This window comes from Oncorhynchus kisutch, linkage group LG6 (assembly GCF_002021735.2).
Source record: "Oncorhynchus kisutch isolate 150728-3 linkage group LG6, Okis_V2, whole genome shotgun sequence".
In the NCBI taxonomy this organism is placed as follows: domain Eukaryota; kingdom Metazoa; phylum Chordata; class Actinopteri; order Salmoniformes; family Salmonidae; genus Oncorhynchus; species Oncorhynchus kisutch.
Genome location: NC_034179.2, coordinates 84,493,167 through 84,623,632, shown reverse-complemented (window position 1 = coordinate 84,623,632; position 130,466 = coordinate 84,493,167). Strand labels below are relative to the sequence as shown.

Genomic DNA, 130,466 nt, shown 5'->3' with positions numbered 1-130,466 from the left:
GTTGTTTTTACAATAAATAATCAATCATTTTCAACCGGACGGTAGCCTTTTCAATAGGAGAGAGAGAGAAAAGATCTCGCTCCAGTGGTATCGCGCTTGCACAAGTCTGGGGACACCCAGCTATCCACTGACGTGATCCTTCTCCCGAATTTTTCAGAATAAAAGCCTGAAACTATGTCTAAAGACTGTTCACACCTTGTGGAAGCCATAGGGAATGGAATATGGTTGATATCCCTTTAAATGGAGGGTAGGCATGCAATGGAACTTAGAGGTTTCAAAATAACAGCACTTCCTGGTTGGATTTTCCTCAGATTTTCGCCTGCAATATCAGTTCTGTTATACTCACAGACAATATTTTGACAGTTTTGGAAACTTTAGAGTGTTTTCTATCCTAATCTGTTTTCTATCCTAATCTGCTAATCTAATTATATGCATATTCTAACTTCTGTGCCTGAGAAATAGGCAGTTTCGTTTGGGCACGTTTTTCATCCAAACATCAAAATACTGCCCCCTAGTCTCAAGAAGTTTTAATTGATCAGCAACTGTCACAAAACCAATACATGGCTAAACAACACTCAATTACTTTTCAAATCAGAATTTGCATGTTCTCCCACATCTGCAATACATCACTGTTGTGTGGTTTTAAATGTGTTACTGCACTTTCACAATGATACATCGGCCCTTTTTAGGGTTAACCAAGATGCTATTTCAGGGAAATGTCTTTATCAGAGTGAAGGTGCATCCTGGGTAGAAGTCAAGCTTGGGTAGCTTTGAATTACTCCACCCAACACTCATTTTGATAGACACACCTGATAAAAACACATTTTTAACTCTCTCCCCTATAAATAATTACAATCAAGACATAGTAATGTATTTAGGTGGAGGTGCCCAGAACAGATATGAGAAACCACATGTTGTTGTTTTGTCACACTGCTTTGCTTTATCTTGGCCAGGTCGCTGTTGCAAAAGAGAAATTGATCTCAACTCGCCTACCTGGTTAAATAAATGTTAAATAAAAATAACTAAATAAATGGACATTTGTTACTTTAGTTAAGGACTCATTGTTCAATGCAATTCTTGAAAAGTGTGTTATATGTATTACAAACACAAACCATGAATATGGTGTGTCAATAACATTGTGTTTGATGAGTAGCAGTGAATGACTGAAAATATTAAATAATAAAATGAATACAACTGTTGACAACAGCTTCTAATATAAATGAAGTAGTGATTCAATTGTCTCATTATTTGAACCATCTCCCCATTTATTCAAACCAAATGCAAATCGTGTTCACATGGTTGAAACATTGTATGGTTACCAGCCACCAGGTGATTTATGTAAAAGGCCGTTTCTCCTCAGTTGAAACATGGTAGTGAGAATTAGATCATGAAAGTGTATAGGAACAGTCCCTGCAGTCCCTGGGCTACTTAACTACTTTAACTGTCTATCTGAATCATCAGAGATGCTAAACTGGGACCCTGAAACACCCAGGTGACAGACTGGAGTTCACCAAGCGTGGTGCCACACAGCTGTGAGGGTCACAAAGGGGAAGAGAGATGGATAGGGTGTGTGAGAGAAACAGACACCACTGAGAAAAGGAGAGCAGGGCCTGTGTGGAACAGAATAGATTATCAAACATAAACCCTTAGATTATGGAATGGATGCATTAATAGTTACTTCTCATACAGTTTGACGAACATGATGGAAAATATGCTGTTTCTGTGTGACTTAAAGCATACAATTATGACAAAAGTAACTACAAATATGTTTATTCCATACTCTAAGTATGTACGATTAAATAGTCAGTTTATATTGATAAATTCATTGAATTTGGTCAGAATCTGTGACTGATACATTTTACCTCTTAGAAATGACATTACAGTTTCAATATCTCAGGCCCAGAAAGTCAGATTCGTACAAGGTAAAGTTCTCCTGGTTCAGTTTTCTCAGAGGCTCTACATTATCAGAGAATGGTTCTTGCTGGTGCTACAGACCACAGCTGTAGCTGAAAACATCTACATTTTCATCCATTCTGTATATTTGCATGTCTTAAAGCATAACAACTGTTTGAAAAGTAACTATTAGTACATCCATTCCATTGTCTGTGTTGGTTTGAGAATTGTTTTAATCATTTGTAGCTCCCAATGTTGGTGGACGTGCAGGAGTCTGATGTTTCTATGGTGTTTCTAGTTCCCAATGTTGGTAGACGTGCAGGAGTCTGATGTTTCTATGGTGTTTCTAGCTCCCACTGTTGGTGGACGTGCAGGAGTCTGATGTTTCTATGTGTTTCTAGTTCCCAATGTTGGTGTACGTGCAGTAGTCTGATGTTTCTATGGTGTTTCTAGCTCCCAATGTTGGTGGACATGCAGGAGAGTGGTGGACGTGTAGGAGAGTCTGATGTTTCTATGGTGTTTCTAGTTCCCAATGTTGGTGGACGTGCAGTCTGATGTTTCTATGGTGTTTCTATGGTGTTTCTAGCTCCCACAGTGTTGGTGGACGTGCAGGAGTCTGATGTTCTAATCCAGGAGGAGATTTTTGGTCCCATCCTGCCCATCCTAACCATAGAGTCTCTGGAGGAGGGCAAAGACTACATCAATCGCCAAGGGAAACCCCACCAAAACAGGTTGAAATTTCCGGAAACCTTTTCAAACAGCTCTTACACTAAAAGTGCATTATCGTCAAGTTCACAATCTCACAGTATTACTCCAACCTCATAGTGTGGAAATATACACTACTCAAAAAAATAAAGGGAACACTAAAATAACACATCCTAGATCTGAATGAATGAAATATTCTTATTAAATACTTTTTTCTTTACATAGTTGAATGTGCTGACAACAAAATCACACAAAAATTATCAATGGAAATCAAATTTATCAACCCATGGAGGTCTGGATTTGGAGTCACACTCAAAATTAAAGTGGAAAACCACACTACAGGCTGATCCAACTTTGATGTAATGACCTTAAAACAAGTCAAAATGAGGCTCAGTAGTGTGTGTGGCCTCCACGTGCCTGTATGACCTCCCTACAATGCCTGGGCATGCTCCTGATGAGGTGGCGGATTGACTCCTGAGGGATCTCCTCCCAGACCTGGACTAAAGCATCCGCCAACTCCTGGACAGTCTGTGGTGCAACGTGGCGTTGGTGGATGGAGCGAGACATGATGTCACAGATGTGCTCAATTGGATTCAGGTCTGGGGAACGGGCTGGCCAGTCCATAGCATCAATGCCTTCCTCTTGCAGGAACTGCTGACACACTCCAGCCACATGAGGTCTAGCATTGTCTTGCATTAGGAGGAACCCAGGCCCAACCGCACTAGCATATGGTCTCACAAGGGGTCTGGGGATCTCATCTCGGTACCTAATGGCTGTCAGGCTACCTCTGGCGAGCACATGGAGGGCTGTGCGGCCCCCCTAAAGAAATGCCACCACACACCATGACTGACCCATCGCCAAACCGGTCATGCTGGAGGATGTTGCGGGCAGCAGAAAGTTCTCCACGGCGTCTCCAGACTCTGTCACGTCTGTCACATGTGCTTAGTGTGAACCTGCTTTCATCTGTGAAGAGCACAGGGCACCAGTAGCAAATTTGCCAATCTTGGTGTTCTCTGGCAAATGCCAAACGTTCTGCACGGTGTTGGGCTGTAAGCACAACCCCCACCTGTGGACGTCGGGCCCTCATACCACCCTCATGGAGTCTGTTTCTGACCGTTTGAGCAGACACATGCACATTTGTGGCCTGCTGGAGGTCATTTTGCAGGGCTCTGGCAGTGCTCCTCCTGCTCCTCCTTGCACAAAGGCAGAGGTAGCGGTCCTGCTGCTGGGTTGTTGCCCTCCTACGGCCTCCTCCACGTCTCCTGATGTACTGGCCTGTCTCCTGGTAGCGCCTCCATGCTCTGGACACTACGCTGACAGACACAGCAAACCTTCTTGCCACAGCTCGCATTGATGTGCCATCCTGGATGAGCTGCACTACCTGAGCCACTTGCGTGGGTTGTAGACTCCGTCTCATGCTACCACTAGAGTGAAAGCACCGCCAGCATTCAAAAGTGACCAAAACATCAGCCAGGAAGCATAGGAACTGAGAAGTGGTCTGTGGTCACCACCTGCAGAACCACTCCTTTATTGGGGTGTCTTGCTAATTGCCTATAATTTCCACCTGTTGTCTATTCCATTTTCACAACAGCATGTGAAATTTATTGTCAACCAGTGTTGCTTCCTAAGTGGACAGTTTGATTTCACAGAAGTGTGATTGACTTGGAGTTACATTGTGTTGTTTAAGTGTTCCCTTTATTTTTTTGAGCAGTGTATATTAAAACACAGAAAAAAATCATGCTTTTGACTGCACTGGGCCTTTAAATACTTTTTAAATACTTATGCTTATTAGCCTCTATTATTGACAGTTCTTCATTAACAAATAATTGCTTCTAAATAACAACCAGGTGAATTCATATCACTTGATATCTGTATTTAGCAGTAACATACAGAGTAATAACAGTTTTTTACAGTTTTCTTACCTGGTCATTGCAGTCTTATTTACCTGTAGTTTCCTATTGACGTTACCCTGTTATTTCAGCACTGTAAACTGAAGTGCTACCAGCCTTTAATCCAGGGAATCACCACACATCAACAAGGCATGTTGAGACGGGGGTGCAGCCCAATATCCTAGATTGGATTCCTCTCCTTGTCACCTTCCCTTAACCTGTACAAATCCGAGCACACGGGATATGTGGAAACAATATGGTGGAAACTTATTTCTGAAGGTTCATCTCTGTGCATTTCACATCTGTGGAGAGGAAGGAAGGAGAAAAGGAGCGGAAGCCACTTCAGTCTATTGGGACACATCCTGGCAGGGATTACATCTCCCTCTACTGATCCATACAGAGATAAAGATCCAGTACACAAACCACTAACCAGCGCACTGAAATAAACAACACACTGTGGAGACACGCAGAACAGTGCAGCATCTGGGTAGAGGATAGTTATGATGATGATGGTGGAGCTGACAACAGTGTTGATGTTGATTTAGTTATGTTGGTGATCACGGTGGTAACCAATGACATGCTGATTAGAGGGTGACTATCCGGCTAAACGGCTGTCATTTGTCTGTGCCCTACTGAGTGAGGATGTTCACTGGTTATTTCTCCATGGTTGGTGATGGAGACTGGGGAGAGGGTCAGATGGAGAAAGAGGTGGTCAGACAGGGAGATGCTGCTAGATGGACAGCCTGCTGGGCAATGTGCCCTCCTCTCCCCTGTCGTCAGCCCCTTGGCACGTCAGTTGGCAAAACGCTATGACTCAGTCCCGGCAACAGTGTCACAGCGTTGGTCCTCAGTCACGGCGGTCTGAGCCAATCAGAGCACTTACGATGCCAGATTACACAAGAGCCAGCCAATTAGGAAGCTGGGTGAACTCAGTCTCTTCCCTCTCACGTGAATTCCTTCGAACCCTCCAGATATACATATACACACACACTCAGATGTCACAACAGCACACACACATACACTCACACAGATATTCACGCTCACACGCTTTCATTTTTTCTTGCAGACATATGCACAGATTGTGAGAATAATGCAACTGTATCTTCCTCTGTATTCATGGGGACCTTCCCTAAATGCAGCCAGCTAATATTTTCTGTTGTTTTCTGTGAGCATCTGCATACAGACCAGTGACCACTGCCACACATGATTGGCCTTTCACATGGGAAACGTACCAGCCCACAGTCAGATGCACCACAGTCTTGTGGCGTCCTCTAGTGGACAACAATGGTGTTACAGTGATGAAATGAGGTGCATGACAGCAAAGGGGTGGGTTTGCTGCGGGTAGAAAATCCTAATAAATTGTATTTAATTGACACAAGCTGTCTCCAATCAATCAGTAAATTAATGTCTGGTTGTGCATGTGATTTGGTGGCAGTATCGCCTAAGCCAGTGGAGGCTGATCTACAAATAGTATTCCCAAATAATAGGCTTTGTGTGAATAAGATTCAAAGAGCTACACCTCCCCTGGCTTTGACAAATCCCCCCCATCAAACAAACACAACAAGACTTGTGTCCATTCCTAGGATTCTCTAGCAGCAGCAAACATATTTATTTATTTTAACTATTTAACTAGGCAAGTCAGTTAAGAACAAATTCTTATTTTCAATGATGGCCTAGGATCAATGGGTACTGCCTGTTCAGGGGCAGAACAACAGATTTGTACCTTGTCAGCTCGAGGATTCGAACTTGCAACCTTTCGGTTACTAGTCCAATGCTCTAACCACTAGGCTACCCTGCCACCCCATCTCAGTAGAAAGTGCCAGAAAAACAACAACCAAAAAGCATGGTCCTACTCATATGCTCTTTAATGTTCTCTATATGTATTTATGTCAAATCACATATGCAACCATATTTATATTCTTACTAAAGGTATATATTTTAACATGACTTAAAAATGATAAACTACAAATAACACACAAGAGGGAGAAGGACAAAGTAAGTAGTTTGAAATCATGTTTTATTATCAGAAGATAATTCAGCAATAACTGCTATGGTATGCTTTATTTAGTAGTGGTTAAATATCTATTTTTATCTCTGCTCAAAAATTCTATAGCGTTTTATCAAGAAATGAGAGCAAGTAAGCACACCTCCACATTGTCTGTCTTTGTGGGGAATAAAAACAAGAACACTTCCCTGTCATCAAACCTGCAACAGGTAACCGTAAGAAATTCAAACTATGCAATTTTCTTAAGAAACGTGTTGTGATTGTATAAGAAAAGGTTGAAATAAATGGTTTCATTTCCAGTTGAACTCCTAGGGATCCATCATATGGAAGTGTCCTGAAGTCATCATTTTGTCTGGAAAAATAAATAAAAAGGAAGTAAGTTTAAGTTGATGTGAAAACCTTGGAATGTTTGTTTTACATTCAAAATGCTGAACAGGATGTGAGAACACCGAGTGTAACTGTGGCTTAGCCAGCAATAAAATTAGAGTAAGTGTCATAATGAGATTTCAGTGACAGATACATAATGCAAAGAAACAAACATATACAGTGGGGCAAAAAAGTATTTAGTCAGCCACCAATTGTGCAAGTTCTCCCACTTAAAAAGATGAGAGAGGCCTGTAATTTTCATCATAGGTACACTTCAACTATGACAGACAAAATGAGAAAAGAAATCCAGAAATCACATTGTAGGATTTTTGAAGCTGAATTGAAACAGGTAGTGGGTGTCTATCAGTTCACAACCACCTGTACATAAACTGGTGCTCTTCCTTGTAGTTTTCTGAAGATCCGTGTCGATGACCTCACAGGTGAAGACCATACCCTGGTTCCAATCCTGCTGTGTTACTGTGATATAACTGGTTAGTGCCACATGTCCGTCTTCCCCCATCCTTCTCTCATAGGCTGCTGCAGACCTCTGTTCAGACCCAGAGAGCCACTTGATCTGAGGGTTGAAGCCCCACCCAGAACACATGAGTTTCTGGGTCCCTGAGCCTGACGGCTCCTCACTGGGGACTAGAAGGAGCTCCAAGGATGGTTCACCTGGAAACAACACAAACACTTTTAGACATGAAGTGGTAAATTAAGATTATGCAATAGAGATTTATTTATTTTTTTGTCCGAGAGTTGGTGAATAAGGCACTGGAGAATGCGGTAACTCAGCAGACGGTGAGGTTTGGACCAATTCCAGATTCCGACCAATGGGGTGAATGCTACATGCCTCCGGGCCTTGTGGACGATGCTGATTCATTCGATCCTGATGACCTACAATTTTCTTAATTCTGATGTGTGAAGGTTGTAGTGAAAATCCTAAAAAGTGAAGAGCTATAACTAGAAGTAGGGATAGAACTAACCCCTTAAGTTGAGGAATTAATTAATTAATTAAAAACATTTATCTTGTGTGTGTAATATTTAGTCAATGGGTGGATTGATAGAAGAATTTGTGTTTAAAGTAATGACTAAGATATTTCACCCTGAAACTGTATCACTTTGTGTGAAATCCATTAGACACATAAGACTATAAGTTGATCATGTGTGCGGCTTAGGCAGGATAGAATTAGGACATTGTGTTTATTTTTAGCTATGTAAGCAGGGTGTAGTTATGACAACAAAGGATAAGATGAGCTATGGACAGACAACTTGTGCAACTGTGAAACCAATAACAGAAGATTCTGTCCTCACCCTGGATAGTGGAAAAGTTCAGCCTGTCCGACTATGGAGTAGCCCATGATAAGTAAACTTGATAAATAAACGTGTGTGTGTGTGTGTGTGTGTGTGTGTGTGTGTGTGTGTGTGTGTGTGTGTGTGTGTGTGTGTGTGTGTGTGTGTGTAAAAAGACTAGCTCTGCACTAGAAGGGCAGAGCTCTCTGAATAAAGAACTGATCATTTGTATGCTGGGACTCTGTCTGTTTATTACAACTTAGAGTCTTACAACCTCTAGGATACAGATGGAGTTATAAAATAGTTCAGTTAGAACATTGAGATAGAAAATCTTGTGACAGGGTGTCACGCCCTGGCCATAGTGAGGTTTTTATTCTCTAATTTGGTTAGGCCAGGGTGTGACTAGGGTGGGCATTCTATGTTCATTCTCTAGTGTTGTATTTCTTTGTTTGGTCCGGTATGGTTCTCAATCAGGGACAGCTGTCTGTCGTTGTCTCTGATTGAGAACCATACTTAGGTAGCTTTTCCCCACAGGGGTTTTGTGGGTAGTTAATTTCTGTTTTGTACCTGACGGAGCTGTTTCGGTTGTTCTTTTGTTACTTGTTGTATTTAGTCTTCAGTTTAATAAATAACATGAACACGTACCACGCTGCGCTTTGGTCCTCACCTTCTTCCACCAACAGCCATTACACAGGGGATGTTCTAAGATTTTTGAAACAAAGGTGTAGACTGAAAATGACAGTTGTGAATTAGGGAGATAGTCTCTGGGGGTCAGTTATTATAGCAGACTATTGTAATGGGAGGAGACATTGGCTCTTGGTACACAGAATATATTTGCATCTCCATGGGGTTAACTCTCTCAGGTCTATGCAAAGTTAAATTCCTTTTGTCTATATAAAGTGGAGTGTCTGTCTTTCTTTCAGTAAGAGTTAAGAATCCAGCATCGAACCAACCCAGCTTGAATACAAACCATGTTCCCTGCATCTCTGCTGCTGCTGCTTGTAGCTGCATCATGTGAGTCTCCTTAGATTTGTTTTTGAAACTGAACATTTTATTTGCAGTTCTATATCAATATATTCAACTGTTAAATTACTTTTCTGACTACTCTGTAAATCCATAGATTGTTTTCATTCTAATTCTTCCATTGACAGGTGTGCACTGTGGTCTTGAGCTCACCCAACCAAGCTCATTGGATGTAAAGCCTGGAGAGTCTTTGAGCATCACCTGTAAGGTCTCTGGTTATTCTCTGACTGATAGCAGCAACGTCTATGGAATCGGCTGGATCCGTCAGCCTGTAGGAAAAGCACTTGAATGGATTTGGACCATCTATTATGATGGAAGCTCAAGATCTCAAAGTTCCCTAAAAGACAGGTTCAGTGTCACAAGAGACACTTCCAGCAACACAGTGTTTTTAAAAGGACAGAATCTGCAGACTGAAGACACAGCTGTGTACTATTGTGCTCGGTGGCCACAGTGATACAAACCACCAACAGACCAGTACAAAAACCCTATATGTATGTGATGAATCAAGTACAAGCACAAACAGTATGGCACTTATTAGTATAAGTAGAGTCCAAATAAATAACCAGTGGTGTAAAAGACTTAAGTAAAAATACTTAACTAGTCTCTTGGGGTATTTGTACTTTACTATTTATACTTTTTAAAACTTATCATTTTACATTCCTAAGTAAATGTCTGTACTTTTTATTCCATACATTTTCCCTGACACCCAAAAGTACACGTTACGTTTTGAATGCCTAGCATGACAGGAAAGTGGACCGAGTCATGTACTTAACAAGAGAACATCCCTGGTCATCCCTACCAAATGCTTGTATTGGTTGACTTTCACTTTAACTTGACTCATTTTCTATGAATGTATCTTTACTTTTACTCAAGTATGACAATTGGGTATTTGTTCCACCACTGTAAATAACTAGTATAAAAATGAATAAATTGATTGACTGTTACAAGCTGAACCAACCTGCATTATGAACTGTGAAATTAAATACAAAGTTGAGTGAAATGTTGATTCTCTCTTTGTTTACAGCATGTTATTATAACACAATAATGAATTGTTTCAATGTTTTTGCTAATGGCACAGCATTCCTTAATGAATTTGTGTGATTCTCCAGGCTTTTTAACCACTGGTCAAGACTCAGTCAATGTCTGACTGCGAACACCTGTGGAAACAAAGTAACATTAGAGAAAATCTCTGGACTCAAAACCTCTGTGATCATTCTGTATCAAATAAAAACAGTCTAATAGTGTTCACCTGTCAAGCCCATTGTCATCAGTAGAGCCACAATAGGAAATGTCATGATTAATTATTAGTAGTTATGATGTGTCTCTGTTCCTCAATCTAGTCAATGCTTCTCCTCCACTCTGCAGTGAGATAAGTAGTGATGGAATAGCTCAGAGTTATGCATTGACTCCTCCTTACAGGGCAGTTGGGTACAGGAACACATAACATACAATAATGTAATATAGAGAACTCAGAGATGGGGAACAGCTTCATATGCAGTGGCAGGAATTCAAGGATCCCAAGGGAAGCCAGGCTTCCCCCAAAAATTGACAGATACATATTTTAAATCTTTATCTTTCGGCTCTCTGTGTTTCCTAATTGTCCTTCAATTTGCAAGAGGCTAAATGTATCTCACCGGAGAAAGCATCCGAGCGATATTTGTCTCTGTATGTGTAGGCCATTTATATGATGCTGTCTGGTCCAAAAGAATATGACATTGTTGCCGCCCGTAGCATTGAATGCAAGGGAAGCTAGCGAGCATTTGGCCTCCCTTGATAGCGAGCATTTGGCCTCCCTTGATAAAAAAAAGGTTAAAATAATAGCCAATCATTGTTGAGCTGAACTGAGTGAGCTCAACTGTGAATGGTCCTGGCACACCAAAAAAAGTATATAGGGAAGCCAGTTTGGATTTGGCGTCACTCCTATGAAATCGCACCAAGAGCATACGTCATTGACAGAAACAACTTGAATTGTTGCTTCTCGTTATGTTGTTGTCCTCGAGTTGCTAGCTACCTAGCTAAAATTGACCCTTTCCTATATTAGCCATGGATGGAGATTTTTACGTGTGGCTTTACTTAATTCTCCCTACTGGCCAACGATTATAATGGAGATTCTGAACCAACCATTAATTTATACATTGTGCCCCTGTCCTGAGAGGTTTGAAGTTCAATATGTAGCTAGATGTACTGTAGGAGGCTAATGTTAACTCGCTAACATTGCCCATGAAAGGAAGTTAGGCTAGCGAGCAAGCATTTTAGCTAGGTAGCCTAAGACAACTAAAAATAAAAGTGTGTGTTGTATGACAGATTGATAGACCGTTTTTTTCTACTTGCACGAACACACACGCACGCATGCACACACACACACACACATAAATCAGAAAAATGTACAGCCACATCATATTTAGCTTATGTTACTTGAACTAAATTGTTTTTGGTATATTTTAGTTGTCACTGTATTAGATTAAGCATGGGTAATTTGATGATGTTGACATGTTGAAGTTGAAATGGTGCTGGAGAAGTGGAGGCAGCTCCTGTTTTCTTTGCGACTTACATTAACTCTGTGGTTCTAAAGTCAATAGTTGATTAGTGGTCTGAAAATGATGGAAACATTAACTTGCTTGACCATGCTTTTGGTCATGTAACTATTTGTTGCAAGCAATATGCTTTGTGGACTCCACAGGACAGCTGTTGCTCTCCGGTTTTGTGATGAAACAAAGGTGTCGTTGAATTTATTCTGCCAATGTGTCTTCTTATTGTCTCTGCCTTTAGGCCTATATATCATGGTTAGAAGGCATATGAACTAACAGGTTAAAGAGCAAACAGCGCAATTATCACAACACGTAGGTTGTAATATGGCATTGTTTTCCTTCTGGCTTCTCCAGTGATATTACTAACGCACCACTACCTGAATAATTTGTTCAAAGTCCAATGCAGCCATTTTTATCTCAACATGAAATCATTTCTGAGTAACAATTAAGTACCACGCTGTGATTGTTTTCAATTATACAACGGGTGGGTCTAATCCTGAATGCTGATTGGTTAAACCGCATTCCAGCCGGTGTCTATTCCACAAGTTATCACCGGCTAAATCTATGATGTTAAAAGGCCTATTTACTCTGTTCCATCTGACTGCGCAATCCACTGTCTCATCTGCACAGCCAAGCTATTTATAAACTTGATCTCCACTATAAAAAGCATCCAGTTTTTATCAATGTTTGCAAATATCACATTTACATAAGTAAACAGACCCTTCACTCAGTACTTTGTTGAAGCACCTTTGGCAACAATTCTTCTTGGGTATGATGCTACAAGCTTGGCACACCTGGATTTGGGGGGTTTCTTCCATTCTTCAGAGATCCTGAAGCTCTGCCAGGTTGGTCGGGGAGCGTTGCTGCACATCTATTTTCAGATCTATCCTGAGATGTTAGATCGGGTTCAAGTCCAGGCTCTGGCTGGGCCACTCAAGGACACTCTGTACTTTGCCGATGTTCATCATTCAGTCGATCCTGACTAGTCTCCCAGTCCCTGCCGCTGAAAAACATCCCCACAGCATGATGCTGCCACCACCATGCTTCACCAAAGGGATGGCGCCTGGTTTCCTCCAGACGTGACGCTTGGCATTCAGGCCAAAGAGTTCAATCTTGTTCAATCACATCTGACTCCACATGTGGAGTGCTGCAGAGATGGTTGTCCTTCTGGAAGGTTCTCCTATCTCTACAAAGGAACTCTAGAGCTCTGTCAGAGTGACCATCGGGTACTTGGTCACCTCCCTGACCAAGGCCCTTCTCCCCTGATTGCTCAGTTTGGCCGGGCGACCAGCTCAAGGAAGAGTCAAGGTGGTTCAAAACTTCTTCCATTTAAGAATGATGGAGGCCACTGTGTTCTTGGGGACCTTCAATGCTGCAGACATTTTTTGGTACCCTTCCCCAGATCTGTGCCTCGACACAATCCTGTCTCAGAGCTCCACGTAGAATTCCTTTGACTTCACCGCTTGGTTTTTGCTCTGACATGCACTGTCAACTGTGGGACCTTTATATAAACGGGTGTGTGCCTTTCTAAATCATGTCAAATCGATTGAATTTACCACAGGTGGACTCCAATCAAGTCTTAGAAATATCTCAATGACGATCAATTGAAACAGGATGCACCAGAGCTCAACTTTGAGTCTCATAGCAAAGAGTCTGAAGGTTTATGTAAGTTATTTATGATTTTTATTTTTAAATTAGCAAAAATTCGAAAAGCTTTTTTTGCTTCATCATTATGGGGTATGTAGGTGTGTAGATTGCTGAATATGTCAATTTATTTAATAGATGTAAGGCTGTAATGTAACAAAATGTGTGAAAAAGTCAAGTAGTCAGAATACTTTCCGAAGGCACAGTACATAAGTACTGTACATAAAATATATACATACCTTTTGTATATGTAAATAAGTAATTCCAGTTGTGACAGTGATGAATTGTGGAGTCATGGCACCATATTTTGGCCAAGGAAGATGAATGGCTGTGTCCTATGGCTTGTCATAATGTTGCATAAGTTCAGTAATTGTGGCATGTTACCCCATGTATTGTTACATAACCTAGTGGTAAGGCTAGTCAATATTTTGTATCACAATTTAGCATATGTTGTCCACCGTTATTTTAGGGGCATTTAGTATATTGACCAGTTCACCTCAGATTTTTTTTAACAAAGGACGGCAGGTAGCCTAGTGGTTAGAGCCGTTGGACTAGTAACCGAAAGGTTGCATGATCGAATCCCTGAGCTGACAATGTTACAGTTTTCTAGTGGTGATGAAGGAGAGTCGGACCAAACTGCAGCGTGTCGATTGCGATCCATGTTTAATACAACAAAGAAACACGAACTTACAAAAACAATAAACAAAACCGAAACAGCCTATCTGGTGCAAACTAACAAAGAGGACACATAGGACACTAAGGACAATCACCCACGACAAACTCAAAGAATATGGCTGCCTAAATATGGTTCCCAATCAGAGACAACGATAAGCACCTGCCTCTGATTGAGAATCACTCCAGACAGCCATAGACTTTGCTAGAAAACCCCACTAGCTACAATCCCAAATATATACAACCAAAACCCCAAGACAAAACGCACCACAATACAAAAACTCCATGCCACACCCTGGCCTGACCCAATACATAAAGAAAAAACACAAAATACTTAGACCAGGGCGTGACAGAACCCCCCCCCCCCTAAGGTACGGACTCCCGAACGCACCTCAAAACAATAGAGAGGGTCCGGGTGGGCGTCTGTCCATGGTGGCGGCTCCGGCGCGGGACGTGGACTCCACTCATTTAATGTCTTAGTCCCCTCTCCCTTCGTCCCTGGATAGTCCACCCTCGCCGCCGACCATGGCCTAGTAGTCCTCACCCAGAACCCCACTGGACTGAGGAGCAGATCGGGACTGAAGGACAGCTCGGGACTGAGGCAGCTCGGGACTGAGGGGAAGCTCGGGAGTGAGAGGAAGCTCAGGAGTGAGAGGAAGCTCAGGAGTGAGAGGAAGCTCAGGAGTGAGAGGAAGCTCAGGAGTGAGAGGAAGCTCAGGCAGGTAGATAGATCTACCAGATCCTGGCTGGCTGGTGGTTTCAGCAGATCCTGGCTGACTGGCAGATCCTGGCTGACTGGCAGATCCTGGCTGACTGGCAGATCTGGAAGAGTCTGGTTGACTGGCAGATCTGGAAGAGTCTGGTTGACTGGCAGATCTGGAAGAGTCTGGTTGACTGGCAGATCTGGAAGAGTCTGGCTGACTGGCAGATCTGGCGGCGCTGGGCAGACTGGCGGCGCTGGGCAGACTGGCGGCGCTGGGCAGACTGACGGCGCTGGGCAGACTGACGGCGCTGGGCAGACTGGCGGTGCTGGGCAGACTGGCGATGCTGGGCAGACTGGTGGTGCTGGGCAGACTCACGACGCTGGGCAGACTGGCGACGCTGGGCAGACTGGCGACGCTGGGCAGACTGGCGATGCTGGGCAGACTGGTGGCGCTGGGCAGACTCACGACGCTGGGCAGACTGGCGATGCTGGGCAGACTGGCGACGCTGGGCAGACTGGCGGTGCTGGGCAGACTGGCGGCGCTGGGCAGACTGACGGCGCTGGGCAGACTGGCGATGCTGGGCAGACTGGCGATGCTGGGCAGACTGGTGGCGCTGGGCAGACTGGCGATGCTGGGCAGACTGGCGGCGTTGGGCAGACTGGCGACGCTGGGCAGACTGGGGGCACTGGCGGCGCTGGGCAGACTGGCGGCACTAGCTGCTCCATATAGGCTGACAGCTCTGGCGGCTTCTTACAGACTGACAGCTCTGGCGGCTCCGTGCTGACTGACAGCTCGTTGCAGACTGGCAGCTCCTTACAGACTGACAGCTCCTTGCAGACTGACAGCTCCGTGCAGACTGACAGCTCCGTGCAGACTGACAGCTCCTTGCAGACTGACAGCCCTTTGCAGACTGACCGCTCCTTGCAGACTGGCAGCTCCTTGCAGACTGGCAGCTCCATGCAGACTGGCAGCTCCATGCAGACTGGCAGCTCTGGCTGCTCTATGCAGACTGACAGCTCTGGCTGCTTCATGCAGACTGACAGCTCTGGCTGCTCCATGTAGACTGGCTGCTTCATGCAGACTGGCAGCTTGGGCTGCTTCATGTAGACTGACTGCTTCAGGCAGACTGACAGCTCGGGCTGCTTCATGTAGACTGACAGCTCTGGCTGCTCCATGCAGACTGACAGCTCTGGCTGCGCTGAACAGGCGGGAGACTCCGGCAGCGCAGGAGAAGAGGGAGCCCCCGTAAGGATGGGCCGGAGAGACAGCCTAGTGCGGGGGGCTGCCACCGGAGGACTGGTGCGTGGAGGTGGTGACGGATAGACCGGGCCGTGCAGGCACACTGGAGCTCTTGAGCACCGAGCCTGCCCAACCTTACCTGGTTGAATGCTCTCGGTTGCCCTGCAAGTGCGGCGAGGTGGAATAGCCCGCACTGGGCTATGCAGGCGAACCGGAGACACCGAGCGCAAGGCTGGTGCCATGTAAGCCGGCCCGAGGAGACGCACTGGAGACCAGACGCGTAGAGCCGGCTTCATGGCATTTGGCTCGACGCTCAATCTAGCCCGGCCGATACGCGGAGCTGGAATATACCGAACCGGGCTGTGCACCCGCACTGGAGACACCGTGCGCTCCACAGCATAACACGGTGCCTGCCCGGTCTCTCCAGCCCCCCGGTAAGCACAGGGAGTTTGCGCAGGTCTCCTACCTGGCGTAGCCATACTCCCTGTGAGCCCCCCCCCAAGAAATTTAAGGGGCTGACTCTCGGGCTTCCATCCGCTCTGCCGTGCTAGCTCCTCATAATGCCGCCTCTCTGCTTTTGCTGCCTCCAGCTCGGCTTTGGGGCGACAATAATCTCCAGGCTGATCCCAGGGTCCATTTCCGTCCAGTTCGTCCTCCCATGACCATTTCTCCATGTAGTGCAGCCTCTCCCACTGCAGCTGCTGCTCCTGCTGCTGCTGCCTCTGGTGCCTCTGTTCCTGCTGCTCCTTTGGGCGGCTACACTCCCCTGATTTAGCCCAGGGTCCTCTCCCATCGAAGATTTCCTCCCATGACCAGAAATCCTTGTTGAGCATCTCCTTCTTCGGCCGCTCCTGCCTGTTGACACGCCGCTTGGTCCGTTGGTGGTGGGTGATTCTGTTACGGTTTTCTAGTGGTGATGAAGGAGAGTCGGACCAAACTGCAGCGTGTCGATTGCGATCCATGTTTAATACAACAAAGAAACACGAACTTACAAAAACAATAAACAAAACCGAAACAGCCTATCTGGTGCAAACTAACAAAGAGGACACATAGGACACTAAGGACAATCACCCACGACAAACTCAAAGAATATGGCTGCCTAAATATGGTTCCCAATCAGAGACAACGATAAGCACCTGCCTCTGATTGAGAATCACTCCAGACAGCCATAGACTTTGCTAGAAAACCCCACTAGCTACAATCCCAAATATATACAACCAAAACCCCAAGACAAAATACACCACAATACAAAAACTCCATGCCAGACCCTGGCCTGACCCAATACATGAAGAAAAAACACAAAATACTTAGACCAGGGCGTGACAGACAAGGTGAAAATCTGTCCTTCTCCCCCTGAACAAGGCAGTTAACTCATTGTTCCTAGCCTCTTGGAACTACCCATCCTGGATCTGGGAGAATTCTCATCAACTACACTAATTAGCAGAGCGCAACAGTCAAAAAATATTCATAGAAAATATTCATATTCATGAAATCACCAGTGAAATATAGTGAAACACAGCTTAGCCTTTTGTTAATCACCCTGTCATCTCAGATTTAGAAATTATGCTTTACAGCCAAAGCAAAACAAGCGTTTGTAAGTTTATCGATAGCCTAGCATAGCATTATGTCCAGCTAGCAGCAGGAAGCATGGTCACGAAAATCAGAAAAGCAATCAAATGAACCGTTTACCTTTGATGATCTTCGGATGTTTTCACTGACGAGACTCCCAGTTAGACAGCAAATGTTCCTTTTGTTCCATAAAGATTATTTTTATACCCAAAATACCTCTATTTGTTGGTCACGTTATGTTGAGAAATCCACCGGAAATAGCGGTCACGACAACGGCGAAAAATTATATCCAATTATATTCCAAATTATATCCATAATATCGACAGAAACATGGCAAACGTTTTTTATAATCACTCCTCAAGGCGTTTTTCAAATATCTATTCGATAATATATCAACCGGGACAATTGGATTTTCAGTAGGAGCGAGAGGAAAAATGACTACCTCTGTCTTTTACGCAAGAATCACTCTGAGAGCCCTCAGCTGGCCACTTACGCAATGTAGTCGTTTACGCTCATTCTTCAACATAAAGGCGTGAAACTACGTCAAAATGCTGTAGACACCTTAGGGAATAAGTAGAAAAAGGAATCTGGTTGATATCCCTTTCAATGGCCAATAGGGGTGCATAGGAACACAACGGTTTCAAAATAAGAGGCACTTCCTGATTGGATTTTCCTCAGGGTTTCGCCTGCAATATCAGTTCTGTTATACTCACAGACAATATTTTGACAGTTTTGGAAACTTTAGAGTGTTTACTATCCTAAGCTGTCAATTATATGCATATTCTAGCATCTGGTCCTGAGAAATAGGCGGTTTACTTTGGGAACGTTATTTTTCCAAAAATAAAAATAGTGCCCCCTAGATTCAAGAGGCTAGGCTGTCATTGAAAATACGATTTTTTTCTTAACTGACTTGCCTAGTTAAATAAAAAGGAGCTAAACTTTCTCATTGAGTATTTTATGGATAAATCATATATTTTTTGAGTGGAACAGAGGAGAATTACGTCTGCTCTTCAGCTTCCATTTTATGTACAGCATATCCCAAGAGGTTGGTTTTTGTACAGCTCTTGTGCTGGTTTGTATCACTGTGAGGGTAGGCACAATAATACACAGCTGAATCTTCAGTCTGAAGGTTCTGCCCTTTTAAAAACACAGTATTAGTGCTAGAGTCTACTGAGAGGCTGAACTTGTTCTTCAGTGAATCCTTGTATCGTGTTTCTCCAGAATATACATTTCCAATCCACTCCAGTGTTTTCCCTGCAGGCTTTCGGATCCAAGCTGTCCAAGTGTTAGTAACTGTATATGAGACCTTACAGGAGATGGTCAGTGGTTGACCTGGCAGGACAGTCATAGATGCTGGCTGAGAGAGTTCATAACTCTGTACACCTGGGAAATAAAATAATGAACAATATGAAATACACAAAATAGCAACATGTTACAATATATACATTCTAGTAGTTGTGTTGAAGCCAGTTTTATACTACAGGCAATTTTATTTGCTTTGTTCTTCCTCCAAACCCAGAGAGACTCACAGGATACAGCTGCCAGCAGCAGCAGAGATGCAGGGAACATGGTTTGTGTTGAAGCTGAACTGGTGGAGCTGCTCTTCTCTCCAGGACACAGAGGGAGGAACGAGAACAGACACAGACAGCCATATTCGGTTTAAGTAGGAAGAGAACCAGGTTTGCATTGACGTAAAGGGGGAGGGGATACATAAAACAGTAAGAGACACTACAGGACCATCTCCAATATTACTGGACACAATCTTTGCACTCTGAAAACTCAGAGACCCTCTTTAGGTTGTCTTTTTGAATAGGAGGGTGGGGTAAATATTAAATACTACATTTACAGCATTAGGTACTACTTGTGGTGGATGAAACATATTTAAGACACTACTTTCATTTTGACAAACTAAAGCATTTTCAATAAACATCCATATGATACTTTTTTCTAATTATCAGAGCCTTCATCAGTACGGGTCTTTTTATTTTAATCATAGGGAGAGAGAGTGTCCCCTGTTGGTGCATCAACAACACTAGCACCATGTATTTAACAGGTGTATCATTGTGTTATTATTTGACACATCCTTAGAATTGTACCTCATGTATCCCCTTGTCATGGTCTACTGGTCATACCATATGTGTGTCTGTGGGTTTGTGCACATCCTTCCTTTCTCTACCAGATGGTTTTTGTACAGCTATTCTCATTTGTTTAACCATAGTGAGTCTCTAGCACCGTTTATACACTGCAGAGTCCTCTGGCTTCAACTGGCTTATGTGCAGAAAGAAATTAGTGCTGTCTTTCGATGCAGTGAATTAGCGCTGTACTACCTGGGCATTGCTCTTACTCCAGTCAGAATGATAGTAAATGATCCATTCAAGTCCTTTTCCAGGTGCCTGGTGGATCCAGTGCATTCAAGTACTGCTGAGAGTAAATCCACTACAGGCACATGTGAGTTTGAGGGATCCTGCAGGGGTACCCTGGACTGACTGTTCAGCCTGTGTGAGTACGACCAGACAATGGACACCTGAGGAGGGAGAGGAATGACAGGTCAGATCAATCAAGGAGTCACATCAGTATCACAGCAGTATTTACTCTCCAGGACTCAGAGAGAAATACTACACGCTTATAAAAAAAAAGGAGCTATCTAGAACCTAAAAGGGTTCGTTAGCTGTCTCCATAGGAGAATCCTAGGAAAACCCCGTTTTGGTTCCATGTAGGACTATTTTCACAGAGGGTTCTAAATGGAACCGAAAAGGGTTCTAATATGGGGCCAGCTGAAGAATCCTTTTGGAACCTTTTTTCCTAAGAATGTAGGACAGACAGACAGAGCATTATATAACTGCGAGTGAGAGGAAGCGAGGGGTGAGATTATATTTGCATAATGAAGATAATCAGTATATAAAAGTACTGGGAATATCAGTGCAAATGGTGATAAAATATTTATAATGTGTCAGTTTCTAACACTACACTCTAGAATGGTTAAACATTGTTTTCTTATTATTGGTAATCCTAAACTATATGTATAAAGTTATTATTGTAAAAACAAATGTATTGCGGTGCTTGTAAACATATTGCTATTAACGTTCATCAGAAATAAGATTATCTGTGCTGAATGCGGAAGGGGTTTTTGTACGGCTGCTCCCATTAGTTTACCACTGTGACACAATAATACACTGCAGAGTCCTCACTCTTCAGGCTGTTCATCTGTAGGTACATCTTACTGCTGGCGTCATCTCTGGAGATGGTGAATCTACCCTGGAATGACTGGGAATAAGAGATTGGATTACTCTGTGTGCTAATATAAGCAATCCACTCCAGTCCTTTCCCAGGAGCCTGTCTGATCCAGCTCATCTCATAGCTACTGAATGTGAACCCAGAGGCTGTACAGGTCAGTTTGTGTAATTCTCTAGGCTTTTTAACTACTGGTCCAGAATCGGTCAGTGTCTGACCATGAATACCTGTGGAAATAGAAAGCAGACATGTTGTTGAAGTTGAAACTAAAATCTAGAATGTTTTGCATGAGCTCCTCCTTACTGGGAGGACCAATCACAAGAGGCTTTGATAGATACCCACAGATCACCTGGAATGAGGTCATCTTGAGATGCTCTGTTATGAAGAAGAAATCCTACTGTTTGTGTTCCATGTATCTATTTTGTCAGGTATATTGATGGAGAATACATTTCCATTACAACACAAACCCGAGGAGGAGTTGTAAGGACCGTTTCAGAATGAAAGTACAAATTATTACTCATGACAGTAAAGTAATATTGGTACATGCTGCCATCATGTTGTCATAGCATGATAAAGGGGCAAACTTCTGAAACATCCACGAAATCAATCCCACAATATGTATTTGTTGAATAACATGTTAATCAGTGGTGCAAAGTACTTAGGTAAAAATACTTTAAAGTACTACATAAGTCATTTTTGGGGGTATCTGTACTTCACTTTACTATGTATATTTTTGAGTACTTTTACTTCACTACAGAAAATAATGTACTTTTTACTCCATACATTTTCCCTGACATCCAAAAGTTTTCATTACATTTTGACTGCTTAGCAGGACAGGAAAATTGTCCAATTCATGCCCTTATCAAGAGAACATCCCTGGTCATCCCTACTGCCTCTGATCTGGCGGACTCACTAAACACACAAGCTTAATTTGTAAAGGATGTCTCAGTGTTGGAGTGTGCCGCTGGCTATCCTTCAATTAAAAAAACAGGAAAAGTGGGCCATCTGGTTTGCTTAATAAGGAATTTGAAATTATTTATAGATTTACTTTACATTTGATACTTAAGTATTGTTACGGATATAGGATATACGGTAATATCTTGTGTGTATTTCTTTTCTCTCCTTCTCCCCTCCTCACAGGTGGCAATCATCATTCCCCAATCAGTCGCTAATCAGAAGACACCTGCTCTCTCTCTCTCTCTCTCTCTCTCTCTCTCTGTCTCTCTCTCTCTCCCTCTCCCTTCCCTTGGGTCCAGCTCAGCCCATTTTCCCACCCCCCTTTACCGTTTTCCCACCCCCCTTTACCATGAGTGTTTGACGGTAATTTAGTTGTCTGTGGTTTTTGTTCTCACTGTTACTTTTTCACTGTTATACTTTGCATGAGTCATGTTATGGGTCTCATTACCATCCCCCCTAGACTGCCGGGCCAAAGGGATTCGTAACAAGTATATTTGAGCAATTACATTTACTTTTAATACTTAAGTATATTTTTAACCAAATACCTTTTGACTTTAACTCAAGTAGTATTTTACTGGGTGCCTTTCACTTTTACTTGAGTCATTTTCTATATCTTTACTTGTACTCCATTGATATTAACACATGTTTAATAGTGAGGGTATTGTGTTATACCTATATCTGTTCATATCCTACAGTCAACCTATGTAATGACTAGTGACTGATACTACATCTAGTTCATACAGTCATCAGATCATAGCAGGATATTTAATGTAAAGGCTAAGATCGTCCACTCCTGGTGGATACATATAACTCCAACCGTTCTTGGGGTGGGTGAGTTTTTGTACAGCTCTGGTGCTGGTTTGTATCACTGTGACCACCGAGCACAATAATACACAGCTGTGTCCTCAGCCTGCAGACCGGTGATGTCTAAGTATAGTACATTACTACTGTCTCTGCTCTTAAAAGAGGTTCCAAAGATGATGTATCCACTGGCCCAAATGATCCCAATCCACTCGTGTTTTCCCTGGCTGACATCTTATCCAACCTGTACTATAGTCTATCAGGACATAGCCAGAGACTTGGCAAGATAGTTTCACTGATTCCCCAGGAGTTTCAAGTTGAGCAGGGGAAGAGGTCAAACCAATGCTGTGTATATCTGGCAGGGAGGAGAGAGAGACAGGGAACTTAACCTGATGAAAGAGAATAAATTACTTATTCCAACCATCCATGTCTTTATACAAAAAGAACACATGGACAAAAACAACCTTATTTACTGGATTTAGTGTCCAATCTTGTTTTGTACCCTGTATTTGAAGAGAGAAAATCACCCCACTTACATGGCAGGAAGGTCAGGAGGAGAGAAATAAGAAACGTGTTTCTCTGTTGAATGACAGACAGGGTGGCAGCTCTGGTGCTGGACGTGGCCCCCACTTCACCATAGTCTTAGTCCGCCCCATTGTCCGCTTCCGTGGCCTCCTAACCACGGCGACCCTTCTAAATGACCCCACTGGACTGAGGGGCAGCTCGGGACAGAGGAGCAGCTCGGGACAGAGGGGCAGCTCTGGACAGAGGGGCAGCTCGGGACAGAGGGGCAGCTCGGGACAGAGGGGTAGCTCGGGACAAAGGGGTAGCTCCGTACTGGCTGACGACTCTGGCAGATCCTGGCTGACTGGCGGCTCTGGCAGATCCTGGCTGACTGGCGGCTCTGGCAGATCCTGGCTGACTGGCGGCTCTGGCAGATCCTGGCTGAATGGCGGCTCTGGCAGATCCTGGCTGAATGGCGGCTCTGGCAGATCCTGGCGGCTCTGGCGGATCCTGGCGGATCCTGGCTGACTGGCGGCTCTGGCGGATCCTGGCTGACTGGCGGCTCTGGCGGATCCTGGCTGACTAGCGGCTCTGGCTTATCCTGGCTGACTGGCGGCACTGGCGGATACTGGCTGACTGGCGGCACTGGCGGATACTGGCTGACTGGCGGCACTGGCGGCTCTGATGGCGCTGGGCAGACTGGAGACTCAGACACATAGGAAGCCTGGTACGGGGGGCTGCCAATGGAGGGATGGTGCGTGTAGGTGGCACTGGACAGACCGGACCGTGCAGGCGCACTGGAGCTCTTGAGCACCGAGCCTGTGCAACCTTACCTGGCTCGATGCCCACTCTAGCCCGGCTGATCCGAGGAGCTGGAATGAACCGCACCGGGCTATGCACCCGCAGTGGAGACACCGTGCGCTCCACAGCATAACACGGTGCCTGCCCAGTCTCTCTCGCTCTCCGGTAAGCACAGGAAGTTGGTGCAGGTCTCCTACCTGGCTTCGCCATACTTCCTGTGTGCCCCCGCCCAATACATTTTAGGGGCTGACTCTCAGGCTTCCTACCGCGCCGCCATGCTTGTTTCTCCAACTCCATTCTCCTATAACCATCCTCGCACTGCTCCAGCGAATCCCAGGCCGGCTCCGGCACTCTCCCTGGGTCGACCGCCCACCTGTCTATCTCTTCCCAAGTCGTATAGTCCAGACATCGCTGCCTCTCCTGCTGTTGCTGCTTTTCACCACGCCTCTTTGTCCTGTTGTGGTGGGTGGTTCTGTAACGGGATTCCTCCTGGGAAGGAGAGGCGGACCAAAATGCAGCGTGGTTATAATTCATGGTTCTTTAATAATGAAACTATACATGAATAAACTACAAAACAAGAAACGTGAAAACCCAAAACAGTGGTACAGTGGTAAAAACACTGACACCGGAGACAACCACCCACAAAACCCAACACAAAACAGGCTACCTAAATATGGTTCCCAATCAGAGACAATGAGTAACACCTGCCTCTGATTGAGAACCATATCACGCCCAAACACAGAAACAGACAAACTAGACACAACAACAGACACACAACATAGAATGCCCACTCAGATCACACCCTGACCATGGAGGAAGGATTTGATTTTGATATGCCTGAAGTGCAGTTCGATTTTTGTGAAGCTGACATAGAGATGGATCACTGTGGTGATGTTGAAGAGGAGGGACAATAAGAAGAAGAGGAAGAGAAGGGAGATCGTGGACGCTCAGGCCAGCCCAGACAACCCCGATAGCCATAACAGCAGTGGGCTCTAAGACACATGGGAGTCCAGGTTAAAGACTACTTCTGTTGCTCTGTGTTTAACATCATGTTCGGCAACTGCCTCTTCCTAGGGCTCCTGGCCCTGCTCTGCTCTTATCAGGTAAGATGTCTGACATCGATTGGATCATGTCATAACAAAGCACTCAGAAATAAGATGGTTTTCATGGTGAGCTGTGTGTGTACAATGATGGTTCCAATCTACCTAGGCACTTTGTTACAGGTTGAATAGTTTTAGTCCAATCAGGGATGAGACTTTTTAGGTCACCCAACCGCCATTGTGTAATTCTAGAATTATACAATTATACAATGCACTTTCTGCAGTTATTGTTGATCTAGCGTGAGTAAAATGTGACCAGTTAAGCTGACATTTTAGTGACATTGAAATCAGAAAAGTACAAAACCCTTTATTTCCCTGTCTATGTCCTTGTTTTTCACCTCTCAGGTGAGGAAGAGGATGGCGAAGAGGGACCTGAAGGGGGCGCGGCAGTGCAGTGGTCATGTTTACAGGACCAAAACGGATGCTCTGGCGGTGACCCACTGTGGCCTGGCCATTTTCTCCTCTGTCTATATTTTGGTCATTCTCTTTCTGACACAAGCGTGCCGTATGAAATATTGTCATCACATTCTAATAGTTATGATGCCCCCAAAAGCTACCGCCCCCCAAGTTCTGGCCGCAGCCCCAGTTCCGGCCACCAGGCGAGTCCAGGAGGATGCCCCAGGGGGAGAGGATAGGGTCAGAAAGAGGGAGTCAGTACACATGAATAATACTACACTTAATAGCCAGGGACGTTAATGCTACAGGCCTATAGTTGTTTAGCACAAATGGGTTGGTTGATGAGTACTAAAGTAGAGCATTTTCATAAGATACAGTAGGTGCATGTTGTTGATCCAAAGAGGAGTGAAAGAGAAAAGAGAAAATACTAGCCAGTTCCTCTGCTCAGTGCCTTAAAACATGACCACAGTTGTTGTCTGGATGGGTACATTCATGGTTAACTTGGTGTCACATGGGACATTCAAATTAATGTATTACCATTTAGTAAGCTTTACTGATTGCCTCATAAACGTAATAATGTATAACAATATAGCCATGGATTGAATGCATCAATGCAGAGTGAGGAGAATAATACTGATTTCCTTTCCTTCTGCCTGTCACTACTCTTTCTAAGAGAGGTCTTGGTGGAACCCTGCTTGGTGGTCTCTGAGTTTGGCATTCAACATAGTTTTTATTCTTTACCCTGTCAAAAACCTTTCTGCAGAACCCATGCTCAGCTAATATTTCTGTGTGATTTTACTGAATCGTCTTTCAATTTGAGAAACAACCAAAAACTAAAGTCGTACATCAGCTGTTTTGATTCAGTGTTAGATTAGGGATAAAGCAAATCCTTGTCATTGTAAAAGACAACTCCAATACACAATGACTTGTGCATGTTTCTGCTCTTTCTCAAAAGAAGACATGTCACAACATAAACTCAGAGAGCCTATTCATGAAGCATAGACAGTGTTTCTGAGGTTCAGGACATTTAATTAAAGTATAAGGTTTTCTATCCCTGCTGTGTGCAGAGAAGGGATAGTGAATTGTCTACATGTTCCACAGCCTGTCTCTATCTATATACTGAACAAAAATATGTAAAGTTTTGGTCCCATGCTTCATTAGCTGAAATAATCATGTGTCACGACTTCTGCCGAAGTCATTGCCTCTCCTTGTTCGGGCGGTGCTCCGCGTTCGACGTCACCGGTCTTCTAGCCATCATTGATCCTTTTTTTCATTTTCCATTGGTTTTGTCTTGTCTTCCCACACACCTGTTTTCAATCCCATTCATTACCTGTTGTGTATTTAACCCTCTGTTTCCCCTCATGTCTTTGTCAGAGATTGTTTTATTGTCAGTGTAGTGTGATTGTTGTATAGGTGCGCGCCGGGTCCTCGTACCCATGTTTGTTTATGTACATTTAGTGTTATGGAGCATACTCCGTGGACTTTATTAAAAGACTAAATTTTTCACTCCATTTGACTCTCCTGCGCCTGACTTCCCTGCCACCTATTACACCTAAGCATGACAGAATCTCTGACCAATATATGAAGTCAGCAGGAGAGGACACTATGCCCATGGAGCTGGAGGAACGCGTTCAGGAACAAGCGAGGGAGCTTGACGTTATCAGCTTCGTCATGGATCACATTGTCATGAAAATGGATCGCTGGGAGAGACCGGGAGTTTCTCCAGCGCCACCACCACCACAACCGGAATCTCCCGTGAACATTTTTTCCTCTCCGGAATCTAAGATCCATTTATCCCTACCTACGGGATACAACGGAGATACTGCCGGCTGCCAGGGTTTCCTCCTTAAACTGAACTTGTATCTAGCCACGGCCTCCCCAGTACCATCTGACCGTGAGAAGAGTTATGCCCTCGTCTCATGCCTCACCGGGAAAGCCCTGGAATGGGCCAGCGCTGTGTGTAGTAGGGAGGATGCGGCGCTGGACCATTTTGAGGAGTTCACCCGCCAATTCCGGATAGTATTCGATCACCCACCTGAAGGCAAAGCAGCGGGTGAGCTTCTCTATCATCTGAGGCAGGAGACGAGGAGTGCACAGGATTTTGCTTTGGAGTTTAGGACCTTGGCTGCCGGCGCTGGATGGAGCGATAGGGCCCTGATCGACCATTACCGTTGTAGTCTACGCGAGAACGTCCATCGGGAGCTGGCCTGTAGAGACACCACCCTCACCTTCGACCAGCTGGTGGACATGTCCATCAAGCTGGACAACATGCTGGCTACTCGTGGACGTCTAGATCGGGGTCTGGTTGTTCCATCCTCCCGCACCCTCTCTCCCGAACCTATGGAATTGGGAGGGATGGTGCACAGGGAGACCGGAGGGGGTTCCCGCTCGAGCACCATTCAAGGTCGCAGAGAGCACACTGCTGGTCGGTGCCGGGTTGGTTCCTCTGGGAATAGAGAGGGCAGGCAGGGCATTCTGGCGTCACCCCAGGTGAGTAGGCACCATTCTCATCCAGAGCCCTCTGCTGCACTAATGTTTGTCTCTGTCTCTTTTCCTGATTTTTCACTGCATTCCCAGTATAAGGCGCTAGTAGATTCGGGTACGGCTGGGAATTTCATTAATAAAAGTCTAGCTCATAGTTTAGGGATCCCTATTGTTCCTGTGGATATGCCTTTCCCTATTCATGCCTTAGATAGTCGACCATTAGGGTCAGGGTTTATCAGGGAGATAACCGCACCTTTGTGTATGATAACACAGGAGGGTCACAAGGAGAAGATTAGTATTTTCCTTAATGATTCTCCTGCGTATTCTGTGGTGCTAGGCCTACCCTGGTTAGTTTGTCATAACCCCACTGTTTCTTGGCCACAGAGGGCTCTCATGGAGTGGTCGCGAGAATGCTCAGGTACGTGTTTAGGGGTTTCCGTTGGTGCTACTACGGTGGAAAGTCCAGACCAGGTCTCCACCGTGCGCATTCCCCCCGAATATGCCGATTTGGCTCTCGCCTTCTGTAAAAAGAAGGCGACTCAATTACCACCCCATCGACGGGGGGATTGTGCGATAGATCTCCTGGTAGACGCTGCATATCCCAAGAGTCACGTGTATCCCCTGTCGCAAGCGGAGACGGAGGCTATGGAGACATATGTCTCTGAATCCCTGCATCAGGGGTTCATTCAGCCATCCATTTCACCCGTCTCTTCGAGTTTCTTTTTTGTGAAAAAAAAGGATGGTGGTTTACGCCCGTGCGTGGATTATCGAGGTCTTAATAAAATCACAGTGAAATATAGTTACCCGCTACCTCTGATCAATACGATTATTGAGTTAATGCACGGGGCACGTTTTTTCACAAAATTGGATCTCAGGAGTGCGTACAATCTGGTGCGTATTAAGAAGGGTGATGAGTGGAAGACGGCATTTAGCACCACCTCAGGTCATTATGAGTACCTGGTCATGCCATATGGGTTGATGAATGCTCCATCAGTTTTCCAATCATTTGTAGATGAGATCTTCAGGGACCTGCACGGGCAGGGTGTAGTGGTGTATATCGATGATATTCTGATATACTCTGCTACACGCGCCGAGCATGTGTCCCTGGTGCGCAGGGTGCTTGGTCGCCTGTTGGAGCATGATCTATATGTCAAGTCTGAGAAATGCTTGTTTTTCCAACAATCCATCTCCTTCCTAGGGCATCGGATTTCCACTTCAGGAGTGGAGATAGAGAGCGACCATTACAGCCGTGCGTAATTGGCCGACTCCAACCACGGTAGAGGAGTTGCAGCGTTTTTGGGGGTTTTCCAATTACTACCGGAGGTCTATCCGGGGTTTTGGTCAGGTGGCAGCTCCCATTACCTCACAGCTAAAGGGGGGCCCGGTGCGCTTGCAGTGGTCGGCTGAGGCGAACAGGGCTTTTGAGCACCTGAAGACTCTGTTTACCTCGGTGCCTGTGCTGGCTCATCCGGATCCCTCTTTGCCATTCGTAGTGGAGGTGGACGCATCCGAAGCTGGGATAGGAGCAGTGCTCTCTCAGCGTTCGGGTATGCCACTGAAGCTTCGCCCCTGTGCTTTCTTTTCAAAGAAGCTCAGCCCGGCGGAGCGAAACTATGATGTGGGGAACCGAGAGCTGTTAGCTGTCGTAGAAGCTTTGAAGGTGTGGAGGCATTGGCTTGAGGGGGCTAAACACCCTTTTCTCATCTGGACTGACCACCGCAATCTGGAGTAGGCGGGTGAAGAGATTGAATCAAGGTGGGCCATGTTTTTCACTCGTTTTGTGTTTACTCTTTCTTACAGACCAGGCTCCCAGAACGTTAAGGCAGACGCATTGTCTCGGCTGTATGAAGCAGAGGAGCGGTCCATGGATCCCACTCCCATACTCCCAGCTTCGTGTTTGGTCTCACCAGTAGTGTGGGAGCTGGACGCGGACATTGAGCGGGCGTCACGTGCAGAGCCTTCTCCCCCTGAGTGTCCAGCTGGTCGTCTGTACGTTCCGTCTGCTGTCCGCGACCGATTGATATATTGGGCTCACACATCACCCTCCTCTGGTCATCCTGGGATAGGTCGGACGATGCGCTGTCTTGACGGGAGATACTGGTGGCCCACTTTAGCTAAGGACGTGAGGATTTATGTTTCTTCCTGCTCGGTGTGCGCCCAGTGCAAGGCTCCTAGACTCCTGCCCAGAGGTAAGCTACAACCTCTACCCGTTCCTCAACGGCCGTGGTCGCACCTGTCGGTGGATTTTTTTGACTGATCTTCCACCTTCACAGGGTTACACCACGATCCTATTCGTTGTGGATCGGTTTTCTAAGTCCTGTCGTCTCCTCCCTTTGCCCGGTCTCCCTACGGCCTTACAAACTGCAGAGGCCCTGTTTACACATGTTTTCCGGCACTATGGGGTGCCTGAGGATATAGTGTCTGATCGGGGTTCCCAGTTCACATCAAGGGTCTGGAAGGCGTTCATGGAGCGTCTGGGGATCTCGGTTAGTCTTACCTCAGGTTTTCACCCCGAGAGTAATGGGCAGGTGGAGAGAGTTAACCAGGATGTGGGTAGGTTTCTGCGGTCTTATTGCCAGGATCGGCCGGGGGAGTGGGCGAAGTTCGTGCCCTGGGCAGAGATGGCTCAGAACTCGCTACGTCACTCCTCCACTAACCTTACTCCCTTTCAATGTGTATTAGGGTATCAGCTTGGCATCAGAGCCAGACCGAGGCCCCTGCGGTAGACAATTGGTTTCAGCATACCATAAGGCGCCAGAAAATCGGCGCAGACCGTCGCCGCAGTGAGGCCCCGGTGTTCGCACCAGGGGACAGGGTCTGGCTCTCGACCCGAAACCTGCCCCTTCGCCTGCTCTGCCGGAAGCTGGGTCCGCGGTTTGTGGGGCCGTTTAAAGTCCTGAGGAGAGTGAACGAGGTATGTTATAGGTTACAACTACCCACTCATTACCATATTAACCCCTCGTTCCATGTGTCTCTCCTCAGGCCGATGGAGGCTGGCCTGCTCCAGGAGGCTGAAGTGCGTAATGTTCCTCCGCCTCTAGATATCGAGGGGGTTCCGGCGTACTCTGTTCGATCCATTTTGGATTCGAGACGTCGGGCGAGGGGCCTTCAGTACCTCGTGGACTGGGAGGGGTACGGGCCGGAGGAGAGATGCTGGGTTCCGGTGGAGGACGTGTTAGATCCTTCCATGTAATCAGAATTCCACCGTCTCCATCCGGATCGCCCTGCACCTCTCCCTCCGGGTCGTCCCCGAGGTCGGTGTCGACGCGCAGCTGGAGCCGGGGGGGGGGGGTACTATCATGACTTCTACCGAAGTCATTGCCTCTCCTTGTTCGGGCGGTGCTCGGCGTTCGACGTCACTGGTCTTCTAGCCATCATTGATCCTTTTTTCATTTTCCATTGGTTTTGTCTTGTCTTCCCACACACCTGTTTTCAATCCCATTCATTACCTGTTTAACCCTCTGTTTCCCCTCATGTCTTTGTCAGAGATTGTTTTATTGTCAGTGTAGTGTGATTGTTGTATAGGTGCGCGTCGGGTCCTCGTACCCATGTTTGTTTATGTACATTTAGTGTTATGGAGCATACTCCGTGGACTTTATTAAAAGACTCAATTTTTCACTCCATTTGACTCTCCTGCGCCTGACTTCCCTGCCACCTATTACACCTATGCATGACATCATGTGAAATCCATAGATTAGGGTCTACTGAATTTATTTCAATTGAACCATTTCTTTATATGAACTGTAGCTCAGTAAAATCTTTTAAATTGTTGCCTTTTGCATTTAGATTTTTGTTCAATGTATGTCTGAGGGGTTTTTGTACAGCTCCACCACTCACATTACTGGACCCAGCGTGCCCAGTAATCCACAGCAGAGTCAGACCAGAGAGTTTCAGATGTCATGCTCACTGAGCTGTCTTTGGTCAGTTCAATCTGTCCCTCCAGGGTTTTGGCATAGCCTGCTGCTCCAGTATTGGTGTTGATCCAGCTCATCCATTCCGGTGGTTTTCCTGTAGGTTGGTGAATCCAGTTCATACCATATGTTGAAAAAGGTATACCCAGCTCATCTACAGGAGAGGGTAAGAGTTTCTCCAGGCTTGTTCTGGAGTGGACTGGAGGGAATGGACTCCATACTCTGACCATGTAGACCTGATAAAGAGAGAGAGGAAATGGGGAGAGGAGTGAGGGTGGAATATTGAGGGAAAACATAAAGGAATTGTAAATCTTCTTTGCTCAGCTTAGGAGGAGTTGATGAGGAGTAAAACCAAGCAAAACTCACAGGACAGACAGGTAAAAGTTTCCCTTCATACTGAGGGTGGAGATATGAACTCAGCTGCTCCACACAAGACAACAAAACAAGTCAGCAGCAGAACAGAAGTATATATGAACTCTGAAGGATTTGGATTTACATCATAATGTCATGGGTGAGGGTCTGATGACTCCTTCAAGATTGGTGTCCCGTCCGCGGGCTTGGTTGAGCAAACGTAGGCTAATGTGATTAGCATGAGGTTGTAAGAAACAAAAACAATTCCCAGGACATAGACAAGTCTGATATGGGCAGAAAGCTAAAATCCTTGTTAATTTAACTGCACTGTCCAATTTACAGTAGCTAATACAGTGAGAGAATACCATGCTATTGTTTGTGGAGAGTGCACAATTATGAACATGAACATGTATGAATAAACCAATTAGGCACATTTGAGCAGTCTTGATACAACATTTTGAAAAGTTATGCAATAGTTCACCGGATAACTCAAACTTTGCACATACAGTGCTGCCATCTACTGGCCAAAGTCTAATTTGCGCCTGGGCTAAAATATTTCTTTATGGCCTTTCTCCTGCATTTCAAAGATGATGGTACAAAAAAATACAAAAATAATACTGCCGTTTTTTCTTTTTTTCTTTGTATTATCTTTTTTTTTTTATCTAATATGTTAAATTCTCCTACATTCCTTTCAAATGGTATCAATTATATGCATATCCTTCCTTCAGGCAGTTAGATTTGGGTATGTCATTTTAGGCGAAAATTGAAAAAAAGGGGCAGATCTTAAGAGGTTGGTCAGGGGTCAATATATGACTCATCTCTAGGGTCAGGAGTTTTTGTTGATCACATGACATCTCACAGACAAAATATGTCCCCATGCCCAAACCAGGGCCTGGAGATTTTCCTGCTCAGGTCACGTAGGTTGGTAAAACTGTAGGGAATCTGCAAGAATGATTTTCTAAATATTTATAGAAATCCTTCACCATTTGGGTTAATTTACTGTAAATGTCAGATTAGGGATCAAGCTATCAAGGACAGTCAAAGTGTTCTTCATGAAGGAACACAGCTATGTAGGCCTTTAATGCGATTCCTCTTTACTTTATATCTTTCCTCGGGGAAATGTGTACATTGTCTAGATGTACAAGTAGTTCTGTTATTTTGACTCTTAGGGGAATATTATATTTCAGTAGACATTACTATGTTGTACTGATGGTCTACTGCCCTCTGTTGACTCTGCTGCCAGTTTGATTCTCTGAGGGGTTTTTGTTCAGATCCTCCACTCACTCACACCACTGTCTCTCTTGCACAGTAATACACAGCAGAGTCCTCTGTTCTCAGACCAGACAGACTTGAGGGAATGAACTCCATACTCTGACCATTTAAACCTGACAGAGAGAAAGAGAATGAAGAAGTGAACGTGAGAGGGAGAACAGTACAAATTGATCAAAACAAAGGATAAAACAACAATTTAGAATATTCAAGGGTTAGTTCACATTTTAGTGTAAGCACAGCAATTAAAGGAGTAGGTGGCTGCAGAACTCTGCGGGATCTGGGTTTACATTGTGAGGTCATGGGGGAGGGACTGATGACTCTGAGGTCAGTGGTCATTCTATGGCTCATCAGTAGTGCCAGGAGTTGTCACACGACCTGACCAGGAACAGTGTTTTTCCGGATCATGTCACTTAGTCAGAAAAATCTACAGGCTCTACTCACCTCACACATAACTGACTTGATTTAATTTAATTGTGGACTCTTTTAAATATTAGATATAGACATGCATTTGTCAAGGAAAGACTCCTTGTTCATCATGATGAACACAGCTTAAGACAAGGAAAGTCAGTTAAGAACAAATTCTTATTTACAATGACAGCCTACTGGGGAACAGTGGGTTAACTGCCTTGTTCAGGGACAAAAAGACAGATTTGAACCTTGCCAGCTTGCGGATTCAATCCAGCAACCTTTCGGTTACTGGCCCAACGCTCTAACCACTAGGCTACCTGCTGCCCCTGTTCAGTGATGACTATAACAATGGAAGTAATAAAAATGATAATAATAACAATATACTAAACTGTAAAGAAATGTACAATCCAAAGTTGACAAAATGGTGTATATAATTTTGACCGTTCATAATGCAGGTCAACCCAGTTTATAACACTCATATCCTTTTAAACCAGCTCTATATGCAAAGGACCTAACACATCACCCCTTTCTGTATAAAAAGTGGACTGTTTGTCTCAGAGTCAGTTGGAGTAGAGAAGAACAGCTCCCACCAGCTCAGCTTCTGTCTTTTCTGCCTATTGAACAGATAGAGAGAGAGGATGACGGAGATTAAAGATTGTTATCACTTCCATTGTTATAGTCATCACTGAACAGGGGTGGCAGCGTAGCCTAGTGGTTTGAGCGTTGGACTAGTGAAAAGAAAGGTACAAATCTGTTGTTCTACCCCCGGAACAAGACAGTTAACCCACTGTTCCTAGGCTGTCATTGGAAATAAGAATTTGTTCTTAACTGACTTGCCTAGTTAAATAAAGATTCAAAACTATGCTGAGAAGATACCTCCATTTATTTCAGGAGCCACTTGTTTGTGTATTTTTGTGATAAATATCAAAATATGCAATATGATTTAAATATCAATAATTCAATGACTGTCTAAAACAACCAATGCCTTTACTCTGTAAACAATACAGAAAATGTTTTCTGATTGACAGTGATCACTGATGTTTGGCTTTGTCTTTAATTTAACGATGGCCTTGAAACCTCTTTTATATGAATGTGACATGCTACCACCCAACAATGGTTGTCATGCTAATTCTGTCTCCCAAGTCTGTGTACTTACAGTGCATTCGGAAAGTATTCAGACCCCTTTAATTTTTCCACATTTTGTTACGTTACAGCGTTATTGTAAATCGAATTAAATAAATACAATTCCTCATCAATCTACACACAATACCCCATAATGACAAAGCAAAAAAAGTTGTTTAGAATTGTTAGCAAATGTATTAAAAACAGAAAACAGGAATACCTTATTTACGTAAGTATTCAGACCCTTTGCTATGAGACTTGAAATTGAGCTCAGATGCTCATCCTTGAGATGTTTCTACAACTTGATTGGAGTCCACCTGTGGTAAATTTAATTGATTGGACATGAATTGGAATGGCACACTCCTGTCTATATAAGGTCCCACAGTTGACAGTGCATGTCAGAGCAAAATCAACCCATGAGCGTGAAGGAAATGTCTGTGGAGCTCTGAGACCTATCCAGGCATTGTAAGATTTGGCAAGCGTCACCAACGCATGGGTTATTGCGTCGGGCTGAACAATGCCATTTACCTATGACTGTATTCAGCACATAGCATGGCCTCTGGTGCCTTATTGCTCTATTACATCATCTACACTTTGAGTACAAAACATGAAGAACACCTTGCTAATATTGTTCTGGGGGCCATTTTGACCTCAGAACAGCCTCAATTTGAAGTGCCGTGGACTCTACAAGGTGGCTACAGCATTCCATAGATATGGTGGCCCATGTTGTCGCCAATGCTTACCACAGTTGTGTCAAGTTGACTGGATGTCCTTTTGGTGGTGGACCATTCTTGATACACATGGGAAACTGTTGAGTCTGAAAAACTCAGCAGTGTTTCAGTTTTTGACACAAACTGGTGAGCCTTGCACCTACTACTGTACCCTGTTCAAAGGCACAAATATTTTGTCTTGCCCATTCACCCTCTGAATGACACACATACACCACCCATGTCTCAAGGCTCAAACATCCTTCTTTAACCTGTCTCCTTTCCATCAATATACACTGATGGAAGTGGATTTAACAAGTGACATAAGGGATCATAGCTTTCACTTTGATTCACCATCACATGTGATGGAAAGTAATGTTTTGTATATATACAGTACATGTATGCAGAAACTAAAAAGAGTAAAGGCCTCATTAATCATAAAGGTTAAATAAAACACACCTCTAAATCAGAACATAGTTTAATTTAGGATGTTTCTCAAGGATCTATCCTTGGTCCATTAATGATTTTAGTTTACATTACATTACATCGTCTGGTATCTAAAAGTACATTTGAAGAGTTTCATTCCAAACGCTATATTTCCATTTTCAGAAATGTTGGTAAATTAGCATTTAGTGTTTAAAGAAATTATGAAAGAGATTGTGTGGTTTTCACTATTTAATCATGACATACTGTACATGTATTTGTTTAAAGTTGATGGTTTCATTAAGGAGACTAATAATCATGTTTTTTTGCTAAATGCAATATATCCACCTCACTCTCAGAGAAATAAGTAGTTCATAACTACATTTTTAATAAAGAACTGTACAAATGATACATTTCTGACATTAATATTTTTCAATGTATATATGTTTTTATAATTCAATACAGTAATATTAGATCTGTATGTAAAACATTTGATATCTTACTTGTTTAGCAGATGCTCTTATCTTGAGCGACTTACAGTAAGTGCATTCATCTTAAGACAGCTAGGTGAGACAACCACACAGTCAAATATATATTATATGAAAATGTAATTCAAGGAATATATTTCGTTTTGCCCATACATTTTTTTTCATACACATCTAAAATTTAAATGAAATTTAAAAAACCTGAGAACAGTAATATTTTGCACACACATGAAGGTAACCCACAAGTAATCATTTCTGAATAAAAAATACAAATGTAAAAATGTTAGATGTACCCCAGTACAAAAACACCTCCTTCACATCTCCATAGGGATTCAATATGACTCTGTCTGTTCTCAGTGAGGTGTAAGAAACACGGTAGACACTATAATATAGCATCACTACCGATTCTTACATTATTATATTCACCTATTAGTTGTTGATTTCATCTTCCATGTTTGTGCCATTGTCAGTTTGTAACAGTTGTTTGCAAATGTATGGATTTAAGTGTTGCAGTATAAAATCCACTAACATGACTATGGCCAAAATCCTGTTTATGGTGAGGTTTCATTAGGTTTACCACCATTGTTGTGGAGTGTGTTAATTTGACCTGTTGATGTGTCCATACAGGAACAAAGGGGGTTTTGTACGATGTAATATCACTGTGGCCCCCATATAGTCACAGTGACACACACCATAACAAAAACCTCCCACCAGCACCACACACCTGCTGTATGAGGACAGCAACACATTCAGATGGTATGTGGATTGGTGATCATACACATATCTATTATTTCTTAGAATATTAAAATATATTTTAACCATCAGTTAACTGTTTTGTAAAGTAGTGTATATTATACATTATTCTTTAGAGTTACAAAATGTTACCTAAATCTTGCAGGTACAGTGCTTTATAATTGTTACAAACATGTTTAGTGCTTGATCAGTTGTTGTAAAGCCCTGCAGCCTCCTGTGTCACTGTGTCTCTGGCAAAATAATAAACAGCACAGTCTTCAGTCTTCAGGCTGTTCATCTGGAGATACACCTGATGCTTGCTGTTGTCTCTGGAGATGGTGAACTGACTCTGAACAGACTGGGGGTAGAAAGTGCTTCTGCTGTTATGGGTAATAGTTGCAACCCATTCCAGTCCTTTCCCAGGAGCCTGTCTGATCCAAGCCATCCAGTAGCTATTCATGTCTAAATCAGAGGCTGTACAGGTCAGTATGTGTGGTCCAGACTCAGTCAGTGTCTGACCCTGAACACCTGTTGATAAAAAAAGAGCATTTCAAACTTGAAGAAAGACTGGGCAAGAGATCGGATTTTTATGTAGTTTGAATGGTTGGAGTCTTTTATTGTGTAGTGCTTTGTGATATTGTTGATGCATTATTTACAGTAATGATACTCAGTATTATTATGGTGTGACACAAAGAGAGGAAGTAGTACACCAGCTAGCTTTTTTTGTTAGGGTTGTTTTTGTACAGCTGCTTCAACAGCTTCAGTCAGTGTGCCTGTCGAGCACAATAATAAACAGCAGAGTCCTCTGAACTCAGACTCTTGGCCTCTAAGAACTGTGTGCTTGTAGAAACGTCCTCAGTCAGGGTGAACTGGCCTTTCAGGGAGTCTGAGTACGCTGGAGCATCTGTTGAACCAGAGTCAATACCCCCAATCCACTCCAGAGCTTTGCCTGGTTTCTGCCTTATCCAGTGCATGAAATAGTCTGTCATATCAAACCCAGAGATTTTACATGACAATTTAAACGTGTCTCCGGGTCTTTTCACTTGAGAAGGAGACTGATCCATCTCATCACAGCAAACACCTGCAAAACAAAAATGTTGATACTCAGTTGAAGATCTGGTATTTACATACATGTTGAGTTTAACCATGATACTCAGACATTCTTCAGTCATGTAATGCTTTACTTACTGTGTATGGACATCACCATGATAACTAAACTCCAGACAGTCAGAAGCTCCATTGTTCAGTATTAGTTAGTACAGGCCTTGTAATGTCAGTCCAAGCTGCCTATAATGAGAAGGCCGGAGATGAGTGTGTGATTATAAAGGGATGAAGGGGAGGGAGACTTTTTGAATAGACCGCCCTCTAGAGGTTTAAATACAGACTGAGTGGGAGAAATCTTCTGCTCTATTCCTTGATTCTCTGTCCTCTCTGTCCATTATTCTGCTATCTGTAGTTCAGATTTGACTTATGAGACGTGTTGAGTATATAATGGCTTTAGTATAATGTGTTGAAGATAAGGAACAAAAGTTCAGTTTTATTTGGGTTAACATTTATTTAAAGCTTTTAATGATGTATGGTTTTAACGATTTTTGTCATGTTCATTTATCAAATTATAATTTAACTGTTTTTGAGAATGACCATTAATCTTAAACATGTTGATATCTTGGTGTGGAGATACATTTATATTATAATGTGCTTGCATCATTCTCCCATGGGTCTCTGGGTAATTGTTCAGGTCTGGTATTGGTTTGTATCACTGTGGAGGGTAGTGAACACAGTAATACACAGCTGTGTCTTGTTGCAGGCTCTGCCTTTTTAGGGGGAAAAAAACGTAATTAGTCATTATTCTACATAGTATAGCTCAGTATGAATGTTAAGGATATTGTTCAATTAATATTTTCTCAATATATTTTATTGAGCCTCAACCCATTCCTTCCCCAAAATCTTGAGAGACTCACAGGAGGCAGCTGCCAGCAGGAGCAGCAGCAGAGATGCAGAGAACATGGTTTGTGCTGAAGCTGAACTGGTGGGAGCTGTTCTTCTCTACTCCAACTGACTCTGAGACAGACAGTCCGCTTTTTACAGAGAGGGGTGGTGTGTTAGGCTCCTTTGCATGTAGAGTTGGTATAAAAGTATATGACTGTTATTAACTGGGTTGACCTGCGTTATGAACGGTCAAAAATAAATACCAATGGGAGTCAACTTTGGATTGGTTGATTGATTTATTAACTGTAATTTATTTACATAATATTATGTACAATATATTATTACTATTATCACTTCCTTTGTTATTGTAATCACTGAACAGCTCTAAATCAGAACATAGTAATTACATTTTGGGGGTTTGTCAATGATGTACAGTAGATGTCAGAAGTTTACATGCACCTTAGCCAAGCACATTTAAACTCAGTTCTTCACAATTCCTGGCATTTAATCCTAGTAAAAATTACAGTTAGGATCGATCACCAATTTATTTTAAGAATGTGAAATGTCAGAATAATAGTAGAGAGAATCATTTATTTCAGCTTTTATTCCTTTCATCAAATTCCCATTGGGTCAAAAGTTTACATATACTCAATTTGTATTTGGTTGCATTGCCTTTAAATTGTTTAACTTGGGTCAAATGTTTTGGGTAGCCTTCCACAAGCTTCCCAAAATAAGTTTTGGCCCATTCCTCCTGACAGAGCTGGTGTAACTGAGTCAGGTTTGTAGGCCTCCTTGCTTGCACACACTTTTTCAATTCTGCCCACAAACGTTCTATAGGATTGAGGTCAGGGCTTAGCGATGGCCACTCCAATACCTTAACTTTGTTGTCCTTAAGCCATTTTGCCACAACTTTGGAAGTTTGCTTGGGGTAATTGTCCATTTGGAGACCCATTTGCCACCAAGCTTTAACTTCCTGACTGATGTCTTGAGATGTTGCCTCAATATATCCACGTAATTTTCCATCCTCATGATGCCATATATTTTGTGAAGTGTACCAGTCCCTCTTGCAGCAAAGCACCCCACAACAAGATTCTGCCACCACCGTGCTTCACGGTTGGGATGGTGTTCTTCGGCTTGCAAGCCTCACCCTTTTTCCTCCAAACATAACGATGGTCATTATGGCCAAACAGTTATATTTTTGTTTTATCTGACCAGGGGACATTCCTCCAAAAAGTATGATCTTTGTCCCCATGTGCAGTTGCAAACCGTAGCCTGGCTTTTTTTATGGCGGTTTTGGAGCAGTGGCTTCTTCCATGCTGAGCGACCTTTCAGGTTATGTCGATATAGGACTCATTTTACTGTGGAAATAGATACCTTTGTACCTGTTTCCTCCAACAACTTCACAGGGTCCTTTGCTGTTGTTCTGGGATTGATTTGCACTTTTCGCACCAAAGTACATTCATCTCTAGGAGACAGAACGCGTCTCCTTCCTGAGTGATATGATGGCTGTGTGGCCCCATGGTGTTTACACCTGTGTACTATTGTTTGTACAGATAAACGTGGTACCTTCAGGCATTTGGAAATTGCTCCCAAGAATGAAATAGACTTGTGGAGGTCTACAATTTTATTTCTGAGGTCCTGGCTGATTTCTTTTGATTTTCCCATGATGTCAAGCAAAGAGGCACTGAGTTTGAAGGAAGGCCTTGAAATACATCCACAGTTATACCTCCAATTGATGTCAATTAGCCTATCAGAAGCATCTAAAGCCATGACATAATTTTCTGGAATTTTCCAAGCTGTTTAAAGGCAGAGTCAACTCAGTGTATGTAAACTTCTGACCCACTGGAATTGTGATACAGTGAATTATATATGAAATAATCTGTCTGTAAATAATTGTTGGAAAAATGACTTGTTTCATGCAGAAAGTAGATGTCCAAACCGACTTTCAAAACTATAGTTTGTTAACAAGAAATCTGTGGAGTGGTTGAAAAACAAGTTTTAATGACTCCAACCTAAGTGTATGTAAAATTCCGACTTCAACTGTATATATCCACCTCACTCTTAGAGAAATAAGTAGTACATAACTACATTTTTAATTAAGAACTGTACAAATGATACATTTCTGATATTAATATTTTTAAATGTGCATATTTTTTTATAACTCAATACCGTAATATAAGATCTGTATGTAAAACATTTACATTTGATATCTTACTCGTTTAGCAGGTGCTCTTATCTTGAGCAACTCAACTTAAGATAGCTAGGTGAGACAACCACATATCACAGTCAGATATATAGTATTTGAAAATGTCATTTCAGCTAAAGAAGGGATATGTAGCATTTTGCCCATCCCAAAAATGTTTCAATACACATCTAAAATATTATTTATTGAAATGGCCAAGGCTTTCGACTCTGTCAATCACCACATCCTCATCGGCAGACTCGATAGCCTTGGTTTCTCAAATGATTGCCTCGCCTGGTTCACCAACTACTTCTCTGATAGAGTTCAATGTGTTAAATCGGTGGGCCTGTTGTCCGGGCCTCTGGCAGTCTCTATGGGGGTGCCACAGGGTTCAATTCTTGGACGACTCTCTTTTCTGTATGCATCAATGATGTCGCTCTTGCTGCTGGTGAGCCTCGGATCCACCTCTACGCAGACGACACCATTCTGTATACTTCTGGCCCTTCTTTGGACACTGTGTAAACAACCCTCCAGATGAGCTTCAATGAACTCTCCTTCCGTGGCCTCCAATTACTCTTAAATACAAGTAAAGCTAAATGCATGCTCTTCAACTGATCACTGCCTGCACCTGCCCGCCCGTCCAACATCACTACTCTGGACGGTTCTGACTTAGAATATGTGGACAAATACAAATACCTAGGTGTCTGATTAGACTGTAAACTCCTTCCAGACTCACATCAAACATCTCCAATCCAAAGTTAAATCTAGAATCAGCTTCCTATTTCGCAACAAAACATCCTTCACTCATGCTGCCAAACATACCCTTGTAAAACTGACCATCCTACCGATCCTCGACTTAGGCGATGTCATTTACAAAAAAGCCTCCAATACCCTACTCAATAAATTGGATGTAGTCTATCACAGTGCCATCCGTTTTTTCACCAAAGCCCCATACACTACCCACCACTGTGACCTGTGCGATCTTGTTGGCTGGCCCTCGCTTCATACTCGTCACCAAACCCACTGGCTCCAGGTCATCTACAAGACCCTGCTAGGTAAAGTCCCCCCTTATCTCAGCTCGCTGGTCACCATAGCAACACCCACCTGTAGCACATGCTCCAGCAGGTATATCTCTCTGGTCACCCCCAAAACCAATTATTCCTTTGGCCGCCTCTCCTTCCAGTTCTCTGCTGCCAATGACTGGAAAGAACTACAAAAAAACTGAAACTGGAAACACTTACCTCCCTCACTAGCTTTAAGCACCAGCTGTCAGAGCAGCTCACAGATTACTGCACCTGTACATAGCCCATCTATAATTAAGCCCAAACAACTACCTCTATTTTTTTACTTTTTTATTTTGCTCCTTTGCACCCCATTATTTCTATCTCTACCTTGCACATTCTTCCACTGCAAATCTACCATTCCAGTGTTTTACTTGCTATGTTGGATTTACTTCGCCACCATGGCCTATTTATTGCCTTTACCTCCCTTATCTCACCTTATTTGCTCACATTGTATATAGACTGTATGTTTGTTTTACTCCATGTGTAACTCTGTGTTATATGTGTCTAACTGCTTTGCTTTATCTTGGCCAGGTCGCAGTTGTAAATGAGAACTTGTTCTCAACTTGCCTACCGGGGTAAATAAAGGTGAAATAAAATAAAAAATACAAAAAATTTTGTGGAGGGTGTTTACTTGACCTGTTCAGTGTTGATGTGTCCATACAGGAGCAAAGGGTTTTTGTACGGTGTAATATTACTGTGGCCCCCATATAGTCACAGTGATACACACCATAACAAAAACCTCCCACCAGAACCACACACCTGCTCTATGAGGACAGCAACACATTCAGATGGTATGTGGATAGGTGGTAATTCACATATCTATTATTTATTCAAACATAAAAAAAAATATTTTAACCATCAGTTAACTGTTTTGTAAAGTAGTATACATTATTAAACAATTTATTTATTCTTTAGAATTACAACATTTGACCTAAATATTGCAGGTACAGTGCTTTATAATTGTTACAAGCATGTACAGTATGAGCCTTTCTTAAAATAAGGTTTATAATGTTTTCATTTCAACTCACTCAAAATAATAGCTATTTAGTCAGCTTCATTAAGAATGTTTTAACCTTTATTAATATTTGTTATTTAGTCAGCAACAATGAAGTTCTAAGAAAATACTGAAAAAAGTAAGAGATAACAAATACAAATAATTGAAACATGTAGGAATTTAATTCCAGTAACAAAAAGAAAGAGTGTCTATAAGTTTTCAGATTGCAAAGGTTGTGTCCAGGAATAGTGGTAATGGGACTGCATTATCTCCTAAACTCTTATACACCCCCCCCCCCCCTCAGCTTCAACATAAACCATGTCCCCTGCATCTCTGCTGCGGCTGGCAGTCTCTCTGCGTTTGGAGGAAAGACAAAACAAAGAAAATTGCCTGTTGTATAAAACTAACTTCAACACAACATGTTTGTTTTACTCCATGTGTAACTCTACTAGAATTGATGTAGTGTAAATAACACATTGCTATTTTGTGTATTTAATGTTGTTCTTTTTTTTCTCAACAGGTGTACAGAGTTATGAACTCACTCAGCCAGCCTCTGTGACTGTCCAGCCAGGTCAACCACTGACCATCTCCTGTAAGGTCTCTTATTCTGTTACTAAAACTTGAACAGCTTGGATTCGACAGCCTGCAGGGAAAACACTGGAGTGGATTGGAAATGTATATTCTGGAGACACAGAATACAAGGATTCACTGAAGAACAAGTTCAGTTTCTCAGCAGACTCTAGCAGTAATACTGTGTTTTTAAAAGGGCAGGACTTTCAGACTGAAGACTCAGCTGTGTATTATTGTGCCTACCCTCACAGTGATACAAACCAGCACCTGTCACGCCCTGACCTGAGTTTTCTTTGTTTTCTTTATTTATTTTGGTTAGGTCAGGGTGTGACATGGGTGATGTGTTTTTGTACTGTCTAAGGGTTTTGTAGGTTTATGGGGTTGTTTACCATCTAGGTGTTTATGTATGTCTATGGTTGCCTAGATTGGTTCTCAATTAGAGGCAGCTGTTTATTGTTGTCTCTGATTGGGAATCCTATTTAGGCAGCTATCTTCTTTGAGTATTTTGTGGGTTATTGTCTATGTTATGTTGCATGTTAGCACAGTGTTTCTATAGCAGTCACGGTCGTCTTGTTATTTTGTATAGTTTGTTTAGTGTTCATTAATAAATAGAAGATGTATTCATATCACGCTGCGCCTTGGTCTCCTCAATATGACGATCGTGACAGCACCAGAGCTGTATAAAAACCAACCTCTTGGGATACACTGTATAGAATATGGAAGCTGTCGTAATGTAAAGATGTAATGCTCCTCTTTTCCACTAATTTTTAAAATAAATGTTTTATCCATAAAATGCTCAGTAAGAATGTCTAGCCCATCTCCTTTGTTAATAAATCAGAGGAGTTATAGTCAATATACCAAACGCACCTGAACTAACAGGGGACAACATATGCTAAATTATGATACAAATTATTGACTAGCCTTGCCACTAGGTTCTGGAACAATACATGGGATAACATACAACATTATGACAAACTATAGAACACAGCCGTTCATCTTCCCTGGCCAAAATATGGTGCCATGGCAACACAGTTCATCACTGCCATGACTGGCACTCATTATTTACAGATACAAAATGCATGTACAGTGGGGCAAAAAGTATTTAATCAGCCACAAATTGTGCACCAGTTCTCCCACTTAAAAATATGAGAGAGGCCTGTAATTTTCATCATAGGTACACTTCAACTATGACAGACAAAATGAGGGGAAAAAATCCAGAAAATCACATTGTAGGATGTAATGAATTAATGTATTTGCAAATTATGGTGGAAAATAAGTATTTGGTCACCTACAAACAAGCAAGATTTCTGGCTCTCACAGACCTGTAACTTCTTCTTTAAGAGGCTCCTCTGTCCTCCACTTGTTACCTGTATAAATGGCACCTGTTTGAACTTGTTATCAGTATAAAAGACACCTGTCCACAACCTCAAACGGTCACACTCCAAACTCCACTATGGCCAAGACCAAAGAGCTGTCAAAGGACACCAGAAACAAAATTGTAGACCTGCACCAGGCAGGGAAGACTGAATCTGCAATAGGTAAGCAGCTTGGTTTGAAGAAATCAACTGTGGGAGCAATTATTAGGAAATGGAAGACATACAAGACCACTGATAATCTCCCTCGATCTGGGGCTCCACGCAAGATCTCACCCCGTGGGGTCAAAATGATCACAAGAACGGTGAGCAAAAATCCCAGAACCACACAGGGGGACCTAGTGAATGACCTGCAGAGAGCTGGGACCAAAGTAACAAAGCCTACCATCAGCAAGGGCATTGAAGATGAAACGTGGCTGGGTCTTTCAGCATGACAATGAACCCAAACACACCGCCCGGGCAATGAAGGAGTGGCTTCGTAAGAAGCATTTCAAGGTTCTGGAGTGACCTAGCCAGTCTCCAGATCTCAACCCCATAGAAAATCTTTGGAGGGAGTTGAAAGTCCGTGTTGCCCAGCAACAGCCCCAAAACATCACTGCTCTAGAGGAGATCTGCATGGAAGAATGGGCCAAAATACCAGCAACAGTGTGTGAAAACCTTGTGAAGACTTACAGAAAACGTTTGATCTCTGTCATTGCCAACACAGGATATATAACAAAGTATTGAGATAAACTTTTGTTATTGACCAAATACTTATTTTCCATCATAATTTGCAAATAAATAAATAAAAAATCCTACAATGTGATTTTCTGGTTATTTTTTTTCATTTTGTCTGTCATAGTTGAAGTGTACCTATGGTGAAAATTACAGGCCTCTCTCATCTTTTTAAGTGGGAGAACTTGCACAATTGGTGGCTGGCTAAATACTTTTTTGCCCCACTGTATATGTGTATTGTATTGTACGTGCATATATTATGAGTACATTTTGCATATATAATGCAGCCAGTGATGTATCAAACAATTGTCTTTGTAGGACACACAGTATGCAAAAATCTACCCCCTTCTAATGCTATATAAATTACCTGTTCTGACACAACCTTCCTCACTGCAACCTCCCTGTCTGTTTGTACAAAGACAGACACTGCCAGAGATCCAACAGTGAAACATGCTTCGTACATCTCTACTCCTCCTGGCAGTCCTGCCATGTAAGTGGGGGGGATTTTAGTCTCTTTGAAAACAGGACACCAAACATTGTCAGCTGTTTTACCATTGTGTTAGTCAGTTGTTTTACCATTGTTTTAGTCAGTTGTTTTACCATTGTGTTCGTCAGTTATTTTCCCACTGTGTTCATCAGTTGTTTTACCACTGTGTTCGTCAGTTGTTTTCCCACTGTGTTCGTCAGTTGTTTTACCACTGTTAGTCAGTTGTTTTACCACTGTGTTAGTCAGTTGTTTTACCACTGTGTTAGTCAGTTGTTTTACCATTGTGTTCGTCAGTTGTTTTCCCACTGTGTCCGTCAGTTGTTCTACCACTGTGTTCGTCAGTTGTTTTACCACTGTGTTCGTCAGTTGTTTTACCACTGTGCTAGTCAGTTGTTTTACCATTGTGTTCGTCAGTTGTTTTCCCACTGTGTCCGTCAGTTGTTTTACCACTGTGTTCGTCAGTTGTTTTACCACTGTGTTCGTCAGTTGTTTTACCACTGTTAGTCAGTTGTTTTACCACTGTGTTCGTCAGTTGTTTTACCACTGTGTTCGTCAGTTGTTTTACCACTGTGCCAGTTAGTTGTTTTACCATTGTGTTCGTCAGTTGTTTTCCCACTGTGTCCGTCAGTTGTTTTACCACTGTGTTCGTCAGTAGTTTTACCACTGTGTTCGTCAGTTGTTTTACCATTGTGTTCGTCAGTTGTTTTCCCACTGTGTCCGTCAGTTGTTTTACCACTGTGTTCGTCAGTTGTTTTACCACTGTGTTCGTCAGTTGTTTTACCACTGTGTTAGTCAGTTGTTTTACCACTGTGTTCATCAGTTGTTTTACCATTGTTTTAGTCAGTTGTTTTCCCACTGTGCTAGTCAGTTGTTTTACCATTGTGTTCGTCAGTTGTTTTCCCACTGTGTCCGTCAGTTGTTTTACCACTGTGTTCGTCAGTTGTTTTACCACTGTGTCCGTCAGTTGTTTTACCACTGTTAGTCAGTTGTTTTACCACTGTGTTCGTCAGTTGTTTTACCACTGTGTTCGTCAGTTGTTTTACCACTGTGCTAGTTAGTTGTTTTACCATTGTGTTCGTCAGTTGTTTTCCCACTGTGTCCGTCAGTTGTTTTACCACTGTGTTCGTCAGTTGTTTTACCACTGTGTTAGTCAGTTGTTTTACCACTGTGTTCATCAGTTGTTTTACCATTGTTTTAGTCAGTTGTTTTACCACTGTTAGTCAGTTGTTTTACCACTGTGTTAGTCAGTTGTTTTACCACTGTGTTCATCAGTTGTTTTACCATTGTTTTAGTCAGTTGTTTTACCACTGTGTTCGTCAGTTGTTTTACCACTGTGTTAGTCAGTTGTTTTACCACTGTGTTCATCAGTTGTTTTACCATTGTTTTAGTCAGTTGTTTTACCACTGTTAGTCAGTTGTTTTACCACTGTTAGTCAGTTGTTTTACCATTGTTTTAGTCAGCTGTTTTACCATTGTGTTCGTCAGTTGTTTTACCACTGTGTTCGTCAGTTGTTTTACCACTGTGTTCGTCAGTTGTTTTACCACTGTGCTAGTCAGTTGTTTTACCATTGTGTTCATCAGTTGTTTTCCCACTGTGTCCGTCAGTTGTTTTACCACTGTGTTCGTCAGTTGTTTTACCACTGTGTTCGTCAGTTGTTTTACCACTGTGTTAGTCAGTTGTTTTACCACTGTGTTCATCAGTTGTTTTACCATTGTTTTAGTCAGTTGTTTTACCACTGTGTTCGTCAGTTGTTTTACCATTGTTTTAGTCAGTTGTTTTACCACTGTTAGTCAGTTGTTTTACCACTGTTAGTCAGTTGTTTTACCATTGTTTTAGTCAGTTGTTTTACCATTGTGTGCGTCAGTTATTTTACCACTGTGTTCGTCAGTTGCTTTACCACTGTGTTAGTCAGTTGTTTTACCACGGTTAGTCAGTTGTTTTACCACTGTGATAGTCAGTTGTTTTACCACTGTTAGTCAGTTGTTTTACCACTGTTAGTCTGTTGTTTTACCACTGTGTTCGTCAGTTGTTTTACCATTGTTTTAGTCAGCTGTTTTACCATTGTGTTTGTCAGTTGTTTTACCACTGTGTTCGTCAGTTGTTTTACCATTGTTTTAGTCAGCTGTTTTACCATTGTGTTCGTCAGTTGTTTTACCACTGTTAGTCAGTTGTTTTTCCATTGTGTTCGTCAGTTGTTTTACCATTGTTTTAGTCAGTTATTTTACCATTGTGTTAGTCAGTTGTTTTCCCACTGTGTTAGTCAGTTGTTTTACCACTGTTAGTCAGTTGTTTTACCACTGTGTTCGTCAGTTGTTTTACCATTGTTTTAGTCAGCTGTTTTACCATTGTGTTCGTCAGTTGTTTTCCCATTGTGTTAGACAGTTGTTTTACCACTGTTAGCGAGTTGTTTTACCATTGTGTTCATCAGTTGTTTTACCACTGTTAGTCAGTTGTTTTTCCATTGTGTTCGTCAGTTGTTTTACCATTGTTTTAGTCAGTTATTTTACCATTGTGTTAGTCAGTTGTTTTCCCACTGTGTTAGTCAGTTGTTTTACCACTGTGTTCGTCAGTTGTTTTACCACTGTGTTCGTCAGTTGTTTTCCCACTGTGTTCGTCAGTTGTTTTACCACTGTTAGTCAGTTGTTTTCCCACTGTGTTCGTCAGTTGTTTTCCCACTGTGTTCGTCAGTTGTTTTACCATTGTGTTAGTCAGTTGTTTTACCACTGTGTTCGTCAGTTGTTTTACCACTGTGTTAGTCAGTTGTTTTACCACTGTGTTTGTCAGTTGTTTTACCATTGTTTTAGTCTGTTGTTTTACCACTGTGTTAGTCAGTTGTTTTACCACTGTTTGTCAGTTGTTTTACCACTGTTAGTCAGTTGTTTTACCATTGTGTTCGTCAGTCGTTTTCACACTGTGTTCGTCAGTTGTTTTCCCACTGTGTTCGTCAGTTGTTTTACCACTGTGTTCGTCAGTTGTTTTACCATTGTGTTAGTCAGTTGTTTTACCACTGTGTTAGTCAGTTGTTTTACCACTGTTAGTCGGTTGTTTTACCACTGTGTTTGTCAGTTGTTTTACCATTGTTTTAGTCAGTTGTTTTACCACTGTGTTCGTCAGTTGTTTTACCATTGTGTTCGTTAGTTGTTTTACCATTGTTTTTGTCAGTTGTTTTACCACTGTGTTAGTCAGTTGTTTTACCACTGTGTTTGTCAGTTGTTTTACCATTGTTTTAGTCAGTTGTTTTACCACTGTGTTAGTCAGTTGTTTTACCATTGTGTTACTCAGTTGTTTTCCCACTGTGTTAGTCAGTTGTTTTACCACTGTTTGTCAGTTGTTTTTCCATTGTGTTCGTCAGTTGTTTTACCATTGTTTTAGTCAGTTGTTTTGCTATTGTAACAGTCGTTTTTGGTGAATTCCTCTCATCTCTCTTTCTCTACACTCCCATCTCCTTCAGATCTACACAGCATTAGTTTGACCTCCTCCCCTGCTCAACTTAAACCTCCTGGAGAGTTAGTTAAACTATCTTGCCATGTCTCTGGCTATGCCCTGACAGACTATGGCACAGATTGGATACGACAGCAGCCAGGGAAAACACTGGAGTGGATTGGGATCATCTGGGGTGGTGGATTAATCAACTCTCGAGCCTCTTTTAAGAGCAGATTCACCATCTCTAGAGACAGTAGTAATGTACTGTACTTAGACATCAACAGTCTGTAGGCTGAGGACACAGCTGTGTATTATTGTGCTCAGAGGTCACGGTGATGCAAACCAGCACCAGACCTGTACAAAAACTCACCAACCAATAAACGGTTGGAGTTATATGTAAATAACAGGAGTGGGTGATCTTTGCCTTTACAATAAATACATCCTATTATTATTTTATGATTGTATGAACTAAATGTAGTATCAGTCACTAGTCATAACATAGGACTACTGTAGGATATGAACAGATGTAGGTATAATGCAAAACCCCCACTCTGTAACATGTATTACCTTTTTAATTGGGATTGATTCATTGGTTGTTTCAGAAATATTCCCTTTACCTTACTAAGATTGAAACTTTGCTGTTTTCTATAAGGAAAGCTTTTTACAACAAAAAAAAACACTGTACCTAACATCATTACTTAACTTTTGACATAGGAGTTACCTCACCCAGTCTCAGGAATGGCTAACTCTGGAAATTCCTTTTGTCCCTACTGATTAAGGTAAATCAGCTTTTAGTTTTTTGAACCTTAGTTGTTCAACAATCTTCAAAATATTCTTATATGTGATGTTCTGGTGCCTCTAGGGCAATTCAGAAAGCTGATTTATGACCTTTTTATTGATCAATTTGTTTGCTTTTCTTTCTGCTTGCATGTTGTATTTATATTTTGATGTGTGTATTTTCTGTCATTTATTTCATTCAGGGCTCATCTGTAAAAGACACCTTGGTCTCAGAATGACTCCCTCCTGATAAAATAAATGTTCAATAAAAAGAGACAAACAAATTAAAATGAGTACAGTTATTCTCATAATGTCCTGACAACACTTTATCAGAGTTTGTGCTGCAAATGGGAAATGCCTCCTCCATCAATCTACCTGATAAAATAGATTGATTTAAAATAGGAAAGCAAAGCAGTGTCTTATAACAGAACATCTCAAGATGCAGAACTCTCAAGGCTTCCAACTTTATTAATGACTCTGTTGAAATTTGTATCTGCTGAGGACTGTCTCAACTACCTTTAGAGAACTAAGCAGCTCATCATGTTTCTTACCACAGGAATACTCTTACTGACAGTCTATCTAACAAGTGAGGATATGCAGCCTAATTATATGTTTATGAAGGAAATAAATTGATACCTTAGCTTTTATTTTCAACAATGTCTATTCTCTCTATTTCCACAGGTGTTCAGTCAGACACTAACTGAGTCTGGACAATTAGTTTAAAAAGCCTGGAGAATCCCACAAACTGACCTGTACAACTTCTGAGTTCACATTCAGTAGCTATGGGATGAACTGGATCAGACAGGCTCCTGGGAAAGGACTGGAGTGGGTTGTTTTTATTAGCACAGCTAGTACTCCCATCTCTTACTCCTGTCAGTCCAGGGTAGATTCACCATCTCCAGAGATGACTCCAGCAGTAAGTTGTACCTACAGATGAACAGCCTGAAGAGTGAGGACACAGCAGTGTATTACTGTACTAGAGAGTCACAGTGGTTAAACTAATGTTAGAAGCTATACAAAAACCATCTGGAATAGAAAGGATGTACTTGCACAAGTGTATGCACAAACATTATCTGGCCGTGATAGATGTTCACATACAGTATCATCACACAGAGATAACACATCTGTTAGATGTGTTGTTATAGTGTTGTTGATACATCAAAATATATCCCATTATCTTCAATTTACTGATGTCTCAATACTTCAACTGCAATGTTTTGAAGTATCATGTAATGTTTCAGTTCATAAGGATCTGTAAGGCTCCGGGTGTCGTGGGTGTGGAGTCAAATGCAGGAGACAGAGAGTTCAATGCTGTGCGTCTTTTAATAGCACCAACGCACCACAGGGTGCTCACAAAAGTTACATTCCCAAACACAGGGAATCAAAATGTACAATGGAAAAAATCACGACCAGGCACTAACACGTACCTCTTACAACAGAGCCGAAGGTTACATTGAAATAATCCCGCACAACAACCAGGCGGGCCGGCTGTCTAATAAAGACAAACTCATTCAACATAAACAGGTGCTACCACTAAACATACAAGGAGGGGGAGGAAAGACAATCAGTGGCAGCTAATAGGCCGGTGACGACGACCGCCGAGCGCCGGAGCGAAGGGGAAACACCCTCGGTCGGACTCGTGACAGGATCATTGTTCTATAAGTTTTATTTTAGAATTAAATACATGAATGTAGCTGCTGCTTAATGTTTTTAAACCGTTTGTCATTCATCCTTATCTACTTTTTGTTGCCGATGTATGTATGCCGAATGGTTTAATGAACACGTGGATTAATTCAATTATTTAGTTTCACGTGGTACAATCACAAATATAATCTAAAGAGCGTCTGTGAGTTTTCACATTGTAAAGGTTTCATCCAGTAGTAGTGGTGGAGGTCCTGAAGTGTTTCTTAAATACCCTCTTTTATACTATATCTCCCACCATCTCTCCATGTCAATGCAAACCCTCCCTCTGATTCCCTACTTAAACAGTGTCTGTCCGTCTGTCCTTAGAGGCCCTCTGTGTACTGGAGAGAGCAGAAAAGCAGCTCCCAATCGTTCAGCTCCAATACAAGCCATGTGCCCTGCACCTCTGCTGCTGCTGGCAGCTGTATCCTGTGAGTTTCTCTGTTCAAATTGATATTTATTACAACTCTGAACTGATAATTTCTAATTTCTGATGAAAACTGACAATGCTTTGTATTGATGTGTGTTTCTCCTTCCAGGTGTCTGCTGTGATATTGAACTCATCCAGTCTGGTACAGTGGTTATAGAACCAGGAGTGTCTTTCAGCATCTCCTGCAAATTCTCTGGGTTTTCTAAATATTCTTACTGCCCTCGCTGGATATGACAAGCTGAAGGCAAAGCTTTGGAGTATGTTGGTTATACATGTATTAGTAGTACTTCCACTGTAGACTGACTGAAGATCACTTCTAGTTATGACAGCTCAAGCAGTACAGTGTTTGATTGTATTAGGACTCAGTGTTTGATTGTTTTTGATTGTAACAGGACTCCTTAAATTAAATAGAACAGAGATGCTTCACCACTTCAAATTTGTAAACAAATACAAGCCCATCACTGGTGGTGCTGTTGTTTAACAATTATACTCCTGATATGACTTGATGGTATTCTAATTGATGTCTATCAAAACATTCAATGAACTCAATCATGATCCATTACTTTAATGTTTTAATCATTCACATGATAAAGGTGGCCAGTACTGAACAAGAAGATCTAAGCTCTACAGTATCAAAAAGACACGTAATTAAGTATTATGATATAAATAGAGATATATGCAACAATAAAAAGACTGGGGAGAATTCACACTCAAAATCAAATCAAATCAAATCAAATCAAATTTTATTTGTCACATACACATGGTTAGCAGATGTTAATGCGAGTGTAGCGAAATGCTTGTGCTTCTAGTTCCGACAATGCAGTAATAACCAACAAGTAATCTAACTAACAATTCCAAAACTACTGTCTTATACACACAAGTGTAGGGGGATAAAGAATATGTACATAAAGATATATGAATGAGTGGTGGTACAGAGCGGCATAGGCAAGATACAGTAGATGCTATCGAGTACAGTATATACATATGAGATGAGTATGTAAACAAAGTGGCATAGTTAAAGTGGCTAGTGATACATGTATTACATAAAGATGCAGTAGATGATATAGAGTACAGTATATACGTATACATATGAGATGAATAATGTAGGGTATGTAAACATTATATTAGGTAGCATTGTTTAAAGTGGCTAGTGATATATTTTACATCATTTCCTATCAATTCCCATTATTAAAGTGGCTGGAGTTGAGTCAGTGTGTTGGCAGCAGCCACTCAATGTTAGTGGTGGCTGTTTAACAGTCTAATGGCCTTGAGATAGAAGCTGTTTTTCAGTCTCTCGGTCTCAGCTTTGATGCACCTGTACTGACCTCGCCTTCTGGATGATAGCGGGGTGAACAGGCAGTGGCTCGGGTGGTTGTTGTCCTTGATGATCTTTCTGGCCTTCCTGTAACATCGGGTGGTGTAGGTGTCCTGGAGGGCAGGTAGTTTGCCCCCGGTGATGTGTTGTGCAGACTTCACTACCCTCTGGAGAGCCTTACGGTTGTGGGCGGAGCAGTTGCCGTACCAGGCGGTGATACAGCCCGCCAGGATGCTCTCGATTGTGCATCTGTAGAAGTTTGTGAGTGCTTTTGGTGACAAGCCGAATTTCTTCAGCCTCCTGAGGTTGAAGAGGCGCTGCTGCGCCTTCTTCACGATGCTGTCTGTGTGGGTGGACCAATTCAGTTTGTCTGTGATGTGTATGCCGAGGAACTTAAAACTTGCTACGCTCTCCACTACTGTTCCATCGATGTGGATAGGGGGTGTTCTCTCTGCTGTTTCCTGAAGTCCACAATCATCTCCTTAGTTTTGTTGATGTTGAGTGTGAGGTTATTTTCCTGACACCACACTCTGAGGGCCCTCACCTCCTCCCTGTTGGCCGTCTCGTCGTTGTTGGTAATCAAGCCTACCACTGTTGTGTCGTCCGCAAACTTGATGATTGAGTTGGAGGCGTGCGTGGCCACGCAGTCATGGGTGAACAGGGAGTACAGGAGAGGGCTCAGAACGCACCCTTGTGGGGCCCCAGTGTTGAGGATCAGCGGAGTGGAGATGTTGTTGCCTACCCTCACCAGCTGGGGGGGGTTGTGGGTTGTATTGGGTTGTGATATAAAAAAGCAGAGTGTAAAGCTCTTTGTATCACAGTCCTGCCTAACATTATCCTCCAGAAATAATGCTAACCAACCTGTATCTACGGGTCCGGAGTTGGAGGGGGCGCCTGAACCCGACCCCCCTGGGGAACCACTGGAGGAGGAGCCCAGCCTACCCCTCCTCAATTTCGAGGGACCAGTCGAGACACCCGGGGGCCAACTGAGGGGACAATTTGGGACTGCCCAGTGGGAGGATCTGAACTTGAAAGCCGCCGCAGCCCAAGTGATAGCAGTGGATGGACAACTACTTCCAGGGGTGAGTGACTGGCGATACCCGTCATTTCCAAATCAAGAATAACTTTTTGCATCAGGTGTAGCGCCAACAGGGGGATCTTCGAGAAGTATTGTTCTTCAGCTAGCCCACACCCACCTGTTGGGAGCGGACCTAGGAATGGAGAAGACCCGGGAACGGATCGCCTCCGGTTCCACTGGCCCGGGATGAGGAGGGCTGTGGAAGACTACTGTCTCAGCTGCCCGGAGTGTCAACTCACTGCCCCGAACGCCCACTTCCGAAACTCATTGGTCCCCCTACCTATCATCGGGGTGCCCTTTGAATGCATCGCCATGGACATAGTGGGACCCCTGGTAAAAACAGCACGAGGTGATAGTAGATTATGCCACCTGGTATCCCGGGGTATTACCATACGGTAATACGAGAAAGGTTCACGCGGTACGTGACTGGCCCGTTCCACGCACCAAGACACAGGTCAAGTCCTTCCTGGGACTGGCAGGATACTATAGAGTCTGTCGTGGAAAATCGGTTCAAATATGACGCAATCAAGAACTTTGTGAAAATCAATAGGCTTTTAATAAAAGAAGTATCGCAAGCCGGAGTGGTCCGCGGAACACACCCTTTTTCAGAGCACTCGCCCTGATTTACACACATAACATATGAGTCCCTCCCACATGCAAATGAAGTTACATCCCAATCCGTGCATCCTGCTTGTTCAGCCCAATAACGCCCACATCTGCTTTCCATTAGATCCTAATGATGACAAGACCCTTGCTTTCACCTAAAGAAAATATACGTCCCTATATGCTTTGACCCTGTAATTAGCTCCATGTGTTCCTTTGTATGTGTGTCATCTAGGGTCAGCAGACTATGTGTCTCCTCTGTTTTTAGCGTGCTCAGCTATACTAAAAATACTATACATTCCTCTATTTTCTAGGCTTGCTTTGTCCCTGCATTTAGCTTAATGCATTCTTTATCTTGGATCAGCAGACTATGTGTCTCCCCTGTCATTCCTTCAGCATCTCCATGTCCTAAGAATATGTGAGTCATGTCTATAATCCATCAGTTGGTCATTTGGCTGACCCCCTCCTTTGTATATCCCTCTGACCTTTGTATGTCCAGCTGTCCTGGCGCCTGTGTGTCTCCTCTAGTTCTCCTCTCCTATACAATAGACAATGCATTTTACCAGAATGGTGGCAAATGCACTCTATTAAGTGTATCTCTCTTTTGTGTTACATTATTTATGATCTTCCATATATGTACATAATTTCTCCCATATAACCCTCCTCTGGTGCTTAATAAGCACCAAAAACTTAAAAGGACATATATGGAACATAATATCAACAGTTGATTAACAAAAATAAAGCTTCCTAATCACCTACACCAAACATCTCTAGTATTTCATAAGAGTAAAAGATCTAGTTCAAAACATTTAAAGAAGCCTAACTAGACCAAACATCTCTAGTATTTCATAAGTGTAAAATATCTAGTTAGAAACAATAAAAATAATACATAACATTTTGTTGAAGAGCAAAAGTAGACCTTACATAGCACCTCTTGTACTTACTACGGAAATGACCCTTTTTGTGGATATGTATCAGTTGACTTTCTTATGAATTTGGAATGACAGCATATACAGGTAAACCATCCTTACGAAAACCCTGGCCAGTGAAACCACCTCCAGGGACCACTCCATACAGGCAGTTTGGATTACCAAAGGGGCAGTCAAGGGGTCCACCAACCGCATTGCATAACTGTCCATTTTCATCAGTATAGTGGCCTGGGCTCCCTGGCACAGGATTAACTATCACCGGAGGGTCAGCTCTACTTACAAACATCTGTTTAACCTCTCTGAACTACTGATACCGTATCCGGGAGCGTAACTACACCCTCAGGCTCATTACCATAACGCAACGTTAACGATTTCTCAAAATCGCAAATGAAATGAAATTAATATGCCTGCTCTCAAGCTTAGCCTTTTCTTAACAACACTGTCATCTCAGATTTTCAAAATATGCTTTTGAACCATAGCAAATCAATCATTTGTGTAAGAGTGATAATGGCTGCCGTAGCATTTAGCGTAGCATTAGCGTAGCATTTAGCACATAACATTTTCACAAAAACCAGCAAAGTAATCAAATAAAATAATTTACCTTTGAAGAACTTCAGATGTTTCAATGAGGAGACTCTCAGTTACATAGCAGATGTCCAGTTTTTCCTGAAAGATTCTTTGTGTAGGACAAATTGCTCCGTTTTGTTACTACACATTTGGCTACCGAAACGAACCGAAAATTCAGTCACCAAAACGTCTAACTTTTTTCCCGAATTAACTCCATAATATCGACCGAAACATGGCAAACGTTGTTTGAATCAATCCCCAAGGTGTTTTTTCACATATCTCTTCATTGATATGCCGTTCGTGGAAGCATGGTTTGTCTCTGAATTCCATGGAAAAATACCAGCACCTGAGTTTTGCGCATCAATTTCCACGCAGGACACCGTGCGGGACACTTGGAAAATGTAGTCTCTTATGGTCAATCTTCCAATGATATGCCTGCAAATACGTCACAATGCTCCAGACCCCTTGGGGAAACGATAGAAAGGGCAGGCTCATTCCTGTCCCATTCACAGCCATATAAGGAGATTATGCAAATTGGTGCCTCAGAAATCCTGTTCATTTCCTGGTTGCAGAAGCATCTTGGTTTCGCCTGTAGCATGAGTTCTGGGGCACTCACAGTGAAAATCTTTGCAGTTCTGGAAACGTCAGAGTGTCTTCTTTCCAAAGCTACCAATTCCATGCATAGTCGAGCATCTTTTTGTGACGATATATTGCGCTTAAAACGGGAACGTCTTTTTATCCAAAAATGAAATAGCGCCCCCGTAGGCTTAAGAGGTTAACCGTTGTCTGGATCACAAGTGATTTCACCCAGGGTAAAACACAACAAAATACAATACCTAGAGCCAATAACCCCCCGCCCAGCATAATGGCCATCCTAGCAAACATAGCTCCCCATTTTCCCAATGCTTAATCCAACCAATCCCAAACATGAGAGTCAAACCCAGCATTTGCCTCAACCTCTGCTCGTAAACCTTTAAGTTTAGCCATAGCGATTGCAAAGGATCCATTAGGCGCAGTGTTATTGGGAATAAAGGTGCAACAATCATCCCCGAACATAACGCAAACTCCACCCTTCTCTGCCAAAAGCCAATTGAGAGCCTGTCTATTTTGCCAAGACATTTTACTGGTAGCCTGTACCTGTTCCCCCAACGCCGTCAGAGCCGAGTCAGTATAGTTAAAGAATCTCTGTTGGTTATAGTATATGTAATTAATCCACTCTACGTTCTTATTTGGTGTTATCCACAAAAATATAGATTCAAATCCAGATTTAACTTCATCTCTTGCCTTGAACTCCCGAGGTACCCCTCTAGGCTGTCCAATTGCATCAAGGTATACCTCAGGGTCTTTCTCATACGCTCTCTTAACTCTAGAGTTAACATAGTCACCATGGGGTGACTTAATAATGGTAACCTGTTGAATTGCTCTAACTAAGGCACAAAGACCAGTCCATCCCTCTGGCAGTACATTCAACAGTTTGTTTTTTCCACACATCCAGAAACTATCCGCAATACCTCTGTCCTGATTTTTTTGCATAATAAGAGATGGCGCAACCTGAGTTATTGTACCACACACCCCTTCTCTATGCATTATCAACCCTTTATCTTTATTACTACGAACCCCAGCAGTCTCTAATACCCAAATAGTATCACATTCTACAGTGGTGTTTCCTACATCAATACCTTCGGTGTTATTATGGCTGTAAAGACATTCATATTTTCCTTTAACCACAGTACTTCTGTCTAATTGAGGTCCATTTAATTCAGTTCTAATGTCATAGGCAGCACAATCCTTGTCTCCCAACCCAGTCTCATTTAATATGGTTCTGCCTCTAGTGCTCCCTCGAGCAATCCTACATTCTATGTCACACAAAGGAATTTAGTATTTTCTCTGAATATTGAACATTTTACATTTAACACATTTCTTCAAATAATGCTGGTTCAGGAACTATCAAAAGATCAGACAAAGGTGATTTACTACAAAAAATAGAATTGTCTGTCCTGTGGGCGTGCAAAATAATTTTGCACGCCCAATTTTTCAGTTTTTGATTTGTTAAAAAAGTTTGAAATATCCAATAAATGTCGTTCCACTTCATGATTGTGTCCCACTTGTTGTTGATTCTTCACAAAAAATACAGTTTTATATCTTTATGTTTGAAGCCTGAAATGTGTCAAAAGGTCACAAAGTTCAAGGGGGCCGAAGACTTTCGCAAGGCACTGTATATCATCAGGAGTGGCAGACATGTTACCTCAACCCTTCTGGGCTTTCTGGCCCAACTGGAGGAAACTTCGGTTGTTTGTCTCTTTTCTTTTCAGGCTCTTTTCCCCTGGTGCTTCTTCTGAGTGTGTTAGTTGATGCACTCGTTGTATCTGGTCTGCCATTTTCTTGATTCCTCCCCGGCGCTTTGATTGTTTCCGCTGCTCCTGCTCCCTCCGGGGTCCCACCTGGTGAATCAGCATCTTCTGTGTCCTCATCTCTGTATGGTTGTGTCCTTCTCTCCATCGGGACTCGGGTGCAGTGGTTTAGATGATACCACGTCTTGCTTTCTTTCACTTGGACGGCCGTGTTTGTGGCTGTTGCCACCTCGTAGGGTCCTTCCCTCCTCGGCTGATCCCACTTCCTTCGGAACACTCGAACGTAGACTAGATCTCCTGGTATCACTGGGAGAGGTCCTTCTGGTCCCCTTGGATCATCAGATGTGGAACCTCTCGTCCTGGTTCAGGTTTCTGCCTTCTTTCTGTGGGGCATTCATACTTAGAGACTTATGTTCTATGATTACACCATACATTCTCTTACTTCCATCACTCATCACACAAACTGACATTCCAGCTGAAGCTGGCGAACCCTTCTCCATCTGGTTTCCTAAATATAAGACTTGGAAAACAAAGGACAAAACATAACAGTATTGACAATGTTATGTGTTATGCATGACTGTATTCATGAATACTGAAATCTGAGACCATGACAATTCCCACTCTCTCTTCACCTGACTCTATGCCTCCAGGATACATTTCTGCTGAACTCCACAAAAATGTAGGCCCTATTTGGCTTCCTCGTGCTTTTATCCAGTCTTCCCCTTTCAGGCCGCAGGTTCTGAGAGGTGTTCCCAAATCATGTAATTTTTTGCTTAGTTCCCCATCTGCTCTATTTCAACTGATAAACATGTGCATAACCTTAATCAACATTATTTCTTCTTGAAGTAAATCAACACTGAATGGGCTTTCACATCGAGCCTTCAACATGTTGTTTAGAGTACAACTACCCTAACATCTATCCTTTTTCACATGATACATTAACAAATAAAACAAGTAACCCCTAACTCAACCCAGTATGTCTACAGTGGAATCTAGTCTCTCTCTCTCTCTCTCTTTTGTTTCACGTCCTCTGTCATGGTGTTTTCAAGCTCACCCATTATTCAGCTGGACCTTACTTCTTGTGAAACTTATGCACCCACCAAAGAGAGACATGACGATCTTTACCACTGCAGGTGCTGTAAGAAGTAAATCCCCAGCCCGGTGTATCTTGATGTAAGAGAGAATAGAGTAGATGTCACGGGTCAAAATTTTGATTGATGACCCTATGTGAACCTATGTGAACTCTATGTGAACCCTATGTAGTGATGACGTGTGCATGTCTTCTGGTCAGGCAAGCCTGGTTAGGTGGGGGCTATGGGGTGAGTAAGGGTCCATTTGACAGGCCGTTAATGATTGATGACCCAAGCCTGATAGACAAGCCTGGTTAGGTGGGGGCTATGGGGTGAGTAAGGGTCCCTTTGACAGGCCGTTAATGATTGATGACCCAAGCCTGATTTATGACCCTATGTAATGATTTATGACCCTATGTCATGTAGAAGGGTGCATGCCCTGGGTTGAGTAAGTGACCATGTGTCAGGTCAACCTGTTACTGTTTCTCACGGTTTGGGTTGGTTAAGGCCCCTTATAAAGCCGCTGAACAATACCTGTTTAAGAGTGCACAAGATCTTAAGAATAACCATGGAATTTGGGATCGGTACCAAAGCAGTGATGACTGTAACAACTGAAACAGGCCTTCGGGTTGCCCATAGAGCAAGGGCAAAGTATCAACCAGCAATATATGATGCGCCAAAAAAACGTTTTTTAAATGTGTATAGAACCCAAATACCGCCAGCAAATGCTCTGACAGATCAAGTGTTGATGTCTAATGGCCAGCAGTGGGGGTATCGGTTTGATTACCTGGCCTGTAGAGTGACCCTCTATACGGTAGATGAAGGAGAAGAATATACAGACCAGACTGTAGGCTTGGAATATGGTGTTGAAGACTGGTCGGTTTTTCGCAAGGTTGTGTGTCCTGAACTGAGCCTTATCACCAAGGGGTATAGTGTGTTCACGGGCCACGAGACCCGTTGGGAAGGTACCCCGGACTCCTCAGGACAAATATTTCACAGGGTGAAAATACAAAGAAAGAATGGCCGACCGTGCGGCAGCGTGGAGTTCTATATCGGCACCGAGGCAATCCGAAACCACAAACTTAGGGGTGGTGGCCTGACTGGGGATACCCGACTGCGTCTGCTTATTCCTTTTAACAGTTGGGATGTACTGGAATTGAAAATGTTGCAACCGTTGGATGCTCTCTTTGTACAGAGCCAACAGCGTCAGAGCCTTGTTCATTTAAAGAAGTGCATAATATATACGAATCGTAAAGATTACGATGCAAAAGAGCCTCAAGAAGATACAGCGTCAGAAGAAAACTAAGTAAGCGGATGCTTTAACCCCGCCCCCCCAGATACCCAAGGGCCTTGTTCTACAATAAAAAGAAAAAAAGCAGACAGTTCTTCATTTCAGCATACACCATGGATCTCCAGACCATCTACGAGGAAGCCACTACGTCATGGGGGCCCGACACTAAAGACTCTATGCCACGAAGCCCTACACTCTACGCACCCCTGGCAAGACCCGTGACACCCCCGACATTTACCCAGCCTGAGGATGTGTTTGATGGGGTGGCCAGTACTGTTTTTGTGGATACAATCAAGGCCTCTGTAGCTACACTTTTAAACGTGGTGATTGGCGAATATATACGAGAAAAATGCATCGGCTGTGAGATCAATCATCCCAGCCAGCGTCGTCATCCTTGCCTCTACGACCCTCCTAGATACTACTTTTTCAATCATTTTGAGGAGCTGGTGAAAAGACTGTGGTCCTGCCGTTTTATACCAGCGCTGGTCATCGCCCTGGAGTCTATGGGTATTGCGCCGTCTATCCCTAGAGTTTACGGGGTAACCGAAGCCTTCCTACATGAACTGAAGGAGGCCCTCTTCATCCATGAGAAACTCAAAGAAATCCGACACACCCTGGTGGACGACAACAAATACAGGGAAGCTGTGATGGCTGATGTGATGCTTTTCTGGCTCAATAAATCCCAAGAGACCGAGTGACATTTTGTTTATTTAGAGCTATGGGTAACTATGTGTCTACGATGTTTGAGCGAATAAATACATTTTTTCTTTTGAGAGACCTTACAAATGTTATGCATCAGATTATTGAAAATAAAGTGAACAATGTAAAGTTCTACACAACCCACAATACAGGGGTTATTGTAGAGCGTGTGTTAAAAATGGAGCAAATCATGAAACATGTCCGACATACGGGCGAGAGTTTACAATGGGCACATATGGTATCAAGGCTTGTTGAGGATTCTGAAGAACTAGAAATAACTTTGGCTAAGATTTTACATTATTTGTTTGAACCACCCTTTAATGTGAATGTGTATCATATTTGTTGTTTATATACTTATATATCAGACGTGTGTGTTTTAAAAATTCAGCGAAACAAACCTGTAAATCTAAACAATATATACAGGGTGTTGCATGCTGTGATTGTTGAGAAAACGGGGACTTGTATCTTGCAACAAATCCTGAATTGTCTGTATACGTAATAATTGTTGCATTCTTAAAATAAAAATTCACAAACTGAAATGTTGTCGTTATATGAAAGTGGCTCATTACAGTTATTGTACCTCAGAGAGGCAAGAAGGATGGCTGAGCAGCTGTTGAAAAACATATATTATAATCCCTCTAACCCCGGGTCTTATGGGGGTAAAGAGCGTTTACAGAGAGCTATAGTCGAAGAAACAGGTAGTCTGTTAAGCGATGCTAAAGTGAATGAATGGTTATCAGAGCAAGATGCCTACACTCTACATAAACCTGTAAGAAAACATTTTCCAAGAAATAGAGTTTTTTCTACGCATCCATTATCCCAATTTCAGGCGGATCTATGTGACATGCAGTCCCTTGCCGATAAAAATGATGGAAATCGCTACATGCTAACGGTTATAGATATTTTCTCTAAATTAGCCTATGTAAGGGTGTTAAAAAATAAGAGCGGGGCAGAGGTGACCAGGGCCTTTGAATCGATCTTGAAGGCAGGAGGCGCCCCCAAGAAAGTGCAGACGGATGGCGGAAAAGAATTTTTTAATCAAACATTTCAGAAGCTAATGAATAAGTATAATATAGTACATTTTGCTACAGGCTCTGATTTGAAAGCTTCGGTTGTGGAACGCTTTAATAGGACTTTGAAAGAGCGGATGTGGCGCTATTTTACAGCTCACAACACCAACCGATATACAGACATAGTTCAGGATTTAGTAAACGGTTACAACCACAGCTACCATAAGACTATACGTATGAAGCCCTCGGAGGTCTCTTCGGAAAACTCTTTTCAAGTCTTTAAAAATATGTATGGTTTGTTCCCACTTCGCCGTAAGAAAAAAATGACTTTTAAATTCCTAGTGGGTGACTTGGTGCGTATATCAAAGTTGAGGGGTGTTTTCGACAAAAAATACGAACAAGGCTTTAGCTCGGAGTTGTTTACCGTTACCGAATGTCTGCCACGCATTCCGCCGGTCTACAAATTAAAAGATTATGACGGGGATCTTATAGAGGGATCTTTTTATGAGAAGGAATTACAGAAGGTCCAGTTGGGTAAAGACAAAGTCTTTCACGTGGAGGAGATTCTAGATCAGAAGAGAGAAAAGGGTAAAAAATGGTTGCTGGTCCGCTGGAAAAACTGGCCTCAAAAGTTCAACAGTTGGGTATTGGAGCAGGATGTGGTGGAGGCAACGGGGGTTAATTTAAACCCCTAGTCATGATAACTAGCGCATCATTCGCGTGTACACAGTGGGGCATCATGGAACACAGCGGCTTCTACCTGACTCTCCCCAGTAATGCGTCGGCACAGATATATCGTAATAATCAGAGTTCGAAGTATACAACCAATTTTCCAAAGCCTATAGAGTTATCAGAGGCTTGGGAAGTAGGTCTCAGCGAGATTACATACCCCCATAGTTGGTATAATATCAAAGCTAAGGACCGTGATTTTTATTGCAAAAGGTTCTCGGAACCTGCGAAACTTATTAAGCTTAAAAAAGGTTTCTATAGAACCGTCGACAGGATCGTCTCAGAGTTGAATGAACACCTAACCCTGAACAAGATGGAAATATTCCTATTCTACAATCCAATCCATAAAAGGATACAAATCTCAGGGCCTGCTAACGGAGGTATAAAGACCAGCGGTAATTTATCCTACATGTTGGGGATGGGTCCCAATAAATGGACGTATGTGAACGATAAATTATTCCCATTCCCTGCGGATATACATGCAGGCTTTTACAACATATTTGTCTATACCGACATCATAACCTATCAAAGGGTCGGAGACAGCTGTGTGCCCCTCCTGCGAACAGTTCATATAGACGGCAAGGATGGGGACATCGTCACTGTCAATTATGACAAGCCGCACTACGTACATGTCAGCAAGAACTATATTGAAAACATTCTGGTTGAGCTTAAAACGGATCAGAACGAAAACATTGAATTTACTTATGGTAAAACGATTGTAAAACTCCACTTTAGACCCACCAAAACCTCTCTACATATATAATAGCTGTATTATATTTATAAACATAATACAAATAAAAGGGTTATGGAGCACCATCAGCTCGACCCTAACCGTTATGTTTCATACTATGTGGATCAAGTGGGTAATGGACTACCAGGATATCATGGAGCGCCGACAATGTATGGTTCGGGGATAGGAGGTATATTCCGTAACCTCTTCAGGATGGTTTTACCGTTTATGAAGAGAGGCTTCAGCATAGCCAAACCACATTTAAAATCAGCGGCTAAAAATATAGTAAGTGAGGTTGTAGCCAATGCTATGACCCGAAGGGCGTCACCAGAGGTGGAGCATCAAGAAGGCTCGGGGCTTATGATATTGTCTCGAAGGCCAAAAAAGAGACCCCCTGGTTTAAGGCGTAGACCTGCACCTAAAAAGCGGCGGTTAACTGTTAAAAGAACCTCAGTAAGTCAAAGACGGGGTAAAGTGAGGAGGTCTGTACCAAAACAGGCTAAAAGAATACTAGGAAGTATTTTCTAAAAGAATAAGTGACATGGCTCTTTTACATCGAATGTCCTCTGAAGCTATAAAGACAGAACTTGATCTTTTCACGGCACCGTTAACGCAGCATTCAATAGATAGATCCAGTTATGTGGAGATAGCCCCTCTCTCTGCTATTACCGATAACGGGCCTATCGAATTTTTCATACCAGGCCATGGTGACAACTATCTGGACCTCAACAACACCTTGGTGCATTTACGTCTAAAAGTGACCAAAAGAGATGGGTCTAATATTGCAGACGATGCCAAAGTGAGTCTCATTAATTACCCCTTGGCCACCATTTTCTCCCAAGTTGATGTGACTTTGGGTGAACGCCTAATCAGTCAAAGCAGCGCTACATACCCTTATAGAGCCATCATGGAGTGTTTACTAAACTACTCCGAAGACACTCTCAAAACCCAATTTAGCGCCGGGCTGTTTAGCAAGGATACTGCAGGAGCCTCTATGGAATCGACAGACCCTTCCACCGGTGCAAACAAAGGACTAGCGGCACGAGCTCGCTACTGCGCCGAATCTCGAGAGTTTCATTTGCTAGGCCCTATACACTCTGACATTTTCTTTCAAGAACGGTTACTCTTAAATTCGGTTGATTTAAGATTAAAATTAACCAGGGCCAAGGATGATTTTTGCCTGATGTCTCCCCAAGACGGGGATTTTAGTTCTGTCACGAATTACTAAGGTGGGTGGAATCAGGCGCAGAGAGCAGGCTTCAATTATTAGACAGTTTATTCTCCGGCGCACAAAACAACGGTCAACCCAACACACAGGGTGAATAATCCAAAGCAGGACCAAAATAGTCCGGAGAATAAAACTCATGAACGCCACCAAATAACAGGAATACAAAAACAATCCCGCACAAAACAAGGGCGGAACAACCTACAAAATAAGGACGCTGATTAAACAAAAATACACACAGGTGAAACTAATAAGACAAACAACAACAAACAAACGAAAAAGGGATCGGTAGTGGCTAGTAGGACGGTGACGACGACCGCCGAGCACCGCCCGAACAGGCAGGGGAGCCAACTTCGGCGGAAGTCGTGACAGTACCCCCCCCCCTGACGCGTGCCGCCACTGGCCTCGAGGACGACCCGGAGGACGAGGTGCCGGGCGATCCGGGTGGAGGAAATCTCTCAGGAGAGAAGGGTCCAAAATGTCCCCCACCGGAACCCAGCATCTCTCCTCCGGACCGTACCCCTCCCAGTCCACGAGGTACTGTAGACCCCCCACCCGGCGTCTCGAATCCAGAATGCCCCGAACTGTGTACGCCGGGGACCCCTCGATGTCCAGAGGGGGCGGAGGGACCTCAGGCACCTCACCTTCTTGCAGGGGACCAGCCACCACCGGCCTGAGGAGAGACACATGAAACGAGGGGTTAATACGGTAATACCTAGGAAGTTGTAACCTGTAACACACCTCGTTTATTCTCCTCAGGACTTTGAACGGCCCCACACACTGCGGCCCCAGCTTCCGACAGGACAGTCGGAGGGGCAGTTTCGGGTCGAGAGCCAGACCCTGTCCCCCGTGCAAACACGGGGGCCTCACTGCGGTGCTGGTCACCGCTCCTCTTCTGCCGTTTTCCTGCTAACCGTAGTGAGTCCTGAACGGCTTTCCAGGTGTCCTTGGAGCGCTGTACCCATTCCTCCACCGCAGGAGCCTCGGTCTGGCTCTGATGCCATGGGGCCAGGACCGGCTGGTAACCTAACACACACTCAAAAGGGACAAGTTAGTTGAGGAGTGGCGTAGGGAGTTCTGAGCTAGTTCAGAACGGTCCCGGCAATAGGACCGCAAACCTGCCCACATCCTGGTTTACGCGCTCCACCTGCCCATTACTCTCGGGGTGAAAACCTGAGGTTAAGCTGACCGAGACCCCCAGTCTCTCCATAAACGCCCTCCACACTCGTGAATTGGGGGCCCCGATCAGAAACGATGTCCTCAGGCACCCCATAGTGCCGGAAGACATGGGTAAACAAGGCCTCCGCAGTCTGCAGGGCCGTAGGGAGACCGGGCAACGGGATGAGACAACAGGACTTAGAAAACCGATCCACAACGACCAGGATCGTAGTACTTCCCTGGGACGGGGAAGGTCGGTAAGGAAGTCCACCAATAAGTGTGTCCACGGCCGTTGTTGAACGGGGAGGGGTTGTAATTTCCCTCTAGGCAGGTGCCGAGGAGCCTTGCTCTGAGCACACACTGAGCAGGAGGAGACATAAAATCTCACGTCTTTAGCCAGCGTGGGCCACCAGTATCTCCCTCTCAGACTCCGCACTGTCCTCTCGATGCCAGGATGACCCGAGGAGGGGAGAGTATGAGCCCACCAGATCAGCTTGTCCCGGACCCCCTCGGCACGTACTGAGTCCCCACTGGACAGTTAGGGGGCCGCTCTGACCGTGAGGCCTCCTCTATCTCCGCGTCCACCTCCCATAGCACCGGTGCCACGACACATGACGGTGGAATGATGGGAGTTGGCTCAACGGTCCGCTCCTCGGTATCATAGAGGCGGGACAGCGCGTCGGCTTTGGTGTTTTGGGAGCCTGGCCGGTATGAGATGGTAAACCGAAACCTGGTAAAAAAACATGGCCCATCTAGCCTGACGTGGATTTAGTCTCCTCGCTGCCCGGATATACTCGAGATCACGATGGTCAGTCCAGATGAGAAAAGGGTGTTTAGCCCCCTCAAGCCAATGTCTCCACATCTTCAGAGCCTTGACTACAGCTAACAGCTCCCAGTCCCCCACGTCATAGTTTTGCTCCGCTGGGCTGAGCTTGCTCGAAAAGAAAGCACACGGGCGGAGCTTGGGTGGCACGCCGAGCGCTGGGACAGCACGGCTCCGACCCCAGCCTTGGACGCATCCACCTCCACTATGAACGCTAAAGAGGGGTCCGGATGCGCCAACACGGGCGCATTGGTGAACAGCTCTTTCAAACGACTGAAAGCTCTGCCCGCCTCTGCTGATCAACGCAAGCGCACCGTCCTCCCTTCAGCAGTGAGGTGATGGGAGCAGCCACCTGACCAAAACCTTGGATAAACCTCCGGTAGTAATTGGCAAACCCTAAAAACCGCTGCACTTCTTTCACCGTGGTCGGAGTCGGCCAATTACGCACGGCTGTAACGCGGTCATCCTCCATCACCACCCCGGAGGTGGAAATACGATACCCCAGGAAGGAAACGGACTGTTTGAAAAACTCACATTTCTCCGCCTTGCAAGCTCCAGCAGTCGCCCAAGTACCTTACGCACCAGAGACACATGCGCCGCGCGTGTGGCAGAATAGATCAAGATGTCATCGATGTACACTACCACTCCCTGCCCGAGCAGGTCTCTGAGAATCTCATCTACGAAGGATTGGAAGACGGCTGGAGCATTCTTCAACCCGTTATGGCATGACGCGGTACTCATAATGACCAGATGTAGTACTAAATGCGGTTTTCCACTCATCTCCTCCCCGGATACGCACCAGATTATACGCGCTCCTCAGGTCCAGTTTTGTGAAGAAGCACGCCCCGTGAAATGATTCCACCGCTGTAGCGATGAGAGGTAGTGGGTAACTAAACCCCACTGTGATGGAATTTAGACCTCTATAATCAATGCACGGACGCAGACCTCCATCCTTCTTCTTCACAAAAAAGAAGCTCGAGGAGACGGTGATGCGGAGGGCCGAATGTACCCTGTCCCAGCGATTCAGCAACATATGTTTCCATCGCTACCGTCTCCTCCTGGGACAATGGATACACGTGACCCCTAGGAAGTGCAGCGTTCTCCAGAAGGTTTATCGCGCAGTCCTCTCGACGATGGGGTGGTAATTGGGTCGCCCTCTTTTTACTGAAGGCGATAGCCAAATCGGCATATTCAGAGGGAATGCGCACGGTGGAAACTTGGTCTGGACTCTCCACCGTAGTCGCACCAACGGCAACTCCTATACACCTACCTGAACACTCCTCTGACCACCCGTTAAGAGCCCCCTGTCGCCAGGAAATCACCGGGTTGTGTTGAGCTAACAAGGGAACCCCAACACCACTGGAAACACAGGTGAATCTATAAGGAACAGACTAATCTGCTCCTTATGATCCCTCTGCGTTACCATGTCCAGCGGCACCGTAGCCTCCCTAATCACTCCTGACCCTAATGGTCGGCTATCTAAGGAGTGCACGGGAAAGGTAGGTCTAACGACACCAGGGGAATCCCTAGCCTTAACGCAAGCCCACGATCCATGAAATTCCCAGCTGCGCCTGAATCGACTAGCGCCTTATGCTGTAGAGAGGGAAAAAACCCAGGGAAAGAAGTCAACACATACACATGACCGACAGGAAGCTCTGGGTGAGTCTGGTGCTTACTCACCTGGGGTGATCGAGCAGTGCTCCGCCTGTCCTCCCGACTCCCAGACGAGTTCCTCCAGCACCGGTCGGACGGTGCCCTCGTCGACCACAACTGGTGCAGGAGGACACTCCTCCTCCGGTCCCCCTCGAAGCCGCCCCTCCTAATTCCATAGGGATAGGGGCAGGAGGGCTGGAAGTGGAAACGACAGGGCCTGATCCGAACGCCCGCGGGCAGCCAGCAGGTTGTCGAGATGGATAGCCAAGTCAATGAGTTCATCCAGTGTGAATGTGGTGTCCCGACATGCCAGCTCCCTGCGGACGTCCTCCCTGAGACTGCATCTGAAATGATCGATCAAGGCCCTGTCGTTCCACCCTGCTCCTGCGGCCAAGGTCCTGAACTCCAGAGCAAAGTCCTGTATGCTCCTCGTCTCCTGACGCAGGTGGAACAGCCGTTCACCCGCCGCCCGACCTCTGGTGGATGGTCAAACACAGCTCGGAATCGGCGGTGAACTCTGGGTAATTATCACTCGCCGAGTCCGGACCATTCCACACTGCGTTGGCCCACTCGAGGGCTCGTCCAGTCAAGCAGGAGACGAGGGCGCTCACGCTCTCCTCTCGGTGAAGCGGAACTGTGGATCTGAGCACTAATTATCCTTTGGTGTTTAGAAATATGGGGGACAACGTTGTCCTGGCCAAGGGGAGTTGACCTGCCGTTTAAAGTCTCTGTTCGCTGCTTTTGTGTAAATACATCCTGGGAGTAGGGCAGAATTGTCTCGTAGTCATATGCTTCGCAGAAACCGTTCAGGCTCCATAGGGCATCGTTTAACCTTCTAGGCTTTAGGTCCTCTGTAAACATATAAAATAACTTTTAATATAAGATGCCCACACTTTTTGTTTTTAAGGTATAAATATTTTTATGTATGGAATTCTTGGAGCTTACTTACGTTGACAATTCAGGGCAGGCGTTTGTTTGTAGGCACTTTGTTTCGGAGCCCCATGGGATGATTCGAGCTCAGTTATACCTCGGAGTATCTGCGTGAATGCTTCAGAATCTATAAAACATTCGACAATATTAAAGCTATAATCACTTTAGCTAATATTGCCTTGTTATACGGTAAGCATACTGATCCTAATGATTGTTTAATATTTCTATAACATCCCACGCTTTTCAAACAATTCCCCACAACAATCAAATCTAATAAAGATTTATTTCAAGAACTCACCTTGCGATAGATCCATTAGACTGTTTTCCCCGATTATCTTTTTTAACGCTTCAGTCCGATAACGATTCTTGGAGTTTCTGGAGGTGCTGTTTGCATCGGAACTAAAACGCTGCTAACATTGCCCATGGTTTCTAGCGCTTTTGTACCCTACGACCTAGAGAAAAACCCCTGAATGATTTTTTTACATAGCATTTGGGGTTTGTCGTTTTTTTTCGGGCTATACCCCCGCCCATGGTATATTTGACACATTTCAAACACATGGTATTGGGTGTGTCTAAACATTAGGATCCTTTTGGAGCTTCTAAAATCTCCGGGGTGCTAGCACCTAGATGCATGGGGGTGTGTTGTTCTCGACATCGCTGGGATGAATGACTTTTTAGCCCACCTAAAAAAAATAGTTTTATGAAAGGCCTTTAAGATTAGGAGTCGTAAGACACAATATTATTGTTGGGGGGTAGGCATCTGTTTTGCAGGCTAGTGTAAACCTTGGTTTCAAACGACCCACCAGGCATGCATGGGTATTTTTTAACAAACAACCCGCCCCCCTTTTTCTGTTTTTGAAACACACACACACACACACACACACACACACAGCCACTACAGAAAACTCCCTCACGCACATGCGCGCGCACATGGCTTTTTCCGCAAGATTTTTCTCAGGGACAGACTGCGCTAAGAGTGAACAAACGCGAGAGTTCATAACGTGGTGAGATTCTGATTTTAAAACCATTTATTTCATTCAAAATATTTAGTACATACATTTTATATCGTTACATTCTTAAGGTATTTTACGATGCCTTTCTTACAGATCCTGGGAGCTTATGCAACCAACCGCCATTGTCCGTGTCGAGTTCACCCTCAAAAGGCAAGGCTCTCTTGCTATGTCCATCAACACATGGTAAGTTTTCACTCCAGGGGTAGATCCGCCGTCGGGCCTTTTGGTCTTGACTCTGTCTCAAGGAAAGCCTCGCCCAGCGCTTTAACTGTTCCCCATTTTGGAAGAGAATGTCCAGCTTATTCATAAGTGTTATGAAAATTGGATAATCCACCCATTTAAAACTAAACACAGGAATAAAAAAGTTTACATGTTTGCGGGCTCTGGAAGCTACCGGAGAATTGACAGACTTTGTAGCATTAGCCTTATCATAAAGGTCACAGGCTAAAATTGTCACTTTGTTGTCAGGGCTATAGTCCATTGAAGCAATTCTTAGAGCCTTGAGATCACTGCGGCCGCAGACCTGTTCTTCCAACGCATATCCTGGCACATTTGTAACACTTAGGACCTGTTCAATTTTACAAAGAGCCAGCCTGATGTTTAGCCATTCTCTCATCCCCAGAGCCGGGGGAAAACTCCCAGGTTTTGCAGGATAAAGGGGTTTGGGTCCACGGTCTGTGAATATCTTTACCGTAGAATCCTCCGGGTGGAATATGTAAGACATGTGGCCCTCACTCGTACCCAAAAATCCTTTAAAACATTCTGGAGCTTCACACAGAACTTCTTCAAGGCTTTGGTCACTGGGTTCATGACAAGCCGAGCATAACATCCCTAAAATTGGCATAGGTGTCATTTTTGTTTAATATTCAGGGGGGTTATCATGTACAGTCTTAAACAGGTATTGTTCAGCGGCTTTATAAGGGGCCTTAACCAACCCAAACCGTGAGAAACAGTAACAGGTTGACCTGACACATGGTCACTTACTCAACCCAGGGCATGCACCCTTCTACAGGACATAGGGTCATAAATCATTACATAGGGTCATAAATCAGGCTTGGGTCATCAATCATTAACGGCCTGTCAAAGGGACCCTTACTCACCCCATAGCCCCCACCTAACCAGGCTTGTCTATCAGGCTTGGGTCATCAATCATTAACGGCCTGTCAAATGGACCCTTACTCACCCCATAGCCCCCACCTAACCAGGCTTGCCTGACCAGAAGACATGCACACGTCATCACTACATAGGGTTCACATAGAGTTCACATAGGTTCACATAGGGTCATCAATCAAAATTTTGACCCGTGACATCTACTCTATTCTCTCTGATGTACACTCAGTCTCCAGAATTCAGCCCATGCCCTTCCATCTGGCCTCTTATTTGCTGTTTTTTCCTGGGGACATACACACTAACACATGGGTTATTTCCTGACAACAGACTTTCTTCTTATAGCAGGATCACTAAATCTTAATTTTTAAATAACAGCCCTATGTAAACATTCTGTCTCAAATACCTGGCCTCTTGCCACAAAAATATTCATAATGATAGCCAAATTATGGTCCCTACAGCAACTGCTGTAAGAATAACATGTAATCAGTCAAGTGTCTTCCAGTTGGAAGAATATCCAATCCTAACAAAACTAAGTCCTAAGCTTCTTAAACTTTTGCTCTAGTGTTCAAAATGCCACTGCTTATTACCTTTACCATAGTCTAGGTATGTGTAATGTCCTATTTACTTTTAGAATTGTCCCTATATTTTATATTCCTATATTTTTACAATACCAACTGTCCTTCCTTTTCTGTGAATTATCTTGTCTATTAATATACATTGTTTCTAGAAATAACACCCCTCCGCTGCCATAACCTTCATATATGAGCCCCCAATGTAGTTACAGTTTTTCTAACCCATAACACATAAGTCACTACTCCTAATTTCCTTCCATAGTTTGATACATACTTAAACATTCTCAAATCATTTTTAGTCAATTTATATCAGTCTCCCCTCAGGAAAAATATACACTCTTATTTTCCTCAAAACAAAAATAAATTGACCAAACAAGAAAAATAGTAAAGTAAATTATAATAACTGCATATTTGCAATAAATTACCACTATTTGTAATGTCTTCTTCATCCTTGGGTGTTATCACACAACAGACTATACTTTTTAACCAATTACTTATGTCATTCCAATGTATCACTCCAATTACTATGATATTGTAAAATAAAAGAAACAAAAACCTTTAATCTAATATTCTGCAAGTTCTGTCAATCAACCTGTCTCAGGATTAGTTTCCAGAGCTTCCATAGGCCTAGTAAATTTAAACAGTCCTATATTCAAAACATAACTAAATGTTGTTCATAAATTGTCCAATCCAATATTCAGGATAACAGTCCTTAGTGTTTACTTTAACTCAAATTTTACCTACTCAATTCAATACATCATCCCTTTAATAATTAACATTATACTAAAAACTTTTAGTACCAGTAACATCTATTTTACCATGCGCCCTTTTGCCTCTGTTTTTCTGTCATGAGTGGCCTGGTAATAAAAGGTCATTATCCCAATCCCCTTTAGTCTTTCTTCTCCCAGTACATATCATTCCAGATACAGTTCACAGGTCATCAGACACAGTTGTCCCACACTATTCAGCCAGTAGGGTGGGTTTGAGTTTCACACCCACTTGTTGTGGTGATAGTCTCTCCCAAGCATTAATGCCTTCTGACATCATATTTCCATGATAACTCCCTTATTCTACTGGCGATCTCTCAGATGAGTTACAGATTATGTAGTTATCAACATAACCTTTGCAGAAACCCCCACTCCAATAAACCATTTGGAGTAACTGTTATCCCTTGTTAACATATATTTCCATTTTATATTTTATATGTAGAATGAACAAAGCACATTTTGTATTTACCCAAAGACCATAACCCCAGGGAACTGATAATCTCTCCGATAACCCATGTTAAATAAAAATAAACCTATTTGAATAACTAGTCAATTCAAGAAATAATAGAATTTCAAGGTGATGGTACATTTGAATAGAGACTGGTGTTGTCTCAATCATTTTATAATTAAATCACACCTGTTCCAACAAATTATAGTGAAGTTGATCAGTCTTCACGGGAAATTCTTAGGGTTCAGGGCATTTGACACCATTAAAATGTTTCCACTCTCTTTTCTTTAGAAACAACTTAAATACATTTTCAAAAACATTTCCATCCTTCTGCATACCCAATTTGAAACTGAACTGAAAAAAAAAAACCTTCCAAAGGAAATCCACTATCGCATATAGGCCAAGAATACACATGAGCTGGCCTCACTTGTCCGGAACTCCAGTTATAGCCTTAACCTGATACTAAGACTTTTAAAGTGGCCGAATATCTCTAACTGCTTTCCTCAGTACCACAGTCTCCAATGACATTTTGACCAGAGAAAATGTAACCCTTTTTTTCCTGGAAAAGAAATTTACATTTCGTTAACATTCACCATGCCACCCTCTAAATCAGCAAGCCAACAGTACCACACATACTAAAATCCCCTCACTTTTCCCGAGCATGCGACAGAAGCTCCAGCCATGCACAGAACGCACAATTCCTCCCTGCTCGGCCATCTGTATCCTACCCTTAGAAATTGAAAACACCCATACACTACAATTTGCTTTTCTTATAACTATTTTTACCACGTTTGTCATTTTTCATATACGTTTATTTTCCGTATTTTGACTCTAATAACAACTTCTCCACGCATTTTATCACCTCTGAAACTGCCGTTTTAATGCAAAACGACTCCAAGTGGGGCTATTTGTAAATTACATCGGTACCTTACTAGAAGTTAGGTAAAACGTGATCTAGTACGTATTTCATCACATATAAACTGTACTCTCTATGAACTACTTATTGATCAATCAGAGACTATACACCGCTTGGTGAAAATTCCATTCGTACTAACCTTAAAACGATTAGTTGTTGCTTCTTTTGAAAAGGGTACAAACTCCTGTACAGCGGCATTCTCCGCCACCGCACCAAGCTCCAGTGTCATCCCACACTCACTTTCCCCCACACTTGTTAGCCCTGATCTACACTTCTTATGCTTAGATATTTTCTATAGCTCTGCATATCACTTGCACGTCTGCGATGGCAAGCAGAATCATATCTGTCCCCCATCGTAATGTTTTTCTGATGATAGAATGTTAATTATCATTAAAACGCTGGTAAGTAAGCTTCTTGTTATGGTTTTATGTGATCGTTCCAATTCATTATTTTATTTATCCTGTTTACCGGGTAATGTTGTCCTACATTATACAGTTTGCTCTTTCATATTCAAGACGAATTGGTAGAATTAACGTGCGCTTCTTTCAGCGACTCTATGGCTTTATTAAATTTCGCTATCTCTATATTCCAGGGAGAAACAGTCCGTTTGTTTCCATGCCACTATTTATTTTTCCTAAACTCTCCCATTGCATTATACACTTTATTTACTATTTTCCAAGGTAGAGCTACCCTACTTTCTCAAATAATAATTTATTAGTCACATCACTTAATACCTCCTATTAAAACTTACTCTATAATGTCTACAACTGTATTACTGAATACTACAGAAGCCTTAATGTCTTATTCTAGTACAGCACCTCAAATATCACTGTGTTTTTATCTTTGCTTATACTATTACTTTAACTTTATTCAGTGTATTAAATCCTATTTCATATAATTTTCCTTCTAATTCAGCTTATTTATAATGTCTGCACTTTCTTATCTCTTTATTTATCCGCTTGCTATATTCTCTCTTAGCCTATTTTACTGTTTAATTCCTGAGGCTGTTTTTAAATTGCAGCTTCCTATTTAGTTTACGGGGCTCGTGATATTTTTAATATGTGTTCTAGACTTCTATTTTCATGCAGTTTTCTCACTTTATTCTAGACCGCCTAGATTTATTTTAACCAGTATATTTTAGTTTATCTGTATATTTTTAAGTTATTTCTTCCTACTTCGCATCCGTTATATACTATCCATGCCTTGTTTAATACCTCTTTTTAACACCTATTGTAATTTTTACAATGGTCTTTTAACTCATTATCCAGTCAATGTTTTATCTTCATGTATAACTTATCTTGCCCAATATTTATTTATTCGTTCCTCTTCCCAGTGAGAGTTAAATGCGCTCTCTTTCTCAAATTACACTCAGTTAACTGTCAGAGAGGCCTGCGCATTCCCAGTTGGTCACAGACACACAGCCTGTTCTTCCTCTTCTTTCTAATCTGCTCATTCATCACAAAGAATTGTCATTCATTCGTTTATTTTCATTCATTCATTCATTCAATCCTTTTGTTTTTACCTAAAAATAACACAGTCTCTCTCTCTGGACTTAATTCACTTCCACCACATAAGCCTAGACTGATCGGATTTCTATGATATGACACGCATTCTTCTCATACATTCGTTTCACATACACCCTTCGTTTTACCTAAAAACGAACTATAGTTTCTTACCTAACTTAATTCTCTTCCTCTACATAAGCTGGTATTATCCTATAGGATTTTTCACGCATACCCTTCGTTTTTACCTAAAAACGACCTATAATTTCTTTATTGACTTAATTCACTTCCTCAACATAAGTCTAGATTATAGGATTTTTCACGCATACCCTTCGTTTTTACCTAAAAACGACCTATAATTTCTTTATTGACTTAATTCACTTCCTCAACATAAGTCTAGATTATAGGATTTTTACGATATGACGAGACTACTGTCTAATCGGATCAGCTTGTCTTCATATCACACACCCTTTTTCAGAGCACTCGCCCTGATTTAAACACATAACATATGAGTCCCTCCCACATGCAAATGAAGTTACATCCCAATCCGTGCATCCTGCTTGTTCAGCCCAATAACGCCCACATCTGCTTTCCATTAGATCCTAATGATGACAAGACCCTTGCTTTGACCTAAAGAAAATATACGTCCCTAAATGCTTTGACCCTGTATTTAGCTCCATGTGTTCCTTTGTATGTGTGTCATCTAGGGTCAGCAGACTATGTGTCTCCTCTGTTTTTAGCGTGCTCAGCTATACTAAAAATACTATACATTCCTCTATTTTCTAGGCTTGCTTTGTCCCTGCATTTAGCTTAATGCATTCTTTATCTTGGATCAGCAGACTATGTGTCTCCCCTGTCATTCCTTCAGCATCTCCATGTCCTAAGAATATGTGAGTCATGTCTATAATCCATCAGTTGGTCATTTGGCTGACCCCCTGCTTTGTATATCCCTCTGACCTTTGTGTGTCCAGCTGTCCTGGCGCCTGTGTGTCTCCTCTAGTTCTCCTCTCCTATACAATAGACAATGCATTTTACCAGAATGGCAAATGCACTCTATAAGTGTATCTCTCTTTTGTGTTACATTATTTATGATCTTCCATATATGTACATAATTTCTCCCATAATACTTCAACGCTTCCTATATCGAATCTTCCATTCCTCTCAAAAATTTTAGAAAAGGCTGTTGCGCAGCAACTTACTGCCTTCCTGAAGACAAACAATGTATACGAAATGCTTCAGTCTGGTTTTAGACCCCATCATAGCACTGAGACGGCACTTGTGACGGTGGTAAATGACATTTTAATGGCATCGGACCGAGGCTTTGCATCTGTCCTCATGCTCCTAGACCTTAGTTCTGCTTTTGATACCATCGATCACCACATTCTTTTGGAGAGATTGGAAACCCAAATTGGTCTACACGGACAAGTTCTGGCCTGGTTTAGATCTTATCTGTCGGAAAGATATCAGTTTGTCTCTGTGAATGGTTTGTCCTATGACAAATCAACTGTAAATTTCGGTGTTCCTCAAGGTTCCGTTTTGGGGATGTTATTCAAAAACATAATGTTAACTTTCACTGCTATGCGGATGACACACAGCTGTACATTTCAATGAAACATGGTGAAGCCCCAAAATTGCCCTTGCTAGAAGCATGTGTTTCAGACATAAGGAAGTGGATGGCTGCCAACTTTCTACTTTTAAACTCGGACAAAACAGAGATGCTTGTTCTAGGTCCCAAGAAACAAAGAGATCTTCTGTTGAATCTGACAATTAATCTTAATGGTTGTACAGTCGTCTCAAACAAAACTGTGAAGGACCTCGGCGTTACTCTGGACCCTGATTCTTCTTCTCTTTTGAAGAACATATAAAGACCATTTCAAGGACAGCTTTTTTCCATCTACGTAACATTGCAAAAATCTGAAACTTTCTGTCAAGAAATGATGCAGAAAAAATAATCCATGCTTTTGTCACTTCTAGGTTAGACTACTGCAGCTCTACTTTCCGGCTACCCAGATAAAGCACTAAATAAACTTCAGTTGGTGCTAAATACGGCTGCTAGAATCCTGACTAGAACCAAAAAATTTGATCATATTACTCCAGTACTAGCCTCTCTACACTGGCTTCCTGTCAAAGCAAGGGCTGATTTCAAGGTTTTACTGCTAACCTACAAAGCATTACATGGGCTTGCTCCTACCTATCTTTCCGATTTGGTCCTGCCGTACATACCTACACGTACGCTACGGTCACAAGACGCAGGCCTCCTAATTGTCCCTAGAATTTCTAAGCAAACAGCTGGAGGCAGGGCTTTCTCCTATAGAGCTCCATTTTTATGGAACTGTCTGCCTACCTATGTCAGAGACGCAAACTCGGTCTCAACCTTTAAGTCTTTACTGAAGACTCATCTCTTCAGTGGGTCATATGATTGAGTGTAGTCTGGCCCAGGAGTGGGAAGGTGAACGGAAAGGCTCTGGAGCAACGAACCGCCCTTGCTGTCTCTGCCTGGCCGGTTCCCCTCTTTCCACTGGGATTCTCTGCCTCTAACCCTATTACAGGGGCTGAGTCACTGGCTTACTGGGGCTCTCTCATGCCGTCCCTGGAAGGGGTGCGTCACCTGAGTGGGTTGATTCTCTGATGTGGTCATCCTGTCTGGGTTGGCGCCCCCCCTTGGGTTGTGCCATGGCGGAGATCTTTGTGGGCTATACTCAGCCTTGTCTCAGGATGGTAAGTTGGTGGTTGATGATATCCCTCTAGTGGTGTGGGGGCTGTGATTTGGCAAAGTGGGTGGGGTTATATCCTTCCTGTTTGGCCCTGTCCGGGGGTGTCCTCGGATGGGTCCACAGTGTCTCCTGACCCCTCCTGTCTCAGCCTCCAGTATTTATGCTGCAGTAGTTTATGTGTCGGGGGGCTAGGGTCAGTTTGTTATATCTGGAGTACTTCTCCTGTCCTATACGGTGTCCTGTGTGAATCTAAGTGTGCGTTCTCTAATTCTCTCCTTCTCTCTCTCGGGGGACCTGAGCCCTAGGACCATGCCCCAGGATTACCTGACATGATGACTCCTTGCTGTCCCCAGTCCACCTGGCCGTGCTGCTGCTCCAGTTTCAACTGTTCTGCCTTCTTATTATTCGAACATGCTGATCATTTATAAACATTTGAACATCTTGGCCATGTTCTGTTATAATCTCCACCCGGCACAGCCAGAAGAGGACTGGCCACCCCACATATGCTCTCTCTAATTCTCTCTCTTTTTCTCTCTCTCGGAGGACCTGAGCCCTAGGACCATGCCCCAGGACTACCTGACATGATGACTCCTTGCTGTCCCCAGTCCATCTGACCGTGCTGCTGCTCCAGTTTCAACTGTTCTGCCTTATTATTATACGACCATGCTGGTCATTTATGAACATTTGAACATCTTGGCCATGTTCTGTTATAATCTCCACCCGCCACAGCCAGAAGAGGACTGGCCACCCCACATAGCCTGGTTCCTCTCTAGGTTTCTTCCTAGGTTTTGGCCTTTCTAGGGAGTTTTTCCTAGCCACCGTGCTTCTACACCTGCATTGCTTGCTGTTTGGGGTTTTAGGCTGGGTTTCTGTACAGCACTTTGAGATATCAGCTGATGTACAAAGGGCTATATAAATAAATTTGATTTGATTTGATTTGATTTATAGCCGGTTTATCCCCAACTTTGCGGCTATACCTTCCCCCCTCACCGATCTAACCAGGGCCCGCCCCCCTGAAAACAGTGAAATTGACGGACGAGACAGAAGCGGTGTCCAGCCATCTGAAGGAAGCGCTGTTCTCCCATTCGATTCTCGTAACGCCCGATTTCCAGGTTCCGATGGTGGTCCAGACAGATGCATGTGATACAGGACTAGGGGCCATTCTGTCCCAGATACACAATGGGGAGGAGCACCCCATCATGTACATCAGCTGAAAGCTGATACCTAGAGAATAAAAATACTGAATTGTTGAGAAAGAGTGTCTAGTGGTGAAATGGGTGCTAGACACTCTCAAGTATTACCTGTTAGGTACCCAGTTCACCCTGATCACGGACCATGCCCCCCTGGTCTGTGTGGCCAGGGGAATGGACACAAATGATCGGGTCACCAGGTGGTTCTTGTGCCTTCAACGCTTCTCTTTTTCTGTTGTGCACAGGTCAGGGGCGAAGCATGGAAACGTGGATGCCCTATCGAGAAGGGAGACATACATTGCACTGATGACAGTCCCCTCCCCGACGAGCTAAGGGGCAGGTCAGCCACCAGGAGGAGACTCGTCGAGGTCTGGTGACAAATGGATTATACATCACGAGGCGATGGCTCCATCTGCTGGACATGCCAGGTCTCAACAGGCTCTCTGGCCGGGACTAATTAGGACTGATTGGGAGCTGGTGAGTAATCAAGGCCTGATTTCTCACCAGCTGTGCAATTCCCATAAAGCTGCCAGATGGGCAGCACACACGGGAGAGTGGTGAAAGAAAGGACTCCCGTATAGTTGGGGAAGGTTGCAGAGGTATGAGGAGGGAGTTCAGTTTTTGTGCCCGACTGGATACAGCAAGACCTAGAGCCCAGAAGACGGTATCCCGGAGAGAGTCTCATGGTGGAGACCTATCCTTTTCTTTTTTATTTATTATTTAAATAAACACCCTTGAAACCGAGCTAATCATACTCTGTCCGTGTCTGATCTGTGTAAACATCTTGACCAAACCCTCTGGTCTGCCACAGTACATACATACAGTTTATAATTTATAAATATAATGATTAGGTGGGTACTTATACTTGTGCTGCTGTATTGGAAATGTGTTTTTTTCTTCATATTCCATTCCCCCTGAGACCCTCAGAGAGTGGGGACACAGCCAGGATTACCAATAATAAGCACCCATGTCATTTGAGTCCCATAAAGAATGTTTAGCCATTCTACTACATATCATACATATCATATCAGTTACTATATATCATATCAGTTACTATATATCATATCAGTTACTATATATCATATCAGTTACTATATATCATATCAGTTACTATATATCATATCAGTTACTATATATCATATCAGTTTCATCCCCTATAAGTCTAGTGTTAAAAACGGACACATTATCACATCTTTTCTCCCCATTTTGCGTTGATATTCCCTGTCCTTTTATACCTGACTGTCTTCGTTATACAAATGTCATCTAACTCTCTCCCCCCTCTCCCTCATTTAAACAGGCTCTATATGTGTGTCATAATACGTGCCTATAAAACCTCTCTGAATCTAAGAGTCTTAGTATGTCCCTATGAGTCCTGGAGAGTAGAGAAGAGATCAGCTTCAACACAAACCATGTTCCCTGCATCTCTGCTGCACCTGTCTCCTGTGAGTCTCTCTGGATTTGGGGGAAAGACAGAACAATAAGCGATGGCTTTGGTTTTGTTAAAACTTTATCATGATTTTATTTGTATTGAGTTACACTTTAAATTCTTTGTCCACAAGTATTTACTATGAAGAACTCACTCAGTCAGCCTCCATGACGGTCCAGCCAGGTCAACCACTGACCATCTCCTGTAAGGTCTCACATATGGAATAAACATATAGTTACTTGTGTCATAATTATTTTGCTTTAAGTCACACAGAAACAGCATATTTTCCATAAGTTTGGTCAAACTGTATAAGAAGTAAGTATTAATGCATCCATCCATATTTTAAGGATTTATGTTTGATAATCCATTCTGTTCCACACAAGCCCTGCTCTCCTTTTCTCAGTTGTGTCTGTTTCTCTCACACCCCACCCTTCTCTCTTCCCCTCTGTGACCCTCACAGCTGTGTGGCACCATGCTTGGTGAACTCCAGTCTGTCACCTGGGTGTTTCAGGGTCCCAGTTTAGCATCTCTGATGATTCAGATAGACAGTTAATGTAGTTAAGTAGCCCAGGGACTGCAGGGACTGTCCCTATACACTTTCATGATCTAATTCTCACTACCTTGTTTCAGCTGAGGAGAGAGGAGAAACTGCCTTTTTGCATAAGCCAGCTGCTGGCTGGTAACCATCCAATATTTCAACCATATGAACATGATTTGCATTTGGTTTGAATAAATGGTGAGATGGATCAAAGAATCAGACAATTGAGTCACGATTTAATATATATTATAGATCTTGTTAGCAGTTGTATTATTAATTATATGATTTAATATTTTCAGTCATTCACTGCTACTCATCACAAACAATGTTATTGACACACCATATTCACTTTTCAAGAATTGCATTGAACAATGCGGTTTCTCAAAGCTGCCCTGGGAAATTACCCCTAAATACTTTAATATGTCTTAGGGAGAATGTTTTTAATAAATGCATTTTTATTTGTCATGTCTATCAAAATGAGCATTGGCCACAGTAGTTCAAAGCTAACTGAGAATGACTGCCCCAGGACGCACCTGCACTCTGATCAAGCCTTCTCCCTGAAATAGCATCTTGAAAAAAGGACCATGTATAATTGTAAAAGTACAGTAACACATTTCAGAACAACACAAAATAGTGATGTATTGCAGTTGTGGGAGAAAATGAAAAATTATGAATTGAAAAAGTAATTGAGTGAAGTTTAGCCATCTAAGTGAAGTAGTTAGGTGAAAGTTGTTGACCATGTGACATTGAAACAATGAAAATACATTTTAGGGTACATTACTAGTTGTTTGTTATTGTTTTTTTTAAATATTGTTTTATGTGTTGTTGTAATATGATTTAATATCAACCATTTCATGACTCTTCTTAAAACATAATGTTTGAATTTGAGACGTGAAGAAAAACAACATTTGCTTTACTGTTTAAACAATACTGTCAGCGTATGTGCCACTGGTGTTGAAGTCAGGTGCAGTGTTACGGATACAGGTATCCTGTGTGTGTGTGTGTGTGTGTGTGTGTGTGTGTGTGTGTGTGTGTGTGTGTGTGTGTGTGTGTGTGTGTGTGTGTGTGTGTGTGTGTGTGTGTGTGTGTGTGTGTATGTAGCCTGTGTTGTTTTCTCTCCTTCTCCCCTCACAGGTGAAAATCATCTCTCCCCAATCAGTCACCAATCCAATCATCAATCAGAAGACACACCTCCTCCTGTTTCCTACCCAATCACAGTTCCTTTCCCTTGGTTTAAAAACCCCATCAGTTGTTTGCTCTAGAGCTCAATCTCTCTGTAAATGCCATGTCAGTAGGTCTCTGTGTTTCACTCTCTCTTTGTGTATTAACCTCTCTTTTGTTTGAGCACCTCCATAGTACTTTGTCATCACATGTGAGTATTGTTTTGGTTATGGTGTTTGTTTGTTTGCTGGTGGGAAAAGGGGAAACCAAGACAAGTCGCCCATGGGCATACACTACCTGTAGGTAGACTTTGTTAAATACACTAGTTAGAACTGGGCGGACCACTCACTGTATTTTTGGTTAGTTAGTTAGCTATTGTTAAAGTAGGCTAGTCTAGCTTAGGGGTGTTTTTGAATACTTATTGTTTCTTTCCTTGGGTCCAGCTCAGCCCGTTTTCATGCTCCCCCCATTACCGTGTGTTTGTTAATAAACCCTGAGTTTAACGGTAGATTTCAGTAGTCGTGGTTATTTCGTTCTCACTTTTACTTTGTCACAATTATAATTTGCATGAGTTATGTTACGGGTCTCATTACCATCCCCCCTAGACTGTCGGGCCAAAAGGGATTCGTAACATGCAGGAGAGCAGAGAGTTGTGATCAGGCGCACACTTTATACGGCAGAAGCAAACAACAGACAGACGCAACAGTGTCCAGCAAACCTCCAGCCAAAGGCAAAAGTGCAAAGCGCAGACAAAGTCACAAATAAGCAAAAATGTTTAACAATTAAACATACTCCGGGTTGAAACATAGTACCCGGGGAAAAACCACTTAGGCGTGTCAATACAAAACACGTAACAAAACAATCCCACACAAAGACATGGGGGGGGAAACAGAGGAATATATATATGCAGTTGATTAGGGAATGTAAACCAGGTGTGTGGGGAACAAGACAAAAAAAATGGAACAATGAAATAGGGAGCGGCGATGGCTAGAAGGCCGGTGACGTCGACCGCCAAATGCCGCCCGAACAAGGAGGGGAGCCGACGTCGGAGGAAGTCATGACAGTATCCCCCCCATGACGCGCGGCTCCAGCCGCGAGCCAACATCGGCCTCGGGGCCGACCCGGAGGGCGAGGCACCGGGCGATCCGTCTGGAGATGGTGGAACTCCCACAGTATTTCAGGGTCCGCCAACGGAACCCAGCACCTTTCCTCCGGACCATACCCCTCCCACTCCACGAGTTACTGAAGGCCACCCGCCCGATGCCTCGAATCCAGGATGGAACGGACGGAGTACGCCGGGCCCCCTCGATGTCCAGAAAAAGCAGAGGAACCTCCCGCACCTCAGACTCCTGGAGCAGACCAACATCCCCCGGCCTGAGGAGAGACACATGGAATGAGGGGTTAATGCAGTAATCGGGGGGGAAGCTGTAATCTGTAACACACCTCGTTCACTCTCTTTAGGACTTTGAATGGCCCCACATACCGCGGACCCAGCTTCCGGCAGGGCAGGCAGAAGGGCAAGTTTCGGCTCTCGACCCGGTCCCCCAGAGCGAACACCGGGGCCTCACTGCGGTGACGGTCCGCGCTGGTTTTTTGGCACAGCGCGGCCTGCTGGAGGTGAACATGGGCAGCCTCCGATGTCTCCTCCACGCCCCGGAACCAGTTGTCCACCGCAGGATCCTCGGTCTGACTCTGATGCCATGGTGCCAGAACCGGCTGTACCCCAATACGTACTGAAAGGGGAAGAAGTTAGTGGAGGAGTGGCGGAGCGAGTTCTGCGCCATCTCGGCCCAAGGCACGAACGCCGCCCACTCTCCCGGCCGGTCCTGGCAATAAGACTGCAGAAACCTGCCCACATCCTGGTTCACTCTCTCCACCTGCCCATTACTCTCAGGGTGAAAACCTGAGGTGAGGCTGATAGAGACCCCCAGACGTTCCATGAACGCCCTCCAGACTCTCGAAGTGAACTGGGGACCTCAGACACTATATCCTCAGGCACCCCTTAGTGCTGGAAGACGTGTGTAAACAAGGCCTCTTCATTCTGTAGGGCTGTAGGGATACAGGGCAGAGGGAGGAGACGACAGGACTTAGAGAAACGATCCACAACGACGAGGATCGTGGTGTTTCCCTGTGAGGGAGGAAGATCGGTTAGAAAATCCACCAACAGGTGTGTCCAAGGCCGTCGTGGAATGGGTAAGGGATGTAGCTTACCTCTGGGCCGGTGTCTAGGAGCCTTACACTGGGAGCACACTGAGCAGGAGGAAAAATAAACTCTCACGTTCTTTGCCAAGGTCGGCCACCAGTACTTCCCATTCAGACAGTGCACAGTCTGGCCGATCCCCGGATGACCAGAGGAGGGTGACGTGTGGGCCCAATAGATCAACTGGTCACGTACAGCAGACGGGACGTACAGACGCCCGACGGGACACTGGAGGGGAGTGGGCTCTGTACGTAACACCTGCTCAATGTCCGGGTCCAGCTCCCACACGACGGCACTACCAGGCAGGAGGCCGGGAGTATGGGAGTCTGATCCATGGGCCGCTCCTCTGTGTCATACAGCCGGGACAGTGCGTCTGCCTTAACATTTTGGGAACCTGGTCTGTAGGACAAGGTAAAAACAAAACGGGTAAAAAAACATGGCCCACCTTGCCTGACGAGGATTCAGTCTCCTCGCTGCCCGGATGTACTCCAGGTTGCTGGGGTCAGTCCAGAAGGGAAAAGGGTGTTTAGTCCCCTCAAGCCAATGTCTCCACACCTTCAAAGCCTTAACCACAGCCAACAGCTTCCTGTCCCCCACATCACATCATAGTTCCGCTCCGCCGGGCTGAGCTTCTTCGAGAAGAAGGCACAGGGGAGGAGCTTCGGTGGCGTGTCTGATCACTGAGAGAGCACGGCTCGTATCCCAGCCTCGGGACGCGTCCTCCTCCACTATGAACGCCAAAGAGGGATCCAGATGGGCCAGCACGGGAGCCGAGGTAAACAGAGCCCTTCGGTGCCCAAAAGACCTGTCCGCCTCAGCCGACCACTGCAAATGTACAGGACCCCCCCCTTCAGCAGTGAGGTAATTGGAGCAGCCACTTGGCCAAAACCCCGGATAAATCTACGGTAGTAATTGGCAAACCCTAAAAACCGTTGCACCTCCTTTACCGTGGTGGGAGTCGGCCAATTACACACGTCTGAAATGCGGTCACTCTCCATCTCCACCCCTGACGTGGAAATGCGATACCCTAGGAAGGAGACAGCCTGCTGGAAGAACAGGCATTTCTCAGCCTTGACGTACAGGTCATGCTCCAACAGTCGTCCAAGTACCCTGCGCACCAAGGACACATGCTTGGCGCGGCTAGCGGAGTATATCAGAATGTCATCGATATACACCACTACACCCTGCCCGTGCAGGTCCCTGAAAATGTAGGGTACAAAGGATTGGAAGACTGATGGAGCATTCATCAACCCTTACGGCATGACGAGGTACTCATAATGCCCTGAGGTGGTACTGAATGCTCCAGAGATCCAGGTTAGTGAAGAAGCGCGCCCCGTGCATTGACTCAATCGCCGTGGCGATGAGAGGTAACGGGTAACTGTACTTCACAGTGATTGATTGAGACCTCGATAGTCAATGCACGGGCTCAGACATCCCTCCTTCTTCTTCACGAAAAATAAACTCTAGGGGGCTGGTGAAATGGAGTTCTGAATGCACCCCAGACGCAGGGATTGTTCAGAGACATATGTTTCCATAGCCGCCGTCTCTGCTTGCAACAGGGGATACACGTGACTCCTGGCAAGTGCAGCGTCTACCAGGGATTTATCGCACAATCCCCCCGTCGATGGGGTGGTAATTGAGTTGCCTTCTTTTTGGAGAAAGCAAGAGCCAAATCGGTATATTCTGGGGGGATGCACATAGTGGAGACCTGGTCTGGACTTTCCACCGTGGAAGCACCAACGGAAACCCCTACACACCTCCTCGAGCACTCTTGCAACCACCCCGTTAGAGCCCTCTGTTGCCATGAAATGGTGGGGTCATGACTAGCCAACCAGGGAAGGCCTAGTACCACGAGAAATGCAGGAGAGTCAATGAGGAAGATACTGATTCTCTCCTTGTGACTCTCCTGCGTCACCATGGCCAGGGAGACGGTGGCTCCCTTAATTAACCAGGAACCTAATGGTCAACTATCCAGAGTGTGTGCTGGGAAAGGTCTAACCACAGGAATAATGGGAATCCCTAAACTAAGGGCGAACGCTCTGTCGATAAAATTCCCAGCCGCACCTGAATCGATGAGCTCCTTATGCTGGGAATGCGGGGAAAACTCAGGAAAACAAACATGCACAAACAGGTGGTCAACAGGCTCTGGATGAGAGTGGTGCAGACTCACCTGGAGTGACGACATAGAGCCCTGCCTGCTGCCTCGACTCCCAGAGGGACCAACCCGGCACCAACCGGCAGTGTGCCCTCTGCGGCCACAGATGGTGCACGTGAAGGCCCCTCCTCCAGTCTCCCTAAGCGCAGCCCCTCCCAGCTCCATGGGCACCGGAGCGGGGGTGCTGGAAGATGGAACTGACAGAGCCCTATCTGGACGTCCACAGGTGACCAGCAGGTTATCCAACAGGATGGACAGATCCACCAGTTGGTCAAAGGTGATGGGGCATCCCTGCAGGCCAACTCCCGCTGGACGTCCTCACACAGGCTGCATTGGTAGTGGTCGATAAGGGTCCTGTCGTTCCATCCTGCTCCGACTGCGAAGGTCCGGAATTCTAGGGCGAACTCCTGGGCGCTCCTCGTCCCCTGCCTCAGTTGGAAGAGCCGCTCTCCCGGTGCTCTACCCTTGGGCGGATGGTCAAAGACTGCCCGAAAGCGGTGGATGAAGTCTTCGAAGTGGTCCAACGCCGCATCTCCTTCTCCCCAGGCGGCATTTGCCCACTCCAGAGCTCTCCCTGAGAGGCATGAGACGAGGGCGGACACCCTCTCCCTTCCCGAGGGAGCTGGGTGAACGGTGGCCAGGTATAGGTCCAGCTGTAATAGGAACCCCTGGCACCATGCTGCCGTCCCATCATACTCCCTGGGAAGGGAGAGACGCATCCCACTGGGACCGGATACAGGGGGGACGGGTAGAGGTACCCCTGGTTGTGCTGGTCCATTGTCTTGACAACGCGATCCATCGTGGTGCCGAGATGTTGCAGCATTGCCGAGTGTTCTCTGACACGTTCCTGGACTCCTCTAACCGGGGTACCTGCTGACTCCATGGGTGGAGTGGGATTCTGTCAGCGTATGCGCTACTGGTGTTGAAGTCTGGTGCAGGAGAGCAGGGAGCTGTGATCAGGCGCACACTTTATTCGGCAGAAGCAAACAACAGACAGACACAACAGTGTACAACAAACCTCCAGCCAAAGGCAAAAGTGCAAAGCGTGACAAGGTCAGAAATAAGCAAAAATGTTTAACAATTTAACATACTCCGGGTTGAAACATAGTACCCGGGGAAAAACCACTTAGGCGCGTCAATACAAAACATGTAACAAAACAATCCCACTCAAAGACATGGGGGGGAACAGAGGAATATATATATATATGCAGTTGATTAGGGAATGTAAACCAGGTGTGCAGGGGAACAAGACAAAACAAATGGAACAATGAAAAATGGAGCGGCGATGGCTAGAAGGCTGGTGACGTCGACCGCCGAATGCTGCCCGAACAAGGAGGGGAGCCGACTTCGGCGGAAGTCGTGACAAATACAGAAAATGTTTGCTGATTGACAGTGATCACTGATGTCTGGCTTTGTCTTCAAATGTATTTATTGCCTTGAAACCCCTTTTATATGCATGTGACATGCTACTATCCCGCCACTGTGCTTTGGCAAAGTGGGTGGGGTTATATCCTTCCTGTTTGGCCCTGTCCGGGGGTTTCCTCGGATGGGTCCACAGTGTCTCCTGACCCCTCCTGTCTCAGCCTCCAGTATTTATGCTGCAGTAGTTTATGTGTCGGGGGACTAGGGTCAGTTTGTTATATTTGGAGTACTTCTCCTGTCCTATTCGGTGTCCTGTGTGAATCTAAGTGTGCGTTCTCTAATTCTCTCCTTCTCTCTCTCGGAGGACCTGAGCCCTAGGACCATGCCCCAGGACTACCTGACATGATGACTCCTTGCTGTCCCCAGTCCATCTGACCGTGCTGCTGCTCCAGTTTCAACTGTTCTGCCTTATTATTATACGACCATGCTGGTCATTTATGAACATTTGAACATCTTGGCCATGTTCTGTTATAATCTCCACCCGGCACAGCCAGAAGAGGACTGGCCACCCCACATAGCCTGGTTCCTCTCTAGGTTTCTTCCTAGGTTTTGGCCTTTCTAGGGAGTTTTTCCTAGCCACCGTGCTTCTACACCTGCATTGCTTGCTGTTTGGGGTTTTAGGCTGGGTTTCCGTACAGCACTTTGAGATATCAGCTGATGTACGAAGGGCTATATAAATACATTTGATTTGATTTGATACTATCCAACCATGGTTGTCATGCAAATTCTGGCTCCCAAGTTTGTGTACTTATATGATTTTTCCTCCAATAGGTGAATTGTCTTCCATCCTGAAAAGATGACAGGCAAACTACACCTCCTCCTGGTCTTGCTGGGCCTCTGCAGTATTTAGTCAATCTAGCAATGTATTGGAACAAGGTATTTTATGTATAGAGATAATTACAAAATCCATTGAGTTAACATATTTCTGATCTATTGTCTTCATTCTCTTTTCTCTATTAGAGGTCTGTAGGCCATTCCCTCCAGTCCACTCCTGAAAAAGACTGCAGAACCTCTTAGCCTCTCCTGTAAGGGATCTGGCATTAGCTACAACATGGTCTGGATATGTCAATCTGCAGGAAGAGCACATGGATAGGCATTATATGGAGTGATGCTAGTGGAACTGCATATGCAAAAAATGTTGAAGTACAACAGAGTCAACAGAGGGCAGTATTACAACAGTACAGCAGAGTCAACAGAGGGCAGTAGAGCATCAGTACAGCAGAGTCAACAGAGTGCAGTAGAGCATCAGTAAAATTGAGTCAACAGAGGGCAGTGGAGTATCAGTACAGCAGATTACAAACTGCACACATTCCACTGAGAACCAAATCAACCAGTAAATCTTCAACTGAACTGCTGTTAACATGAGCATTGTCCTATAGGCAAGAGTAGAGAGTTAGAAACATTGATGAAAGTGTCACTCCACAATACATACTGGTACATTAATTGACAATACAAAATGCTGAACCACATTGTGGACCACTCAGAGTTCTGAGACACTGTAGGCAATCATATGCAAACATAGTTCAGCATGTAATTTGGTATCAGCGAAAATACGTTAGAGAATGGGTTGTTAGGATCCTGGATGCTGATTGGACAAGCAGCATTCCAGGCCGTGCTGTATTGGCCGTTACAGACATGCCAATGCCTGCTGACAGTTCCATCTGAAAATGATCCCAGCACCTCTATAAGAATATTATGCTGTCTGAATCATCTCTTGTATTTATCTCAACTCGCACAATATTTCCCCTTGCTTCTAGCCCAACATTTCGTTTGGTATAACGGGGGTTAAAATTAGCCTAGCTGTCTGCCTATCAGACCTTGGAAGATTTGTTTCACTTTTGAAATTTAAATTCCCTGGTAGATAGAAAGGTCACGTCCCCCTTTCATCAACCAATGATGCCGTGCCATGTCATCGAATATGTCATCTACTTACAGATTTCCATAGAGATCCTAATAAATGACTAATTCCTAATTCTATGCAGATTGCTATAATACAATGTAGTTAGCTGATAGGTATAATACAATGTAGTTAGCTGATAGGTAAAATACCTATCCAGGCGACGTAAGATTTGACAAGCGTCAGCAATGCCTGGGCTATCGCTTTGGGCCGAACAACGCCAAATACCTGTCACTGTATTCAGCACATAGCACGCCCTCTTGTGCCTTAATGATTAATTACATCATCTATACACATGTATGCATAAACAAAAAAAAGTACTGGGTATTTGAGGTGTTGAATCTCATTAAGCTGTGTTCAATCCTTCCAGAATGATTTCAGACCTGCTCTCTTATTTGTACATATAGGTTATGGGGCGGGCCGGCAAGGCATGTACAGTTGAAGTCAGAAGTTTACATACACCTTAATTAACCAAATACATTTAAACTCAGATTTTCACAATTCCTGACATTTAATCCTAGTAAAAATTCCTTGGCTTAGGTCAGTTAGGATCGCCACTTTATTTTAAGAATGTGAAATGTCAGAATATTAGTAGAGAGAATAATTTATTTCAGCTTTAATTTCTTTCATCACATTCCCAGTGGTTCAGAAATGTACATACACTCAATCCGTATTTGGTAGCATTGCCTTTAAATTGTTTAACTAAGGTCAAACTTTTCGGGTAGCCTTCCACAAGCTTCCCACAATAAGTTGGGTGAATTTTTGCCCATTCCTCCTGACAGAACTGGTGTAAATGTGTCAGATTTGTAGGCCTCCTTGCTAGCACACGCTTTTTCAGTTCTGCCCACACAAAGCACGCACCCCTGATCCTCCCCTGTGTTGAGGATCAGCATGGCAGATGTGATGTTACCTACCCTTACCGGCCCATCAGGAAGTCTAGGATCCAGTTGCAAATGGAGGTGTCCAGGGTCCTTAGCTTAGTGATGAGCTTTGTGGGGACTATGGCGTTGAACGCTGAGCTGTAGTCAATGAATAGCATTCTCACATAGAGTTGAAGTCAGACGTTTGCTTTCACTTAGGTTGGAGTCATTTTCAACCACTCCACAAATTTCTTGTTAAAACAAACTATAGTTTTGGCAAGTCGGTTAGGATATCTACTTTGTGCATGACACAAGTCATTTTTCCAACAATTGTTTACAGACAGATTATTTCACTTATAATTCACTGTATCACAATTCCAGTGGGTCAGAAGTTTGTGCCATAAAACAGCTTGGAAAATTACCGCAAATTATGTCACGGCTTTAGAAGCTTCTGATAGGCTAGTTGACATAATTGGAGGTGCACCTGTGGATGTATTTCAAGGCCTTCCTTCAAACTCAGTGCCTCTTTGCTTGACATCATGGGAAAATCAAAAGAAATCAGCCAAGACCTCAGAAAAAAATTTAGGCCTCCAGAAGTCTGGTTCATCCTTGAGAGCAATTTCCAAATGCCTGAAGGTACCACGTTGATCTTTACAAACAATAGTATGGAAGCATAAACACCATGGGACCATGCAGCCGTCAAACCACTCAGGAAGGAGACACTTTCTGTCTCCTAGAGATGAACGTACTATGGTGCGAAAAGTGCAAATCAATCCCAGAACAACAGCAAAGGACCTTGTGAAGATGCTGGAGGAAACAGGTACAAAAGTATCTATATCCACAGAGTCCTATATCGACATAACCTGAAAGGCCGCTCAGCAAGGAAGAAGCCACTGCTCCAAAACCGCCATAAAAAAGCCAGATTACGATTTGCAACTGCACATGGGGACAAAGATCGTACTTTTTGGAGAAATGCCCTATGCTCTGATGAAACAAAAATATAATTGTTTGGCCATAGTGACCATTGTTTCAGCAGCATACCACCCTGCATACCACTGCTGGCTTGCTTCTGAAGCTAAGCAGGGTTGGTCCTGGTCAGTCCCTGGATGGGAGACCAGATGATGCTGGAAGTGGTGTTGGAGGGCCAGTAAGAGGCACTCTTTCCTCTGCTCTAAAACAATATCCCAATGCCTCAGACACTGCCCTGTGTAGGGTGTTGTCTTTCGGATGGGATGTTAAACAGGTGTCCTGACTCTCTGAGGTCATTAAAGATCCCATGGCACTTATCGTAAGAGTAGGGGTTTTAACCCCGGTGTCCTGGCTAAATTCTCAATCTGTCCCTCAAACCATCACAGTCACCTATTAATCCCCAGTTTACAATTGGCTCATTCATCCCCTTCTTCTCCCCTGTAACTATTCCCCAGGCTGTAGCTGTGAATGAGAACGTGTTCTCAGTCAACTTACCTGCTAAAATAACGGATTCATAAAAATGTAAAAATTGTTATGGTTGGAGGAAAAAGGGGGAAGCTTGCAAGCTGAAGAACACCATCCCAACTGTGAATCAAGGGGGATGCAGCATCATGTTATGGGGGTGCTTTTCTGCAGGAGGGACTGTGGGCAGAACTGAAAAAGTGTGTGCGAGCAAGCAGGCCTACAAATCTGACTCAGTTACACCAGCTCTGTCAAGAGGAATGGGCCAACATTCACCCAACTTATTGTGGGAAGCTTGTGGAAGGCTACCCGAAACGTTTGACCCAAGTTAAACCATTTAAAGGCAATTCTACCAAAGTCTTATTGAGTGTATGTAAACTTCTGACCAACTGGGAATGAAAGAAATAAAAGCTGAAATAAATAATTCTCTCTACTATTATTCTGACATTTCACATGGAAATTTTTACCAGGATTAAATGTCAGGAAGTGTGAAACTGAGTTTAAATGTATTTGGCTAAGGTGTATGTAAACTTCCGACTTCAACTGTAGGTGTTCCTTTTGTCCAGGTAGGAAGGGCAGTGTTGAGTGCAATACAGATTCCATCATATGTGGATCTGTTGAGGCGGTATGCATATTTGAGTGGGTCTAGGGTTTCTGGGATAATGGTTTTGATGTAGGCCATGACCAGCCTTTCAAAGCACTTCATGGCTACAGAAATGAGTGCTACGGGTCGGTAGTCATTTAGGCAAGTTACCTTAGTGTTCTTGGCACAGGGACTATGGTGACCTGCTTGAAACATGTTGGTATTACAGACTCAGTCAGGGACAGGTTGAAAATATCAGTGAAGACCCTTGCCAGTTGGTCAGCGCATGCTTTGAGTACATTTCTTGGTAATCTGTCTGGCACGGCGGCCTTGTGATTAAAGGTCTTACTCACGTCGGCTATGGAGAGCATGATCACACATTGGTCTGGAACAGCTGATGCTCTCATGCTTGTTTTCTGTGTCACTTGCCCCGAAGCGAGCATAGAAGTAATTTAGCTCGTCTGGAAGGCTTGTGTTGCTGGGCAGCTCGCGGCTGTGCTTCCCTTCGTAATCTGTAATGGTTTGCCAGCCCTTCCACATCCAATGAGCGTCAGAGCCGGTGTAGTACGATTCAATCTTAGTCCTGTATTGATGCTTTGCCTGTTTGATGGTACATCAGAGGGCATAGCGGGTTTTCTTATAAGCTTACAGGTAAGATTCCCGCTCCTTGAAAGTGGCAGCTCTACCCTTTAGAACATCTTGGCGCACCCATCCCGTTAGCGGGATCATTTTCGTCAACATCTGCTGAATTGCAGAGTGCCAAATTCAAATTAAATTACTAAAAATATTTGATTTTCATGAAATCACAAGTGCAATATAGAAAAACACAGTTTAGCTTGTTGCTAATCCAGATCAGATATTTTTTTTAACTTTACAGCGAAAGCTATCCAAAAGTTTGTTAGGACAGCTCTCTCAACAGACAAAACATTACAAACAGCTAGCAGCAAAGTAGATTGGTCACCAAAGTCAGAAAAGCAATAAAATGAATCGCTTACCTTTGATCTTCGGATGTTTGCACTCACGAGACTCTAAGTTACACAATAAATATTTGTTTTGTTCCAAAAATATTATTTTATTTCCAAAAACCTCCATTTGGTTGGCGCGTTTTGTTCAGTAATCCACAGGCTCGTGTAGGTCACGACGGGCAGACTAAAATTTCAAATAGTATCCGTAAAGTTCGTAGAAATATGTCAAACGTTTTTATAATCAATCCTCAGGTTGTTTTTACAATAAATAATAAATCATATTTCAACCGGACGGTAACTTTTTCAATAGGAGAGAGAGAGAAAAGGTCTGCTCCAAGCTGCTCGCGCGTGCAAAAATCTAAGGCCACCCTGCTATCCACTGACGCGGTGTGATCATTCTCGCTCATTTTTCAGAATAAATGCCTGAAACTATGTCTAAAGACTGTTCACACCATGTGGAAGCCATGGGGAAAGGAATCTGGTTGATATCCCTTTAAATGGAGGGAAGGCATGCAATGGAACAGGGAGGTTTCAGAAAAACAGCACTTCCTGGTTGGATTTTCCTCAGGTTTTTGCCTGCAATATCAGTTCTGTTATACTCAGAGACAATATTTTGACAGTTTTGGAAACTTTAGAGTGTTTTCTATCCTAATCTGGAGAAATCTGCAGTTTAAGTTGGGTACGTTTTTCCTCCAAACATCGAAATACTGCTCCCTAGTCTCAAGAGGTTACGGGATGGGTAGCGTCAAGAAGTCTGGACCATTTTTCAAAATTCTTTCGATTTTTGTGTCAATTACACATGTATAAGAACTGTATCAACATACTTTAGTCATATTTTATTAACATTTTTTTTTTACTTGTCCAGAGGGCATATTTTTCAAAAGTCGAAGTCGATAGTCACTTTTTTTGTTGTTGCAAAATGTCATAATAAATGCCCAAATGCAATATAAAAGATTTGAAAGTGCCAAATCCGGATTTTATGTCCATTTGCCATGTACGATCAATGGAAGTCGATTTACAAACCCAAAAGTCAGTGAACCATGTCCAAAAGGCATTTATACTGACAAAATTATATATAGCACTATGTTAAGCCATGAATCAACCTAGATGGTCTATTTGCCATATATGATGAGGGAGAAGTGGGACTGTTGTTTTTTAACAATTTAAAAAGAAAACGTCCAAAATGACAAGGGTTTATTGGATGGGCACTGGTGGGCACTGGTGGGGGTGCTCCCTACCCAACCGTGGACCCCTTGCTACCCCGTAATGGCAATTAAAACCATTTAAAAAATGTGCTCTTGGTAACCTGTTCCAATCACCAGGTGCACGGCTGTGCATTTGCAATTTGTTTCAATAGGCATTTACCATCACGAATTTGACATGCTCAAAAATCCTACAGAAATGCTAAATTGACTGGCCTGATGAATTCGGGATGGCCGGGCAGTGATAGTGGTTCTTTTCCATCGCTCGTTGTGATGATTTCATCATGTCCATTTGGTGATGGTACCTCACCATTTAAACATATTGCAAATGGACAAAAGTCAGCCAGCAAGTCACTGTCCATCAGTCAATTAGATATCATTCTGACACCAAACTGATACAAACTGACACCACACCCACTTTTGCCAACTTGTTTAGAAGCCAACTATCACATATTTCAGAGCTGGGTCCGTCTCTATGGGCCGAGGAGGTTACAATGCACCTGGTTTTGCGACTCTGGGACATTTCTAAATGTCGTCATTTTCGTGATGTCAAAATGAAGTTATTGCAAATGTACGAGGCTGTTTCTCGGTCCGAGAACCTTCTAGAGCCACATAACTCACCACGCACTATCAACTTGAGCTCTAGAACAGGTTTCTCAAGTTTCAGAACTCTAGGTCTGACGGTTCTTTAATAGTTTGAACAAAGGTAACTATTGCAGTCTCTGTCTGGCTCTACGCACCACAGTGTGTCCCTCCATCCAAGCTGTGTGTGTGTGAGTTTTTCTTGGAAATTTTATGGGAGACGTGACTGATTTACAGTTCATGAGGGTTGCCTAATCGCACATATTAAGTTTTGGAAAGATCTGACTTTTTTAACCCTTCGAAACAGCCCCTATGACACCAATTATGGCACTTCCCGTTGGTACAGGAAGCTAAAAGTAAACACATATCCTCAGTGGGGTATGCTTTTACAGAATCCTGAGTTTTAAGTCTATGTGTTAAGAACTGACTGATTTACACAGGGTTGAATGCACTATTTCTATCAAACTTCAGGTTGGGTATGGCAAAATACTTTTAGGGTGATTTTAACCACTTCCGGTTGCTACAGAAAGCTTAGAATCAACACAGGTAGACCTCATAGTGGCTTGATGGATTGTCATCAAAGACAGGTTCATAAGACATTCATAACCCACATAGGCTTCAGGTTGAATTTAGGGGTGCAGGAAATGTATTCCTATGGAGAGAGAAGTCATTGAAAACTGTTTGATGTAAACACCTTCTTTTAACTGTTAAGGGTTAATGCCACATGGTCAAGGTTAGGCTTGTACAGCTAGGGAGGACCTCAGGAATGTTCCTGAGGTCGAATTGTGCTTCTAACCCTAACTGTTCTCCCTCTTTCACCCAAAAGTACCTGCAATTTAGGGCCAGGCTTCATTATGAGCTCAGACCGGGCAAGCTACGGTCTAGCGGGGCATCTCTTTGAAGTCGGCACAGCCTAGAGATTATGGTAATGCCATTGCAGGCTCTGAGTGTCTTTAAGCACTGCACTTTGTCACTCCATCCTTGCGGTGTGTGTGTGTGTGTGTGCTTTTCTTTGACATCTGTTGGGAGAAATGACTGACTTACAGTTCATGAGTGTTGCCTAATCACACATATGAAGTTTAGAAAATATCAGACCTTTTTAACCCTTTGAAACAGCACCTATGACACCATTTTAATTAAGGTACTTCCGGTTGACACAGGAAGCTGAAAGTGAACATATATCCTTGGGGTAGGCACTTATAGAATTTTTAGTTTTAAGTCTTTATGTTAAGAACTGACTTACAGAGGGTTGAATGAGTGTGTGTTATTTCACAGAAATCTCGTAGAGTTCCAAAACACACTTCAAAAATGTTCGTCTGAATACGCTACAACTGGATCTGTAACTTGTACATTGTACGAATTCTCTTAAATTACGATAGATAAATGGCTGGTTCTTTTTTTCCTGACACCGTAGGTTCATTTACTTTGATGTGAAGCGGTCAAATTAGCGCTCTATTTTAATTTTTTACCTTTAATCCCAGAAAAATGGCCATAACTCAAAAACCGTTGAGGCCTCAGCGTCATCTTGTTCGGGGCCAACTGCCCATTATGCCAAACCTATGCTCACCAAGTTTAGTCTTCGAAGTCTTTTCCGTTTAGGAGAAAAGGCCATGTCGTGATTGGTGATGTTTTGTACATTTGCAATATGATTCCATTTGCCCTTTGGTGGGATTTACCGGGACAGCTGAAAAATGACCAAAATTGGAAAATGTTATTAAATGGAAACCGAATGTCCGAGAGACTTCGTTCGATGACTTCCCGGAAGATCTGGCCCCCGTGCACGGCCCGCCGCTGTCCGCGATTTTTTGAAATGTTCGCGGACGTCTAGTAAGGGACCTTACATTTGCAATATGGACTTTCTCACTAACCATATGGCAAATGTCAAAATGTTCCCTTCAGGTATGTAAGGGATCTGGGTATACCTTCAGTAGCTACAACACACATTGGGTAAGACAACCTGCAGGGAAAGCATTGGAGTGGATAGTTTACTCTGGATTAGGCCTAGGCTACCATGCTAGAAGCTTTGATGGACGTATGGAAACGACTAAAGACTCTGAAGCTGTCTGATCTGAGAGCAGAGGACTCTGCTGTGTATTACTGTACACGACAGACACAGTGGTGTGAGTGAGTGGAGGATCTGTACAAAAACCCCTCAGAGAATCTAACTGGCAGCAGAGTCAACAGAGGGGAGTAGAGCATCATTACAACAGAGTAACATCTACTGAAGTATTATATTCCCCTGAGAGCCAAAAGAGAGAGTGTATTGTCAACATAACTACTTGTACATCAATACAAAGTACACATTTCCCTGCAGAGAGGTGTAGTAAGGAGAGGGGGAATCGCATTAAGCTGTGTTTAAGATGTCTAAAATCTGCCATTTAAATCATGATTAAGCTTTTTATCATCCAAGGTTTCCCACAGTTCCTCCAAATGTTGAGTGAGTCCATATGTTTGATGAATAGAGCCTGTCCACCCCATGACAGACTCAGGACCCAGGTTTTAGAACAGTTTTTTGTATCGTGCTTTATATTTCTATTTTGCATTTCATATTCTATTTTTTTATATATTGGGCTCATTTGAAAATAAACCTTTATATCAACATGATTCCCTGTCAAAACGAAATGTTAAATAAAATCTTGGCCCTACTGATGACTCATATATTTACCTCTGATCTCATTCAACAGCCCCTCCCCATGACATCATGATGTAAATATAGGTCCCTCAGAGTTCATATAAACTTATGTTCTGCTGATGTCTTGTTGTCTTGTGTGGAGCAGCTGAGTTCCTATCTCCAGCCTCAGTATGACAGGAAAACTCTACCTTCTGCTGCTCTCTCTCTGTCTGCCATGTGAGTTCTCCAGTACTTCATCAACTGTTCTTTGTTGAATGGCTGAACATGGACAATGTTTTTTGTAAACTCTCTTCTCTTGCTTTCTTACATTTTTCTGCTGCTTTCCTCTAACACATTCTCCATATTTCTTTCTCTCTCTCCATCAGGTTTAAAGGGACAGAGTCTGGAATCCAGTCCCTCCAGTCCAGTCCTGAAAAATCTTGGAGAGACTATAAGTCTCTCCTGTAAGATATCTGGATTCATCTTTAACAGCCACAAAACACACTGGATACGACAGCCAGCTGGAAAATCTCTGGAATGGATGGGTTATTCTGGATTAGGCCTACGTAACCATGCTAAAACTTTTGAAGGACGCATGAAAACGACTAAAGATAATTCCAACAGCATGATGACTCTGAAGCTGTCGGGTCTGAAAGCAGAGGACTCGGCTGTGTATTACTGTGCAAGAGAGACACAGTGGTGTGAGTGAGTGGAGGATCTGTACAAAAACCCCTCAGAGAATCTAACTGGCAGCAGAGTCAACAGAGGGCAGTAGAGCACCCGTGACCTGAGCAGGAAAAGCTCTTTGCCCTGGTTATGGCATGGGGACAAAAACTCCTGGCCCTACCAATGAGTCGTAGCTTGACCGCTGACCTCAGTGTCATCATCCCCTCTCCCATGACATCATGATATAAATACAGATCCCTCAGAGTTCATATGTACTTATGTTCTACTGATGACTTGTCTTGTTTTCTTCTGTGAAGTAGCTGAGTTCATATCTCCACCCTCAGTATGACAGGAAAACCCTCCCTTCTTCTGCTCTCTCTCTCTGTCTGCGCTGTGAATTCTGCTTGGTTTTACTCCTCATCAACTGTTCATATGCTGAGCAAAGACTGAAGACAATTTTCTCCTTTGCTCCTTCATGCTTTCCCTCAATATTCCACCCTCTCTCCTTTCCCTCTGTGTATTCGCTTTCTCTTTCTCTCCATCAGGTTTAAATAGTCAGAGTATGGAGTCCATTCCCCCCAGATAATTAAACATTTTAAACTTTTATTTAACTATGCAAGTCAGTTAAGAAAAATATATTAATTACAAAGACAGCCTACCCCAGCCAAACCTGGGCCAATTGTGCACCACCTGATGGGATTCCCAATCACAGCCAGATGTGAAACATTCTGGATTCAAACGAGGGACTGCAGTGACGCTTGTTTCACTGAGACACGGTGCCTTAGACCGCTGCGCCACATGGGAGACTTAGAGAAGCCAGGAGAAACTCTCAACCTCTCTTGCAGGGGAACTGGGTATACAGGTACAGTGAAGTGACACTGCTTAAGGGCCTTCACTGTGTTGTCAGATGTGTTTGTGTAAGGCTAGAGCAAAAGCCTGCACGCCCAGCAATATTACATGTTGAACTTGTTCACAATGCTTAAACAACAACCTATGAATTGTAAAAATGCATTTATTTAATAACAAAGCAACATTTGGCCAACATACACAAAGTAGGTCATTCTTGTTTTGGGTAATCGAGGAGAGGTGGCAAGGAGAAGGAACGTGGGCGAAAATGTGCTTGTATGAAATGAGACTCTCTCCACTTGTGCATCATCAGGCAAATTACTTTTACAGGGGTAGAATCCCAAAATAAATGTGTAAAGTGGTTTAGCTAGTTGTGCAAGATATTTTATAGATAAAGGAAAAAGTAGTATATAATTAAAAAAATGTTTGCATGCTTTTCTCCCTCTAGAAAACAGTAACTACTGTACTTCAAAGGGGTTGTGGCAGATAACAAAACTCTTCCGCAAAGGCCTCAGGTAGGATACACATTTTTTAAACCTTTATTTAACTAGGCAAGTCAGTTAAAAACAACTTCTTATTTTCAATGAATGCCTAGGAACATTGGGTTAACTGCCTTGTTCAGGGGCATAACGAGAGATTTGTACCTTGTCGGCTCAGGGATTTGATCTTGCAACCTTTCGGTTACTAGTCCAACACCCTAACCACCAGGCTATGCTGCCGCCCCAATGACTATCCTCGATTGAAGGTGGCTATCAAGGGGGGGAGAACACACTTCTGTTCGCCTTCTAACAAAATGACACTCTCCTCAACCACACATTTTGTATCTATCTGATTTCAATGTCACTAAAATTACAGCTATAATGGTCATGTTTTACTCATGGAAAACCAATGATATTTGCACAAAGCATATGGTACGAACTATACATTCTTTGCAGTTTTGTATTACACAATGGCTATTGAATGCCCTAGAGTCTCATCCCTGATAGGACTAAAACTCTTCAACCTATAACAACGTGCCTAGGTGGATTGGGGCGTCATTGTACATACACAGTTCACCATGAAACCATCCTTCTGAGTGTCTTGTTATGTCATGATCAAATGTTGGTCATCTTACCTGACAAGAGCAGAGCATGACCATGCTATCTAGCCCAAGGAAGTTTCAGAACATGGTGTTGAACGGAGAGCAACAGAAGTAGTCTTTAATCTGGACTTTAATCTGGACTCCCATGTGTCGTAGTTTCTGCTGCTGTTGTGGATATCGAGGTCGTCTGGGCCGGCCTGAGCGTCCACGATCTCCCTCCTCTTCCCCTTCTTCTCCCTCCTCTTCAACATCACCATACTGATCCATCTCTATGTCAGCTTCACCTAAATCTTTCGGCACTTCAGTCATGTAAAATCTTCCCTCCATGATTGTCAAAATGGCATTAATGTTGAGCTGAACTAAAGGTCTCACCAGGTATCTCTCCTATTACCTCTTCCTCTCATACACTGTATATTTTCCACAGCAGCAATTTGATGCAGTATGAAGTAGAGACTGTATACCCCTCCTTCAACCACAGCACCCTCCTCTCTCCTTTAACACTACCTCTTGCTAACCTAGATTTGCAGAATGGTTAATGTTCCAGATATCTGTGGTGAATGACACACCGAGCTAACTAACTATCTGACCCATAAAATATGACAATGAACTCTATGGTAGTGCTGCTGTGTGGTAGGTGGTATTTTGATCTGCTATCTCCTGACGTACTAGATAGCTACTTTATTAATACTCTCTGTCTGTGGACCCCCTGGAGAAAATACTTCGAAATCCTCCATAATCACTGTAGAACAGGTTGTATCCGATGTTGATCACTTAGTTTCCGACTGTAAGCATTGTAAAGTTAGTGATGCTTGTATGGAAAACTGTACAGCATATGTATATTTTCTGGATCCTTGACCCTCAATATTGACTCTTCTCTAATATGGAAATAAGCTCCTCTGCTATGAACTGTGTCATGATGTTGGCCTGGGGATAAGTTTATGACAGTCATAAATACCTCTTCCCCCTTTTCTCCTCTCTCTACCCTACTGATGTTACATTTGCAAACTCCTTGATTAACATAGAGATTCTGGGAGCATCAGAAGGTGGGGGGAAATTAATTATATTCTGGTAACCCGACCAATTGAACATATGCGGTGTTACTTAATGAATATGATGTCAGTTCGGTTGTCATCTGAGACATTCTCATCAATGATAAGATGACATAAACTCTACAGTGGGAAGTCTACACATCAGAGTTATCGGATTCACATGGAATGGTTGTTCAATTTAAATGTTTGAATATGAAATTATTTGTGATGGGATGAAATGTGCGAATTGGGTTTTCATAAGGTTAGGGCTCTGCTCAATCCGTGGCCGCCCCTGTGAAGAGTCATGGGTTATAAAACTCACCCTTCTCGCTCCTGTCACACCCTGGTCTTAGTATTTTGTGTTTTCTTTATTTATTTGGCCAGGCCAGGGTGTGACATGGGTTTATTTTGTGTTGTGTTTATGTATGGGGGTTTTTCGTAGGTTTTGGGATTGTGGCTTAGTGGGGTGTTCTAGCAAAGTCTATGGTTGCCTGAGGCGGTTCTCAATCAGAGGCAGGTGATTCTCGTTGTCTCTGATTGGGAACCATATTTAGGCAGCTATATTCTTTGAGTGTTTCGTGGGTGATTGTTCCTGTCTTTGTGTTAGTTGTCACCAGATAGGCTGTATAGGTTTTCACGTTCCGTTTGTTGTTTTTGTATTGTCGTGTTTATCTCGTCATTAAACATGTATCTAACTTACCACGCTGCATTTTGGTCCGACTCTCTTTCGACGGAAGAAAACCGTAACAGCTCCACTATATAAAGCCTGGACAAAAATGTAACCTACTGTTCCGAGGATGTGAGGACGACGGTCTGATGTCAGAATGGTTCAGATAATAACTACAGAACGAAGCCAACATCAGCGTGAGCCTTGGTTGCGAATGGTATGAACTTTGAACTCTTATTCACTACAGAAGTGATACCTCCTAGCCGTTGAGTTAGCAACAGCAGCTGCAAACGAGGATTAGGAATGAACAGACAGAGCATCCCATCTATCACACAACGACGTTACTACAACGTATCCAATTGACCACCAGAGACATTCTTCAAAGGACAAAGGACTCGGTTTGGCAACACGGCCTTCCATCTACCACCAACCGACTTAAGCGCAGCTCAGAGTAAATATTTATTGCATTTTCCTTTTCCAAATGGGCGGTTATTTAGAATGCTTAAGATACTGTATTTACGATAGCACCACTTCTTCCTTTGTTACTCAGTCTTCCCGCTCTTTCACTCAAACCCAGCCCCTTTTCTTTTCTGTAACAAGCTGTCATATCTGTTCTGCCCGCTAGGGACGTTTTCCTTTATGACGTAATTTGTAATCAAGTTATGATGAATTATGTGTATGTGTAATTCTGTGTGATTAGTTAGGTATTTAGTAAATAAATAATTAAACCCAATTTTGTATTGCTGATTCAACTTGTTAGCCAGGGTTCGTGAAGATAACCAAGAATGTACAACTTTCAGATGAGACTGAATTAAGGTGACGATTAATATTGACTGCTATTGATGTAAAATATTACTAGGTCTTTAAGAGTTTATTCGGAAGATACCAGCTCTATAAATATTATTTTGTGGTGCCCCGACTCTTTAGTTAATTGCATTTACATGATTAGCTCAATCAGGTAATATTAATTACGGAGAAATGATTTTATAGAATAGCATGTCATATCACTTATTCCGGCATAGCCAAAGACCCGACATAATTGGTGCCCCCTGATAGGAATGTAATATAGAATGACGCTTTCATTTTGATTCAGCCTGTATAAAATTGAATAGTAGATTACATAATATACCAAGTTTATTGTACACATTTTTGGAGTGATAGAGACAAGTATCATTGGGTGTGTGTGTGCTGAGGCTTCCCCGCCTCCGTGTTGTTCTCTGACTTAGTCAGTGGGTAACGTAAGTGAATACATTTCTGTTTGAGGGCTGATAAAGCTACTTATAGAAATCTGAGAAATAGAGCGTTTGGCCAAACGCAGGGCTATTTCTTCCTGGCACGTTTCAGACGCGGGTAGGCTCGGTCATTATGAATTTCTCGAGCGAGGACAAAGAGCCAGCCGATTAAAATTCAGGAGATATAAGCTTGACCAGCGATATATATATATATATATATATGTCTTCCTCGCGAGTAGACCACGGTGAAGTTCGTTGTTTGCCGCGTGTTCCGGTTAAAACATCGTCAAAAAACGCCGAAAAGGGTTTGAACATAATACGTTATAAGTAAAACCTTTCCCTTGCCAAGGGAATCCTATGTGCTGCATTTACAGGCACAAAGGAGGGTTTAGCTTGGATGAGAGGCCTAAGCTAACAAGGGAAAATAGCCATTTTCTTTTCCTTGTGCCACATTGAAATTCCTCCGCCTTGCGGAATGGAAGTGTCCCCCCCCCCCCCCCCCCCCCGGGTAGTTTGGTTTGATTTCAGCGTGTGAAATCATTGACCACTGACGTATGCCCTACTATATTCATTCATGAAGAATTATTCAGATCACACTCAAGTCATCAAGTCTTATCCAATTGAACTAACAAGTGTAAATCTGGCAATTTACATTCTGAAATAGATATTTTCAATAATATCCAAATTGATGAGTTTTCTAAATAAGACATTGTAAACTTTTTCCAAACTAACCTAGATGAAGCAACTTCTCAGGTTAATTCAAGTTTAATTCCCAAATAGCCTATACGGGTTTGATTTATCATTAAATGGATCAATCAGTAAAATGTGTTTTTTGCTAAACCCATTCAGTAATCCAGTACTGACAGAAGCCCCGCCCCAGCAGGAATCCCATGTGGCTTCGGCCTTAGGGAGAAGTGTACCACAGTGTTGAATGTTCCCAACATTTGATCTATTGTTTACACTTTTGATATCCAATCAATGGAGATTGTATGGATTATCGTCTCATTCAATTTAATAAGTTTAATTGTTGAACATAACTTAATGTTCTTCCAATCAAATGTGACACTTTTAAACTTCTCATATTAACCTGGATGAAGCAACTTCTCAGGTTAATTAAAGTTTAATACCCAGATAGCCTACCCAGGTAGGATTAATCATTGGCATTGATTAATTAATTCAATTTGCTTTTGCAAATTCATTCACGTCCAACTTCCACATTACTGGTACAGTACTGATAGTTCGTCAACATCTATAAATATATTAAACTTGTCTTTGCAGCTTACAATGAATTCCAAACACAAACTTTGAAAAAAATAGGATAATTTTTCCTCTAAATTTGTCTAATAATTAGCAAGCTATCAAAGGAGGTGGTCACCACTTCTCCACTAATGAGTGAACCTCCACCCATAAAAGGATTGATCTCTGACCTCAGCAGCGATACCAACCCTAATTATGCCATTAGCGAAAAAACTGCCAAAATTGCGAATGCTCTCCAAAATCAACCATCAAACACAGGCTTTGTGAAGGTTCTCCCCACTTTTGCACTGATGTATCGCCATAAAAACTTGGGCATCGTCCAATACCACAGTGCACAGCTGAAGCACGTGCAAGACGTGGCTAACATGAGGGGACAGGTGGAGAGAACTGAGCAACTATTGACAAAAGCAGGAAATGCTAGTCGAGGAACTGCATTTTAAATCTGAACAATTAAAAGTAATTGCAAATACTTATGACGATGAACGAGCACAAACTCTTCAACAAAATCGTTGTCTCTGGGAACAACTCGATTTAGCCAAAACTGAATACGATGTAGTCCACTCTAAACTAGATAAATCTGTTGAGTTATCTACAAACAGGAGCGCGCAATTTGATAACATGCAGGCAGTTTTGTTGAACGTTACTCAGAGTAACCCGGTTCTATTCAAAATTCTGCAGACCACAGAAAATCAATTAGTGAACACAATGACTAAGTTGGATGACAAATCAGCAGAACTCATTGAAGTCGCTGACCAGATGAATGATGAGAGAACTCTGGTGATGAAGATGGAAATCTTGATTTCTAAGCAAGCGGAAGAAATCTCATCACTGAATCTCTCGCTCCGTACTTAAGACCCCTATCTGCAAACCATGACAGATAAGTTTGAGACCGAAAGGAGCAAGTGAGACACTGACGTGTCCAAAATCAGTACTCTAAGCGCTCAAGTGGACTCTGCAATACATCAGAATACCACAGAGAAAGAGAGAATTAGAGAGAGCATACTTAAATTCACACAGGACACCGGATAAGACAGGAGAAGTACTCCAGATATAGCAAACTGACCCTAGCCCCCCGACACATAAACTACTGCAGCATAAATACTGGAGGCTGAGACAGGAGGGGTCAGGAGACCATCCGATGATACTCCCGGACAGGGCCAAACTGGAAGGATATAACCCCACCCACTTTGCCAAAGCACAGCCCCCACAGCACTAGAGGGATATCTTCAACCACCAATTTACCATCCTGAGACAAGGCCAAGTATAGCCCACAAAGATCTCCGCCACGGCACAACCCAAGGGGGGGGGTTCTGCCTTCTTATTATTCGAACATGCTGATCATTTATGAACATTTGAACATCTTGGCCATGTTCTGTTATAATCTCCACCCGGCACAGCCAGAAGAGGACTGGCCACCCCACATATGCTCTCTCTAATTCTCTCTCTTTTTCTCTCTCTCGGAGGACCTGAGCCCTAGGACCATGCCCCAGGACTACCTGACATGATGACTCCTTGCTGTCCCCAGTCCATCTGACCGTGCTGCTGCTCCAGTTTCAACTGTTCTGCCTTATTATTATACGACCATGCTGGTCATTTATGAACATTTGAACATCTTGGCCATGTTCTGTTATAATCTCCACCCGCCACAGCCAGAAGAGGACTGGCCACCCCACATAGCCTGGTTCCTCTCTAGGTTTCTTCCTAGGTTTTGTCCTTTCTATTCTAGGGAGTTTTTCCTAGCCACTGTGCTTCTACACCTGCATTGCTTGCTGTTTGGGGTTTTAGGCTGGGTTTCTGTACAGCACTTTGAGATATCAGCTGATGTACGAAGGGCTATATAAATAAATTTGATTTGATTTGATCTCTGCTGCTGCTGGCAGCTGCCTCCTCTATATTTTTTTCATAAATACATTATTACTTTACATAATCAAACTGTATCAATTTATCATGTGCCTAATGTTAAACATTTTCAAATATCTAGATTCCCCCCCCCCCCCCCCCCCATAGGTGTGCACGGTATTGTGGACCCAGAACTCAGCAGCCAAGCTCAATGGTTGTAAAGCCCAGAGAGTCTTGGAGCATCACCTGTATATTCACTGGGTATTCTATCTGTGATGAGAGCAATACCACAGACTGGATTAGACATCATGTAGATAAAGCTATATAATGGTTCAGATGGAGACTCCAAGGATTCTTTGAAAAGCAGGTTCAGCATCTCCAAAAATGGTTCCAACAACATAGTGACTTCAGAAGGGCAAAGAATTCAAACTGAAGAGACAGCTGTGTATTACTGTGTCAGATATAATGACACACAGTGGTGTGAAGCAAAGCATGACCTCTACAAAAACAACAAAGATGTCTGTCACATGAAACCATCTTTCCCTAAGGATTACCCAGTTCATATTGTCACAGTCAAAATGGACACTTCCTGGGAATGAGAGCGCTCTACGTAATTATAATCATGTATCTCTAATCATATTTTAACCATGAATAACAGACATGTGCATAGAAGTTCAACATTGTTTAATGTTTATAAACAGGTTATAAGCAGATACTAAGTTTTTTCTTTGTTATTTTAGTGAATAAGATTATGAACGTCCAAAGGCAAAAAACGGTTCTGGAGCACCTAACATTAAACAGAAAGGTTAAACCATTAATAATGATGCTGACTAAATAACAACTATTAAAGGTTAAACCATTAATAATGATGCTGACTAAATAACAACTATTAAAGGTTAAACCATTAATAATGATGCTGACTAAATAACAACTATTAAATGTTAAACCATTAATAATGATGCTGACTAAATAACAACTATTAAAGGTTAAACCATTAATAATGATGCTGACTAAATAACAACTATTAAAGGTTAAACCAATTAATAATGATGCTGACTAAATAACAACTATTAAAGGTTAAACCATTAATAATGATGCTGACTAAATAACATCTATTAAAGGTTAAACCATTAATAATGATCCTGACTAAATAACAACTATTAAAGGTTAAACCATTAATAATGATGCTGACTAAATAACATCTATTAAAGGTTAAACCATTCATAATGATGCTGACTAAATAACAACTATTAATACAGGTTAAACCATTCATAATGATGCTGACTAAATAACATCTATTAAAGGTTAAACCATTCATAATGATGCTGACTAAATAACAACTATTAATACAGGTTAAACCATTCAAAATGATGCTGACTAAATAACAACTATTAATGTAGGTTAACCATTCATACTAATGCTGACTAAATAACAACTATTAATATAGGTTAACCATTCATACTAATGCTGACTAAATAACTATTGGCGTGATTTGAAAATGAAAACATTATAAACCTTATTATAAAAAAGGACCATACATGTTTACAGCAGTTATAAAGAATTGTACCTGCAGGATATGCAGAACATATATATATATATATATATATATATGTTATAGAACATGTTCTAATTCTAAATAATAAATACATTTTGTTATAACATATAATACTTTATAAAACAGCTAACTGAAGGTAATAAATAGTCTAAGAAATAATAGATGTGTGTATGATCACCTATCCACAACCATCTGAATGTGTTGCTGTCCTCATACAACAGGTGTGTGGTGCTGGTGGGAGTTTTTTGTTATGGTGTGTATCACTGTGACTTTACAGGGGCCACAGTGATATTACACCGTACAAAACCCTTTGCTTCTGTATGGACACATCAACACTGAACAGGTCAAATCATCACACCCCAGGACAAATGTATAAATGTAACCCAAAAGAAACCTCTCCATCAACCTGATTTTGCCCATAGACATGATACTGGGTTTTGCACTGCAACTTAAATCCATAAATTTGCAAACAACTGTTACGAACTGACAATGGATACACCTTTAGTCAGAAACAGTAATACCAAACAATGAAGATTAATCCACCAACTCATAGATGAATATGATACTATAAGAGTCTTCAGTATTGTTGTATTATATTGTTTTATGCATGGTTTTATGTTTCTTATACCTCACTGAGAGCAGACAGAGTTGTATGGAATCCCTATGGAGATGTGAAGGAGGTGTTTTTGTGCTGGGGTATATCACTGTGATATGGACTGGAGGGTCACAGTGAAATGAGGCTGTACAAAAACCTCAGAGTCAAAACCTGCATTATATTTGCCTGAGGATTGGGACAAGGGGGAGAAAGCCTACAATATTCTTCAAATGATCGTCTGATATTGATGTAACCTCATTGTAAATTGCTTTACATTTTAAAAAGTATGTTTTGATGGAGTGATGTCATGACATGGACCTGAGCATTAGTTTTTAAAAGGTATTCAAAACTGAATTCACAACAGAAATCAAGTGTATGATCATACTATGATATTGCATTATATTTCCATGCCTGTTGGATTCAGTATTATGACTTTTAAGCTGCCTATTTAGGTGCAGGGTTTTTGTACAGGCAGTGAATGGAGACATAGCACTGTGACGCTTTTGACTACTGGGGTAAAGGGACACAAGTCACCGTCTCAACAAGTAAGCAAACGTACCTTTATTTTATCCATTAAATGTTGCATTTTTCTATTTTTTGTGTAGATAGAACATGTTTTGTCTTTTGCATTTTTCAGATGCAAAATGTCATTGAAAAGACCTGTTCGTAGTCCACTAAAGAAATGGTTCACCTCAATTTGCTTATTTCCTTGAAAGTCAAATAGTTCCTCAATTTCTAGGTTCTGCTGTTGTATAACAATGCAGATGTTTGTTTCCTAAAGAAAACCATTTGTTCCTCAAATAAAAATTAAATTCTAAGAGAAAAGGATCCATATTGTGGAAATATATTGTTGACCAAGTGTGACTATGCTAGAATGTAGTATCTATTTAGATGTCTTTTTTTACAAACCAAATGACTTTGGTTTAGTGATGAAGTTATCAAGATTAGTTGAAACTGATTGTTGTAAAGGGGGTGGTTTTTGTATTGCTTGGCATATGCCCTTGTCACACTGTGTATGGTGGATACTTTGACTATTGGGGGAAAGGAACAATGTTGTATATGTATTCTGTATATATATTTTTTCATGCAATCGAATTGTTGTAGTTTGTAGATAAATCATTGTTTTATGGAGAAAAGCAGTCATTACTACTTGGATAATGTTGTTAGTGTAGCACACCTAGGTAATGCAGTATGTTGTTAGTGTAGCACACCTAGGTAAGGCAGTATGTTGTTAGTGTAGCACACCTAGGTAAGGCAGTATGTTGTTAGTGTAGCACACCTAGGTAAGGCAGTATGTTGTTAGTGTAGCACACCTAGGTAAGGCAGTATGTTGTTAGTGTAGCACACCTAGGTAAGGCAGTATGTTGTTAGTGTAGCACACCTAGGTAATGCAGTATGTTGTTAGTGTAGCACACCTAGGTAATGCAGTATGTTGTTAGTGTAGCACACCTTGGTAATGCAGTATGTTGTTAGTATAGCACACCTAGGTAATGCAGTATGTTGTTAGTGTAGCACACCTAGGTAATGCAGTATGTTGTTAGTGTAGCACACCTAGGTAAGGCAGTATGTTGTTAGTGTAGCACACCTAGGTAAGGCAGTATGTTGTTAGTGTAGCACACCTAGGTAAGGCAGTATGTTGTTAGTGTAGCACACCTAGGTAAGGCAGTATGTTGTTAGTGTAGCACACCTAGGTAAGGCAGTATGTTATTAGTGTAGCACACCTAGGTAAGGCAGTATGTTGTTAGTGTAGCACACCTAGGTAATGCAGTATGTTGTTAGTGTAGCACACCTAGGTAAGGCAGTATATTGTTAGTGTAGCACACCTAGGTAAGGCAGTATGTTGTTAGTGTAGCACACCTAGGTAAGGCAGTATGTTGTTAGTGTAGCACACCTAGGTAAGGCAGTATGTTGTTAGTGTAGCACACCTAGGTAAGGCAGTATGTTGTTTGTTCATCTGTCCACATACGTCTTTCACTTTTTGTGATTGATGTTTATTTAGTTGATTATTTAGGCTTTGCTTTAGGTCAAAAATGACCATGTGAAAATGAAAATGGAGTCTAACACATAAACCGATTATAGGGTATAATAATAAGAGTTAATCTTAGTCTATATTGAATTGAGTATTAATTGGCAACACCTTAATCCATATAAATAATTGAATTAAACGGTTTTATTAGAGGAAAAGCATGTTTTATTTTACAGTTCAGTTTTCACTGGTAAATGTGTCTACAGTTGAATGTGTTAATGTGTACTTAATTGTGCCTTCATCTATTATACATTTGCTAAAAATGTTTATTCTATTCTACTGAGCCAGTTACTTTATGTTCATATTCTTATATTGTATTATTTATTATTGTTGTTGCATTGTTGAGAAGGAACCTGTAAGTAAGCATTACGTTAGATGGTGTAAACCATGTGTATCCTGTACATATGACTAATATACTAGAAACATAGTGGTAGTTATACCTCAAAGAATACAAGACAACCAACTACATGGAACTAAATGGTGCCATATAGTGTCAGATTAAATTAACAAGTAGTTCTCAGGTTATAACTGTGTAATGACCATTTTACCATGGTAATTCCTAGTAGTTTCCTGGTCAGTTTTGTACATTCAAATAAAATGTCACCTTTCTTTCTTTCTTGCAGCAACCACAGCCCCCTCTTCCCTATTCCCTCTTATGAACTGTGGAACCCCTACTAACGACATCTACAGCATTGGTTGTGTCGCTACCGGCTTTTCGCCTTCCTCAATCACCTTCAAATGGACAGACGCCAGTGGGAGTGCGCTGACGGACTTTGTCCAGTACCCGGGGGAGCCTACATCGGAGTCAGTCAGCTCCGCGTGTCTAAGAATGACTGGGGAAACTCTCAGTCTTTCAGGTGTTCTGTGGAACATGCTAGAGATGTAAAGACAGCAGTCATCAATAAACCAGGTAAGCTCTGGTCATTATATTGTTTTTTTCTATAGATTGCATTTTAATGTTTGTGGTCTAAACTATTTCTGTTTAGAAAACCTGAATATAAGGTTTTTACCCTGGATGTCTTTGAAAATATCAGCATTATTTCAATAAGCGGTTAAACTAACATGCAGACATTTTTTTTACCTTCCGCTACTCAGTCCCAAAGTCTCCAACAGTGTCTTTGCTGTCAGCGCCCATTGGCACCACCCAGTACCTGATGTGTATGATTGAAGATTTCACGTCCGAGACAGTCAAGGTCACCTGGAAGAAGAATGACATGGAGGTGGAGGGTCAGACCCCTACTCTAGGCAAACAGCCGTCAGGCCTCTACTCAGGCAGCAGTCTGCTGAAGGTCAACAGTGACTGGAACAACAAGGTCAAGTACAGCTGTATGGTGGAACACCAGGATCAAACCATCAGCAAGGTGATCTCCAAAACAGGTCTGTATATAGGAGAAGACTGTACTACAGTTGATGTCATGTTCACACACAGGATCTCTATTATTTAGTGTAGTTCCTCATCAGTAACATGGCATGCTTTCTTTCATTGCTTTCATTGCTTCTCTCCCTTTTCAGAACCACTGACGGTGACTCTGAACCCACCGCGTGTGAGAGAGGTCTTCTTGGACAACCAAGCAGTACTGGAATGTGTCATCACTGGTACAGACCTGGACACGGTGTCTGGTACCACTATCACCTGGCAGGTCAATGGACAGGACAAGATGGATGGCATCGATCTGAAAGATATTGAATCAAAGGGCAACCTGAACAGCAGGGTCAGTACTCTGACCATAGACCAGACGGAGTGGACCAATGTGAACAAAGTCCAGTGTTCTGCCATGAAGAGTGGCGAAGACACACCGGTCATTCAGGACATCAGCTTCACCAAAGGAAGTAGGTCACTGAAACATCTCAATGTGGTTGTGATAAGTGGTCACATACTCCAGGTTCTGGAGAGGGAGACACAGGATGTGCAGACTTTTGCTCCAGCCCAGCGCTAACACACCTGAGTCAGAAAATCAACTAATCATTAACTAATCATCACCTTTGCACCTTTTGACTTGGGACCACTCGTGGCAGTCAGATGATACATTAAATTAAATGGCACATGGTTACATGTGTAACATTGTTTCAAGTCCAGTGCCCTCAGGCTGTTGAAGGGCATTCAACAAGGGCAAAGTAATTTGTATCATTTTACTTTGTCTGTGAAAACCATAAAACCAATCATATAATCACATTTTATTTGTCACATACATGTGCTTAGCAGATGTTATTGAGGGTGTAGCGAAATGCTTGTGTTTCTAGCTCTAACAGTGCAGTAATATATAACAAGTAATATCTAACAATTTCACAACAACACAAACACATCTAAAGTAAAGGAATGGAATTAAGAATACATAAATATATTTTTAAAAATATATAAACATTTACAGGAAAGTACGATTAGGTTTAGCCAGATTCATTTATTTCTATATGGCTACAGCACAGCCTCTGCCATACAAACAAATGGAGCATGGCTTTGTGTCAGCGGTTGTGCAGAAAACCGCTTGTCTCTAGCTCAAACCATTCAAAACTAAAGACCTATTTTACCTTGGATAAACCTTTTGGGGGTGTGGGGTCATAACATAACATTTATCTATCTGATTTTGAATTTTTAGGACCCCTTTAGGTATCAACAAAAAGATATCAACAAATCACAGTATTTGTTGTGCATATTACCTCAATTACCTCGACTAACCGGTGCCCCCGCACATTGACACTGCAACGCTACCATCTATATATAGTCTCGCTAGTGTTATTTTTACTGCTGCTCTTTAATTACTTGTTACTTTTATTTCTATTCTTATTCACATTCATATTAATTTGATATGATAAAAAAACATAATTTGGCCTTTACTATTATAGAAATGCATTGAATAACACGTGTAAAAATGTCAAAACAGACAAATCTATCTAAAATAATGGTTTTGAAGTGTTTGCCCTATATCTAGGAGATTTTCATCCTTTTTTAAACCATTACCTGTTTACGTTCATGACTCTTGTGGGGTTGTAGGACAAAACGGAGAACACCATTGTGTTTGTGAGAGTCTCATCTCGTTGGCCAGTACACTTAGACACCACAGATTTTCATGAGAAGACAGGTTTTCATGAGAAGGCAGATTTTAGGGATGTCTCCTGGTCTGACAAACAGCACTGTAGCTCTGCCACTTAGACACCACAGATTTCCATGAGAAGACAGATTTATGAGATGTCTCCTGGTCTGACAAACAGCGCTGTAGCTCTGTCACTTTCCACAGCAGATGCCAAACCAAAAGGTAGCCCATAAAAAAAGGATTTATCTCTATCTTAAACTGAAAGAGTTAGATTTGTACAATTATTTTAGTTATGTTAACTCCGGACCAATCGACTCTTAAAGACAAATTAACGCTCATGAGTAAGAAACAAAAAGAACATATTTCAAATAAACCCTATATCATTTATTGATAAAAACTGTTCGTCACATAAAATAGATGATTTTCAGAATGGATCAGGTGAGATGGAGGTCATTACCACTAAATAAATGAATATTGACATTTTACGTGTGCCACAGAATGTTATATCCTGTCACGGTTGTGGATCTTGAGTGGTGCAGCGGTCTGCATCACTGTGCCAGAAGTGTCAATACAGACTGTGATCCCAGGCTGTATCACAACCGGCCGTGATCGGGATTCCCATAGGGCTGCGCACAATTGGCCCAGCGTCGTTCGGGTTAGGGGAGGGTTTGGCCGGGGAAGGCTATAATTGTAAATAAGGATTTGTTGTTATTTATAACATAGTTAAATAAAGGTTAAATAAAAAAATGCAAAACATTGAAATAACCACTGACTTAGATACAGGTCACTTTCTACACTATGTGTGTAAATGCTACTGGAGACTAACAGGCTGCCAGGCATCAGATCTGCTGTTCACAGCAACACTTGTATTCAGCGCATGAGGCTACTTCTGCTAACAACTACAAGAAGGTTGAGGACAGCAGCTCTTAGAAACTGGCTATTCAAATCAAACTTTATTTGTCACGTGCTGAATAAATCAAATCAAATTTTAATTGAGAGAATGATGTTGAATAGTGCTGGAGATCAAACCCAATCAAAGTTTATTAGTTGAATATATGATTTGCAGAAGTTATGGCAACTTTGATTTGGTCTCTAGTGCTATTCAACATCATTATTTTTGAATATGTAATGTAATGATGGAAAAGATGTAAAATGTCTATCCTATGCAGCATTGTGTAATAAATGGTAAAACAATGGAAGTGAAAGGTGTAGAACCTACAGGAGATAAGGTTAATAGCCCAGTGCCAGCTGTGGCCAACCTCCAGAGGGCGAGCTATGCAAACTTCCCTTCCTCCTCTGTATATAAAGCAGCATGTTGCCAACTCATCATTCAACTCATACAATAGTTACTAGAGTTATATGGCATTTCAGGAACCAGAATGATTTTGAACAGCTGTCGGTTTGTTATTGTCACACTAGCAAACATATTGGGTTAGTATGAAGCCAATAGGTTTTTGCAAGAAAAGTTACATTGATGACCTCCGTAATGTTTGCAGGAGTTTACTGTGATGAGATGGATCAGTCACCTTCTCAGGTGAAAAGACCTGGAGACACTGGAGACACAAAATTGTCATGTACAATCTCTGGATTTGATATGACAAGCTACTACATAAACTAGATAAAGTAGAAACCAGGTAAAGCTCTGGAATGGATTGGTTCAACAGATGATCCAGACTACTCAGACTCCCTGAAAGGCCACTTCAACCTGACTGAGGACTTCTCTACAAGCACACCTTTCTTGATGGACACAAGTCTGAGATCAGATGACTCTGCTGTTTATTATTGTGCTCGAGACACCATGACTGAAATTGCTGGGGCAGCTGCACCAAAACCACCCAGTCAAAAGTATGCCAAATATGCACACGCAATACCTCTGTGGCCCACCTAGGGGTCACTGCCCCTTCTTAGAGTACCACTGTTCTACAGTATGATGTCTCAATACTGTACCATAATATGTAACACTCCACATTCTTACAAATTCTCTTTCATATTCCTTTATTTATTTATTTATGTTTTATTTCACCTTTATTTAACCAGGTAAGCTAGTTGAGAACAACTGCGACCTGACCAAGATAAAGCAAAGCAGTGTGACACGAACTACAACACAGAGTTACACATGGAATAAACAAGCGTACAGTCAATAACACAATAGAAAAAAAGAAAGTCTGTATGCAGTGTGTGAAAATGGCGTGAGGAGGTAGGCAATAAATAGGCCATAGTAGCAAAGTAATTACAATTTAGCAGATTAACACTGGGGTGATAAATGAGCAGATGATGATGTGCAAGTAGAGATACTGGTGTGCAAAGAGCTGAAAAGTAAATAAAAACAATATGGGGATGAGGTAGGTAGATTGGGTGGGCTATTTACAGAGGAACTATGTACAGCTGCAGCAATCGGTTAGCTGCTCAGATAGCTGATATTTAAAGTTAGTGAGAGAAATATACGTCTCCAGCTTCAGCGATTTTTGCAATTCGTTCCAGTTACTGGCAGCAGAGAAGTACCCACTGCCAAAGGTGCTTCAACAAAGTACTGAATAAAGGGTCTGAATACTTATGTAAATGTAATATTTCCATTCATTTTTTTTATACATTTGCATAAAATATCAAAAAACTGTTTTTTGCTTTGACAATATGAGGTTTTGTGTGTAGATTGATGAGGTATGAGATAAGATATGATCATACGTCTTGTTGACCGCAGGATGTCCTGACATACTACCATCATGAGCCAACTTCAGTATCACTTGTCGAAGAGACACTGGAACGACAATTTGAGATACACTGGGCCAATCATCCTGCCCAGAAGTGGTGTGAGAACGCCATTTCCTCATTAGAACACCGTCTCATCAAGGTAACCCACACGAACTTCATCAAACTCTCCTCTGGATGTATCTCAGCCAAAATATGGGAGATCGAAACATCTTTACTCTGTTCCGCAATCAACTGCTTCCTAGACATGAAGTATAAACTATAGGGACCCTCTCTTCCTTCAGTGGTCCTACTGGGATTTTCTAAGGAGAGGTCAACTCTCTCAACGTCTCGAACAGATCAACCATCCTCCTCAACACTAGAGTTTCTTAAACATACAGTGAGGGAAAAAAGTATTTGATCCCCTGCTGATTTTGTACATTTGCCCACTGACAAAGAAATGATCCGTCTGTAATTTTAATGGTAGGTTTATTTGAACATTGAGAGACAGAATATCAACAAAAAAATCCAGAAAAACGCATGTCAAAAATGGTATAAATTGATTTGCATTATCACAAGGGAAAACCTGAACCTATAGGGGAGGGTCTGGGTGGGCGTTTGTCCACTGTGGCGGCTCTGGCGCGGGACGTGGACCCCACTCCACCATAGTCTTTGCCCGATTAAGTGGCGCCTTTGGAGCGGCGACCCTCGCAGCCGACCTCGGACTGGGGACCCTTACAGCGGGCCCGGAATAGTTGGGAGACTCCGGCAGCGCCGGACAGGCGGGAGACTGCGGCAGCGCCGTAGTGAAGGGCGACTCCGGCAGCGCCGTAGTGAAGGGCGTCTCCGGCAGCGCCGTAGTGAAGGGCAACTCCGGCAGGGCCGTAGTGAAGGGCGACTCTTGCAGCTCAGGACAGACGGGCGGATCTGGCAGCTCAGGATAGACGGGCGGCCTGCGCACCGGGGACACCGTGCGCCTCACGGCATAACACGGTGCCTGCCCGGTCCCTCTCTCTCCATGGTAAGCACGGGGAGTTGGCGCAGGTCTCCTACCTGACTTCGCCACACTCCCCGTGTGCCCCCCCCCCCCCCAATACATTTTTGGGCCTAACTCTCAGGCTTCCAACCGCACTGCCGTGCTGCCTCCTCATACCACCGCCTCTCGGCTTTCGCTGCCTCCAGCTATGCCTTGGGGCGGCAATACTCTCCCGGCTGTACCCAGGGTCCCTTGCCATCTAAGATCTCCTCCCATGTCCAGGAGTCTGGAGATCGCTGCTGCTGCCCGTTACCACGCTGCTTGGTCCTTTGGTGGTGGGTGATTCTGTAACGTTCGTCGTTGGGAGAAAGAGAGGCGGACCAAGGTGCAGCGTGGTAAGTATTCATTATGCCTTTTAATGAAAACGAATACTCGAACAAAACAACAAAACACGATAAACTAAACATTTCTGTATGGTGAACATACACTACAGAAAATAATCACCCACAACTCAAAAGTGATACCAGGCTACCTAAGTGTGGTTCTCAATCAGGGACAACGATTGACAGCTGCCTCTGATTGAGAACCATACCAGGCCAAACATAGAAATACCAAATTATAGAAAAAGGAACATAGACTGCCCACCCCAACTCACGCCCTGACCAGACTAAAACAAAGACAAAACAAAGGAACTAAGGTCAGAACGTGACAACCTCTACAATGCTTGCAGTAGGAAACTACTGTAAGTGATCAACATCAGATACTACCCATGCTACAGTGATCATGGAGGATTTTGGCTTTTTTTCCCACAGGGACCAGACTGAGAGAGTATTAATAAAGTACCTATCTAGTTTGTCAAAAGAAAGCAGATCAAACCACCACCTACCCACAGCAGTACTACTATAGATTGCATAGTCAGATGTTCTCGGTCAGATAGTTAGTTAGCTCAATGTATCATTCACCACAGAGATTTGGAACAGATTTTGTGCCTGCGGAGAGAGTCTCATTTCATACAAGCACATTTCCGTCCATGTTCCTTCTCCTCGCCACATCTCCTCGATTCCCTTTGGCCTTAAAAAAAAAGCAAGAACGACCCACTTTGTGTACATTGTCAAATGTTGCTTTGTTATTAAATAAAATGCATTATTACAATTCAGAGGTTGTTGTTTAAGCGTTGTGAACATGTTCTATATGTAATGTAATATGTTGGGTGTGCAGGCTTTTACACAAACACATCTGATATTCAAATCAAATCAAATCAAATTTTATTTGTCACATACACATGGTTAGCAGATGTTAATGCGAGTGTAGCGAAATGCTTGTGCTTCTAGTTCCGACAATGCAGTAATAACCAACAAGTAATCTAACTAACAATTCCAAAACTACTGTCTTATACACAGTGTAAGGGGATAAAGAATATGTACATAAGGATATATGAATGAGTGATGGTACAGAGCGGCATAGGCAAGATACAGTAGATGGTATCGAGTACAGTATATACATATGAGATGAGTATGTAAACAAAGTGGCATAGTTAAAGTGGCTAGTGATACATGTATTACATAATGCAGTCGATGATATAGAGTACAGTGTATACGTATGCATATGAGATGAATAATGTAGGGTAAGTAACATTATATAAGGTAGCATTGTTTAAAGTGGCTAGTGATATATTTACATCCTTTCCCATCAATTCCCATTATTAAAGTGGCTGGAGTTGAGTCAGTGTCATTGTCAGTGTGTTGGCAGCAGCCACTCAATGTTAGTGGTGGCTGTTTAACAGTCTGATGGCCTTGAGATAGAAGCTGTTTTTCAGTCTCTCGGTCCCAGCTTTGATGCACCTGTACTGACCTCGCCTTCTGGATGATAGCGGGTTGAACAGGCAGTGGCTCAGGTGGTTGATGTCCTTGATGATCTTTATGGCCTTCCTGTAACATCGGGTGGTGTAGGTGTCCTGGAGGGCAGGTAGTTTGCCCCCGGTGATGCGTTGTGCAGACCTCACTACCCTCTGGAGAGCCTTACGGTTGAGGGCGGAGCAGTTGCCGTACCAGGCGGTGATACAGCCCGCCAGGATGCTCTCGATTGTGCATCTGTAGAAGTTTGTGAGTGCTTTTGGTGACAAGCCGAATTTCTTCAGCCTCCTGAGGTTGAAGAGGCGCTGCTGCGCCTTCTTCACGATATTGACAGTCTAGGCCCTTATGCAGTGTCGCCTCTAGCCTTATTGGGACCCTAAGCCAAATATGGTAGTCACCCCCCCCCCTTGCCATGACTTATGACATGTTTATATGATATCTGTATGATAGTGACTAACAAAATCAATGGGGTCACCTTGGGAATCAGGGACCCTGTGCTCTTGCCCTGTGCACACAATCAGTAATTTGGTTCTGATAGCTGGTTAGATTACCTTACCTAGCAATCAAAATAATGGTAACTGACATGGGCTTATTGAGTTACTGACAAGTGGAAATCTGCTGATGCCCTACCAATTTTTTAGACCCCCTAGAGGTCGCAGTCTGCATATAGGAAAAGGCATCTCTGTCCTTATCATCAGCTTATTTAATTTAGATGTGTTAGAGCAGGTGTGTTCGCAAAATCCTGGTCATTGTGAAAGATGACTCCTACACATGATGACCTGTGCATGTTTAGTGTCTTATTTTTCTAACCCTTCTCAAAAGAATATCAATAAAAACTCAAGGCCCTCTTCATGAAGCATAGACAGTGTTTCTGATATAAGGACATCTCATATTAAAGCGTATGGTTGTTTACCCCAGCTGTTTGCAGAGGAGGGTTAGTGAAGTGTGTCAGGTGAGTACAACAGTGTGTACATGTTCCACATCCTGTCTCTATCCATGTCTGAGGGTTTTTTGTACAGATCCACCACACATGCACATCACTGTACCCAACGTGCCCAGTAATACACAGCAGAGTCCTCTGCCTTCAGACCAGACAGTTTCAGATGTGTCATGCTCACTGAGCTGTCTTTGGTCAGTTCAATCTGTCACTCCAGGGTTTTGGCATAGTCTGCTGCTCCAGTATTGGTGTTGATCCAGCCCATCCATTCCAGTGGTTTCCCTGCAGGTTGGTGAATACAGTTCATACCATAGGTTATAAAGGTATACCCAGTTCCTCTGCAAGAGAGGTTGAGAGTTTCTCCTGGCTTTTTCTGGAGTGGACTGTAGGGTATGGATTCCATAGTTTGACCACCTGAAGGAGAGAAGGAGAGAGAGGGAACAGGGGGAGAGGAGAAAGGAGAGAGGGTGGAATATTGAGTGAAAACAATGGAAAATTGTCTTCAGTCTTTGCTCAGAATAAGAAGAGTTGATGAGGAGTAAAACCAAGCAGAACTCACATGGCAGACAGAGAGAGAGCAGCAGAAGGTAGAGTTTTCCTGTTATACTGAGGGTGGAGATATGAACTCAGCTGCTTCACACAAGACATCAAGTCATCAGCAGAACATAAGTGTAAATGAACTCTGAGGGATCTAGATTTACATCATGATGTCATGGGGAGGGACTGATGAATGAGGTCAGTGGTCAATTTAGGGCTCATAGGTGGGGCCGGGAGTTGTCCTTTATCACATGACCTCACCAGGAAGAGAGTTTTTCCTCATCAGGTCACTTAGTCAGAAGAACCTCCAGGGCCTACTCACCACACACATAACTGACTGAAGGACTGGAGGAACTGTGGGGAACATGAGTATTTTCTAAATATTGATAACCTTCATGATTTCATTTAATTGTGGGTTCATTTAAATGGTATATACTGTAGAGACATCCATTTCCCAAGGAAAGAATGTATTGAAAAGTGTTTCCATTAAGGTCATGGGTGACAAAAACAGTATAGTAGTTTTCAACGGACATGTTTCCAATGAGGCAGTTAAGAAAAATCAATAATAAACTAAAAGAGGCCCTTTTACATGTCTACTTTCTGTCATGAATGAACACAGTTTAATGAGATTCAACACCTCACATAGCCTGTACTTGGTTTTGTTTCTGCATACATGAGTATAGATGATGTAATTAAGCAGTAAGGTACAAGAGGCCGTGTTATGTGCTGAATACAGTCACAGGTTACTGACGTTGTTCAGCCCGAAGTGATAGCCCAGGCGTTGCTGACGCCTGTCGAATATTACAGAACCAGGATATGTATTTTACCTATCAGCTAACCACATTGTATGTTATAGAAATCTATATAGAATTAGGAACTAGTCATTTAATAGGATCTCTATGGAAATCTGTCAGTCGATGACGTGGCACACAACCATTGGTTGATGTATGCAACGTCTGAGCAGGGGAACATGAAAATTCTCTCTACAGGGGAATTTACATTTCAAAAGTGAAAGAAATCTTCAGAGGTCTGATAGGTAGACAGCAAGGCTTATATTAACCCCCGCTATACCAAACTAAATGTTGGGCTAGAAGCAAGGGGAAATATTGTGCGTGTTGAGATAAATACAAGAGATGATTCGGACAGCAACATGAACATGATATTCTTATGGAGGTGCAGTGATCATTTTCAGATGGAACTGTCAGCAGGCATTGGTATGTCTGTGACGGCCAACACAGCACAGCTTGGAACGCTGCTCGTCCAATCAGCATTCAGGATCCAAACCAAATCAAAATCAAATCAAATGTATTTATATAGCCCTTCGTACATCAGCTGATATCTCAAAGTGCTGTACAGAAACCCAGCCAAACAACCTGTTTTATAATGTATTATAGCAGAAACCAAATTACATACTGTACTATGTTTGTATATGATTACCTACAATGTCTACACTGCCCTCTTTTGACTCTGCTGTACTGATGCTCTACTGCCCTCTGTTGACTCTGCTGTACTGATGCTCTACTGCCCTCTTTTGACTCTGTTGTACTGATGCTCTACTGCCCTCTGTTGACTGTGCTCTACTGACGCTCTACTGCCCTCTGTTGACTCTGCTGCCAGTTAGATTCTCTGAGGGGTTTTTGTACAGATCCTCCACTCACACCACTGTGTCTCTTGTGCACAGTAATACACAGCAGAGTCCTCTGCTCTCAGAACAGACAGCTTCAGATACACCATGCTGTTAGAATTCTCTATGGTGACTTCTATCTGTCTTTCAACTCTTTTTGCATATGTAGTTCCACTAGCATTAATGCCTATCAATTCAAGTGCTCTTCCTACAGGTTGATGTATCCAGGCCATGTTTTAGCTACTAAAGTTAAAGGCAGATCCCTTACAGGAGAGGCTGAGAGGTTCTGCAGGCTTTTTCAGGACTGGACTGGAGGGAATGGCCTCCAGACTCTGACCATATATCCCTAATAGAGAAAAGAGAAGGAAGACAATAGATCACTAATATTTTAACTCAATGTATGTTATAATTCTCTATATGTAAAATACCTTGTTCCAATGAATTGCTAGATTATTGAGTACATACTGCAGAGGCCCAGCAAGACCAGGAGGAGGTGTAGTTTGCCTGTCATCTTTTCAGGATGGAAGACAATTCACACATGGTAGGAAACATCACAGAAGGACTTGGGAGACAGAACTAACATGACAATCATGGTTGGGTGATAGCCTGTCACATGCATATAAAAGGGGTTTCAAGGAAATCAATTCTAAGACAAAGCAAGACATCAACGATCACTATCAATCAGCAAACATTTTCTATAATGTTTACACAGTAAAGTAAGTTGCTGCTCCAGCCACCACTGTTTTTTCATGTCTCTCATTCAAACCTTTCTTCATAATTGATATTAAATCATATTACATTTTGATATTTCTCACAACAATAAGAAATTGTGGTATGTTGTCTCATACGTTTTAGGCATAGTTTTGAATCTGGCCTACTGCCCTTTGGCACAACCTCTATCTTTCATAACTGTCATCCTCTCTCTCTATCTGTTCAATAAAGTCAGAAAATACCTTACAAATGTATTTTTTTAAACACACAAAACAAGTGAATTTAAAAAAAATGAACCATTCACATCCTGAAGTACTGTACCCTGAAATGTGTTCCCGTTGTTTCAGTGTCCAATGATCAGCAACTGTCACCAAACCAATACATGGCTTAACGTCACTCAATGACTTTTTCAAATCATAATTTGACATTTTCTCCCACATCTGCAATACATCACTGTTGTGTGGTTTTAAATGTGTTACTGCACTTTCACAATGATACATCGGCCCTTTTTAGGGTTAATCAAGATGCTATATCAGGGAAATGCCTTTATCAGAGTGCAGGTGCATCCTGGGTTAGAAGTCATGGTTGGGTAGCTTTGAATTACTGTGCCCAATGCTCATTTGGATAGATACGTCTGATAAAAACACATTCTTAAACTCTCTCCCCTATAAACAAGTTCAGTAAGCAAGACATACTAAAGTATTTAGGGGGAGGTGCCAGGAACAGCTATAAGAAACCACAAAGAGCAATTTGTTATTTTAGTTAAGAACTCATTGTTTTCTTGAAAAGTTTGTTATATATATTACCAACACAAACCATGATAATGTGTGATGAGTGGCAGTGAATGACTGACAATATTAAATAATTGAAGTACTACTGCTGTGAACAAGGTCTATAATATAAATTAACTTGTGATTAAATTGTCTCATTATTTGATCATTCTCAACATTTAGTCAAATCAAATTAAAATCGTCTTCACGTGGTTGAAACATTGTATGTTTACCAGCCACCAGCTGGCTTATGCAAAAAAGCAGTTTCTCCTCAGCTGAAACATGGTAGTGAGAATTAGATCATGAAAGTGTATAGGGACAGTCCCTGAGCTACTTAACTGCTTTAACTGTCTATCTGAATCATCAGAGATGCTAAACTGGGACCCTGAAACACCCAGGTGACAGACTGGAGTTCACCAAGCGTGGTGCCACACAGCTGTGAGGGTCACAGAGGGGAAGAGAGAGGGATGGGGTGTGAGAGAGAAACAAACACCTGAGAAAAGGAGAGCAGGACCGGTGTGTTTACTTCAAGATATCTACTACTGAACAAAAATATAAACTCAACATGAGCTGAAAAAGTATTGGTCCCGTGTTTCATGAGCTGAAATAAAAGATCCCAAAAATGTTTGATACACACAACAAGCTTATTTCTCAAACATGTTTGTTTCCATCCCTGTTAGTGAGCATTTCTCCTTTGCCAAGATAATCCATCCACCTGACAGGTGTGGCATATCAAGAATCTGATTGAACAGCATCATCGTTACACAGGTGGACAATGTGCTGGGGCAATAAAAGACCACTCTAAAATGTACAGTTTTGTCACACAACACAATGTCACAGATCTCAAGTTGAGGGAGTGTGCAATTGGCATGCAGAGCAGGAATGTCCAACATAACTGTTGCCAGAGAATTGGACGTTAATTTCTCTACCATTACGACACCTCCAACGTCATTTTTGAGAACTTATCAGAACTTCCAACCGGCCTGACAACCACAGACTTTGTGTAACCACGCCAGCCCATGAGCTCCACATCCGGCTTCTTCGCCAGCGGGATCATCTGAGGAGGGGTAGAGGGGGTGCTGAGGAGTATAACTGTTTGTATGTAATAAAGACCTTTTGTGGGGAAAAACTCATTCTGATTGGCTGGGCCTGGCTCCCCAGTGGGTCAGCCTGGCTCCCAAGTGGGTGGGCTTATGCTCTCCCAGGCCCACCCATGGCTGCACCCCTGCCCAGTTGTGTGAAATCCATTTAGATTAAATGATTTCCTTCTATGAACTGTAACTCAGTAAAATCTTTGAAATTGTTGCATGTTACATTTATATATTTTCTTGAGTATACATCTACTATTCATACAATTAAATAATACTGCTTGCAAGATAATGGTCTAAACATAAATATATGCAATGCATTATATTCAGTAGGCTAGTCTATGGCAACTAAAACAGTCTGCCCACTTGAACCTGAATTTGATTCCAGGGGCCTGTTGCACAAAAGTAGAATTAAGACATCCGGGATAAATGACTCAGCTGAGCTCAATGAAGCCAAAACATGTGCGTCCAGGCTTAATTGGTTGCACAAAGACCAAGCCAGGATGAGCAGACACGGATTCATTAAGCCAGGTGAAACCAATCCTGGATAGGTGCGCGCTCACGGCTCACTCAAATAGACCCCGCCACAGATCACAGATTAACTGATTTACCATGGCAACTAGAGCCGCGTACTTTACCCCGTCGGAAGCATAAATCCTCATGGAGGCATACGAGGAGGTAAAATATATAATTAAGAAGAAAGGCAACACCGCCACAGTGATAAAGCAAAGAGAAAAAGCGTGGCAAAGTATTGCAGACCGCCTGAATGCGTAAGTAGTGCACAATTACACACTCACCGCTCCGCTGAAACATCACAATTACAATTCGAATATTTAATTCACATCTCCAAAAATGCAGTTGTACTGTAATTATGAAACGGTTAAATTTTTTATTGAAATGCACTGCAGATATGAGTAAAATTGTGTAAAGTAACTCCATCACACTGTATAAAGCTATGATAATTTATTTTTTATTTTTACTGAAAACAAGACAAAAATACCAAGTAATTTTTTGCAGTGTGACTCCATTAAATGTGTGTGTGTGTGTGTGGTGTGTGTGTGTGTGTGTGTGTGTGTGTGTGTGTGTGTGTAGATTAAACATGAACGGGCCAAAACGGACATGGCAGCAGGTCAAAATCAAAGACAAGAACATTCTGCAGAATGGTATGGTCCCTGACTAATATTTAACAAAGCACAAGCATATATTGTACCCAGAAGGTGCCTGCTCACACATTGTCTGTACTGTTTTAGCAGTGAAAAAGAATACCCACAGACAAGGCACGGGTGGTGGGTCACCAAAGGCTGACCTTACCCCAGCAGAGGACATGGCCTTGGAGCTAAATAAAGGCAGGCCCGTCTTAGAGGGGATCCCTGGGGGGAAAGAGACGAGCATAGGTTCCTCCCAAGATGCCACCCGCTTCATTCAAGGTATGTCCTTCCATCTCTACATGGGATACAACCACATTCATATTGAATCAATTCGGACTGTCTGACTTTGGTTTACCTATTGCCTTGCAGTGTCTGGCAGCACTGTGTTCCTGTTAGAGCCACCAGCACAAGCACCAGACGATGCTGATCCAGTGAGTACTCCATCAAAGGCATACTGTAGGCCTGGCATGTCTTGTCTACTAGCTTCAATATGAATCCGATTTAAATGTGATAGGGTGAAGGCCCCAGTGCAACAGCACATGATGGAGACGATGATGAGGAGGAGACCATCTCTCTGGATTCCAGAAGGCATGAGGTATCATGTTAAGACTGTGAAAGTACTATTTACTCTACAATGGTGAGGAGTCCTCATCAAAATCAAAAAATCGAATTTCTTTTACAGGACCCAGATGCTATACAGTGGGAAAACCAGCCTGGCAACATAGTGCGTATTAATAAAAGGACACCACATCCTGCCAAATTCCAGCTGCGCTAATTGTATTGTGTTCACAGAGCTCACAAGCTATCAGAAAGTTGTATGGCAACCACCTCCGGCGCCAAATAGAACTGGCAGACATAGACATTCAGTACAAGAAGAAAAAGATGGAAAATCTTGCACTGGAGTTCGAAATAAAAAAGAGGACAATTAGGAAACTGGACCTTGAAATAAAAAAACTTGAGAGGGAGGTGAGATATGCCTTCAATGTACACTGTATGCTAACTGTAACACAAATGTATTAATCATTATTTTTCTTTCCTCCCCCAGCTCCAAGAAGATGACACAGCTCAAAATAAAAATTATGTATATTCTCGTAAAGTCAAGTGAGCCATGACATATGAGCTCTTATTGTGAGCACACAGGACGGTGGCATCTTTCTAAGGTTTTTTTTATTTTCCCAGCAATCAGTACAACCAAGTCATCGTTATAAGGCATCGCCCTCTTTTGCCCACCCCCCCAGCACCAGGTGTGGCCACTAGCCTATATGAAGGCCCAAAATTGTGTGTTCCTTTCTGCTCTGACAATGGCATGCCCATTCGTGCGAGATGTGGTGGATGAAGAAGCACTTGTGCTGAGGAGAGCCTTCAGGCGAGAAAGGGTCTTCAGGGACCGGTTGGACCCACTGGCCTTCCCTGATGACCATCTATATGAAAGATACAGGTTTTCTGCAGATGGCATCAGGTATCTATGCAGACTACTGGGTCCCAGGATTAAGCACCGCACTGCACGGAGCCATGCACTGAGTGTGGAGCAAATGGTTTGTGTGGCCTTGCGCTTTTTTGCTAGTGGAGCCTTCCTGTACTCAGTGGGTGATGCAGAACAGCTGAACAAGGCCACAATTTGCCGCACAATAAGGAGTGTGTGTCTGGCTATCAAAGCATTAGCAGATGTCTTCATCTCCTTCCCTGGCCACAGAAGACTCTGTGACATCAAAGAGGAGTTCTATAGGATTGCAGGTAAGAGGATCTACAAATTACAGGACAACTGTTAACACATAGTAGGATACTCATTACTTTGTGTGACAGGTTTCCCCAATGTCATTGGTGCAGTGGACTGCACACACATAAGGATAAAAGCCCCCTCAGGTGCCCATGAGGCCGATTTTGTGAATAGGAAATCCTTTCACAGCATTAATGTTCAGGTGAACATAACTTTTTGATATTGTCCATTGACGAACACTCTGCATTGCCAGTGATGTGCATTGATTGGTGTAATATTCCTCATCTTATGATTTCAGATGGTCTGCAATGCTGATTGTGTGATCAGCAATGTTG

General features: G+C 43.0%; 1 long non-coding RNA gene, 2 pseudogenes and 1 gene segment (V, D, J or C); 2 read left to right on the top strand and 2 right to left on the bottom strand.

The window, feature by feature from the left end:
• Positions 1-6,487: 6,487 nt before the first annotated feature.
• LOC109886210 (uncharacterized) lies at positions 6,488-11,928 on the bottom strand. Its single transcript, XR_002254694.2, has 2 exons — positions 7,237-11,928; positions 6,488-6,844 (listed from the first exon to the last, which is right to left on the bottom strand). It is a non-coding gene; the product is annotated as an uncharacterized LOC109886210 (long non-coding RNA).
• On the top strand, positions 9,072-10,175 carry LOC109876177 (Ig heavy chain V region PJ14-like). The segment is given in 2 exon segments: positions 9,072-9,162; positions 9,300-10,175. Coding segments are annotated over 2 exon segments (369 nt in total).
• A 14,994-nt stretch (positions 11,929-26,922) lies between the features above and the next one.
• LOC109892028 (immunoglobulin gamma-1 heavy chain-like) lies at positions 26,923-114,993 on the top strand (annotated as a pseudogene).
• Positions 114,994-121,825: 6,832 nt separating this feature from the next.
• LOC109893602 (immunoglobulin heavy variable 7-4-1-like) lies at positions 121,826-125,921 on the bottom strand (annotated as a pseudogene).
• Positions 125,922-130,466: the final 4,545 nt, after the last annotated feature.